Genomic DNA, 138,036 nt, shown 5'->3' on the forward strand with positions numbered 1-138,036 from the left:
CCGGAGCCTGGATAGCAAAACTGGGCTACATTGCAGTGCTCTCTCTCTCACACATTCACTCACCAATACAAGTGCATCGAAGCTTCATTTTCTCAGCCACAACGCCACCTAACAACAACAACAACAACAACAACAACAACAACAACAACAATTTTATGGTTGCCCCAGCCACTTGTGAGTGGCTTCTAACAATTATAAAAGCATAATAAAACATCAAACGTTAAAAACTTCCCTATACGGGTCAGCCATCTAAAATTACCATAGTTCTTTATTTCCTTGACACCTGATGGTGTTCCACAGGGGGGGTGCCACTACCGAGAAGGCCCTCTGCCTGGTTCCTGGTAACCCAGGAGTGCCGGCTTAGCCCCACAACCATGGGTGCCATGCAACATGCATGGCCCTGGTGCCACAATTTGTGGGTGCCTGGCCCCTTCATGGGGAATTTTGCGGGTGCTCAGGCACCCAGAGCCCTGGGGACAGGGAGTCGGCACCTACCGGTATGTTGTATCTTCACTTCTCACAGTGAGGGAACTGCCAGAAGACCCTCAGAGCTGAATGATGGGGGTGGAGACGCTCCTTCAGGTAAACTGGGCCGAGGCCGTTTAGGGCTTTAAAGGTCAGCACCAACCAACACTTTGAATTGTGCTCGGAAACGTACCGGGCACCATATGTGTATTATGGCTGGGCAGTATTTGCATCAGTTGGGCGGTTTTTAAAAAAATACAGTACAGGGAAAATAAGCCTGAGTCCTGACTTTGCAGTGACTTTTCCTTTAAGGGTGGAACTGTGACCATTCAGAGTTATACTGAAATGTGTCTGAAAAGTGACTGAGCCCACCCCATGTCCTTCTGGGGCGGGCAGCACTATCTCTCCCCCTCTCCCCCCCCCAATAAAACACCTAAATGAACCAGGACGCTCCTTCTACAGACAATGAGCGTCCCCCTCTGTCATTTGTTATATTGAGGCCTTGCACTGCTCCCAGCTAGAAACGTCAATCCGGGCTGTCACATCGCTCATTGGCTAAGAGCTCCTACAGGGCGTGGCCATTATGTCGGAAGCTCTTGTCTCCCGCGGATTCTTTTCTCAGCCAGCGGCTCCTGTTCTTCGGCTCCCGTCCTCCGCTAGGTGAGCGGCAGCGAGAGGAACAGGCGCGCTCGCCTACCCGCTTCCCTGTTCATTTCTCCCCGAGTGGTTGCATTCTGCCCACGCTAAGAGGCTTCTTTCCGGGTCATCCTCAGTCAAGGTTGGCAGCGTCTCACGCGCGGGATTCACGCGTGTTCGCGCTCGTCAGGAAGGCAAAGTGCCTTGCGGGGGGCGGGTTCTGGGAAAGGCGGCGGCGCCCCCTCCCTGACAGGGGCCGACACACCGGAAAGTGGGCAGCTGCAGCAGCAGCAACAACCCCAGGCGTGGCGGGGCAGAATGCCAGGACAATCTTACTCGGCTACGAGTGATCGCCAAAAAGATGAAGAAGTTGCAAGGCTGGAAGGCCCCCCCCCAATCCGACATTTGCAGAGGAGCCCCCACTAAGCCGTTAGCAAAGGAGACCCAAAATACATTTTAAAAAACTTATTTAAAAGCAACCCCATAAAAGTGAACGTAGCAATTGTTTCGTGTCAAGGAAGCTGTAATCTCAAAGGGAGGGGGTGTGATGGGGTTTGTGATTTATTTTGCTCTTGTTTTTATGGCGTATTTTATATTTTTATCTTGCCTGAGATCTACAGAGTAAGGGCAGTATACAAATTTGAAAAATAAAAAAGCCATTCACAGTGAGCTTGTTGGGGAGCCTGCTGGATGAGACCAAAAGGATCCCCAGGAGGAGGGAGAGGAAGAGGGGGGCAGGAGTGCTGTTCACAGCCCTGTTATCTAGCTGTTTTTCTCCATCCTGCAGCCCTAAACTTGGCCCTGGCCATGGCCACTCAGATGAATGATGCTCACCACCAGTTTCTGCAGGCTTTCCTAACTCTTGGCTTTGTGGAGAGGCCCGAAGCTGCAAAGCTGCACCAGTTGTACTGCCAGCTGCACAAGGGTGAGTGGGGGGGGGAATGACTCCACTGGCAGAGATTCATAGAGGGTTGGGTAGCAGATTAGTCCTCAGGAGGGGAAAAGTAGGCAGGAAGGGTCGTGTGTGTAAGTAAAAGCTGTGCTAAGTAATCTTGAGACTCAGCCCCTCTCCCCACGTTTGATCCTTTTCTGCTCTTTGACAAGCTGAGCAGAGAAGGTGGTGGTGGCATTATGGCATTCCCCTCCACCATCACGCTCTCCTGTGTGCTCTTAAGCAGCCCCATCTTTCCGTTCCATCTTCTGCTGAGTTCAGCGCAAAAAGTCAGCTGTGTATGCGATGCTCAGGTGTAGAGCACAGGCTGTGGGTGTGGCTGGGTGTAATTTGTCAACGAAAGGATCCACAACCTTTCTTCCTTTCCAGGGCTCCAGGGGCTTCTTTCACCTGGATCAGTGCCCGCTTCAGAACTGAGTCAGGAGAGGGAGCCTGAAGGGGACCCTCCCTCCATCTGTGTGTGTAATGAAGAGCCTCTCAGGGCCTGGCAGTGCCCCCTTTCCACCCTCTCCTGTGTCTCCAAGAGTTAGCAGCCACAGGTGTTTGGGTGGGCGGGTGGGGGGGGGCGTTTTGTTTCTTTAAAAGCAAGTAAAAGCAAGAGCAGCTGAACCCTAGAGAGATGGTAGTTTAAAAAAGTGATTTTTAAAAAAAGTGATTTTGAATTACTGTACATTTGGGGAGGAGTTAGTACCCAAACCTCACTATACACACCTCAGATTCATATATCCAAAGCGCCAAAGTTTGCCCACTTCCTTGCTTCCTTCCTTGTTTGTGCTTTGCTGGTCAGCGACAGCCATTTTCAGCCACAAACGAGGGAGGGTGGGGGAGAAGGATAGGAAAAACCAGTTTTTCCTTTGCTGGTCGGCTGCAGCCATTTCAGGAAGAAAACATGGATGGGGTGGGGAGGGAGATTGGACAAAAACGGGTTAGAAATGTTCCCATAGAAATCAGTGGCTGCCATCACCACCTCCCACTGTAAGAAAGGAGCCGCTTCTTCTCCAGGAACTCCTCCTCCACCTAGCAGGCGGGGGCAACACGCTTTGGCGCGTTCCTCGTCCTTCTCCCTCCCCCACCTCTGCCTCACCTGGCGGGTTCCCTCGCTCCCTCCCCCGGCCGTTTCTGCAGAGGCTTAGGATCACTCTCTTCCCGAGGAGGCTTGGGAGGGAAGCTGCACACCCGCCAGCCATATGTTTGACGGGCCCAGCTGGCGGGCGTGCAGAGAATGGGGAGTCCGCCAGCAAAGCCGCGCAGCTCCCCCACTCGCTGGGGCGTCCCTGAGAGGCCAGCGCCCTGGTGCAATGAACCACTAAGCCGTATGGGAAAGACGGCCCTGGCTGCGTGCTGCTCTGCACATTTTGCTCACCAACCCAGTGAAGGGGAGGAGTGGCACTTTGGGAATTGAACACAATTCATTTCGAGCAGCAGGGCACCAAACTAATGCGCTGGGCAAGGGCCCTTTCTCATTCTAGGGCTTAGCCAGGGACAAGAGTGGGTGCTGCTGCTGCCGCTGGGTGCAACAGACTGGTGTGGGTTTAAGGTCCTATGCGGCATGATGGATGGTGAGCTGGGAGCCAGCAGGCTCTGAGGTCCGTGGAGGACTGCTGCCCCCTTGTGTCCAAGAGTCACTGCAAGGCCATCTGGGAGCTCTTTGAGAAGCATTTAAGATAAGGGGGTCAGCTGAGGAAGACAGACTCCGCCTCCATGTAGGTGTAGTAATATGGCAGGGACCCCAAATCACTCAGACCCCCAGCAATGGAGGAGCCAAAATTTCGTATTGTACAGTTCAAGCCACACCTCTTAATCGGCAGGTAACTAATCTTTTGCTTCAATCTGCAGAGGGCCCAATCCGCACGCAGCCTCCTGTGCCCATCAAATCCTGGCTGCACCCTGTGGCTCAGCGTAAGCCAGCAGCAAGAGCCTGAGAGCTGGCAGGAATCTGCACTCAATACATTTAAAAGCTTATGCAGATTTATGCAAATGTGCTTCAACATTCAGGTTCTGTACTGTACTTGAATGTTTCTAGCCACTTCCTTTCTTATGAAGCTTCCATTCGCCTGCGTAGCTTCTCATCTTCTCAGAAGCCATTCATTCTACAGGTACCTGTGAGATGCAGGTGAACCATGATGGCAGAATGGTCCATCTGGGCTGCCCACAGCCACACAGCCATCTCTTTGCCAGCTGGGAGCAGCAGCCTCAGCCTCTATTGGGGGTGGTGTCCATAGCAGGTCCTTCCCCATGCAAACTCCAAGCTTCTCTCCCCCTTTTGGAAATGCTGTCCTGCCTATGTCACACCTTGAGTGGAATAAGTGCAATAAAGCTGGATCATATGGATAAAAAACTTTAATGCTAGAATGGTATTGTCTCAGTCACTTGGCGATACTTCCTGGCATCCCCATCACCAAAAGCGGTCCCGGAGCATCCCTTTATTCAGCCTTCTTCCCCTCCTCTTCTCTGATCTCTGGCAGAGGGCACAGGAAGTCATACCACCACACAGAGACCTTGTTGCTTGCTATGGCTATATGAAGCTAGACCTCCTTATCTGTATAGAAGCAGCAACAAAAGAAAGTCAAGCAGACTGTTCTCTGCAAAAGCAAGGCAGTGCCTGAGCAAAAGCTGGCCACTTGCTAGATTCAGAGCCTGTCAGCAGGCAGAGCTGAAACACTTGACAGGCAGGTGTGGATTCCATTGCAGGTGACTGTCCAGTAACTTGAGCCCAAGAGCAGCTGGTGCTCCAGCCCCCAGCCCAATCTCGGTCAAGAAAGCACCCATCTCCCTGAAGGCCCCATTCATGTAAGAAGTGCCAAAAGCAGCCTCTTGAGTCCAGCAACTTGTCCTCAGAGTTTCCACACAGACACCGGCCTATAATCAGGAAGGTGCCTCTCCTTGCTGGCCTTTGGCTTAGTCCTCTGTTGATAGTAAGGACCCTTCCCTACCTGGCTTAAAGGGGCCTTTTGTCCCTCCTTGAATTCCCTCTCCCATGCAGCATCCTCCTTCGACTGCTGTCCCATAGCTCCACCTCCCTAAACCCCCAGATCCTCTATGCCAGGCATCCCCAAACTGCGGCCCTCCAGATGTTTTGGCCTACAACTTCCATGATCCCTAGCTAACAGGACCAGTGGTCGGGGAAGATGGGAATTATAGTCCAAAACATCTGGAGGGGAGGGCCGAAGTTTGGGGGTGCCTGCTCTATGCAGTTGGTGCTGCTTTCCTTTTTGCAGCATAGTGGATCTCTGGATTGAGGGAGGATTACACCTGGAGGAGGTCACTGCTTGGTTGAGGCGGAATTAAGGAGGTACAAGGGGCCTCAGGGGTATGAAAGGCCTTTGTCCCTGGCCAATTCTTCCCTCAAGCATCCATCGGAAGCCACCTGTTGCATGTCCATGTCTGCCCCGCAGGGTGCACTTGGCCAGGCCGGGTCTCTTACCTCCTGAGCCCCCCAGCCAGGGTGAAAGAGGACCCTGCTCACCCCAGTGGCTGCTGCAGGGCTGTTCTGGACAATGCTGAGCAAGGGTTTGTAGGGGGACTGCCCGTCTAGGCGGCTGCCAGCGCTGCCACTCTTGCCCTGGGTGGCTGTGCCTCCCTGGAGAGCTGAGCTGAAGGAGCGGTAGCCAGCCAGGAGGGAGGCCCCTGGGCAGGGGACAGACTTTCCTGGCCCATGCTGGGAGGGGCTGCCTGGCCTCGCCTCTCGCTCTGCAGCTGCCATACAGGAGGAAAAGCAAAGTGAGTCTGAGCCTTCTGGGAAGATACCCTGGAAAGCAGGGTGCAGGTTGCTGGTCACAGGTGAAAAGCAAGGCCCTGCGTCATGACTGAATGGCTGGATTTGGTCCCTGAAAGGAGAAAACTCCTGCTCCTCCTCCTCACAGACCTGGCTGAAACACTTGTAGCCCGAGGGCTGGGGGGCGGATGTGCTGAGGGGCAGTTCCAGGGCAGCACTGCTTGGCTGGGAGGAAGCCACTGTCTCTGTGCTGGTGTTGTGATAGACAGGTTCAGAAGAGGTCTCCAAAACAGCCCTGTGCTTGTTCAGCGGTGCATCTTGAGAAAAGGAAAAAGCACTCTGCATGTGCCCCAGAGCCTGGTCCTTGAGAAGGGGGTGCTCGTCCAGGATACCTGTGCCTCCACTGCTCAAGTCCCCACTGAGAAGGTCTCTGAAGAGCTTGGCCACAGCGTCTTCATGAGGGACCTGGCAGTCTTCCTCTTTCCGAGTTTCTGGCTTGGCAGATGCAATGCAGCTGTGAATATGCACAGGGTGCTCAAGGCCCATGTTTCCAAATGGTGCCACCGCTGCTGTCACACCAGCGGCTACTTTGCTCTTGGCGGGGTTTGGGATCTGGTCCCACCATCCCTTCTTCACCCTGCAAAGCAAGAAAGCGCCACTCGTCAGTCCTTCCCGGCCCTCAGAAGGGGAAAGGCAGGGCTCTGCAAGGGCTGCCTCCCCTCCGAACATCAGGAAGCAATCTTCCCCCTCCCGAGGTGACTAGCAGCCAAATGCATGTGAGAGAGCTGAGGAAGATTGTTTGGCTGGAAGGAGGATGAGGAGAAGACTCAGAAGGGACAGGGGCCGCTTTCCTCCTCCTTTCCTGTCAGGGTTGCAGGAAAATGCCTCTGCCACCAAGGCCTGCAACCTTCAAGCAGAAGTGACCATGGACAGTATTTATTTGTTTTGCTGTGGGCAAAGGGCAGCCCTGGAGAGAACTACTTGCAAAGCACCCAAGACGTACCTGGAGACGCAGAAGAAGCTGAAGGTAGCCAGGGCCATGATGAACACACACAGCAATGGGATGAAAATCCAGAGGAAGGAGCCAGAGCTTGGCTCAATGTCTGGAAGGCAAGCAGCATTTTGGTTATCTGGGCGGACAATTCACCCTGATACCAGCGGGAGGCAGGGGGTGGCTGGGTGGCTAGCTAGCTGGCAGACAGGCACCCACCCACCCACCCACCTGGAAAGGGGGCACAAGATCAGGCTAAACGGCCAGAAGCCTCAGTTGACAAAGGAGCCCAACTCACACAGCTGGAAAGAATTTCAGGGGATTTGCAGTATTTCTCCTTAGGGTTTTTCTTTGCCTATTACCTTGTAGGGATGTGGTGAGGTTTATTTGTTGGTTTTAGCTTGTCTCTCTATATGTTAGGGGAATTGAAGCCTTCCAAGTCCTTCTTTTGGCAAAGCAGTTTCCCAAATTGGGATGTGGGGATGGGCACCAACATGCACATTTAATGCCTCATGTGTTTGGTTTCTCCTGCACATGCTAATCTAACCTTTAACCCCCTCCTGCAGTTTCAAGCTGGTTTCCCTTCAGCCAGACTTACCTTGGGCTGGGGAAAGAGGTCCTTGGGTCACCCAGCACCACCAAAGTAAGGGGCAGACAGGATTTGTACTGCTTATTAGTCATGTAGCACCATCACCGCACACAGAGCAAGAGAAGCAAGAAGGTAGGTCTCTGTCCCAGGTAGTCTATCATCTCACCTTTGACCAAGGAAAAGACAACAGGCAAGGAGAAGAAAAGAGAGGAGAGCAGAGGAGGGGGAGGAAGCACAAATACAGCTACAAGCAGTATACCGTGAAGTTATATGCAGAGAAAAACCAGCAGATCCTGAGCTTGAGGCAGGAAGAGGGAGCATTGGTGGTAGCGGGGCCTGATGTGCTGTGGCACCACACTGAACCTGCTAACTTCACCCAGGGGTCTGCAGCACAAGCCTACCCAGGGCAAGCAATCGATGTCACTGTGGAATCTAGAAGGTCTTTCCAGTTATTTGTCTCTAGCCAGCCAAATTGCGACTGCCCCCTCCCTCTCTACCTGTGTTGTGCCACTGATTGCTTAGTGCATTTTCATGCAAAGCATTGTGCCACCTTCTACTAAAACAAGTCTTCCAAATGATTAGTAGCATGTGCCTTAGTCTTCAGAAAGAGGTACTTGTCTACAGAAGAAAATTGTGATGAAATAAGTGAGAGGCCTGCATATTAATTTGATGTCTAGCTGAGTGGAAATGCACGACCTCAGCAATGTGAGAGAAATGCTGTCACTCACTCAAAGGGGCTGGATGGTGCCCAAACATTCCTGCGGGTGGGGTGAGAGAATTTCACAAATCCAGAAGGTTTACAGAATCCAGAAAAGAGAGAGCCCACAATGTGGAGCCCAGAACACGCAGGGATGCCAACTGAGATGCCAACAGATTGTTAATACCCGTGTTTCCCCTTTTTTAAGACACCGTCTTATAACTTTTTTTCCTCAAAAAAACACAAGGTGTCTTATTTTCAGGGGATGTCTTAATTTTTTATTAGGTTTTTATTACAGTCCGGTACCTTACTGGCTCTGGGTGCTGCCATCCACCCCATCGCTAACATGGGAGCCGAGGGGCACGAAATCGAGGCGGGAGAGCGGGGGGGGGGGAGAGAGATGAGAGAGACGCGAAGCAGGTCGTCTGAAAGATGCCTGTGTACGCCCTGTCCCGTGAGGGGGAAACGAGACCCGTGTCCACACCTTGTCCACACCACCGAAACACGCATTCATAAGGGGCGGCAGCTCGAGGAGCTAAACTTCCTTTCCCGCTTGAGCGCGCACGGAGGCGGGCGAGGGTGCGCGCATGGACCCCCTTTGGGATTCCTCTGCGCCCTTAAACTCAGGAGGTCGAGTAGCCAGCCAGCCAGCCCCCCTGCGCGCTACATCTCTGAGGAAACACACTTTTTTTACACTGATACACTGAAGTCCCGCGGAGTTACCCCAGGAGGAGGCGCCGGCGGTGGCACCCTGACTCCAGAGGGAACGGGGCGAGTTCATCGTGGCCCACCCGACGAGCACCCCCGTGGGTTTTTTTGGGCAAAGCAGCGGCGGCGGCGGTGCCTGAGGCACAGCTAGCAGCGCCGTAGCTGCGCTCCCTGAGGCACTCCCGCCTCCCCACCCCGGGCCGTTTCCATTAGCGGGCGGAGCAAGGTGGGTGTTCCCTCGCTTGCTCCTCGCCCCCCTTCTCCCTCCAGGCATCGGTGAGGCCGCCTGTCAATCAGCTGCCAACTCGCCCGCGGAAGGGGCCAGCAGTGCTCCCTCCGCCGTCCATCGCGTGGGCCTTGGCCCAAGCAGCCCACGACGTTCTGGTGGCACAGAAGGGGCCAGCAGTGCTCCCGCCACCGTCTGTCGCCCCGGTGGCGCGGAAGGGCCTGCAGGCCTCCCGCCGCCGCTCTGCCTCGGCGCGGAATGGGCCAGCAGCGCTCCCGTCGCCATCCGTCGCCCCGGCGGCGTGGAAGGGCCCACAGGACTCCCACCGCCGCTCAGCTTTGGGCCATGCAGCCCACTACGCTCCGGCAGCACGGAAGGGGCTAGCAGGCCTCCCGACACCAAGGGGTTTCCCCATCCAGGCGCTCCGCCGGAGTGGAAAAAAGTCCTGGGAAGGGGGGGGGGAGTCCTCCTAGCGCGGCTTGCCTGGCGACGCGCTCAATTCATGCACCCCACTCCCACCTGGTCTCAAGCCTCTCTGAGGCTCTAAAGGAAAGCAACAAGGTATGCCTTATTTTCGGGGTATGTCTTAAATTTCGCAAATACTTAAAACTCCTGCCATGGCTTACTTTATGACTACGTCTTAAAAAAGGGGAAACACGGTAATAAACAGGTGCCTTGCGCAGCCCCCGCCTTAAGCACTTACCATTTTTCCATGTGTACTCAGCACTCCAATCACTCCAGGTGTCCCCGAACAAAGCAATTCTCTGCCGCACTTTTGCAACATAGGTGGCTCCTGGCATGAGGTTATCGTCGAAGATTTTATGATGAAAGCCTTGCGTAATGTGTTCGTGTATCTTTGGGGGGGGGGAGAGACAGAAGCAAACAGGTTTACATTATGTGGCCCTTCCCACACGTGCACAGGAAAACACTGGGGGGGGGGATGTTATTCTGGTGAGCTGAATTCTTCCCTTTCCCAACTTTCTATGGAGGAAGATCATTTTGGGATGCGGTAGAAAGGTTTTGGACTCATGTGATAATGTGATTATGTGATAATGAGCAAGGGAATAAATTTCAGAGAACTGTTTCAAGAAAAGCTGCAGTGGAAGCTCTGTAGATGAAATCAAAGGGCTCGAGACCAAATGGCGGAAGGATCTCTTTCCCTCCCTCCTGAGTCTGGCAATTTCTCACCTGAGGGGTGGGCGGACAGCCACAGCCAGGGGCCCAGGGCTGGGCTCATTCCTCCACCCAGGCAAGCAAGCAAGAGATGCAATTCAGCCCAGCCAAAGCACTAGGAGTGTGTGGAACAGGACTGAGGTGGCGGAGGCCTGGCCTGGCCAGAGTCCCAGGGGCCAGGTGAGAGAGGCCTGGAGGGCTGCACCTGCCTCCCTTCCCCTAGGTTCTGTGATCCAAAGCCTTGGGGCTGGCGGAGGCCCTGACCTCAAGCCAGTCATAAAAGGCAGCCCACTGCTCTTGTGTGCCCCACTGGCGAGGGACATATAATCATTTGCCAAATATAGCTAAAGCCTTTTTGGCCTGCAGTTTGTTGGATCTACAGAGCTGCCCAAGGAAAGCATTAAGGAAGGGCAGGAAGCAGGCCCGTCTTGCCCATTGGGTCTACTGGGGCGATGCGCCAGGGCGCTGAGGGGCGCCCCAGCAAGTGTGGGAGCTGCGCGGCAGTCTCCCTTTTCCCTCCTGTATGCCCACCAGCTGCGCCGCTCAGGGGAGAGCAGGGAGGTAAGCGAGGCGGAGCAGGCACTAGGACCCTGTTCCGCCCTGCAGCGCCAGGGTCACCCCTCATTCCGGCGCTGCGTTTCATTGGTAGAGGCAGGGAAGGCTCCGGACTGCAGGAGGGCTCCGCTAGGGGGGGCGGGGGGAGGAGGAGAGCCGACCTCCTTCCCATCCTTGGGATCCTGAGCAAGCCCAGGGCTTCAGGCTGCCCACCGCCTGCCCTTCCTCATTGCGGCCAGGGCACAGCAGGTGATCCCTCCCGGAGGTGAGTTCCCGTCCCTGCACTCTGACTCAGAGCCGGGAGCTGCGCCGGCCGGAGGGAAAGGGGGGGGGGCGCCGCAGAAAGTTTTGCACCACGGTGCTGGATACCCTTAAGACGGCCCTGGCAGGAAGATGCCATGTCAACTGGCATGGGGCAGGGGCATTATGAGGCTTTCAGGGGTCCCAACACCTCAACCTCTGCTCAGGACATAGAAGGTCCCCGCCACAGTGTATGTGATTGTTTTAGTATTTTTTTAATTTTAGAATTAATGGCATTTTTAAACATGGAAGAGCTTGCTACCTTGGGTTCCCTTTAGGAGGAAGGGTTGGATATAAATGTAATTAATTAATTAACAACAATAAATTTGTAGCACTATTCCTGGTGGTCGTACAGAGAGGAGCATGCTGGGAAAGTGTGCCTACCTTGTCTGTCTGGTTTATAGGCCAATAGGCAACTTCATAGACTGTTTCTGGATTTTCATGAAGAAGGTTCCCTTCTTTATAGTCATCTGCCCAGGTGAAGATGTACGAGTCATCCGTCCTCTTAACAGTCAGGTTGACAAGCGGACGGGGTTTTACTGCGTTTGGGAAGAAATCAACAAAGAGAAAGATGTGGGGAGGCAAAAGAGGTTGGGGAGAGTGGCTGCTCCCCACACAGAGGATCCAATATGGGCCTCTGGTTTGGAAGGTGGGGAAGGTCAAAGCATCAGGTCCTTCTCCCTGGAAGGACAGACACACACTGCCCCCTCCTTCTCTTAATTCCTTCTCTCTGCTGCTTCACACCATACAGTCTCATGGCAATGTTGTGTCACACAGGATGTTTTCAGTGCTAGAAACCGATATATAAGCTAGGTGCCAAATGGCTCCTTAAACCAGGGTTACAGTCACGAAAACAGAATGTCTAGTTGGCATTTGGGTGCCAAGCAGCTTGGTCCCTAAAAGTTGTTCTGATCATGCAGATAAAATATGACAGATACAGTTCTAAAGGGTGTGCTGTTAAGTGTGTAAAAACAGGCAAGATCCAAGGCTCCCCAGGCATGCACCTCCAGATGGGGGAGACGACAGGCGCCATCCTGGCTCCTGGGCATAGTCACTTGGTCACAAGTGGCCAATAGCCAAGGGCAAAATGCACCTGGTGCCTGACAAATTTCGAATGCTCAATGTTTAGTTCTTATGTTACTGTGTAGGAAAGCACCCTGTGGCTTTGATGTGGCTATAGAGAAACAGACGGCCAGCAGGTGTGGGCAAGTAGCAGGCTGTGTCCATTCCAGGTGACCCCCAACATGCATACAGAGGCAAGCCCCTCAATCCATTGGGGTTTTCCAGAGTTGCCACATATTGTCCTGCTTTCTTGAATTCTGGGGCCTCTCCTAAGTTCTTCAACCAGTTCCCAGGAGTGGCTTTTGCTCTTCTTGGCAGCCATTTTTTCTCTCCCCATCAACCACTCTAATTTCTTCCAAACTGGAGTATCCTGCCACCATTCAAGGTGGTGACTTTGCCTAATGGACTAAGCTGGATGCAGGAGGGGCTAAGGAAGGTCTCTGAGCATTGGTTGGTGCTAATCATGAAGACAAAGCCTCCCTTCCCACCCCACTTGTATGCTGCTCCTCTTGTCTTGTTCTTCAGAGCAGCCCCCAGGAATGCGCAAGGAGGGTCTGCCAGACCAAAGGATCCCTTACCAATGTCATCAGGGTCCACACTCTTCTTCCAGATCTCCTTCTCGGCCTCCAGTATGAAATGATACTTGTAGGTCCGCAGTACTTCAGACCGAATGCTGCAAGTACACTTGGGGGTCACATCCAGGCCTCTCTTGTTCTTAGGAGAACAAACCCACGATGGCCTGGAACAATGGTAAGACTTAAAAGGTGTTTTCAAAGTAGACGATGCTCAATTCATTTCTACCACAGCCTTGGTTTGGGAAAGCTCAGCCCAGGTGAGAGAGGGGTGTTGCAAGCGTGCAAAAGGGGATAAATCTGTGCACCTTGAAAGCTCTCCAACAACAAATGATCCAATGAAAAGTATAATGAGAAACCTTTTGGATCCTGAATTTCTTATTCTCGGTTTGGAAAACTCACAGTGACTGCAACTCAACTCCGAAAGACATTTTGTAAAGAACCCTCATCCATTTTCTGGAAAAGGTTTGGGCTGGCTACTCCTCCCGGGGTGTCTCAGAGAAGGCAAAGCCACCACAGATGCATTATTCTGCAGCCCTGATATCAGGAGCCACCAGGCCTGGCAGTCCACGCCCTCAGACTACAGTCCCCAGGATGGCGAGGCCTTTATATTTAGCTGCCATATATCAAGGGTCTCCTTCTCTGTAAGAGAAGCACTGTGGCACAAGTTATGCTGGGCGAGGCTCAACAACGTTAATGTCACTTCTTTTAACTTCTCTCACTTTTTATATTATTATTACCTTACCCTGGTAAGCTTTCAGGAGGAAAGAGGAGATCTGGGGGCAGTCCTCACATTTCACAGCATGACCTACCCTGGGCCATAAAGTGCATGAGTCGTTGCAACACGCAGGAGGAACTCCTTGGGGCAGTCGGTGGAGGCGTCCACTTCCCAGTGACAAACCACTTCGGATTCATAGTCTGTGAGGCAACTTGGCTGGATGTCCTTTGAAGACACGGCTAGGAAGAAACAGAAGAGTTTGCTTGAGTGCCAGACTGACACCAACCGTTGTGCAGTTTTCAGAGGAAGGGGGTGTAGGAATGTTTTCCTGAACGAAAGTTACTTATTCAGAGGAAGAGTCCAGCACAGGCCTACCCAGAAGGGGCCTCTGCAAAGCCCCACTCCAGCTCTCCAAGGTGCCATTGTGTGTAAGTCTGGAAAAGCCTTAGAAAAAGACCTTCCAAGCCTTAAATTCTCCTTGCTGACTGCTGCTTCTTTTTCCTCCTCCAAGTGCTTTGGGTTGCTCACCTCACCGTTTATAATGCTCTCCTAAGAACATGAAACTAGCCCTGCCGCTGGATCAGGCCAAAGGGGCCCGTCTAGTCGAGCATCCTGTTCTCTCAATGAATGATCAGGTGCCCCAGTGGGAAGCCTGCAAGTGGGATTCAAGCGCAGGAGACTCCTCACCTCCTGTGGTTTCCTGCAACTGAGATTTGGAAGTGTTTCCATTTCTGTTCTGAATCTTCCAACATTAAGCATCACTAGGTGTCCTTGACTTTTAGCATTATGAGAGAAAAGAAAACTTCCATATCCACTTTCACTATACCCTGCATAATTATTAAATTTTCTATCCTGACACCTCTTTCTCTCCTCCTTATCTGCTGCTGCGTACCTGTCTAAAATTTCTAGCAGGGTTGGTCTACTTTTCCACCACCCAACCACTCCTCTGCTTCTCACAGTGCAATCTTGGGCATGTCTACTCAGAAACAATTCCCACCGAGTTCTGTAGCAACTTGAAGACTGAAAGGTCTATTATTTCAAAGCCAACTGCTGCCCTTCGGGGAGTCTCTTTAGGCCAACAAGAAACTATTTCTTCTTCCTGCAACAGACTAAATGGCTCCCTCTGCCGGAACTTGCTGCGACATGCTCAGGCAGGATTGCAGCTTGCGAGATGGCATCTTTGCCTCAGTCTGCTTCCTTGCACCGCTTCTCCTGCTCCTGGCGCCCCAACAGCAACATGGCCCCATTGACCTCTCTGCTCCAGGCTGAGCTAGGACATCTCCAGTTCAGCTTGCACAATCCTCCAGATGTTTATTTTCTTATCGAACACGGACAGAGCAGCTTCACCTCCAGTTTCAGTTCCTCAAAAACAGCAGAGGGACCAAACTTCCCTTTTCATCTTCAGCAGAAAAGCCACAAAGAAATGAAGCAGACTAGATGCTCCCCAGGAGGTGAGGGGAGATGGGTGGCATCCGTCCCCCAAGGGAGAGGGAGCCACTCCCTGCCAACCCAACCACTCTCCTACACTGACTCGGGAAACTCTCTCGCTCCCCATCCCGTGAAATCTCAGGGCAGACCAAGTCGACTCCCTCAACATGGAAGCAGCCATGAGGAAGGACCACTCTGCCTCCTGTCCTCATAGCGGCCGGCCAACAAGGTGGCTGAAAGAGAAGATGCTCGCAAACAGGAGCAACTCCCCCCACTGCTGTTTCCAGTAAGTGACATTACTCAGAGGTATTTACTGCCTCTGATACTGGATGGAAAACAATCATCGTTGCTACGGTAGTAGCCCTTGGGAGACCTCTCCTCCACCTCTACTGTGGATTTGTCTCATCCTGTCTAAGTTGCCCAAGTGAGAAGCCATCACTGCCTCTTGTGGAAGTGAGTCTTATAATGTTTTAAATATGTGGGGAAGACCTTGTTTTTGTCTTCCAACATCCTTGGACGTCCCCAATAAGTTCGCTGAAAGAGTTTGCTGACCCCTGGTGTAGATAATATGGGCTGACCCCCGAGTTGCACCCCCCCCCCGCCTGCGGCTGGACACTTACTGATGATGACAGGAGGAACCTAGCCTGTTTATGGAGACAGGAGGATAAATGGGGTATGTGTAGTGGGTGCCTGGCTTATTGTAGAGATTCAAAAGCTGCAACGACCATCCTAAGGGTATGGTAGTAAAACACAGGGGAACCCAGACAGACCCAGCAAAACGTCTTAAACACTTCCTCACCAACCCACAATACCAGGAATTGGAACCAGAAATGGTCTTAATCCCCCCCCCCCCAAAAAAAAGAGAGAATATTGTACAGTATTCAACTTGGCACGCCTGCTTCGTGGAAACCTGACCCAAGCAAGCAACCCGCCCAAGCCTTGAAAAGCTTCCAGGAGGCTGAACCTCGGCAGGAGGGTCCCCGCCGCCCCTGCTGCCCTTCGGGGAGCCTCTGGGTGCGCAACAGCTACGGCCGGGGGACCCTCACTCTCTGCTCGGCTGGCCGCGCCCGGACTCTCCCTGTTGCTGCCGCCGAGGGAAGCGGCTTTCCTCCGCGGAGACTTACTGTGCCAAAGCGAGCAGACGAGGAAGACGGAGAGGAGGAGGCAGGGCTTCCTCCGGGGGCCCCCGAAGCCCGTCCCGCCGTCGGCCATCCGGAGAGTCGGGAACAAAGTGCGCCGGGCCCTGCCGGGAAGTGGCACCGTCGAGCGGCCCGCTTCCCTCCTTCTGCCAGTGCCAGCCCGGCCGCCAGGCAAAGCGGAGCCAAGCAAAGCGGAGCTCAGGAGACACCCGTCCGCCAGCCCCGCTTGGCTTGGCCTGGCTGCCCGGAGTCCAGGAGCCCCTGCCGCTGCTGCCTGCTTGGGCGACGGGCTACTCCGCTCGGTGGGTGGGGAGGAAGAAAGGGCAAATTCGGCCAGCGCCCGCCTCGTCCCGCCTCCCCCGGGGTTCCAGCCAGCGCTCGTGCCCGAAGCGAAAGGGAATCCCGGAGGGGAGAGGGCACGGGAGGGGAGGGCAGAGACCCGGACGGCGACGGGGAGCCCTTCGAGACTCGCCTGCTCCAGCCCCCCCTCGGCCACGCACCCTCCGCTGCCACGGCTGCTGTCCGGGAAGCGCTGGTCCTCCTCCTGGGGCGTGGATTTGCATGCCGAGCCCGGCCCCTTCCCGCCTTTGCCGGGAGTTCCCAGCCAGCCAGGAAGTTGGGCTCGCACCAAACTCGGCTACACAACAGACTGCGATCGGTGTCTCCTGAACATGTGCAGAGTGGGCGCGCCGCGGGACGACCACGCCAGCCCCGTGGGGTGTGGGTGTCTGTGTGCGCGCGTGTTTGTGTGTGGGTGCGCAGCCAAGTCAGTTCGGGCTCTGGAGTCGTGGCGCTGCAACCCTTTTGGTCTGTTTCAGCTTCAGCTGGGCTCGTCTACTCTACTCTTAATTATTTTTCCTCCAAGGGCAGGTGAAAGTTGACCAGGTAGATCATTGGGAGGGGAGAGCAGGGGTCTATGGGGCCCAGGAAGGGTGCTAAGAAGGAAGAGGTAGGTTTTTTGGAAGTAGAAAGGTAAAGGTAAAGGTAGCATAACTGGTGCTTGCATCAAGGTTTCCACATGCACCTCCTCTTCCCACTGAACAGTACTGTCACTGGGATGCACTTACTCACTGACAAGTTAGTCAGTGTGCTGGAGTGGGTCTCCCTTATTTAGACCTTTTCTGTATTGCCTAATTATAGATAGGCAGCCACACTACCTTATACTAAGTCAGACCATTGTCTACACTGATTGGCAATCGCTCCCCAGGCTTTCAGGTAGGGTGTGTCTCTCAGGCCTAGCTAGAGATGCTGGGGATAAAAAATGGAATGGCAGAAAAAAAATATTTGAGTACGCTGAGATGGCAAGTCTAATGGGGAAAGTTTGGAATCATGGCAACCTAAAATTTAACACAGAATGGGACAAATACAGACAATGCATAAAATATCATTGTAAACATCTGAAATCTGAAATGACTCCTGCACGGTGACATAACTTACGGATATATTGGATAAATATAAATTAGATGTTATTCAATAAGCAGTTAATATAGAATTGTAGAGGACCCACATTCAGGTGGAGGGAAGCCTTGTTACTTTACTATATCTTTGATGGAGAGTGATAATTGGGATTAATAAAGATTAAATGCAAAAAAGAGAGGGTTTTTTTTTTAAAAAATGCTGGGGACGGAACCTGGAACCTTCTGCATATGTACAAAGCAGACACCACTGAGATGCAATGACCCTTCCCTGACTATATATAAAAAATAACTATGTGAACATATCTCTAAAGCAGTATGCCAAAAGCGACAGGTATTATAGAACCACACAATAAAACCATCAGGACTAGTTTCTGATAAATAAATGCTGCTATCAATTCCTTCACCTTCGGATACATCTCCCCACAACCCCTCCCAACAGCCTGGGCTGAAACAACCAAGATCACCCCCAAAAATCTCAGAAGAAAGGGGGCTTCGTGGAACCTGCTGGCACTGCCCTAGTCTTGCTTTTATGAATAGACCCCATGCAGACTGCACTGTGTCCTGTTCAGCAGTCAGCTCAGTTGCACTGCACACACCCAGATCCAGGAGGCAGCAGGTTTCATTTGGTGAGTTTCCCCGGGGGTCCAAAGGGTGGTGCATAAAACTGAGTGGAGGGGTGTCCTTTCCCTGGCCTCTGCATCCCTCTCATCCAAGGAGAGACTCCTGCTGAGTCACAAAACTGACTGGAGTGACCTCGGGCCACTCGCCATTTCTCAAACTAGCCTACTTCACAGGGTTGCTGGGAAGGTAAAAGAGGATTCTCGCATGCACAGCACCCCCAGCTCCTCAGAATGACCTTGCTCCCCTTTACCCCACACCCCTCGTTCTGGCCTGAGTTGCAGTTCATTTCAGTTTGGTATCTGTCCATCTGCAGCAGTGTTCTTTCTTGAGGGGCTACGTGGCACAGAAACACACATGTACAACAAAGCCTGTGTTAGTGTACTGTACTCTTTAATATAGTTCAGTAAAGTGATCAGTCCAGGTATGGGGCGGGAGCCCTGCAAAGCTTGTGCTGCCTGCCAAGTCAGTTCCTGGAAGGGGTAGAGGCATAGGGGGCCCAATGAGTTATTCCTTCCAAAACAACTTTAAGGATGCCAAGCACAACTCCCTTGGACCTCTGTGTGAAATTTGGCAGGCTTCATCCCCTGAAAAGGGGATGCTCAGCTCACAGATTCCACCCATTTCTGCCCGAAAGGAGAAAAGGGTTAATAATTTAATAACATTTAAACAGTAACCTTATATGCAGACATTTAGTATTTTTTCTGTTATTAGCAGCCCAATTTACAATAGCCCGATATTGGAAACAATCTATAGAACTCCCCACAGAGATCTGGTTAAATAGTATCTGGAGTGTGGCTCCATTGGAAGGCCTTACTCACCACAAAAGTGTAATTAAAGGCACTTCAAGGATAGACACTTTTGGTCAGGGGTCAGCAACCTTTTTCAGCCGTGGGCTGGTCCACTGTCCCTCAGACCATGTGGTGGGCCAGACTATTTTTTGGGGGGGGGGATGAACGTATTCCTATGCCCCACAAATAACCCAGAGATGTATTTTAAATAAAAGCACACTTTCTACTCATGTAAAAACACCAGGCAGGCCCCACAAATAACCCAGAGATGCATTTTAAATAATAAATAACCCAGAGATGCATTTTACTCATGTAAAAGCACACTGATTCCTGGACTGTCCATAGGCCGGATTGAAAAGGCGATTGGGCCCCATCTGGCCCACGGGCCTTAGGTTGCCTACCCCTGCTTTTGGTGATGTTGACTTCCTTTCTTTTCCTTTACAAATGAGACAGAAGATACTTTTATTCCACTTTCAACACAGGAATCTATGTGGAGAGGCTACTTGAATTGACAATACCTAACTTATTGCATGTGCACTATGTACTATGTATGGAATTTAATAAGAATGGACCACTGGACAAGTTAATGTAGTTGTGTGTTCTTGTCTTTATTTAAATGAGAAACCATAAAAATCATTGGGGAGACTTCAGAAAGAGGTATTGTCTACAGCAGAGAATTGCACTGAATTAAGTGAGAGGCCTGCATATTAATTCGATGTCTAGCTGATTGGAAATGCAAGACCTTCAGCAATGTGAGAGAAATGCTGTCACTCACTCAAAGGGGCCGGATGATGCACAAACGTTCCTGCGGGTGGGGTCGGAATATTTCACAAATCCAGAAGGTTTACAAAATCCAGAAAAAAGAGCCCACAATGTGGAGCCCAGAACACACAGGGATGCCAGCTGGGATGCCAACAGGTGCCCTACCTGATCCACCCAAGTGCTTGCCAACTTATCTGGACGCTCCAATCACTCCAGTTGTTCCCGAGGTAATAATTTTTCTGACGCACTTTAGCAGTATAGGTTGCTGTTGGCATGCCGGGTTCCATTTTAAGTTGCATGTCCGTTGTCATGCGTTTGCGTTCCTTTGAAGGAAAACCCCCCCAGAAGCAAACAGGTTTACATTATGTGGTCCTTCCCACACCACAGGAAAACACTGGGAGGGGGTTCTTCTGGTGAGTGGAATTCTTCTCTTTCCCAACTTTCTATGGAAGGAGATCATTTTGGGATATGATAGAAAATTGATTTTGGACTCTTATGTAGCAATGCACAAGGGAAGAAATTTAAGAGAACTGTTTCAAGACAAGCTGCAATGGAAGCTCTGTAGATGAAATCAAAGGGCTCGAGACCAAATGGCGGAAGGATCGCCTTCCCTCCCTCCTGAGCCTGGCCATTTCCCACCTGAGGGGCGGTGGCGGTGGCAGCCACAGCCAGGGACCCAGGGCTGGGCTCATTCCTCCATCCAGACAAGGAAGAAAAGATGCAATTCAGCCTAGCCAAGGAACTAGGAGTGTGTGGAACAGTAATGGGGCAGTGAAAGAGGCCTGGAGGGCTGCATCTGCCACCCCTCCCCTAGGTTCTGTGATCCAAAGGAAAGCAATGGCTTGGGGCTGGCAGCCCTGATCTCAAGCCAGTCTACTCTGGGAAGTCTTGTATCCCTCTCCAGGCACCTGAAGAAGGGGGCTCTCCATTACAAAGGTTTCTGCCACAATAAACCTACCACCCTTTAAGGTGGTGACTTTGCATAATGTACTAAGATGGATGCAGGAGGGGCTAAGGAAGGTCTCTGAGCATTGATTGGTGCTAATCATGAAAACAAACCCACCCTTCCCACCCCACTTGTATGCTGCTCCTCTTGTCTTGTTCTTCAGAGCAGCCCCCAGCAATGCGCAAGGAGAGTCTGCCAGACCGAAGGATCCCTTACCAATGTCATCAGGGTCCACACTCTTCTTCCAGATCCCTTTCCCTTTGGCCTCCACTGAGAAAAGATACATGAAGCTATACACTTCATTAGTCTGAAGGGCGCAAGTACACTTGGGGGTCGCATTCTGGCCTCTCTTGTTCTTAGGAGAACACTCCAATGATTTCCTGGAAAAATGGTAAGACTTAAAAGATGTTTTCAAAGTAGACAACACTCAGATTATTTCTGCCACAGCCTCGATTTGGGAAAGCTCAGCCCAAGTGAGAGAGGGGCTTTGCAATGCTTCCAGCTGCACTATGCTGTGGATTCCCCAGACCCCCCAGGAAAAGTTGCAAGTGTGCAAGACGAGATAAATCTGTGCACCTTGGAAGTTCTCCAACCACAAGTGGTCCAGTGAAAAGTGTAATGAGAAACCCTTTGGATCCTGCGTTTCTTATTCTGCGTTTGGAAAAGTCACAGTGCAGTGGTAAGCTGTGAGGAGGGTACCACCAGCCCCAGAATCACCCAACAGAGGAAAGAGGAGATCTGGTGGCAGTTCTCACGTTTCACAGTATGACCTACGTTCGGCCACTGATTCGATCAGTCCTTATAACACGCACGAAGAACTTCTTGGGGCAGTCGGTAGAGGCGTCCACTTCCCAGGAACAACCCACTTCGGAGTAATGGTCTGTGAAGCACCTTGGCTTGAAGTCCTTTGCGGATTCGGCTAGAAAGAAAGAGAAGAGTTTGCTTGAGTGCCAGACTGACACCAACTATTGTGCGTCATCTCCAGATTTTCAGAGGAAAGCAGTGTAGGAATGTTTTACTCAACGAAACTTACATATTCAGAGGAGGCCTACCCAGAAAGGGCCTCTGCAAAGCCACACTTTGGCCCTCCGTGACTCCACTGCAGAAAGGGATAGAATCTCTGCTCTACTCCTGTTTTGTCAGGGCAGAGCTGTAATTACAGGGGAGCTAGACAGGTTTTTTCCCCTGAGTGAAGCCTCCAAATGGGTGCCATTGAGGCTCTTAACCTGTGTGTGTGTGTGTGTGTGTGTGTGTTCGTGTGTGTCTCTGTGTGTGTCTGTGTGTCAAGCTGTGTCTTTGACAAGGGTGAAATAAAGCCTAGATCTGACTCTGCCCCAGGGGGACCTTTTGTATATATATATTTGTTTTAAAAAAATATTCCTGGGGTAGAGAATGCATTGTGCCTGAGTCTGGAAAGCTAACTCTGTCTCTGCCTTAGAAAAAAGACCTTCCAAGGACAAGCCTTAAATTTCTATGCTGACTGCTGCTTGTTTTTCCTCCTCCAGGTGCATTGGGTTGCTCACCTCAATGTTTATAATGCTCTCCTAAAAACATGAAACTAGCCGTGACACTTGATCAGGCCAAAGGGGCCCGTCTAGTCCAGTATCCTGTTCTCTCAGATGCCCCAGTGGGAAGCTTGCAAGCGGTATTCAGACACAAGAGACTCTCCACCTCCTGTGGTTTCTTGCAAATGGGATCTGGAAGGGTTTCCATGTTTGATTAGAGGCAGAGTATGGTCATCATGGTGGTAGCCACTGACGGTCCTGTGAAATTGGATTAAAGCCATCCAATTTGTTGGCCATCATTGCCTCCTGTGGGAGCAAGTTCCACATTTTAACTCTGTGCTGGATGAAGAAGTTCTTTCTTCTTTATCTGTTCTGAATCTTCCAACATTATGCATCACTAGATGTTCTTGACTTTTAGCATTATGAGCGAGAGGAGGAAACTTTTCTCTATCCAGTTTCACTCCCCATGCTGAAACTCGTTGCGAAATGCCTCAGTGCCCCTCGGTTCATTTCCTTGACTGCTTCCTTGAGCCACTTCCTATGCAACGCAGCTGTGCTCCAGATTGTGCCACGACATCTCCAGCTCAGCTTACTCAGCCCTCCGGAAATGAAACAGCCACAGGACTAGCATGGCCCCCCAGGAGGGAAGGGGCAGCGTCTGTCTCCCAAAGGTGAGGGGCCCTTCCCACCTGCCCAGCTGCTCTCCTGTACTGACTCTGGGATCTTGATCTCTCTCTGCTGCATCCCCTGAAATCTCAGGGCAGACCAAGTGGACTCCTTCAAGATGGAACTGAACAAAGCTCTGGTAACAAGGAACCGTTTTAGGGTGCTTTCCACTTGGAGTTGTCGCACATTGAAATGTTAGGAGCTCGCTGCCCTGGGAATTTTATTGAAGCAGGGGAAAGAAGCACAGCACGGAATAAATAAAACCCTTTCCCCTTCATGCTCACCTAAGTGTTGATCTCCAAATTCTCCCCCTCAATTCCCTGAGCCCCCCCCCCCCGCTCTTGCTCCCTACCATAGGAGCTAACTCTAAGGCAGTGTTTCTCAACCACTGTTCCGCGGCACACTAGTGTGCTGCGAGATGTTGCCTGGTGTGCCGTGGGAGAATTACTTTATATATAGTCAATATAGGCACAGAGTTAATTTTTTTAACATTTTCTAATGGTGGTGTGCCTCGTGATTTTTTTCATGAAACAAGTGTGCCTTTGCCCCAAAAAGGTTGAGAAACACTGCTCTAAGGGGCAGAGGGTCGCCCTCCCCCAAGTTGATGGGTTTTGCCATTCAAATGGTGTGGGTGCACCAGATCATGTGATCAATTATGTGGGGTGGGGCTTCCCCCCGCCATATTTTATTCAAGTTGGCAACCCTGCTCCCTACCATGGGGGTGGCCAGGCTTTATGTTGGAGGGGGGAGAACCTCAGTTACTTTTTATTGATTTACTTGATTTAGGGGGGCAGCTGCCCTCCTTTTGCTATACCCATGCTACCCACTGGTCTTTCTCCAAGAAGGCAATCCACTCAACCCGGGAAACAGGTGGCGTATATGCCACCCTTTCCCCCACACTCTTGGAAATCTCTCTCTCTTCTTCCATCCCCTGAAATCCGAGGGCAGACCAAGTCGACTCCCTCAACATAGAAGCAGCCATGAGGAAGGACCACTCCAGCTCCTGTCCCCATAGTGGCCAACCAGATGCCCTAGAGGGTAGAAGCTCACAGACAGGACCTGGGCACAGCAAGAGCCCCCACTGCCGTTTCCTGTAAGTGGCATTACTCAGAGGCATTTACTGCCTCTGACACTGGAGGGAAAACGGTCATCGTGGCTAATAGCCACTGACAGCCCTCTCCTCCTCCTCCTCTTTCTGCATGAATTTGTCTCATCCTGTCTAAGTTGTCCAAGTTAGATGTCATCACTTGTGGAAGTGAGTACCATAATGTTTTAAACGTGTGGGGAAGACCTTGCTTTGTCTCCCAAAATCTAGCTTCCTTGGACGCCCCCAATGAGTTCGCCTGTGAAGGAGGGAGGGGAAAGAACAACATCTGCCCAATATACCGGAAAAATTATACTGTTGCACTACTAAAGAGAAGTAGGAAGGATCTCCTGACGCAAACAGTGGGGAGACAGACGGAGCACCCATGAACTCAAGAAAATTCATAGAATTAGAACTGTAGGGCTGTTGCTAGTGACGTCACCTACTCCCTTTGTCTGCAGTGCAGGAATGACAGCTAAAGTCCTGCCAGTCCGTGTAGATAATGTGGATAATGCAACTTAAGACCCCAAGTCATTGCCCCCCCCCCGCACACCCAATGACTATGGCTGGATGTATGCTGGTGGTGGTGAGAGGAATGCAGACTGCTTTTGGAGGGGGAAGAAATGGGGTCAAATGGTGGGTTTCTGGCTTATTGCAGAGTTTCAAAACCCCCAACAATACCAGAAAAGCAGGCCTTCTGGAAACCTGACCCAAGCAGCCTCAGCCCATTTCAGGCAGCTGAAACCCTTTCCATATGGCTTTCCGGTTCTCTTTGCTTTGCTTGTTTGTTTGCTTGTCAGTTTGTTTGCTTTTTAGATGTATAGCACCTCTGAATGTGGACAGAGCTGGTTTTAAACTTAGGAACCTTTTAGTTTAGATCAATAGGCAGTGCAACTCCCAATAGAATATAACAGCCATGGGGCGAGTTTCTAGAGCTTTTTGAGAGATGGAGGAGTGAGGGATGGTGTTTTTCTGATCAAATCCCCTTCATGCACAAGTCACCCTCTTTCTCTCCCAGCCACCTTAGGCGAGAAAGCCGATGGTCCTCTGCTAAGTTGCTCCTACAATTTAGAGACTCCCCCTTTGTTTGACTGCATTTTCCTCAAACAAGCAATTCAATGCTTCCGGAGCCTGGATAGCAAAATTGGGCTACATTGCAGTGCTCTCTCTCACACACATTCACTCACCAATACAAGCGCATTGAAGCTTCTTTTTCTCAGCCACAACGCCACCTAATAACAACAACAACAACAATTTTATGGTTGCCCCAGCCACTCGTGAGTGGCTTCTAACAATTATAAAAGCATAATAAAACATCAAACGTTTAAAACTTCCCTATACGGGTCTGCCATCTAAAATTCCCATAGTTCTTTATTTCCTTGACACCTGATGGTGTTCCACAGGGTGGGTGCCACTACCGAGAAGGCCCTCTGCCTGGTTCCTGGTAACCGAGGAGTGCCAGCTTAGCCCCACAACCATGGGTGCCATGCAACACGCATGGCCCTGGTGCCACAATTTGTGGGTGCCTGGCCCCTTCATGGGGAATTTTGCGGGTGCTCAGGCACCCAGAGCCCTGGGGACAGGGAGTCGGCACCTACCGGTATGTTGTATCTTCACTTCTCACAGTGAGGGAACTGCCAGAAGACCCTCAGAGCTGAATGATGGGGGTGGAGACGCTCCTTCAGGTAAACTGGGCCGAGGCTGTTTAGGGCTTTAAAGGTCAGCACCAACCAACACTTTGAATTGTGCTCAGAAACGTATCGGGCACCATATGTGTATTATGGCTGGGCAGTATTTGCATCAGTTGGGCTTTTTTTTTTTTAATACAGTACAGGGAAAATAAGCCTGAGTCCTGACTTTGCAGTGACTTTTCCTTTAAGGGTGGAACTGTGACCATTCAGAGTTATACTGAAATGTGTCTGAAAAGTGTCTGAGCCCACCCCATGTCCTTATGGGGCGGGCAGCACTATCTCTCCCCCCCCCCATAAAACACCTAAATGAACCAGGACGCTCCTTCTACAGACAATGAGCGTCCCCCTCTGTCATTTTTATATTGAGGCCTTGCACTGCTCCCAGCTAGAAACGTCAATCCGGGCTGTCACATCGCTCATTGGCTAAGAGCTCCTACAGGGCGTGGCCATTATGTCGGAAGCTCTTGTCTCCCGCGGATTCTTTTCTGGTAGGAAGATCCCCGCCGCCCCTTCTGGCCTTGCTCTCTGTCCGGCTGGCTGCCCAGCTGCCCTCTTGCAGAGAGAAGCAGCTTTCCTCCACGGAGACTTACCGTGCCAAAGGAAGCAAGCGAGGAAGACGGAGAGGAGGAGGCAAGGCCTCCGGGGCCCCCAGAAGCCCGTCCTGCCGTTGGCCATCCGGAGAGCTGCTGATGGAATGTGCCTGGCCCTGCTGGGAAGAGACAATGTTAATGTCTTTTGAAAGCCTGTTGGCCGCCTCCAGATGTGTGCCACAGGCAATGGGGGCTCTGCAGGCTCGGCTGAACCCTAGAGCGATCTTCACTACGGAACGCCACCCGCTTACCTGTGCAAAGGGATTAGGGAGCCCCCTCTTATTCAAGGCCCAACTGAGAGCAAGGCCCAGCCCCTTTGCAACAGTCACATCCAGCATCCAACAGGCAGAAGCCACGAGACATTGGCCAGTCGCCCAGCTGTGGCCAACCACTTGTCCTGCCCTTCAGGCCTTCGGCTTCTATGAGTAGCTGGGAGGAGACTGGGCCAAGGGGGCTCAGATGCTAGGGCCCCAAAACACTCACCACTACTCCAAGGCCTGGAAACAATGCCTTATGAGGAACGGCTTAGGGAGCTGGGTATGTTTAGCCTGGAGAAGAGAAGGTTAAGGGGTGATATGATAGCCATGTTCAAATGCAGTATATAAAAGGATGTCATATAGAAGAGGGTGAAAGGCTGCTCCAGGGAAGTGGACACAGAGCAATGAATTCAAGCTACAAGAAAGAAGATTCCACCTAAACATTAGAAAGAACGTCCTGACAGTAAGAGCTGTTGTAAGGTGGATTGTAAGCTGTTGTAAGGTGTTGTAAGGTGGCTTCCCAAATTGACCAGACGAAATCTCAAGCAGTTGAACAAATTTATTATTGGTTTGTCGGCAAAACAATATGGAGCAGTAGGGAAAAAACCATTCCTCATTCTGCCCCACCCTTGTCCATGTACAGAGAGCTTTTATACCTTTTTGACAGAGTGAAGATCAGCCTTTCTGCAGTACTTCATCAACCAATCAAGAGAGAGCACCCCAAGATGCAAAGTCACCCGCCCAACTCTACTAAGTGGCGTTATGTATCTGGTACCTTCATACACGTGTCTATGTGGAATTTTACAGGCACAATTGTGGTTGTGCTCTACTTAGAACTTGCGGTGGGCTACATCCTCTATAGTCTGATGAAACAGAACATCTTGTGGCTAAGCTAACTTCCTTTCGCAATGGGTTACAGAGAAGGGTACAAACAGAGAAGTGCTGTCTAATTTACTTTCTATCAGAGACAGAGAGATTTAGAAAATGGAGTTCCTCTTGCTCTTGTGGTTTATGCTAGACAGGATGGAACAAAGTGTGGCTTAGCTAGAATTTCTTAGAAGTGCTGTGTGTGTCTCTTTGTGCAAAATGTTGCTCTTGTGCTGAAACAAAGAAAGAGAGAATTCTACTGGCTGCATAACATGGATTCCCTCTGGTTACTTAGGGCCTGTGTGGCCTGACCAGGATTATTCTGGCCCTGGTCATTGCCACCCTATACTGTTTGACAGTGGAATTTGCTGCCAAGGAGTGTGGTGGAGTCTCCTTCTTTGGAGGTCTTTAAGCGGAGGCTTGACAGCCATCTGTCAGGAATGCTTTGATGGTGTTTCCTGCTTGGCAGGGGGTTGGACTGGATGGCCCTTGTGGTCTCTTCCAACTCTATGATTCTATGACCCCCCTTTCCATGTGGCTTTCTGGTTCTCTTTGCTTGTTTGTTTGCTTGTTAGTTTGTTTGCTTTTTCAATGTATAGCACCTCTGAATGTGGACAGAGCTTATGGGGCGGGCAGCACTATCTCCCCTCCCCCCAAATAAAACACCTAAATGAACCAGGACGCTCCTTCTACAAACAATGAGCGTTTCCCCGAGGTTCTGCGAAGATGGCGGAGTATCAACATCCTCCCTTCTGACCTCCGTACTTTACTGGTTTGTTTTTAAGTTTTTTACTGTTTTATACCGTGTTTATATTTTATTTTCGTTTTATTCTTATCTACTTAATTTAGCTCAGTTTTAAGTTTTAAGTTTTAGTCATAGGTTTTAAGGAATTAAAGTACAGCAGGGAGTTGTTTAAAGTCTTCCTGACCTTCACTTGGGGGAGCGTCTGGGCCTCAGCATTTTTTTAAAGAAGAAACCTTTCAAGTTGTGACTGCTCTTATCGTTATCTCCCTGCATTTACTCCCTGCTCCACCATTCTACTAACCAAGCAAATGAACTGAAGCGAGACTTTTACCAACCTGATTTTTACCAAATAAATAATGGTGACGACATAAATCTGACATCAGGAACCATAAGACTGAAAAACCAGTAGGAGAACACTTCAATCTCCCAGGACATTCTATACAAGATCTCAAAGCAGCTGTTTTATTACAGAGAAATTTCAGGAACAGACTGGAAAGAGAAGTTGCTGAATTGGAAATCATTACCAAGCTTAAAACCATGGAAGCACCTGGGATGAATAGAGACATCGGATTCTTATCTCATTATGCATGATCAAGCTTTCTTTAGCACCTCAGCCCAGTACTAATTGCAGCCATCAGCAGCCATTAACAGCTATCTCCAGGTTTACCACTCCCATCAGCCCATCACCCATTCCCACCCACCCCCACCACCCTCTGTATATATATATGGTCTGACACTTCTGTTTCTAGTGTATCTGAAGAAGTGTGCATGCACACGAAAGCTCATACCAAAATATAAACTTAGTTGGTCTTTAAGGTGCTACTGAAGGAATTTTTTTATTTTAAAAAAAGTGATTTTGAATTACTGTACTTTTTTTGGGGGGGGGGGACGACGACTAAGAAATATGCATGCAGGTTGCCCAACACTTGCTATGCAAAAATTCACTTATCCAAACATGAGGAGTTAGTACCCAAACCTCACTATACACACACCTCAGATTCATATATCCAAAGCGCCAAAGTTTGCCCACTTCCTTGCTTCCTTCCTTGTTTGTGCTTTGCTGGTCAGCGACAGCCATTTTCAGCCACAAACGAGGGAGGGTGGGGGAGAAGGATAGGAAAAACCAGTTTTTCCTTTGCTGGTCGGCTGCAGCCATTTCAGGAAGAAAACATGGATGGGGTGGGGAGAGAGATTGGACAAAAACGGATTAGAAATGTTCCCATAGAAATCAGTGGCTGCCATCACCACCTCCCACTGTAAGAAAGGAGCCGCTTCTTCTCCAGGAACTCCTCCTCCACCTAACAGGCGGGGGCAACACGTTTTGGCGCGTTCCTCGTCCTTCTCCCTCCCCCACCTCTGCCTCACCTGGCGGGTTCCCTCGCTCCCTCCCCCGGCCGTTTCTGCAGAGGCTTAGGATCACTCTCTTCCCGAGGAGGCTTGGGAGGGAAGCTGCACACCCGCCAGCCATATGTTTGACGGGCCCAGCTGGCGGGCGTGCAGAGAATGGGGAGTCCGCCAGCAAAGCCGCGCAGCTCCCCCACTCGCTGGGGCGTCCCTGAGAGGCCTGCGCCCTGGTGCAATGAACCACTAAGCCGTATGGGAAAGACGGCCCTGGCTGCGTGCTGCTCTGCACATTTTGCTCACCAACCCAGTGAAGGGGAGGAGTGGCACTTTGGGAATTGAACACAATTCATTTCGAGCAGCAGGGCACCAAACTAATGCGCTGGGTGTTGTGTATTGAGTCAAAGGATTTTATCTCTGTATTATTATTGTCTGTATTTGCATTAGGATAAAGTAACTGCCTTTTGGTTCCAGAGGGTACAGCTACTATTGGTTCATTTAAGCTGCTGTATTTGGATCCTCTGTCTTATTGGTTTCCTCCAAAAGGCAGCACTGTGATTGCTTGATATTGTTCCCTCCAAAATGTATCCCTTCCTAGCTAGTCCCCTGTCCCTATAAATGTAGCTTTCCTCTCCTCAGTCTTCAGTCTTGTTCACTGTAATAAAGAGCTGTTACTAGAGAACTGTCTCCAGCATGTTTTGTCAAGAGAGCTGAAATCACAAACCCCACGTCACAACAACTGGCGACGAGGATGGGATCCGGAATGCTGAGGAGCGGTTAAACACAACCCTGCCTCAGAGTCCGGATTGCAGCTGAGAACAAGACTCACTGGCCAGCTGAGAAGACGACCCTGCCCGCTAGGACAATGGAGAGTCCAAGGGTATTGGAGCCCTTCCAGCCATCAGAGCCCCACACCTGGGAAGACTACGTCGAACGCTTCGAGTTCTTCGCAGTGGCTCAAGGGATCACCGATGCCAGCAAAAGAAGGGCCACATTCCTGAGCTACTGTGGGCCCGAGACCTTCAAGCTAGCCAAGGCATTACTTGCTCCAGCGAAGCTGAGTGAGACATCTCTCCAAGATATTCTTGCCTGCCTAACAAGCCACTTGGCGCCTACTGAGACCAAGATGGCCCGGCGGATGGAGTTCCATAAGAGGCAGCAGCATGCTGGGGAGTCTGTATCCGCATTTCTGGCTGAACTCCGGAAGCTCGCTCAGCACTGCGGCTTCCAAAATCTGGAAGAGACTCTCCTGGATCGGTTTATTGGTGGTCTGAGCAGCAAGAAAGCCAGAAGACGCATCGTGGCTAAAGAAGAGGTTACCCTTGCTTCAGCCTTGAAGGAGGCCACCGCCACAGAGAATTATGAAAGAGAGGAGCTTGATGCCAGTCGCAAGGCCACTAAGCCACAGATAGAAGTTGCGCATGCCATGGACGAGCTAGAGGCTACTCCGAGCCAGAGCCCAGTCCGTGGGGTCGAGTTGGTGCGTCAGGCCTGCACAGTGCACAAAGATCACCGAGGCAGTTGCCCAGGTTGTGGCGGAAACCATGGGCGGAAGAGTTGTCGTTTCAGGGATGCTATGTGCCGGATGTGCGGGAAGACAGGTCACATCGCCAGGGTCTGTAGATCGGCGGCGTCAGGAGCAACAGGAGCACCTAGACTGGAGCATCGCAGACCGCCCACAGCAACTCATTTTCGAAAGGACTGCCACTACATAACGGAGATCAACGGGAGGGCCGTGCAGTTTCCAGCGCAAGGCAAGGCACACGTCAAGGTGAAGATTGAGGGTCAGCAGTGCGACATGGAGGTGGACTCTGGATCTGCATTCACCATCGTGTCGGACCAGACCGCGAAGACATTCTTCCCCAGGGGTAAGTTGCCCCCTCTGGAGCCCTTCCCGGCAACCTTGCAGTCGTACTCAGCAGGCCGCATCCATGTTATGGGAATGTGTGCTGTGAGAGTACAGTTCCGGGACAAACAGGCTGTACTCAAACTGGTGATTGCGAAGGGCAGTCGCCCCAGTCTCCTGGGCACTGACTGGTTCCCCGCCCTGGGACTGAGTATCTCAGGGCTTAATTCAATCCAAACCTGCCCTGAGATGAGCGAGGCATTATGCAAGGAATTTGCTGGTCTCTTTAATGGAAAACTGGGTTGTTATAAAGGGCCCCCAGTTGACTTCGAGTTGGACCCCGGGGTGGCCCCAATCCGACTCAAACCAAGGCGAGTGCCATTTGCACTGCAACCCAAGATCGAGGCAGAGCTGGATAAATTGGTCAAGCAGGGAGTTCTCTCACCCGTGGACTCTGCTAAGTGGGAGACTCCAATCGTCACGCCCCTTAAAGCAAATGGGGAAGTCAGGATATGTGCAGATTACAAATGTACTATCAATAAGGCACTCAGGGGAAACTCATACCCCATTCCAGTCGTATCACATCTGTTGGCTAAACTGGCTGGGGGCAAGGTGTTCGCCAAAATTGACCTGGCACAAGCTTACCAACAGCTGCCAGTAATCCCACAATCAGCGGAAGCACAGACTATTGTCACACATAAAGGGGCGTTCAGAGTTAACAGATTACAGTTCGGAGTTTGTGTGGCCCCAGGGATTTTTCAAGGGCTCATGGAACGCCTGTTAAGGGGTCTGCCGGGGGTCTTGCCATTTTTTGATGACGTTTTGATTGCTGGAAAAGACCCACAGGAACTGGTTGCGCGTGTCCGTGCAGTGTTGCTCAAGTTCAAGGAGGTGGGGTTGCAACTGAAAAAAGAAAAATGCAGTTTTGGGGTGCCAACTGTGGATTTCTTGGGGTTCAAATTTGATGCATCAGGCATCCACCCCACAGATGCTAAGATTAAGGCCATCATCGAGGCACCACGACCACAGAACAAGACGGAGTTGCAGTCATTCCTGGGACTTATTAACTTTTATCATTTATTCTTACCCCAGAAAGCTTCGGTAGCTGAACCATTACATAGACTTTTGCAGAAAAAGAATGTGTGGCGATGGGGGCGGGAGCAGCAGAAGGCTTTTGACTCCTTGCGAGAAATGCTGAGTAGCAGGAGCGTCCTTGCTCATTATGATGAGTCGAAGCCGCTGGTCTTGGCATGTGATGCCTCTCAATACGGCCTGGGGGCTGTGCTGAGTCATAGGGAACCGGATGGGTCGGAAAAGCCCATCTCTTTCTATTCCCGTACGTTGTCACCCACGGAGCGCAACTATGCTCAAATTGATAAAGAGGCACTAGCAATTGTGTCAGGAATCAAAAGGTTCTATGATTATTTGTACGGTCGCCATTTCTCCATTGAAACGGACCACAAACCACTGTTAGGGTTGTTCAACCCAAACAAACAAACACCACAAATTCTCTCCCCCAGAATGTTGCGTTGGTCAATATTCCTGAATGGGTTCCAGTACACCTTGACCCATGTGCCGGGGAAACAGTTGTGCCACGCTGATGCACTGAGTCGATTGCCCCTTCCTGGCGGGAGCAATGAGGATCCTGCTCCGGCGGAGCACATTATGATGCTAGAAACACTTCCGGGGGCTCCTGTAACAGCTACTGATATAGCTGAGAAAACGAGGAAAGATGCTGTTCTCTCCCGTGTGCTCACTTGGGTGGGGAGGGGGTGGCCAGGTGGTCCGCATGAAGAAAAATTCAGGCCTTATGCGACAAGGCAGCACGAATTGTCCATGCATAAGGGTTGTCTCCTATGGAGAGATAGGGTGATCATCCCAGCACCACTGAGAAACAGGGTTCTTGAGACGCTTCACATGGGACACCCGGGAATGGTCAGGATGAAGTCGCTAGCCCGATGTTATGTGTGGTGGCCTGGAATGGACCAGAACATAGAACAATGGGTACGAACATGCAAGGCATGCCAAGAGGTGCGGCCAGAAGTGGCCAGAGCACCAGTCCACTGGTGGGAGCAGTCCAGGACTCCCTGGAGCCGGCTGCACATAGATTTTGCTGGGCCATTCCAAGGGAAGGTCTTTTTGGTTATCGTTGATGCATATTCCAAATGGTTAGAAGTGGCGATGGTCCCTAGCATGGCATCAGCTGCCGTAATCAAGGTGTTGAGGCAGCTGTTTGCAACCCATGGGTTACCTGAGACCATTGTATCAGATAATGGGGCAGCTTTTGTATCCCAAGAATTCAGGGCATTCTTGGCTGATAACTTTATAAGAGGGGTCACATCCGCGCCCTTTCACCCATCCTCCAATGGGCAGGCTGAGCGCATGGTAAGAACAGCCAAAGAATCCATTGCGCGCTTAATGGAGGGTAACTGGTCAGCTCGCATTGCGCGAATGTTATTTTTGCAGCATGCGACGCCGTGTACTGCGACGGGCAAGTCGCCAGCCGAGCTGCTCTTAGGTAGAAGACTGGTAACGGTGCTGGATTATGTCCACCCAGATAAAATGCCAAACCGTAATTCAAGAGCAACCCCCCAGGCTGAGACTGACACAACAAGGTATCTCGCCCCTGAAGATCTGGTCTGGGTGAGGAACTATTCACGAGGTCCGCGGTGGGTGGCCGGTGTGATCACCCGGGCTAGTGGACCTGTGTCCTATTATGTGACCTTGGAAAATGGGCAAGTTTGGAAGAGACATATAGATCAGCTGAGGCGCCGGGCGCTCAGCAGGGAGGAGTCAGATAATTCATCCCTGGCTAATGACGCACAGCTGCGAGACCAGAGTGAAGATGGCCCAGAGGTGCAGTCACCAGGGGCTTCCGCAAATGAACCAGGGCCTGCTAGTCCTCAGGATGACGAGGTACAGGTAGGGGACCCTGAGATGTCTGGGACTCCATCTGTTCCTGACGAAACCCCTATAGCAGCCCCTCCACCACAGGTAACACCCAATCCAGAACCTGCAACACCTGTTGTCAGGAGATCAAGTAGAAGTTGTAGGACCCCACAGTACCTGAGGGATTATGTCTGCTGTGCTCACTAGGGGGGGAGGGGTGTTGTGTATTGAGTCAAAGGATTTTATCTCTGTATTATTATTGTCTGTATTTGCATTAGGATAAAGTAACTGCCTTTTGGTTCCAGAGGGTACAGCTACTATTGGTTCATTTAAGCTGCTGTATTTGGATCCTCTGTCTTATTGGTTTCCTCCAAAAGGCAGCACTGTGATTGCTTGATATTGTTCCCTCCAAAATGTATCCCTTCCTAGCTAGTCCCCTGTCCCTATAAATGTAGCTTTCCTCTCCTCAGTCTTCAGTCTTGTTCACTGTAATAAAGAGCTGTTACTAGAGAACTGTCTCCAGCATGTTTTGTCAAGAGAGCTGAAATCACAAACCCCACGTCACAACACTGGGCAAGGGCCCTTTCTCATTCTAGGGCTTAGCCAGGGACAAGAGTGGGTGCTGCCGCTGCCGCTGGGTGCAACAGACTGGTGTGGGTTTAAGGTCCTATGCGGCATGATGGATGGTGAGCTGGGAGCCAGCAGGCTCTGAGGTCCGTGGAGGACTGCTGCCACCTTGTGTCCAAGAGTCACTGCAAGGCCATCTGGGAGCTCTTTGAGAAGCATTTAAGATAAGGGGGTCAGCTGAGGAAGACAGACTCCGCCTCCATGTAGGTGTAGTATGGCAGGGACCCCAAATCACTCAGACCCCCAGCAATGGAGGAGCAAAAATTTCGTATTGTACAGTTCAAGCCACACCTCTTAATCGGCAGGTAACTAATCTTTTGCTTCAATCTGCAGAGGGCCCAATCCGCACGCAGCCTCCTGTGCCCATCAAATCCTGGCTGCACCCTGTGGCTCAGCGTAAGCCAGCAGCAAGAGCCTGAGAGCTGGCAGGAATCTGCACTCAATACATTTAAAAGCTTATGCAGATTTATGCAAATGTGCTTCAACATTCAGGTTCTGTACTGTACTTGAATGTTTCTAGCCACTTCCTTTCTTATGAAGCTTCCATTCACCTGGGTAGCTTCTCATCTTCTCAGAAGCCATTCATTCTACAGGTACCTGTGAGATGCAGGTGAACCATGATGGCAGAATGGTCCATCTGGGCTGCCCACAGCCACACAGCCATCTCTTTGCCAGCTGGGAGCAGCAGCCTCAGCCTCTATTGGGGGTGGTGTCCATAGCAGGTCCTTCCCCATGCAAACTCCAAGCTTCTCTCCCCCTTTTGGAAATGCTGTCCTGCCTATGTCACACCTTGAGTGGAATAAGTGCAATAAAGCTGGATCATATGGATAAAAAACTTTAATGCTAGAATGGTATTGTCTCAGTCACTTGGCGATACTTCCTGACATCCCCATCACCAAAAGCGGTCCCGGAGCATCCCTTTATTCAGCCTGCTACCCCTCCTCTTCTCTGATCTCTGGCAGAGGGCACAGGAAGTCATACCACCACGCAGAGACCTTGTTGCTTGCTATGGCTCTATGAAGCTAGACCTCCTTATCTGTATAGAAGCAGCAACAAAAGAAAGTCAAGCAGACAGTTCTCTGAAAAAGCAAAGCAGTGCCTGAGCAAAAGCTGGCCACTTGCTAGATTCAGAGCCTGTCAGCAGGCAGAGCTGAAACACTTGACAGGCAGGTGTGGATTACATTGCAGGTGACTGTCCAGTAACTTGAGTCCAAGAACAGCTGGTGCTCCAGCCCCCAGGCCAATCTGGGTCAAGAGAGGCCCCATTCATGTAAGAAGTGCCAAAAGCGGCCTCTTGGGTCCATCAACTTGTCCTCAGAGTTTCCACACAGACACCGGCCTATAATCAGGAAGGTGTCTCTCCTTGCTGGCCTTTGGCTTAGTCCTCTGTTGATAGTAAGGGCCCTTCCCTACCTGGCTTAAAGGGGATGGTGAACACCTTTTGTCCCTCCTTGAATTCCCTCTCCCATGCAGCATCCTCCTTCGACTGCTGTCCCATAGCTCCTCCTCCCTAAACCCCCAGATCCTCTATGCCAGGCATCCCCAAACTGTGGCCCTCCAGATGTTTTGGCCTACAACTTCCATGATCCCTATCTAACAGGACCAGTGGTCGGGGAAGATGGGAATTGTAGTCTAAAACATCTGGAGGGGAGGGCCGAAGTTTGGGGGTGCCTGCTCTATGCAGTTGGTCTGCTTTCCTATTTGCAACATAGTGGATCTCTGGATTTAGGGAGGATTACACCTGGAGGAGGTCACTGCCTGGTTGAGGCGGAATTAAGGAGGTACAAGGGGCCTCAGGGGTATGAAAGGCCTTTGTCCCTGGCCACGTCTTCCCTAAAGCATCCATTGGAAGCCACCTGTTGCATGTCCAGGTCTGCCCCGCAGGGTGCACTTGGCCAGGCCGGGTCTCTTACCTCCTGAGCCCCCCAACCAGGGTGAAAGAGGACCCTGCTCACCCCAGTGGCTGCTGCAGGGCTGTTCTGGACAATGCTGAGCAAGGGTTTGTAGGGGGACTGCCTGTCTAGGCGGCTGCCAGCGCTGCCACTCTTGCCCTGGGGGGCTGTGCCTCCTTGGAGAGCTGAGCTGAAGGAGCGGTAGCCAGCCAGGAGGGAGGCCACTGGACCGGGGCCAGACTTTCCTGGCCCATGCTGGGAGGGGCTGCCTGGCCTCACCTCTCGCTCTGCAGCTGCCATACAGGAGGAAAAGCAAAGTGAGTCTGAGCCTTCTGGGAAGATACCCTGGAAAGCAGGGTGCAGGTTGCTGGTCACAGGTGCAAGGCAAGGCCCTGCGTCATGGCTGAATGGCTGGATTTGGTCCCTGAAAGGAGAAAACTCCTGCTCCTCCTCCTCACAGACCTGGCTGAAGGCGGCCATGGGCTCCGCCACCAGGCTGCTGAAACACTTGTAGCCCGAGGGCTGGGGGGTGGCTGTGCTGAGGGGCAGTTCCAGGGCAGCACTGCTTGGCTGGGAGGAAGCCACCGTCTCTGTGCTGGTGTTGTGATAGACAGGTTCAGAAGAGGTCTCCAAAACACCCCTGTGCTTGTCCAGCGGTGCATCTTGAGAAAAGGAAAACACACTCTGCATGTGCCCCAGAGCCTGGTCCTTGAGAAGGGGGTGCTCGTCCAGGATACCGGTGCCTCCACTGCTCAAGTCCCCACTGAGAAGGTCTCTGAAGAGCTTGGCCACGGCGTCTTCATGAGGGACCTGGCAGTCTTCCTCTTTCCGAGTTTCTGACTTGGCAGATGCAATGCAGCTGTGAATATGCACAGGGTGCTCAAGGCCCACGTTTCCAAATGGTGCCACCGCTGCTGTCACACCAGCGGCTACTTTGCTCTTGGCGGGGTTTGGGATCTGGTCCCACCATCCCTTCTTCACCCTGCAAAGCAAGAAAGCGCCACTCGTCAGTCCTTCTCGGCCCTCAGAAAGGGAGAGGCAGGGCTCTGCAAGGGCTGCCTCCCCTCCCAACATCAGGAAGCAATCTTCCCCCTTTCAAGGTAACTAGCAACCAAATGCATGTGAGAGAGCTGAGGAAGATTGTTTGGCTGGAAGGAGGATGAGGAGAAGACTCAGAAGGGACATGGCCGCTTTCCTCCTCCTTTCCTGTCAGGGTTGCAGGAAAATGCCTCTGCCACCAAGGCCTGCAACCTTCAAGCAGAAGTGACCATGGACAGTATGTATTTGTTTTGCTGTGGGCAAAGGGCAGCCCTGGAGAAAACTATTTGCAAAGCACCCAAGACGTACCTGGTGACGCAGAAGAAGCTGAAGGTAGCCAGGGCCATGATGAACACACACAGCAACGGGATGAAAATCCAGAGGAAAGAGCCAGAGCTTGGCTCAATGTCTGGAAGGCAAGCAGCATTTTGGTTATCTGGGCGGACAATTCACCCTGATACCAGCGGGAGGCAGAGGGTGGCTGGGTGGCTAGCTAGCTGGCAGACAGGCACCCACCCACCCACCCACCTGGAAAGGGGGCACAAGATCAGGCTAAACGGCCAGAAGCCTCAGTTGACAAAGGAGCCCAACTCACACAGCTGGAAAGAATTTCAGGGGATTTGCAGTATTTCTCCTTAGGGTTTTTATTTGCCTATTACCTTGTAGGGATGTGGTGAAGTACATTTGTTGGTTTTAGATGGGCACCAACAGGCACATTTAATGCCCCATGTGTTTGGTTTCTCCTGCACATGCTAATCTAACATTTAACCCCCCTCCTACAAATTCAAGCTGGTTTCCCTTCAGCCAGACTTACCTTGGGATGGGGAAAGAGGTCCTTGGGTCACCCAGCACCACCAAGGTAAGGGGCAGACAGGATTTGTACTGCTTATTATTCATGTAGCACCATCACCGTACACAAAGCGAAAGAAGCAAGAAGGTAGGTCTCTGTCCCAGGTAGTCTATCATTTCACCTTTGACCAAGGAAAAGACAACAGGCAAGGAGAAGAAAAGAGAGGAGAGCAGAGGAGGGGGAGGAAGTACAAATACAGCTACAAGCAGTATACCGTGAAGTTATATGCAGAGAAAAACCAGCAGATCCTGAGCTTGATGCAGGAAGAGGGAGCATTGGTGGTAGCGGGGCCTGATGTGCTGTGGCACCACACTGAACCTGCTAACTTCACCCAGGGGTCTGCAGCACAGCTGCTTTTAGCAAGCCTACCCAGGGCAAGCAATCAATGTCACTGTGGAATCTAGAAGGTCTTTCCAGTTATTTGTCTCTAGCCAGCCAAATTGCGACTGCCCCCTCCCTCTCTACCTATGTTGTGCCACTGATCGCTTAGTGCATTTTCATGCAAAGCATTGTGCCACCTTCTACTAAAACAAGTCTTCCAAATGATTAGTAGCATGTGCCTTAGTCTTCAGAAAGAGGTACTTGTCTACAGAAGAAAATTGTGATGAAATAAGTGAGAGGCCTGCATATTAATTTGATGTCTAGCTGACTGGAAATGCACGACCTCAGCAATGTGAGAGAAATGCTGTCACTCACTCAAAGGGGCCGGATGGTGCCCAAACATTCCTGCGGGTGGGGTGAGAGAATTTCACAAATCCAGAAGGTTTACAGAATCCAGAAAAGAGAGAGCCCACAATGTGGAGCCCAGAAGACGCAGGGATGCCAACTGAGATGCCAACAGATTGTTAATAATAAACAGGTGCCTTGCGCATCCCCCGCCTTAAGCACTTACCATTTTTCCATGTGTACTCAGCACTCCAATCACTCCAGGTGTCCCCGAACAAAGCAATTCTCTGCCGCACTTTTGCAACATAGGTGGCTCCTGGCATGAGGTTATCGTCGAAGATTTTATGATGAAAACCTTGCGTAATGTGTTCGTGTATCTTTGGGGGGGGGAGACAGAAGCAAACAGGTTTACATTATGTGGCCCTTCCCACACGTGCACAGGAAAACACTGGGGGGGGGTGTTATTCTGGTGAGCTGAATTCTTCCCTTTCCCAACTTTCTATGGAGGAAGATCATTTTGGGATGCGGTAGAAAAGCTTTTGGACTCTTATGTGATAATGGGCAAGGGAATAAATTTCAGAGAACTGTTTCAAGACAAGCTGCAATGGAAGCTCTGTAGATGAAATCAAAGGGCTCGAGACCAAATGGCGGAAGGATCTCTTTCCCTCCCTCCTGAGTCTGGCAATTGCCCACCTGAGGGGTGGGCGGACAGCCACAGCCAGGGGCCCAGGGCTGGGCTCATTCCTCCATCCAGGCAAGCAAGCAAGAGATGCAATTCAGCCCAGCCAAAGCACTAGGAGTGTGTGGAACAGGACTGAGGTGGGGGAGGCCTGGCCTGGCCAGAGTCCCAGGGGCCAAGTGAGAGAGGCCTGGAGGGCTGCACCTGCCTCCCTTCCTTCGTAAGCCCTCCGGCAGTCCGGAGCTGTCCCTGCCGGCTCTGCCGGGAGGGGTGGGGAGGAGAGCTGAGCTCCTTCCCATCCTTGGTTCCTGAGCGTCCAGGGCTTGAGGCTGCCCGACGCCCGCCCTTCCTTGTTGCGGCCAGGGCACAGCAGGTGATCCCTCCCGGAGGTGAGTTCCCGTCCCTGCACTCTGACTCGGAGCCGGGAGCTGCGCAGGCTGGAGGGAAAGGGGAGGTGCCGCAGAAATTTTTGCACCACAGTGCTGGATACCCTTAAGACGGCCCTGGCAGGAAGATGCCATGTCAACTGGCATGGGGCAGGGGCATTCTGAGTCTTTCAGGGGTCCCAACACCTCAACCTCTGCTCAGGACATAGAAGGTCTCTGCCACAGTGTATGTGATTGTTTTAGTATTTTTTTTAATTTTAGAATTAATGGCATTTTTAAACATGGAAGAGCTTGCCACCTTGGGTTCCCTTTGGGAGGAAGGGTTGGATATAAATGTAATTAATTAATTAACAACAATAAATTTGCAGCACTATTCCTGGTGGTCATACAGAGAGGAGCATGCTGGGAAGGTGTGCCTACCTTTTCCGTCTGGTTTATAGGCCAATAGGCAACTTCATAGACTGTTTCTGGATTTTCATGAAGAAGGTTCCCTTCTTTATAGTCATCTGCCCAGGTGAAGATGTACGAGTCATCCGTCCTCTTAACAGTCAGGTTGACAAGCGGTCGGGGTTTTACTGCGTTTGGGAAGAAATCAACAAAGAGAAAGATGTGGGGAGGCAAAAGAGGTTGGGGAGAGTGGCTGCTCCCCACACAGAGGATCCAATATGGGCCTCTGGTTTGGAAGGTGGGGAAGGTCAAAGCATCAGGTCCTTCTCCCTGGAAGGACAGACACACACTGCCCCCTCCTTCTCTTAATTCCTTCTCTCTGCTGCTTCACACCATACAGTCTCATGGCAATGTTGTGTCACACAGGATGTTTTCAGTGCTAGAAACCGATATATAAGCTAGGTGCCAAATGGCTCCTTAAACCAGGGTTACAGTCACGAAAACAGAATGTCTAGTTGGCATTTGGGTGCCAAGCAGCTTGGTCCCTAAAATTTGTTCTGATCATGCAGATAAAATATGACAGATACAGTTCTAAAGGGTGTGCTGTTAAGTGTGTAAAAACAGGCAAGATCCAAGGCTCCCCAGGCATGCACCTCCAGATGGGGGAGACGACAGGCGCCATCCTGGCTCCTGGGCATAGTCACTTGGTCACAAGTGGCCAATAGCCAAGGGCAAAATGCACCTGGTGCCTGGCAAATTTCGAATGCTTGATGTTTAGTTCTTATGTTACTGTGTAGGAAAGCACCCTGTGGCTTTGATGTGGCTATAGAGAAACAGACGGCCAGCAGGTGTGGGCAAGTAGCAGGCTGTGTCCATTCCAGGTGACCCCCAACATGCATACAGAGGCAAGCCCCTCAGTCCATTGGGGTTTTCCACAGTTACCACATATTGTCCTGCTTTCTTAAATTCTGAGTCCTCTCCTAAGTTCTTCAACCAGTTCCCAGGAGTGGCTTTTGCTCTTCTAGGCAGCCATTTTTTCTCTCTCCATCAACCACTCTAACTTCTTCCAAACTGGAGTATCCTGCCACCATTCAAGGTGGTGACTTTGCCTAATGGACTAAGCTGGATGCAGGAGGGGCTAAGGAAGGTCTCTGAGCATTGATTGGTGCTAATCATGAAGACAAAGCCTCCCTTCCCACCCCACTTGTATGCTGCTCCTCTTGTCTTGTTCTTCAGAGCAGCCCCCAGGAATGCGCAAGGAGGGTCTGCCAGACCAAAGGATCCCTTACCAATGTCATCAGGGTCCACACTCTTCTTCCAGATCTCCTTCTCGGCCTCCAGGGAGAAATGATACTTGTAGGTCCGCAGTACCTCAGACCGAATGCTGCAAGTACACTTGGGGGTCACATCCAGGCCTCTCTTGTTCTTAGGAGAACAAACCCACGATGGCCTGGAACAATGGTAAGACTTAAAAGGTGTTTTCAAAGTAGACGACGCTCAATTCATTTCTACCACAGCCTTGGTTTGGGAAAGCTCAGCCCAGGTGAGAGAGGGGTGTTGCAATGCTTCCAGCTGCACCAGGCTGAGGCTTCCCCTGACCCCCTGGAAAGGTTGCAAGCGTGCAAAAGGGGATAAATCTGTGCACCTTGAAAGCTCTCCAACAACAAATGATCCAATGAAAAGTATAATGAGAAACCTTTTGGATCCTGAATTTCTTATTCTCGGTTTGGAAAACTCACAGTGACTGCAACTCAACTCCGAAAGACATTTTGTAAAGAACCCTCATCCACTTTCTGGAAAAGGTTTGGGCTGGCTACTCCTCCCAGGGTGTCTCAGAGAAGGCAAAGCCACCACAGATGCATTATTCTGCAGCCCTGATATCAGGAGCCACCAGGGCTGGCAGTCCACGCCCTCAGGCTACAGTCCCCAGGATGGCGAGGCCTTTATATTTAGCTGCCATATCTCAAGGGTCTCCTTCTCTGTAAGAGAAGCACTGTGGCACAAGTTATGCTGGGCGAGGCTCAACCACGTTAATGTCACTTCTTTTAATTTCTCTCACTTTTTATATTATTATTACCTTACCCTGGTAAGCTTTCAGGAGGAAAGAGGAGATCTGGGGACAGTCCTCACGTTTCACAGCATGACCTACCCTGGGCCATAAAGTGCATGAGTCGTTGCAACACGCAGGAGGAACTCCTTGGGGCAGTCGGTGGAGGCGTCCACTTCCCAGTGACAAACCACTTCGGATTCATAGTCTGTGAGGCAACTTGGCTGGATGTCCTTTGAAGACACGTCTAGGAAGAAACAGAAGAGTTTGCTTGAGTGCCAGACTGACACCAACTGTTGTGCAGTTTTCAGAGGAAGGGGGTGTAGGAATGTTTTCCTGAACGAAACTTACTTATTCAGAGGAAGAGTCCAGCACAGGCCTATCCAGAAGGGGCCTCTGCAAAGCCCCACTCCAGCTCTCCAAGGTGCCATTGTGTGTAAGTCTGGAAAAGCCTTAGAAAAAGACCTTCCAAGCCTTAAATTCTCCTTGCTGACTGCTGCTTCTTTTTCCTCCTCCAAGTGCTTTGGGTTGCTCACCTCACCGTTTATAATGCTCTCCTAAGAACATGAAACTAGCCCTGCCGCTGGATCAGGCCAAAGGGGCCCGTCTAGTCGAGCATCCTGTTCTCTCAATGAATGATCAGGTGCCCCAGTGGGAAGCCTGCAAGTGGGATTCAAGCGCAAGAGACTCCCCACCTCCTGTGGTTTCCTGCAACTGAGATTTGGAAGCGTTTCCATTTCTGTTCTGAATCTTCCAACATTAAGCATCACTAGGCATCCTTGACTTTTAGCATTATGAGAGAAAAGAAAACTTCCATATCCACTTTCACTATACCCTGCATAATTTTATTTAATTTTCTATCCTGTCACCTCTTTCTCTCCTCCTTATCTGCTGCTGCGTACCTGTCTAAAATTTCTAGCAGGGTTGGTCTACTTTTCCACCACCCAACCACTCCTCTGCTTCTCACAGTGCAATCTTGGGCATGTCTACTCAGAAACAATTCCCACCGAGTTCTGTAGCAACTTGAAGACTGAAAGGTCTATTATTTCAAAGCCAACTGCTGCCCTTCGGGGAGTCTCTTTAGGCCAACAAGAAACTATTTCTTCTTCCTGCAATAGACTAAGTGGCTCCCTCTGCCGGAACTTGCTGCGACATGCTCAGGCAGGATTGCAGCTTGCGAGATGGCATCTTTGCCTCAGTCTGCTTCCTTGCACCGCTTCTCCTGCTCCTGGCGCTCCAACAGCAACATGCCCCCATTGACCTCTCTGCTCCAGGCTGAGCTAGGACATCTCCAGTTCAGCTTGCACAATCCTCCAGATGTTTATTTTCTTATCAAACACGGACAGAGCAGCTTCACCTCCGGTTTCAGTTCCTCAAAAACAGCAGAGGGACCAAACTTCCCTTTTCATCTTCAGCAGAAAAGCCACAAAGAAATGAAGCAGACTAGATGCTCCCCAGGAGGTGAGGGGAGATGGGTGGCATCCGTCCCCCAAGGGAGAGGGAGCCCCTCCCTGCCAACCCAACCACTCTCCTACACTGACTCGGGAAACTCTCTCTCGCTCCCCATCCCGTGAAATCTCAGGGCAGACCAAGTCGACTCTCTCAACATGGAAGCAGCCATGAGGAAGGACCACTCTGCCTCCTGTCCTCATAGCGGCCGGCCAACAAGGTGGCTGAAAGAGAAGATGCTCGCAAACAGGAGCAACTCCCCCCACTGCTGTTTCCAGTAAGTGACATTACTCAGAGGTATTTACTGCCTCTGACACTGGAGGGAAAACAATCATTGTTGCTAGTAGCCCTTGGGAGACCTCTCCTCCACCGAGTCCACCTCTACTGTGGATTTGTCTCATCCTGTCTAAGTTGCCCAAGTGAGAAGCCATCACTGCCTCTTGTGGAAGTGAGTCTTATAATGTTTTAAATATGTGGGGAAGACCTTGTTTTTGTCTTCCGACATCCTTGGACGTCCCCAATAAGTTCGCTGAGAGAGTTTGCTGACCCCTGGTGTAGATAATATGGGCTGACCCCCGAGTTGCACCCCCCCCCCCGCCTGCGGCTGGACACTTACTGATGATGACAGGAGGAACCTAGCCTGTTTATGGAGACAGGAGGATAAATGGGGTATGTGTAGTGGGTGCCTGGCTTATTGTAGAGATTCAAAAGCTGCAACGACCATCCTAAGGGTATGGTAGTAAAACACAGGGGAACCCAGCCAGACCCAGCAAAACGTCTTAAACACTTCCTCACCAACCCACAATACCAGGAATTGGAACCAGAAATGGTCTTAATCCCCCCCCAAAAGAGAATATTGTACAGTATTCAACTTGGCACGCCTGCTTCGTGGAAACCTGACCCAAGCAAGCAACCCGCCCAAACCTTGAAAAGCTTCCAGGCGGCTGAACCTCGGCAGGAGGGTCCCCGCCGCCCCTGCTGCCCTTCGGGGAGTCTCTGGGTACGCAACAGCTACGGCCGGGGGAGCCTCACTCTCTGCTCGGCTGGCCGCGCCCGGACTCTCCCTGTTGCTGCCGCCGAGGGAAGCGGCTTTCCTCCGCGGAGACTTACTGTGCCAAAGCGAGCAGACGAGGAAGACAGAGAGGAGGAGGCAGGGCTTCCTCCGGGGGCCCCCGAAGCCCGTCCCGCCGTCGGCCATCCGGAGAGTCGGGAACAAAGTGCGCCGGGCCCTGCCGGGAAGTGGCACCGTCGAGCGGCCCGCTTCCCTCCTTCTGCCAGTGCCAGCCCGGCCGCCAGGCGCGGAGCCAAGCAAAGCGGAGCTCAGGAGACACCCGTCCGCCAGCCCCGCTTGGCTTGGCCTGGCTGCCCGGAGTCCAAGAGCCCCTGCCGCTGCTGCCTGCTTGGGCGACGGGCTACTCCGCTTGGTGGGTGGGGAGGAAGAAAGGGCAAATTCGGCCAGCGCCCGCCTCGTCCCGCCTCCCCCGGGGTTCCAGCCAGCGCTCCTGCCGGAAGCGAAAGGGAATCCCGGAGGGGAGAGGGCATGGGAGGGGAGGGCAAGAGACCCGGACGGCGACGGGGAGCCCTTCGCGACTCGCCTGCTCCAGCCCCCCTGGGCCACGCACCCTCCGCTGCCACGGCTGCTGTCCGGGAAGCGCTGGGTTGCGCCCTGGTCCTCCTCCTGTTTAAATAACATTTAAACAGTAACCTTATATGCAGACATTTAGTATTTTTTCTGTTATTAGCAGCCCAATTTACAATAGCCCGATATTGGAAACAATCTATAGAACTCCCCACAGAGATCTGGTTAAATAGTATCTGGAGTGTGGCTCCATTGGAAGGCCTTACTCACCACAAAAGTGTAATTAAAGGCACTTCAAGGATAGACACTTTTGGCCAGGGGTCAGCAACCTTTTTCAGCCGTGGGCTGGTCCACTGTCCCTCAGACCATGTGGTGGGCCAGACTATTTTTTTGGGGGGGGGATGAACGTATTCCTATGCCCCACAAATAACCCAGAGATGTATTTTAAATAAAAGCACACTTTCTACTCATGTAAAAACACCAGGCAGGCCCCACAAATAACCCAGAGATGCATTTTAAATAATAAATAACCCAGAGATGCATTTTACTCATGTAAAAGCACACTGATTCCTGGACTGTCCATAGGCCGGATTGAAAAGGCGATTGGGCCCCATCTGGCCCATGGGCCTTAGGTTGCCTACCCCTGCTTTTGGTGATGCTGACTTCCTTTCTTTTCCTTTATAAATGAGACAGAAGATACTTTTATTCCACTTTCAACACAGGAATCTCTGTGGAGAGGCTACTTGAATTGATAATACCTAACTTATTGCATGTGCACTATGTACTATGTATGGAATTTAATAAGAATGGACCACTGGAGAAGTTAATGTAGTTGTGTGTTCTTGTCTTTATTTAAATGAGAAACAATAAAAAATCATTGGGGAGACTTCAGAAAGAGGTATTGTCTACAGCAGAGGATTGCGCTGAATTAAGTGAGAGGCCTGCGTATTAATTCAATGTCTAGCTGATTGGAAATGCAAGACCTCAGCAATGTGAGAGAAATGCTGTCGCTCACTCAAAGGGGCTGGAAGATGCACAAACGTTCCTGCGGGTGGGGTCGGAATATTTCACAAATCCAGAAGGTTTACAAAATCCAGAAAAAAGAGCCCACAATGTGGAGCCCAGAACACACAGGGATGCCAGCTGGGATGCCAACAGGTGCCCTACCCGATCCACCCATGTGCTTGCCAACTTATCTGGACGCTCCAATCACTCCAGTTGTTCCCGAGGTAATAATTTTTCTGACGCACTTTAGCAGTATAGGTTGCTGTTGGCATGCCGGGTTCCATTTTAAGTTGCATGTCCGTTGTCATGCGTTTGCGTTCCTTTGAAGGAAAACCCCCCCAGAAGCAAACAGGTTTACATTATGTGGTCCTTCCCACACCACAGGAAAACACTGGGAGGGGGTTCTTCTGGTGAGTGGAATTTTTCTCTTTCCCAACATTTTATGGAAGGAGATCATTTTGGGATATGGTAGAAAATTGATTTTGGACTCTTACGTAGCAATGCACAAGGGAATAAATTTCAGAGAACTGTTTCAAGACAAGCTGCAATGGAAGCTCTGTAGATGAAATCAAAGGGCTTGAGACCAAATGGCGGAAGGATCGCCTTCCCTCCCTCCTGAGCCTGGCCATTTCCCACCTGAGGGGCGGCGGCGGCGGGGGCAGCCACAGCCAGGGACCCAGGGCTGGGCTCATTCCTCCATCCAGACAAGGAAGAAAAGATGCAATTCAGCCTAGCCAAGGAACTAGGAGTGTGTGGAACAGTAATGGGGCAGTGAAAGAGGCCTGGAGGGCTGCATCTGCCACCCCTCCCCTAGGTTCTGTGATCCAAAGGAAAGCAATGGCTTGGGGCTGGCAGCCCTGATCTCAAGCCAGTCTACTCTGAGAAGTCTTGTATCCCTCTCCAGGCACCTGAAGAAGGGGGCTCTCCATTACAAAGGTTTCTGCCACAATAAACCTACCACCCTTTAAGGTGGTGACTTTGCATGATGTACTAAGATGGATGCAGGAGGGGCTAAGGAAGGTCTCTGAGCATTGATTGGTGCTAATCATGAAAACAAACCCACCCTTCCCACCCTTCCCGCCCCACTTGTATGCTGCTCCTCTTGTCTTGTTCTTCAGAGCAGCCCCCAGCAATGCGCAAGGAGAGTCTGCCAGACCGAAGGATCCCTTACCAATGTCATCAGGGTCCACACTCTTCTTCCAGATCCCTTTCCCTTTGGCCTCCACTGAGAAAAGATACATGAAGCTATACACTTCTTTAGTCTGAAGGGCGCAAGCACACTTGGGGGTCGCATTCTGGCCTCTCACGTTCTTAGGAGAACACTCCAATGATTTCCTGGAAAAATGGTAAGACTTAAAAGATGTTTTCAAAGTAGACAACACTCAGATTATTTCTGCCACAGCCTCGATTTGGGAAAGCTCAGCCCAAGTGAGAGAGGGGCTTTGCAATGCTTCCAGCTGCACCATGCTGTGGATTCCCCAGACCCCCCAGGAAAAGTTGCAAGTGTGCAAGACGAGATAAATCTGTGCACCTTGGAAGTTCTCCAACCACAAGTGGTCCAGTGAAAAGTGTAATGAGAAACCCTTTGGATCCTGCGTTTCTTATTCTGCGTTTGGAAAACTCACAGTGCAGTGGTTAGCTGTGAGGAGGGTACCACCAGCCCCAGAAACACCCAACAGAGGAAAGAGGAGATCTGGTGGCAGTTCTCATGTTTCACAGTATAACCTACGTTCGGCCACTGAATCGATCAGTCGTTTTAACACGCAGGAGGAACTCCTTGGGGCAGTCGGTAGAGGCGTCCACTTCCCAGTGACAACCCACTTCGGAATGATAGTCTGTGAAGCACCTTTGCTTGATGTCCTTTGAGGATACGGCTAGAAAGAGAAGAGTTTGCTTGAGTGCCAGACTGACACCAACTATTGTGCGTCATCTCCAGATTTTCAGAGGAAAGCAGTGTAGGAATGTTTTACTCAACAAAACTTACATATTCAGAGGAGGCCTACCCTGAAAGGGCCTCTGCAAAGCCACACTTTGGCCCTCCGTGAGTCCACTGCAGAAAGGGATAGAATCTCTGCTCTACTCCTGTTTTGTCAGGGCAGAGCTGTAATTACAGGGGAGCTAGCCAGGTTTTTTGCCCTGAGTGAAGCCTCCAAATGGGTGCCATTGAGGCTCTTAACCTGTGTGTGTGTGTGTGTGTGTGATTGATTGTGTGTGTGTGAAGCTGTGTCTTTGTCAAGGGTGAAATAAAGCCTAGATCTGACTCTGCCCCAGGGGGACCTTTTGTATATATATATTTGTTTTAAAAAAATATTCCTGGGGTAGAGAATGCATTGTGCCTGAGTCTGGAAAGCTAACTCTGCCTCTGCCTTAGAAAAAAGACCTTCCAAGGACAAGCCTTAAATTTCTATGCTGACTGCTGCTTGTTTTTCCTCCTCCGGGTGCATTGGGTTGCTCACCTCAACGTTTATAATGCTCTCCTAAAAACATGAAACTAGCCCTGACACTTGATCAGGCCAAGTATCCTGTTCTCTCAGATGCCCCAGTGGGAAGCTTGCAAGCGGTATTCAGACACAAGAGACTCTCCACCTCCTGTGGTTTCCTGCAAATGGGATCTGGAAGGGTTTCCATGTTTGATTAGAGGCAGAGTATGGTCATCATGGTGGTAGCCACTGACGGTCCTGTGAAATTGGATTAAAGCCATCAAATTTGTTGGCCATCATTGCCTCCTGTGGGAGCAAGTTCCACATTTTAACTCTGTGCTGGATGAAGAAGTTCTTCCTTTTTTATCTGTTCTGAATCTTCCAACATTACACATCACTAGATGTCCTTGACTTTTAGCATTATGAGCGAGAGGAGGAGACTTTTCTCTATCCAGTTTCACTCCCCATGCTGAAACTCGTTTCGAAATGCCTCAGTGCCCCTCGGTTCATTTCCTTGACTGCTTCCTTGAGCCACTTCCTATGCAACGCAGCTGTGCTCCAGATTGTGCCACGACATCTCCAGCTCAGCTTACTCAGCCCTCCGGAAATGAAACAGCCACAGGACTAGCATGCCCCCCCCCCAGGAGGGAAGGCGCAGCGTCTGTCTCCCAAAGGTGAGGGGCCCTTCCCACCTGCCCAGCTGCTCTTCTGTACTGACTCTGGGATCTTGATCTCTCTCTGCTGCATCCCCTGAAATCTCAGGGCAGACCAAGTGGACTCCTTCAAGATGGAACTGAACAAAGCTCTGGTAACAAGGAACCGTTTTAGGGTGCTTTCCACTTGGAGTTGTCGCACATTGAAATGTTAGGAGCTCGCTGCCCTGGGAATTTTATTGAAGCAGGGGAAAGAAGCATAGCACGGAATAAATAAAACCCTTTTCCCTTCATGCTCACCTAAGTGTGGATCTCCAAATTCTCCCCCTCAATTCCCTGAGGCCCCCCCCCCGCTCTTGCTCCCTACCATAGGAGCTAACTCTAAGGCAGTGTTTCTCAACCACTGTTCCGCGGCACACTAGTGTGCTGCGAGATGTTGCCTGGTGTGCCGTGGGAGAATTACTTTATATATAGTCAATATAGGCACAGAGTTAAAAATTTTAACATTTTCTAATGGTGGTGTGCCTCGTGATTTTTTTCATGAAACAAGTGTGCCTTTGCCCCCAAAAGGTTGAGAAACACTGCTCTAAGGGGCAGAGGGTCGCCCTCCCCCAAGTTGATGGGTTTTGCCATTCAAATGGTGTGGGTGCACCAGATCATGTGATCAATTATGTGGGGTGGGGCTTCCTCCCTGCCATATTTTATTCAAGTTGGCAACCCTGCTCCCTACCATAGGGGTGCCCAGGCTTTATGTTGGTGGGGGCAGAACCTCAGTTACTTTTTATTGATTTACTTGATTTAGGGGGGCAGCTGCCCTCCTTTTGCTATACCCATGCTACCCACTGGTCTTTCTCCAAGAAGGCAATCCACTCAACCCGGGAAACAGGCGGCGTATATGCCACCCCTTTCCCCACACTCTCGGAAATCTCTCTCTCTTCCTCCATCCCCTGAAATCTGAGGGCAGACCAAGTTGACTCCCTCAACATAGAAGCAGCCATGAGGAAGGACCACTCCGGCTCCTGTACCCATTGTGGCGAACCAGATGCCCCAGAGGGTAGAAGCTCACAGACAGGACCTGGGCACAGCAAGAGCCCCCACTGCCGTTTCCAGTAAGTGATATTACTCAGAGGCATTTACGGCCTCTGACGCTGGAGGGAAAACGGTCATCGTGGCTAGTAGCCACTGACAGCCCTCTCCTCCTCCTCCTCTTTCTGCATGAATTTGTCTCATCCTGTCTAAGTTGTCCAAGTTAGATGTCATCACTTGTGGAAGTGAGTACCATAATGTTTTAAACGTGTGGGGAAGACCTTGCTTTGTCTCCCAAAATCTAGCTTCCTTGGACGCCCCCAATGAGTTCGCCTGTTAAGGAGGGAGGTGGAAAGAACAACATCTGCCCAATATACCGGAAAAATTATACTGTTGCACTACTAAAGAGAAGTAGGAAGGATCTCCTGACGCAAACAGTGGGGAGACAGACCCATGAACTCAAGAAAATTCATAGAATCACAGAACTGTAGGGCTGCTGCTAGTGACGTCACCTACTCTCTTTGTCTGCAGTGCAGGAATGACAGCTAAAGTCCTGCCAGTCCGTGTAGATAATGTGGATAATGCAACTTAAGACCCCAAGTCATTCCCCCCCCCCCGCACACCCAATGACTATGGCTGGACGTATGCTGATGGTGGTGAGAGGAATGCAGCCCGCTTATGGAGAGGGGGAGAAATAGGGTCAGATGGTGGCTTTCTGGCTTATTGCAGAGTTTCAAAACCCCCAACAATACCAGAAAAGCAGGCCTTCTGGAAACCTGACCCAAGCAGCCTCAGGCCATTTCAGGCAGCTGAAACCCTTTCCATATGGCTTTCCGGTTCTCTTTGCTTTAATTGTTTGTTTGCTTGTCAGTTTGTTTGCTTTTTAGATGTATAGCACCTCTGAATGTGGACAGAGCTGGTTTTAAACTTAGGAACCTTTTAGTTTAGATCAATAGGCAGTGCAACTCCCAATAGAATATAAAAGCCATGGGGCGAGTTTCTAGAGCTTTTTGAGAGATGGAGGAGTGAGGGATGGTGTTTTTCTGATCAAATCCCCTTCATGCACAAGTCACCCTCTTTCTCTCCCAGCCACCTTAGGCGAGAAAGCCGATGGTCCTCTGCTAAGTTGCTCCTACAATTTAGAGACTCCCCCTTTGTTTGACTGCATTTTCCTCAAACAAGCAATTCAATGCTTCCGGAGCCTGGATAGCAAAATTGGGCTACATTGCAGTGCTCTCTCTCACACACATTCACTCACCAATACAAGCGCATTGAAGCTTCTTTTTCTCAGCCACAACGCCACCTAATAACAACAACAACAACAATTTTATGGTTGCCCCAGCCACTCGTGAGTGGCTTCTAACAATTATAAAAGCATAATAAAACATCAAACGTTAAAAACTTCCCTATACGGGTCTGCCATCTAAAATTCCCATAGTTCTTTATTTCCTTGACACCTGATGGTGTTCCACAGGGGGGGTGCCACTACCGAGAAGGCCCTCTGCCTGGTTCCTGGTAACCCAGGAGTGCCGGCTTAGCCCCACAACCATGGGTGCCATGCAACATGCATGGCCCTGGTGCCACAATTTGTGGGTGCCTGGCCCCTTCATGGGGAATTTTGCGGGTGCTCAGGCACCCAGAGCCCTGGGGACAGGGAGTCGGCACCTACCGGTATGTTGTATCTTCACTTCTCACAGTGAGGGAACTGCCAGAAGACCCTCAGAGCTGAATGATGGGGGTGGAGACGCTCCTTCAGGTAAACTGGGCCGAGGCCGTTTAGGGCTTTAAAGGTCAGCACCAACCAACACTTTGAATTGTGCTCAGAAACGTATCGGGCACAATATGTGTATTATGGCTGGGCAGTATTTGCATCAGTTGGGCGTTTTTTTTTTAATACAGTACAGGGAAAATAAGCCTGAGTCCTGACTTTGCAGTGACTTTTCCTTTAAGGGTGGAACTGTGACCATTCAGAGTTATACTGAAATGTGTCTGAAAAGTGTCTGAGCCCACCCCATGTCCTTATGGGGCGGGCAGCACTATCTCTCCCCCCCCCCATAAAACACCTAAATGAACCAGGACGCTCCTTCTACAGACAATGAGCGTCCCCCTCTGTCATTTTTATATTGAGGCCTTGCACTGCTCCCAGCTAGAAACGTCAATCCGGGCTGTCACATCGCTCATTGGCTAAGAGCTCCTACAGGGCGTGGCCATTATGTCGGAAGCTCTTGTCTCCCGCGGATTCTTTTCTGGTAGGAAGATCCCCGCCGCCCCTTCTGGCCTTGCTCTCTGTCCGGCTGGCTGCCCAGCTGCCCTCTTGCAGAGAGAAGCAGCTTTCCTCCACGGAGACTTACCGTGCCAAAGGAAGCAAGCGAGGAAGACGGAGAGGAGGAGGCAAGGCCTCCGGGGCCCCCAGAAGCCCGTCCTGCCGTTGGCCATCCGGAGAGCTGCTGATGGAATGTGCCTGGCCCTGCTGGGAAGAGACAATGTTAATGTCTTTTGAAAGCCTGTTGGCCGCCTCCAGATGTGTGCCACAGGCAATGGGGGCTCTGCAGGCTCGGCTGAACCCTAGAGCGATCTTCACTACGGAACGCCACCCGCTTACCTGTGCAAAGGGATTAGGGAGCCCCCTCTTATTCAAGGCCCAACTGAGAGCAAGGCCCAGCCCCTTTGCAACAGTCACATCCAGCATCCAACAGGCAGAAGCCACGAGACATTGGCCAGTCGCCCAGCTGTGGCCAACCACTTGTCCTGCCCTTCAGGCCTTCGGCTTCTATGAGTAGCTGGGAGGAGACTGGGCCAAGGGGGCTCAGATGCTAGGGCCCCCAAACACTCACCACTACTCAAAGGCCTGGAAACAATGCCTTATGAGGAACGGCTTAGGGAGCTGGGTATGTTTAGCCTGGAGAAGAGAAGGTTAAGGGGTGATATGATAGCCATGTTCAAATGCAGTATATAAAAGGATGTCATATAGAAGAGGGTGAAAGGCTGCTCCAGGGAAGTGGACACAGAGCAATGAATTCAAGCTACAAGAAAGAAGATTCCACCTAAACATTAGAAAGAACGTCCTGACAGTAAGAGCTGTTGTAAGGTGGATTGTAAGCTGTTGTAAGCTGTTGTAAGGTGTTGTAAGGTGGCTTCCCAAATTGACCAGACGAAATCTCAAGCAGTTGAACAAATTTATTATTGGTTTGTCGGCAAAACAATATGGAGCAGTAGGGAAAAAACCATTCCTCATTCTGCCCCACCCTTGTCCATGTACAGAGAGCTTTTATACCTTTTTGACAGAGTGAAGATCAGCCTTTCTGCAGTACTTCATCAACCAATCAAGAGAGAGCACCCCAAGATGCAAAGTCACCCGCCCAACTCTACTAAGTGGCGTTATGTATCTGGTACCTTCATACACGTGTCTATGTGGAATTTTACAGGCACAATTGTGGTTGTGCTCTACTTAGAACTTGCGGTGGGCTACATCCTCTATAGTCTGATGAAACAGAACATCTTGTGGCTAAGCTAACTTCCTTTCGCAATGGGTTACAGAGAAGGGTACAAACAGAGAAGTGCTGTCTAATTTACTTTCTATCAGAGACAGAGAGATTTAGAAAATGGAGTTCCTCTTGCTCTTGTGGTTTATGCTAGACAGGATGGAACAAAGTGTGGCTTAGCTAGAATTTCTTAGAAGTGCTGTGTGTGTCTCTTTGTGCAAAATGTTGCTCTTGTGCTGAAACAAAGAAAGAGAGAATTCTACTGGCTGCATAACATGGATTCCCTCTGGTTACTTAGGGCCTGTGTGGCCTGACCAGGATTATTCTGGCCCTGGTCATTGCCACCCTATACTGTTTGACAGTGGAATTTGCTGCCAAGGAGTGTGGTGGAGTCTCCTTCTTTGGAGGTCTTTAAGCGGAGGCTTGACAGCCATCTGTCAGGAATGCTTTGATGGTGTTTCCTGCTTGGCAGGGGGTTGGACTGGATGGCCCTTGTGGTCTCTTCCAACTCTATGATTCTATGACCCCCCTTTCCATGTGGCTTTCTGGTTCTCTTTGCTTGTTTGTTTGCTTGTTAGTTTGTTTGCTTTTTCAATGTATAGCACCTCTGAATGTGGACAGAGCTTATGGGGCGGGCAGCACTATCTCCCCTCCCCCCAAATAAAACACCTAAATGAACCAGGACGCTCCTTCTACAAACAATGAGCGTTTCCCCGAGGTTCTGCGAAGATGGCGGAGTATCAACATCCTCCCTTCTGACCTCCGTACTTTACTGGTTTGTTTTTAAGTTTTTTACTGTTTTATACCGTGTTTATATTTTATTTTCGTTTTATTCTTATCTACTTAATTTAGCTCAGTTTTAAGTTTTAAGTTTTAGTCATAGGTTTTAAGGAATTAAAGTACAGCAGGGAGTTGTTTAAAGTCTTCCTGACCTTCACTTGGGGGAGCGTCTGGGCCTCAGCATTTTTTTAAAGAAGAAACCTTTCAAGTTGTGACTGCTCTTATCGTTATCTCCCTGCATTTACTCCCTGCTCCACCATTCTACTAACCAAGCAAATGAACTGAAGCGAGACTTTTACCAACCTGATTTTTACCAAATAAATAATGGTGACGACATAAATCTGACATCAGGAACCATAAGACTGAAAAACCAGTAGGAGAACACTTCAATCTCCCAGGACATTCTATACAAGATCTCAAAGCAGCTGTTTTATTACAGAGAAATTTCAGGAACAGACTGGAAAGAGAAGTTGCTGAATTGGAAATCATTACCAAGCTTAAAACCATGGAAGCACCTGGGATGAATAGAGACATCGGATTCTTATCTCATTATGCATGATCAAGCTTTCTTTAGCACCTCAGCCCAGTACTAATTGCAGCCATCAGCAGCCATTAACAGCCATCTCCAGGTTTACCACTCCCATCAGCCCATCACCCATTCCCACCCACCCCCACCACCCTCTGTATATATATATATGGTCTGACACTTCTGTTTCTAGTGTATCTGAAGAAGTGTGCATGCACACGAAAGCTCATACCAAAATATAAACTTAGTTGGTCTTTAAGGTGCTACTGAAGGAATTTTTTTATTTTAAAAAAAGTGATTTTGAATTACTGTACTTTTTTTGGGGGGGGGACGACGACGACTAAGAAATATGCATGCAGGTTGCCCAACACTTGCTATGCAAAAATTCACTTATCCAAACATGAGGAGTTAGTACCCAAACCTCACTATACACACACCTCAGATTCATATATCCAAAGCGCCAAAGTTTGCCCACTTCCTTGCTTCCTTCCTTGTTTGTGCTTTGCTGGTCAGCGACAGCCATTTTCAGCCACAAACGAGGGAGGGTGGGGGAGAAGGATAGGAAAAACCAGTTTTTCCTTTGCTGGTCGGCTGCAGCCATTTCAGGAAGAAAACATGGATGGGGTGGGGAGAGAGATTGGACAAAAACGGATTAGAAATGTTCCCATAGAAATCAGTGGCTGCCATCACCACCTCCTACTGTAAGAAAGGAGCCGCTTCTTCTCCAGGAACTCCTCCTCCACCTAACAGGCGGGGGCAACACGTTTTGGCGCGTTCCTCGTCCTTCTCCCTCCCCCACCTCTGCCTCACCTGGCGGGTTCCCTCGCTCCCTCCCCCGGCCGTTTCTGCAGAGGCTTAGGATCACTCTCTTCCCGAGGAGGCTTGGGAGGGAAGCTGCACACCCGCCAGCCATATGTTTGACGGGCCCAGCTGGCGGGCGTGCAGAGAATGGGGAGTCCGCCAGCAAAGCCGCGCAGCTCCCCCACTCGCTGGGGCGTCCCTGAGAGGCCTGCGCCCTGGTGCAATGAACCACTAAGCCGTATGGGAAAGACGGCCCTGGCTGCGTGCTGCTCTGCACATTTTGCTCACCAACCCAGTGAAGGGGAGGAGTGGCACTTTGGGAATTGAACACAATTCATTTCGAGCAGCAGGGCACCAAACTAATGCGCTGGGTGTTGTGTATTGAGTCAAAGGATTTTATCTCTGTATTATTATTGTCTGTATTTGCATTAGGATAAAGTAACTGCCTTTTGGTTCCAGAGGGTACAGCTACTATTGGTTCATTTAAGCTGCTGTATTTGGATCCTCTGTCTTATTGGTTTCCTCCAAAAGGCAGCACTGTGATTGCTTGATATTGTTCCCTCCAAAATGTATCCCTTCCTAGCTAGTCCCCTGTCCCTATAAATGTAGCTTTCCTCTCCTCAGTCTTCAGTCTTGTTCACTGTAATAAAGAGCTGTTACTAGAGAACTGTCTCCAGCATGTTTTGTCAAGAGAGCTGAAATCACAAACCCCACGTCACAACAACTGGCGACGAGGATGGGATCCGGAATGCTGAGGAGCGGTTAAACACAACCCTGCCTCAGAGTCCGGATTGCAGCTGAGAACAAGACTCACTGGCCAGCTGAGAAGACGACCCTGCCCGCTAGGACAATGGAGAGTCCAAGGGTATTGGAGCCCTTCCAGCCATCAGAGCCCCACACCTGGGAAGACTACGTCGAACGCTTCGAGTTCTTCGCAGTGGCTCAAGGGATCACCGATGCCAGCAAAAGAAGGGCCACATTCCTGAGCTACTGTGGGCCCGAGACCTTCAAGCTAGCCAAGGCATTACTTGCTCCAGCGAAGCTGAGTGAGACATCTCTCCAAGATATTCTTGCCTGCCTAACAAGCCACTTGGCGCCTACTGAGACCAAGATGGCCCGGCGGATGGAGTTCCATAAGAGGCAGCAGCATGCTGGGGAGTCTGTATCCGCATTTCTGGCTGAACTCCGGAAGCTCGCTCAGCACTGCGGCTTCCAAAATCTGGAAGAGACTCTCCTGGATCGGTTTATTGGTGGTCTGAGCAGCAAGAAAGCCAGAAGACGCATCGTGGCTAAAGAAGAGGTTACCCTTGCTTCAGCCTTGAAGGAGGCCACCGCCACAGAGAATTATGAAAGAGAGGAGCTTGATGCCAGTCGCAAGGCCACTAAGCCACAGATAGAAGTTGCGCATGCCATGGACGAGCTAGAGGCTACTCCGAGCCAGAGCCCAGTCCGTGGGGTCGAGTTGGTGCGTCAGGCCTGCACAGTGCACAAAGATCACCGAGGCAGTTGCCCAGGTTGTGGCGGAAACCATGGGCGGAAGAGTTGTCGTTTCAGGGATGCTATGTGCCGGATGTGCGGGAAGACAGGTCACATCGCCAGGGTCTGTAGATCGGCGGCGTCAGGAGCAACAGGAGCACCTAGACTGGAGCATCGCAGACCGCCCACAGCAACTCATTTTCGAAAGGACTGCCACTACATAACGGAGATCAACGGGAGGGCCGTGCAGTTTCCAGCGCAAGGCAAGGCACACGTCAAGGTGAAGATTGAGGGTCAGCAGTGCGACATGGAGGTGGACTCTGGATCTGCATTCACCATCGTGTCGGACCAGACCGCGAAGACATTCTTCCCCAGGGGTAAGTTGCCCCCTCTGGAGCCCTTCCCGGCAACCTTGCAGTCGTACTCAGCAGGCCGCATCCATGTTATGGGAATGTGTGCTGTGAGAGTACAGTTCCGGGACAAACAGGCTGTACTCAAACTGGTGATTGCGAAGGGCAGTCGCCCCAGTCTCCTGGGCACTGACTGGTTCCCCGCCCTGGGACTGAGTATCTCAGGGCTTAATTCAATCCAAACCTGCCCTGAGATGAGCGAGGCATTATGCAAGGAATTTGCTGGTCTCTTTAATGGAAAACTGGGTTGTTATAAAGGGCCCCCAGTTGACTTCGAGTTGGACCCCGGGGTGGCCCCAATCCGACTCAAACCAAGGCGAGTGCCATTTGCACTGCAACCCAAGATCGAGGCAGAGCTGGATAAATTGGTCAAGCAGGGAGTTCTCTCACCCGTGGACTCTGCTAAGTGGGAGACTCCAATCGTCACGCCCCTTAAAGCAAATGGGGAAGTCAGGATATGTGCAGATTACAAATGTACTATCAATAAGGCACTCAGGGGAAACTCATACCCCATTCCAGTCGTATCACATCTGTTGGCTAAACTGGCTGGGGGCAAGGTGTTCGCCAAAATTGACCTGGCACAAGCTTACCAACAGCTGCCAGTAACCCCACAATCAGCGGAAGCACAGACTATTGTCACACATAAAGGGGCGTTCAGAGTTAACAGATTACAGTTCGGAGTTTGTGTGGCCCCAGGGATTTTTCAAGGGCTCATGGAACGCCTGTTAAGGGGTCTGCCGGGGGTCTTGCCATTTTTTGATGACGTTTTGATTGCTGGAAAAGACCCACAGGAACTGGTTGCGCGTGTCCGTGCAGTGTTGCTCAAGTTCAAGGAGGTGGGGTTGCAACTGAAAAAAGAAAAATGCAGTTTTGGGGTGCCAACTGTGGATTTCTTGGGGTTCAAATTTGATGCATCAGGCATCCACCCCACAGATGCTAAGATTAAGGCCATCATCGAGGCACCACGACCACAGAACAAGACGGAGTTGCAGTCATTCCTGGGACTTATTAACTTTTATCATTTATTCTTACCCCAGAAAGCTTCGGTAGCTGAACCATTACATAGACTTTTGCAGAAAAAGAATGTGTGGCGATGGGGGCGGGAGCAGCAGAAGGCTTTTGACTCCTTGCGAGAAATGCTGAGTAGCAGGAGCGTCCTTGCTCATTATGATGAGTCGAAGCCGCTGGTCTTGGCATGTGATGCCTCTCAATACGGCCTGGGGGCTGTGCTGAGTCATAGGGAACCGGATGGGTCGGAAAAGCCCATCTCTTTCTATTCCCGTACGTTGTCACCCACGGAGCGCAACTATGCTCAAATTGATAAAGAGGCACTAGCAATTGTGTCAGGAATCAAAAGGTTCTATGATTATTTGTACGGTCGCCATTTCTCCATTGAAACGGACCACAAACCACTGTTAGGGTTGTTCAACCCAAACAAACAAACACCACAAATTCTCTCCCCCAGAATGTTGCGTTGGTCAATATTCCTGAATGGGTTCCAGTACACCTTGACCCATGTGCCGGGGAAACAGTTGTGCCACGCTGATGCACTGAGTCGATTGCCCCTTCCTGGCGGGAGCAATGAGGATCCTGCTCCGGCGGAGCACATTATGATGCTAGAAACACTTCCGGGGGCTCCTGTAACAGCTACTGATATAGCTGAGAAAACGAGGAAAGATGCTGTTCTCTCCCGTGTGCTCACTTGGGTGGGGAGGGGGTGGCCAGGTGGTCCGCATGAAGAAAAATTCAGGCCTTATGCGACAAGGCAGCACGAATTGTCCATGCATAAGGGTTGTCTCCTATGGAGAGATAGGGTGATCATCCCAGCACCACTGAGAAACAGGGTTCTTGAGACGCTTCACATGGGACACCCGGGAATGGTCAGGATGAAGTCGCTAGCCCGATGTTATGTGTGGTGGCCTGGAATGGACCAGAACATAGAACAATGGGTACGAACATGCAAGGCATGCCAAGAGGTGCGGCCAGAAGTGGCCAGAGCACCAGTCCACTGGTGGGAGCAGTCCAGGACTCCCTGGAGCCGGCTGCACATAGATTTTGCTGGGCCATTCCAAGGGAAGGTCTTTTTGGTTATCGTTGATGCATATTCCAAATGGTTAGAAGTGGCGATGGTCCCTAGCATGGCATCAGCTGCCGTAATCAAGGTGTTGAGGCAGCTGTTTGCAACCCATGGGTTACCTGAGACCATTGTATCAGATAATGGGGCAGCTTTTGTATCCCAAGAATTCAGGGCATTCTTGGCTGATAACTTTATAAGAGGGGTCACATCCGCGCCCTTTCACCCATCCTCCAATGGGCAGGCTGAGCGCATGGTAAGAACAGCCAAAGAATCCATTGCGCGCTTAATGGAGGGTAACTGGTCAGCTCGCATTGCGCGAATGTTATTTTTGCAGCATGCGACGCCGTGTACTGCGACGGGCAAGTCGCCAGCCGAGCTGCTCTTAGGTAGAAGACTGGTAACGGTGCTGGATTATGTCCACCCAGATAAAATGCCAAACCGTAATTCAAGAGCAACCCCCCAGGCTGAGACTGACACAACAAGGTATCTCGCCCCTGAAGATCTGGTCTGGGTGAGGAACTATTCACGAGGTCCGCGGTGGGTGGCCGGTGTGATCACCCGGGCTAGTGGACCTGTGTCCTATTATGTGACCTTGGAAAATGGGCAAGTTTGGAAGAGACATATAGATCAGCTGAGGCGCCGGGCGCTCAGCAGGGAGGAGTCAGATAATTCATCCCTGGCTAATGACGCACAGCTGCGAGACCAGAGTGAAGATGGCCCAGAGGTGCAGTCACCAGGGGCTTCCGCAAATGAACCAGGGCCTGCTAGTCCTCAGGATGACGAGGTACAGGTAGGGGACCCTGAGATGTCTGGGACTCCATCTGTTCCTGACGAAACCCCTATAGCAGCCCCTCCACCACAGGTAACACCCAATCCAGAACCTGCAACACCTGTTGTCAGGAGATCAAGTAGAAGTTGTAGGACCCCACAGTACCTGAGGGATTATGTCTGCTGTGCTCACTAGGGGGGGAGGGGTGTTGTGTATTGAGTCAAAGGATTTTATCTCTGTATTATTATTGTCTGTATTTGCATTAGGATAAAGTAACTGCCTTTTGGTTCCAGAGGGTACAGCTACTATTGGTTCATTTAAGCTGCTGTATTTGGATCCTCTGTCTTATTGGTTTCCTCCAAAAGGCAGCACTGTGATTGCTTGATATTGTTCCCTCCAAAATGTATCCCTTCCTAGCTAGTCCCCTGTCCCTATAAATGTAGCTTTCCTCTCCTCAGTCTTCAGTCTTGTTCACTGTAATAAAGAGCTGTTACTAGAGAACTGTCTCCAGCATGTTTTGTCAAGAGAGCTGAAATCACAAACCCCACGTCACAACACTGGGCAAGGGCCCTTTCTCATTCTAGGGCTTAGCCAGGGACAAGAGTGGGTGCTGCTGCTGCCGCTGGGTGCAACAGACTGGTGTGGGTTTAAGGTCCTATGCGGCATGATGGATGGTGAGCTGGGAGCCAGCAGGCTCTGAGGTCCGTGGAGGACTGCTGCCCCCTTGTGTCCAAGAGTCACTGCAAGGCCATCTGGGAGCTCTTTGAGAAGCATTTAAGATAAGGGGGTCAGCTGAGGAAGACAGACTCCGCCTCCATGTAGGTGTAGTATGGCAGGGACCCCAAATCACTCAGACCCCCAGCAATGGAGGAGCCAAAATTTCGTATTGTACAGTTCAAGCCACACCTCTTAATCGGCAGGTAACTAATCTTTTGCTTCAATCTGCAGAGGGCCCAATCCGCACGCAGCCTCCTGTGCCCATCAAATCCTGGCTGCACCCTGTGGCTCAGCGTAAGCCAGCAGCAAGAGCCTGAGAGCTGGCAGGAATCTGCACTCAATACATTTAAAAGCTTATGCAGATTTATGCAAATGTGCTTCAACATTCAGGTTCTGTACTGTACTTGAATGTTTCTAGCCACTTCCTTTCTTATGAAGCTTCCATTCGCCAGGGTAGTTTCTCATCTTCTCAGAAGCCATTCATTCTACAGGTACCTGTGAGATGCAGGTGAACCATGATGGCAGAATGGTCCATCTGGGCTGCCCACAGCCACACAGCCATCTCTTTGCCAGCTGGGAGCAGCAGCCTCAGCCTCTATTGGGGGTGGTGTCCATAGCAGGTCCTTCCCCATGCAAACTCCAAGCTTCTCTCCCCCTTTTGGAAATGCTGTCCTGCCTATGTCACACCTTGAGTGGAATAAGTGCAATAAAGCTGGATCATATGGATAAAAAACTTTAATGCTAGAATGGTATTGTCTCAGTCACTTGGCGATACTTCCTGACATCCCCATCACCAAAAGCGGTCCCGGAGCATCCCTTTATTCAGCCTGCTACCCCTCCTCTTCTCTGATCTCTGGCAGAGGGCACAGGAAGTCATACCACCACACAGAGACCTTGTTGCTTGCTATGGCTATATGAAGCTAGACCTCCTTATCTGTATAGAAGCAGCAACAAAAGAAAGTCAAGCAGACAGTTCTCTGCAAAAGCAAGGCAGTGCCTGAGCAAAAGCTGGCCACTTGCTAGATTCAGAGCCTGTCAGCAGGCAGAGCTGAAACACTTGACAGGCAGGTGTGGATTCCATTGCAGGTGACCGTCCAGAAACTTGAGTCCAAGAACAGCTGGTGCTCCAGCCCCCAGCCCAATCTGGGTCAAGAAAGCACCCATCTCCCTGAAGGCCCCATTCATGTAAGAAGTGCCAAAAGCAGCCTCTTGAGTCCAGCAACTTGTCCTCAGAGTTTCCACACAGACACCGGCCTATAATCAGGAAGGTGCCTCTCCTTGCTGGCCTTTGGCTTAGTCCTCTGTTGATAGTAAGGGCCCTTCCCTACCTGGCTTAAAGGGGCCTTTTGTCCCTCCTTGAATTCCCTCTCCCATGCAGCATCCTCCTTCGACTGCTGTCCCATAGCTCCACCTCCCTAAACCCCCAGATCCTCTATGCCAGGCATCCCCAAACTGCGGCCCTCCAGATGTTTTGGCCTACAACTTCCATGATCCCTAGCTAACAGGACCAGTGGTCGGGGAAGATGGGAATTGTAGTCCAAAACATCTGGAGGGGAGGGCCGAAGTTTGGGGGTGCCTGCTCTATGCAGTTGGTGCTGCTTTCCTATTTGCAGCATAGTGGATCTCTGGATTTAGGGAGGATTACACCTGGAGGAGGTCACTGCCTGGTTGAGGCGGAATTAAGGAGGTACAAGGGGCCTCAGGGGTATGAAAGGCCTTTGTCCCTGGCCACGTCTTCCCTAAAGCATCCATCGGAAGCCACCTGTTGCATGTCCATGTCTGCCCCGCAGGGTGCACTTGGCCAGGCCGGGTCTCTTACCTCCTGAGCCCCCCAACCAGGGTGAAAGAGGACCCTGCTCACCCCAGTGGCTGCTGCAGGGCTGTTCTGGACAATGCTGAGCAAGGGTTTGTAGGGGGACTGCCTGTCTAGGCGGCTACCAGCGCTGCCACTCTTGCCCTGGGGGGCTGTGCCTCCTTGGAGAGCTGAGCTGAAGGAGCGGTAGCCAGCCAGGAGGGAGGCCACTGGGCAGGGGCCAGACTTTCCTGGCCCATGCTGGGAGGGGCTGCCTGGCCTCACCTCTCGCTCTGCAGCTGCCATACAGGAGGAAAAGCAAAGTGAGTCTGGGAAGATACCCTGGAAAGCAGGGTGCAGGTTGCTGGTCACAGGTGCAAGGCAAGGCCCTGCGTCATGACTGGATGGCTGGATTTGGTCCCTGAAAGGAGAAAACTCCTGCTCCTCCTCCTCACAGACCTGGCTGAAGGCGGCCATGGGCTCCGCCACCAGGCTGCTGAAACACTTGTAGCCCGAGGGCTGGGGGGCGGCTGTGCTGAGGGGCAGTTCCAGGGCAGCACTGCTTGGCTGGGAGGAAGCCACCGTCTCTGTGCTGGTGTTGTGATAGACAGGTTCAGAAGAGGTCTCCAAAACAGCCCTGTGCTTGTTCAGCGGTGCATCTTGAGAAAAGGAAAAAGCACTCTGCATGTGCCCCAGAGCCTGGTCCTTGAGAAGGGGGTGCTCGTCCAGGATACCGGTGCCTCCACTGCTCAAGTCCCCACTGAGAAGGTCTCTGAAGAGCTTGGCCACAGCGTCTTCATGAGGGACCTGGCAGTCTTCCTCTTTCCGAGTTTCTGGCTTGGCAGATGCAATGCAGCTGTGAATATGCACAGGGTGCTCAAGGCCCATGTTTCCAAATGGTGCCACCGCTGCTGTCACACCAGCGGCTACTTTGCTCTTGGCGGGGTTTGGGATCTGGTCCCACCATCCCTTCTTCACCCTGCAAAGCAAGAAAGCGCCACTCGTCAGTCCTTCCCGGCCCTCAGAAGGGGAAAGGCAGGGCTCTGCAAGGGCTGCCTCCCCTCCGAACATCAGGAAGCAATCTTCCCCCTCCAGAGGTGACTAGCAGCCAAATGCATGTGAGAGAGCTGAGGAAGATTGTTTGGCTGGAAGGAGGATGAGGAGAAGACTCAGAAGGGACAGGGGCCGCTTTCCTCCTCCTTTCCTGTCAGGGTTGCAGGAAAATGCCTCTGCCACCAAGGCCTGCAACCTTCAAGCAGAAGTGACCATGGACAGTATTTATTTGTTTTGCTGTGGGCAAAGGGCAGCCCTGGAGAGAACTACTTGCAAAGCACCCAAGACGTACCTGGAGACGCAGAAGAAGCTGAAGGTAGCCAGGGCCATGATGAACACACACAGCAATGGGATGAAAATCCAGAGGAAGGAGTCAGAGCTTGGCTCAATGTCTGGAAGGCAAGCAGCATTTTGGTTATCTGGGCGGACAATTCACCCTGATACCAGCGGGAGGCAGGGGGTGGCTGGGTGGCTAGCTAGCTGGCAGACAGGCACCCACCCACCCACCCACCTGGAAAGGGGGCACAAGATCAGGCTAAACGGCCAGAAGCCTCAGTTGACAAAGGAGCCCAACTCACACAGCTGGAAAGAATTTCAGGGGATTTGCAGTATTTCTCCTTAGGGTTTTTCTTTGCCTATTACCTTGTAGGGATGTGGTGAGGTTTATTTGTTGGTTTTAGCTTGTCTCTCTATATGTTAGGGGAATTGAAGCCTTCCAAGTCCTTCTTTTGGCAAAGCAGTTTCCCAAATTGGGATGTGGGGATGGGCACCAACATGCACATTTAATGCCTCATGTGTTTGGTTTCTCCTGCACATGCTAATCTAACCTTTAACCCCCTCCTGCAGTTTCAAGCTGGTTTCCCTTCAGCCAGACTTACCTTGGGCTGGGGAAAGAGGTCCTTGGGTCACCCAGCACCACCAAAGTAAGGGGCAGACAGGATTTGTACTGCTTATTAGTCATGTAGCACCATCACCGCACACAGAGCAAGAGAAGCAAGAAGGTAGGTCTCTGTCCCAGGTAGTCTATCATCTCACCTTTGACCAAGGAAAAGACAACAGGCAAGGAGAAGAAAAGAGAGGAGAGCAGAGGAGGGGGAGGAAGCACAAATACAGCTACAAGCAGTATACCGTGAAGTTATATGCAGAGAAAAACCAGCAGATCCTGAGCTTGAGGCAGGAAGAGGGAGCATTGGTGGTAGCGGGGCCTGATGTGCTGTGGCACCACACTGAACCTGCTAACTTCACCCAGGGGTCTGCAGCACAAGCCTACCCAGGGCAAGCAATCGATGTCACTGTGGAATCTAGAAGGTCTTTCCAGTTATTTGTCTCTAGCCAGCCAAATTGCGACTGCCCCCTCCCTCTCTACCTGTGTTGTGCCACTCATCGCTTAGTGCATTTTCATGCAAAGCATTGTGCCACCTTCTACTAAAACAAGTCTTCCAAATGATTAGTAGCATGTGCCTTAGTCTTCAGAAAGAGGTACTTGTCTACAGAAGAAAATTGTGATGAAATAAGTGAGAGGCCTGCATATTAATTTGATGTCTAGCTGACTGGAAATGCACGACCTCAGCAATGTGAGAGAAATGCTGTCACTCACTCAAAGGGGCTGGATGGTGCCCAAACATTCCTGCGGGTGGGGTGAGAGAATTTCACAAATCCAGAAGGTTTACAGAATCCAGAAAAGAGAGAGCCCACAATGTGGAGCCCAGAACACGCAGGGATGCCAACTGAGATGCCAACAGATTGTTAATAATAAACAGGTGCCTTGCGCAGCCCCCGCCTTAAGCACTTACCATTTTTCCATGTGTACTCAGCACTCCAATCACTCCAGGTGTCCCCGAATAAAGCAATTCTCTGCCGCACTTTTGCAACATAGGTGGCTCCTGGCATGAGGTTATTGTCGAAGATTTTATGATGAAAGCCTTGCGTAATGTGTTCGTGTATCTTTGGGGGGGGGGGGGAGAGACAGAAGCAAACAGGTTTACATTATGTGGCCCTTCCCACACGTGCACAGGAAAACACTGGGGGGGGGATGTTATTCTGGTGAGCTGAATTCTTCCTTTTCCCAACTTTCTATGGAGGAAGATCATTTTGGGATGCGGTAGAAAGGTTTTGGACTCATGTGATAATGTGATTATGTGATAATGAGCAAGGGAATAAATTTCAGAGAACTGTTTCAAGAAAAGCTGCAGTGGAAGCTCTGTAGATGAAATCAAAGGGCTCGAGACCAAATGGCGGAAGGATCTCTTTCCCTCCCTCCTGAGTCTGGCAATTTCTCACCTGAGGGGTGGGCGGACAGCCACAGCCAGGGGCCCAGGGCTGGGCTCATTCCTCCATCCAGGCAAGCAAGCAAGAGATGCAATTCAGCCCAGCCAAAGCACTAGGAGTGTGTGGAACAGGACTGAGGTGGCGGAGGCCTGGCCTGGCCAGAGTCCCAGGGGCCAGGTGAGAGAGGCCTGGAGGGCTGCACCTGCCTCCCTTCCCCTAGGTTCTGTGATCCAAAGCCTTGGGGCTGGCGGAGGCCCTGACCTCAAGCCAGTCATAAAAGGCAGCCCACTGCTCTTGTGTGCCCCACTGGCGAGGGACATATAATCATTTGCCAAATATAGCTAAAGCCTTTTTGGCCTGCAGTTTGTTGGATCTACAGAGCTGCCCAAGGAAAGCATTAAGGAAGGGCAGGAAGCAGGCCCGTCTTGCCCATTGGGTCTACTGGGGCGATGCGCCAGGGCGCTGAGGGGCGCCCCAGCAAGTGTGGGAGCTGCGCGGCAGTCTCCCTTTTCCCTCCTGTATGCCCACCAGCTGCGCCGCTCAGGGGAGAGCAGGGAGGTAAGCGAGGCGGAGCAGGCACTAGGACCCTGTTCCGCCCTGCAGCGCCAGGGTCACCCCTCATTCCGGTGCTGCGTTTCATTGGTAGAGGCAGGGAAGGCTCCGGACTGCAGGAGGGCTCCGCTAGGGGGGGCGGGGGGAGGAGGAGAGCCGACCTCCTTCCCATCCTTGGGATCCTGAGCAAGCCCAGGGCTTCAGGCTGCCCACCGCCTGCCCTTCCTCATTGCGGCCAGGGCACAGCAGGTGATCCCTCCCGGAGGTGAGTTCCCGTCCCTGCACTCTGACTCAGAGCCGGGAGCTGCGCCGGCCGGAGGGAAAGGGGGGGGGCGCCGCAGAAAGTTTTGCACCACGGTGCTGGATACCCTTAAGACGGCCCTGGCAGGAAGATGCCATGTCAACTGGCATGGGGCAGGGGCATTATGAGGCTTTCAGGGGTCCCAACACCTCAACCTCTGCTCAGGACATAGAAGGTCCCCGCCACAGTGTATGTGATTGTTTTAGTATTTTTTTAATTTTAGAATTAATGGCATTTTTAAACATGGAAGAGCTTGCTACCTTGGGTTCCCTTTGGGAGGAAGGGTTGGATATAAATGTAATTAATTAATTAACAACAATAAATTTGTAGCACTATTCCTGGTGGTCGTACAGAGAGGAGCATGCTGGGAAAGTGTGCCTACCTTGTCTGTCTGGTTTATAGGCCAATAGGCAACTTCATAGACTGTTTCCGGATTTTCATGAAGAAGGTTCCCTTCTTTATAGTCATCTGCCCAGGTGAAGATGTACGAGTCATCCGTCCTCTTAACAGTCAGGTTGACAAGCGGACGGGGTTTTACTGCGTTTGGGAAGAAATCAACAAAGAGAAAGATGTGGGGAGGCAAAAGAGGTTGGGGAGAGTGGCTGCTCCCCACACAGAGGATCCAATATGGGCCTCTGGTTTGGAAGGTGGGGAAGGTCAAAGCATCAGGTCCTTCTCCCTGGAAGGACAGACACACACTGCCCCCTCCTTCTCTTAATTCCTTCTCTCTGCTGCTTCACACCATACAGTCTCATGGCAATGTTGTGTCACACAGGATGTTTTCAGTGCTAGAAACCGATATATAAGCTAGGTGCCAAATGGCTCCTTAAACCAGGGTTACAGTCACGAAAACAGAATGTCTAGTTGGCATTTGGGTGCCAAGCAGCTTGGTCCCTAAAATTTGTTCTGATCATGCAGATAAAATATGACAGATACAGTTCTAAAGGGTGTGCTGTTAAGTGTGTAAAAACAGGCAAGATCCAAGGCTCCCCAGGCATGCACCTCCAGATGGGGGAGACGACAGGCACCATCCTGGCTCCTGGGCATAGTCACTTGGTCACAAGTGGCCAATAGCCAAGGGCAAAATGCACCTGGTGCCTGGCAAATTTCGAATGCTCGATGTTTAGTTCTTATGTTACTGTGTAGGAAAGCACCCTGTGGCTTTGATGTGGCTATAGAGAAACAGACGGCCAGCAGGTGTGGGCAAGTAGCAGGCTGTGTCCATTCCAGGTGACCCCCAACATGCATACAGAGGCAAGCCCCTCAATCCATTGGGGTTTTCCAGAGTTGCCACATATTGTCCTGCTTTCTTGAATTCTGGGGCCTCTCCTAAGTTCTTCAACCAGTTCCCAGGAGTGGCTTTTGCTCTTCTTGGCAGCCATTTTTTCTCTCTCCATCAACCACTCTAATTTCTTCCAAACTGGAGTATCCTGCCACCATTCAAGGTGGTGACTTTGCCTAATGGACTAAGCTGGATGCAGGAGGGGCTAAGGAAGGTCTCTGAGCATTGATTGGTGCTAATCATGAAGACAAAGCCTCCCTTCCCACCCCACTTGTATGCTGCTCCTCTTGTCTTGTTCTTCAGAGCAGCCCCCAGGAATGCGCAAGGAGGGTCTGCCAGAACAAAGGATCCCTTACCAATGTCATCAGGGTCCACACTCTTCTTCCAGATCTCCTTCTCGGCCTCCAGTGAGAAATGATACTTGTAGGTCCGCAGTACTTCAGACCGAATGCTGCAAGTACACTTGGGGGTCACATCCAGGCCTCTCTTGTTCTTAGGAGAACAAACCCACGATGGCCTGGAACAATGGTAAGACTTAAAAGGTGTTTTCAAAGTAGACGACGCTCAATTCATTTCTACCACAGCCTTGGTTTGGGAAAGCTCAGCCCAGGTGAGAGAGGGGTGTTGCAATGCTTCCAGCTGCACCAGGCTGAGGCTTCCTCTGACCCCCTGGAAAGGTTGCAAGCGTGCAAAAGGGGATAAATCTGTGCACCTTGAAAGCTCTCCAACAACAAATGATCCAATGAAAAGTATAATGAGAAACCTTTTGGATCCTGCATTTCTTATTCTCGGTTTGGAAAACTCACAGTGACTGCAACTCAACTCCGAAAGACATTTTGTAAAGAACCCTCATCCATTTTCTGGAAAAGGTTTGGGCTGGCTACTCCTCCCGGGGTGTCTCAGAGAAGGCAAAGCCACCACAGATGCATTATTCTGCAGCCCTGATATCAGGAGCCACCAGGGCTGGCAGTCCACGCCCTCAGACTACAGTCCCCAGGATGGCGAGGCCTTTATATTTAGCTGCCATATATCAAGGGTCTCCTTCTCTGTAAGAGAAGCACTGTGGCACAAGTTATGCTGGGCGAGGCTCAACAACGTTAATGTCACTTCTTTTAATTTCTCTCACTTTTTATATTATTATTACCTTACCCTGGTAAGCTTTCAGGAGGAAAGAGGAGATCTGGGGGCAGTCCTCACATTTCACAGCATGACCTACCCTGGGCCATAAAGTGCATGAGTCGTTGCAACACGCAGGAGGAACTCCTTGGGGCAGTCGGTGGAGGCGTCCACTTCCCAGTGACAAACCACTTCGGATTCATAGTCTGTGAGGCAACTTGGCTGGATGTCCTTTGAAGACACGGCTAGGAAGAAACAGAAGAGTTTGCTTGAGTGCCAGACTGACACCAACCGTTGTGCAGTTTTCAGAGGAAGGGGGTGTAGGAATGTTTTCCTGAACGAAAGTTACTTATTCAGAGGAAGAGTCCAGCACAGGCCTACCCAGAAGGGGCCTCTGCAAAGCCCCACTCCAGCTCTCCAAGGTGCCATTGTGTGTAAGTCTGGAAAAGCCTTAGAAAAAGACCTTCCAAGCCTTAAATTCTCCTTGCTGACTGCTGCTTCTTTTTCCTCCTCCAAGTGCTTTGGGTTGCTCACCTCACTGTTTATAATGCTCTCCTAAGAACATGAAACTAGCCCTGCCGCTGGATCAGGCCAAAGGGGCCCGTCTAGTCGAGCATCCTGTTCTCTCAATGAATGATCAGGTGCCCCAGTGGGAAGCCTGCAAGTGGGATTCAAGCGCAGGAGACTCCTCACCTCCTGTGGTTTCCTGCAACTGAGATTTGGAAGCGTTTCCATTTCTGTTCTGAATCTTCCAACATTAAGCATCACTAGGTGTCCTTGACTTTTAGCATTATGAGAGAAAAGAAAACTTCCATATCCACTTTCACTATACCCTGCATAATTTTATTAAATTTTCTATCCTGTCACCTCTTTCTCTCCTCCTTATCTACTGCTGCTTACCTGTCTAAAATTTCTAGCAGGGTTGGTCTACTTTTCCACCACCCAACCACTCCTCTGCTTCTCACAGTGCAATCTTGGGCATGTCTACTCAGAAACAATTCCCACCGAGTTCTGTAGCAACTTGAAGACTGAAAGGTCTATTATTTCAAAGCTTAGGGCCTTTAGGCCAACAAGAAACTATTTCTTCTTCCTGCAACAGACTAAGTGGCTCCCCCTGCCGGAACTTGCTGCGAAATGCTCAGGCAGGATTGCAGCTTGCGAGATGGCATCTTTGCCTCCATCTGCTTCCTTGCACCGCTTCTCCTGCTCCTGGCGCTCCAACAGCAACATGGCCCCATTGACCTCTCTGCTCCAGGCTGAGCCAGGACATCTCCAGTTCAGCTTGCACAAGCCTCCAGATGTTTATTTTCTTATCAAAAACGGACAGAGCAGCTTCACCTCCAGTTTCAGTTCCTCAAAAACAGCAGAGGGACCAAACTTCCCTTTTCATCTTCAGCAGAAAAGCCACAAAGAAATGAAACAGACTAGATGCTCCCCAGGAGGTGAGGGGAGATGGGTGGCATCCGTCCCCCAAGGGAGAGGGAGCCCCTCCCTGCCAACCCAGCCACTCTCCTACACTGACTCGGGAAACTCTCTCTCGCTCCCCATCCCGTGAAATCTCAGCGCAGACCAAGTCGACTCTCTCAACATGGAAGCAGCCATGAGGAAGGACCACTCTGCCTCCTGTCCTCAAAGCGGCCGGCCAACAAGGTGGCTGAAAGAGAAGATGCTCGCAAACAGGAGCAACTCCCCCCACTGCTGTCTCCAGTAAGTGACATTACTCAGAGGTATTTACTGCCTCTGACACTGGAGGGAAAACAATCATCGTTGCTAGTAGCCATTGGGAGACCTCTCCTCCACCGAGTCCACCTCTACTGTGGATTTGTCTCATCCTGTCTAAGTTGCCCAAGTGAGAAGCCATCACTGCCTCTTGTGGAAGTGAGTCTTATGATGTTTTAAATATGTGGGGAAGACCTTGTTTTTGTCTTCCAACATCCTTGGACGTCCCCAATAAGTTCGCCTGTTAAGGAGAGAGGGGGAGAAAAACATCTGCCCAATATACCGCAAAAATTAAACTGTCGCACTACTAAAGAGAAGTAGGAAGGATCTCCTGATGCAAACAGGGGGAAGACAGACGGAAAACCCACGAACTCAAGAAAAACAATAGAATCACAGAATTGTAGGGTTGCTAGTGACCCCACCTAGCCCACCTTCCTCACTGCAGGAACCAGAAATGGTCTTAATTCCCCCCCCCCCAAATATTGTACAGTATTCAACTAGGCACGCCTGCTTCGTGGAAACCTGACCCAAGCAAGCAACCCGCCCAAGCCTTCGGGGAGTCTCTGGGTGCGCAACAGCTACGGCCGGGGGAGCCTCACTGTTGCTGCCGCCGAGGGAAGCGGCTTTCCTCCGCGGAGACTTACTGTGCCAAAGCGAGCAGACGAGGAAGACGGAGAGGAGGAGGCAGGGCTTCCTCCGGGGCCCCCCGAAGCCCGTCCCGCCGTCGGCCATCCGGAGAGTCGGGAACAAAGTGCGCCGGGCCCTGCCGGGAAGTGGCACCGTCGAGCGGCCCGCTTCCCTCCTTCTGCCAGTGCCAGCCCGGCCGCCAGGCGCGGAGCCAAGCAAAGCGGAGCTCAGGAGACACCCGTCCGCCAGCCCCGCTTGGCTTGGCCTGGCTGCCCGGAGTCCAGGAGCCCCTGCCGCTGCTGCCTGCTTGGGCGACGGGCTGCTCCGCTCGGTGGGTGGGGAGGAAGAAAGGGCAAATTCGGCCAGCGCCCGCCTCGTCCCGCCTCCCCCGGGGTTCCAGCCAGCGCTCCTGCCCGAAGCGAAAGGGAATCCCGGAGGGGAGAGGGCACGGGAGGGGAGGGCAGAGACCCGGACGGCGACGGGGAGCCCTTCGCGACTCGCCTGCTCCAGCCCCCCTGGACCACGCACCCTCCGCTGCCACGGCTGCTGTCCGGGAAGCGCTGGGTTGCGCCCTGGTCCTCCTCCTGGGGCGTGGATTTGCATGCCGAGCCCGGCCCCTTCCCGCCTTTGCCGGGAGTTCCCAGCCAGCCAGGAAGTTGGGCTCGCACCAAACTCGGCTACACAACAGACTGCGATCGGTGTCTCCTGAGCATGTGCAGAGTGGGCGCGCCGCGGGACGACCACGCCAGTCTCGTGGGGTGTGGGTGTCTGTGTGCGCGCGTGTTTGTGTGTGGGTGCGCAGCCATGTCAGTTCGGGCTCTGGAATCGTGGCGCTGCAACCCTTTTGGCCTGTTTCAGCTTCAGCTGGGGTCGTCTACTCTACTCTTATTACTTTTCCTCCAAGGGCAGGTGAAAGTTGACCAGGTAGATCATTGGGAGGGGAGAGCAGGGGTCTATGGGGCCCAGGAGGGGTGCTAAGAAGGAAGATGTAGGTTTTTTGGAAGTAGAAAGGTAAAGGTAGCATAACTGGTGCTTGCATCAAGGTTTCCACATGCACCTCCTCTTCCCACTGAACAGTACTGTCACTGGGATGCACTTACTCACTGACAAGTTAGTCAGTGTGCTGGAGTGGGTCTCCCTTATTTAGACCTTTTCTGTATTGCCTAATTATAGATAGGCAGCCACACTACCTTATACTAAGTCAGACCATTGTCAACACTGATTGGCAATCGCTGCCCAGGCTTTCAGGTAGGGTGTGTCTCTCAGGCCTAGCTAGAGATGCTGGGGATAAAAATGGAATGGCAGAAAAAAATTATTTGAGTACACTGAGATGGCAAGTCTAATGGGGAAAGTTTGGAATAATGGCAACCAAAAATTTAACACAGAATGGGACAAATACAGACAATTCCTAAAAGATCATTGTAAACATCTGAAATCTGAAATGACTCCTGCAAGGTGACATAACTTATGGATATATTGGATAAATATAAATTAGATGTTATTCAATAAGCAGTTAATATAGAATTGTAGACTAGAGGACCCACATTCAGGTGGAGGGAAGCCTTGTTACTTTACTATATCTTTGATGGAGAGTGATAATTGGGATTAATAAAGATTAAATGCAAAAAAGAGAGGTTTTTTTAAAAAAATGCTGGGGATGGAACCTGGAACCTTCTGCATATGTACAAAGCAGACACCACTTCCCTGACTATATATATAAAATAACTATGTGAACATATCTCTAAAGCAGTATGCCAAAAGCGACAGGTATTATAGAACCACACAATAAAACCATCAGGACTAGTTTCTGATAAATAAATGCTGCTATCAATTCCTTCACCTTCGGATACATCTCCCCACAACCCCTCCCACCAGCCTGGGCTGAAACAAACAAGATCACCCCCAAAAATCTCAGAAGAAAGGGGGCTTCGTGGAACCTGCTGGCACTGCCCTAGTCTTGCTTTTATGAATAGACCCCATGCAGACTGCACTGTGTCCTGTTCAGCACTCAGCTTAGTTGCACTGCACACACCCAGATCCAGGAGGCAGCAGGTTTCGTTTGGTGAGTTTCCCCGGGGGGTCCAAAGGGTGGTGCATAAAACTGAGTGGAGGGGTGTCCTTTCCCTGGCCTCTGCATCCCTCTCATCCAAGGAGAGACTCCTGCTGAGTCACATAACTCACTGGAGTGACCTCGGGCCACTCACCATTTCTCAAACTAGCCTACTTCACAGGGTTGCTGGGAAGGTAAAAGAGGATTCTCGCATGCACAGCACCCCCAGCTCCTCAGAATGACCTTGCTCCCCTTTACCCCACACCCCTCGTTCTGGCCTGAGTTGCAGTTCATTTCAGTTTGGTATCTGTCCATCTGCAGCAGTGTTCTTTCTTGAGGGGCTACGTGGCACAGAAACACACATGCACAACAAAGCCTGTGTTAGTGTACTGTACTCTTTAATATAGTTCAGTAAAGTGATCAGTCCAGGTATGGGGCGGGAGCCCTGCAAAGCTTGTGCTGCCTGCCAAGTCAGTTCCTGGAAGGGGTAGAGGCATAGGGGGCCCAATGAGTTATTCCTTCCAAAACAACTTTAAGGATGCCAAGCACAACTCCCTTGGACCTCTGTGTGAAATTTGGCAGGCTTCATCCCCTGAAAAGGGGATGCTCAGCTCACAGATTCCACCCATTTCTGCCCGAAAGGAGAAAAGGGTTAATAATTTGGCAACCCCCCTTTTCTCATTAGATTAAAATTTAAACAGTAACCTTATATGCAGACATTTAGTATTTTTTCTGTTATTAGCAGCCCAATTTATAAAAGCCGAATTTGGAAACAATCTATAGAACTCCCCACAGAGATCTGGTTGAATAGTATTTGGAGTGTGGCTCCATTGGAAGGCCTTACTCACCACAAAAATGTAATTAAAGGCACTTCAAGGATAGACACTTTTGGTCAGGGGTCAGCAACCTTTTTCAGCCGTGGGCTGAAAACTGTCCCTCAGACACTGTGGTGGGCCAGACTATTTTTTTGGGGGGGGGGAGGAAATGAACGAATTCCTAAGCCCCACAAATAACCCAGAGATGCATTTTAAATAAAAGCACACTTTCTACTCATGTAAAAACACCAGGCAGGCCCCACAAATAACCCAGAGATGCATTTTAAATAAAAGGACACATTCTACTCATGTAAAAAAACACTGATTCCTGGACTGTCTATGGGCTGGATTGAAAAGGCGATTGGGCCCCATCTGGCCCACGGGCCTTAGGTTGCCTACCCCTGCTTTTGGTGATGTTGACTTCCTTTCTTTTCCTTTACAAATGAGACAGAAGATACTTTTATTCCACTTTCAACACAGGAATCTATGTGGAGAGGCTACTTGAATTGACAATACCTAACTTATTGCATGTGCACTATGTACTATGTATGGAATTTAATAAGAATGGACCACTGGACAAGTTAATGTAGTTGTGTGTTCTTGTCTTTATTTAAATGAGAAACAATAAAAATCATTGGGGAGACTTCAGAAAGAGGTATTGTCTACAGCAGAGAATTGCGCTGAATTAAGTGAGAGGCCTGCATATTAATTCAATGTCTAGCTGATTGGAAATGCAAGACCTCAGCAATGTGAGAGAAATGCTGTCGCTCACTCAAAGGGGCCGGATGATGCACAAACGTTCCTGCGGGTGGGGTCGGAATATTTCACAAATCCAGAAGGTTCACAAAATCCAGAAAAAAGACCCCACAATGTAGAGCCCAGAACACACAGGGATGCCAGCTGGGATGCCAACAGATTGCTAATAATAAACAGGTGCCCTACCCGACCCAACCAGGTGTTTTCCAACTTATCGGGATGCTCCAATCACTCCAGTTGTTGCCGAGGAAATAATTTTTCTGACGCACTTTAGCAATATAGGTTGTTGCTGGCATGAGGCTGCCTACGGTGATTTTAAGTTGCATTTCCGTTGTCATGCGTTTGAAGGATCTTGCAGACCATAGGATCTCTTACCAATTTTACGAAGGTCCTTACTCGTCATCCTCCAGATCTCTTTCCCATTGGCCTTCAATGAGAAATAATACCTGAAGTTATACACTTCTTTATTCTGAATGGTGCAAGTACACTTGGGGGTCGCATTCCGGCCTCTCTCGTTCTTAGGAGAACACTCCCATGATTTCCTGGAACAATGGTAAGACTTAAAAGATGTTTTCAAAGTAGACAACACTCAGATTATTTCTGCCACAGCCTCGATTTGGGAAAGCTCAGCCCAAGTGAGAGAGGGGCTTTGCAATGCTTCCAGCTGCACCATGCTGTGGATTCCCCAGACCCCCAGGAAAAGTTGCAAGTGTGCAAGATGAGATAAATCTGTGCACCTTGGAAGTTCTCCAACCACAAGTGGTCAAGTGAAAAGTGTAATGAGAAACCCTTTGGATCCTGCGTTTCTTATTCTGCGTTTGGAAAACTCACAGTGCAGTGGTTAGCTGTGAGGAGGGTACCACCAGCCCCAGATACACCCAACAGAGGAAAGAGGAGATCTGGTGGCAATCCTCGCGTTTCACAGCATGACCTACTTTTGGCCAGTGAGTCCATCAGTCGCTTCAACACGCAGGAGGAACTCCTTGGGGCAGTCAGTAGAGGCGTCCACTTCCCAGAAACAACCCACTTCGGAGTCATAGTCTGTGAAGCATCTTGGCTCCTTTGAGGATACGGCTAGAAAGAAACAGAAGAGTTTGCTTGAGTGCCAGACTGACACCAACTATTGTGCATCATCTCCAGATTTTCAGAGGAAAGCAGTGTAGGAATGTTTTACTCAATGAAACTTACATATTCAGAGGAGGCCTACCCTGAAAGGGCCTCTGCAAAGCCACACTTTGGCCCTCCAAGACTCCACTGCAGAAAGGGATAGAATCTCTGCTCTACTCCTGTTTTGTCAGGGCAGAGCTGTAATTACAGGGGAGCTAGCCAGGTTTTTTCCCCTGAGTGAAGCCTCCAAATGGGTGCCATTGAGGCTCTTAACCTGTGTGTGTGTGTGTGTGTGATTGTGTGTGTGTGTGAGAGAGAAGCTGTGTCTTTGACAAGGGTGAAATAAGAATTTGGATATAATTTGTCTTCAGGAAACACATGTGGCAAAAAAACATAGTTATATTCTTAAAAATAAAAGGTTGGGTAAAGAGTTTATAAATTCGATGGAAAAGAAAAAGAGAGGAGTGGTCTTGTATATAAAGGAGAAATTAGATCCGAAATTGATTTTTAAAGATGAAGAAGGAAGAATAATTGCGGCTCAAATATCGATTGAGGGAGAAAAAATGTTAGTGGTGGGAATCTATGCACCGAATGAAAATAAAGCTGAATTCTACAAGAATCTGGAGGAAAGGCTGACTGAATATATGGATCAAAAGATAATGCTTATGGGCGATTTTAATGGAGTGACAGTGCCAGAATTGGATAGGACCAAGAAAAGGAAGAATGAAGGTAAATTACCAAAATCCTTTTTTGAACTAGTAGAAAACCTGGGTCTAGTGGACATTTGGAGACTGAGGCACCCTACAACTAAACAATTTACATTCTTCTCAGAACCAAATCAGAGTTCGGGAAGGATAGATAACATGTGGATCTCCAAGGAACTAGTGCCCAGGGTGAGTAAAACAGAGATAATACCACGTACACTGTCAGACCATAATTCTATATTCATGGAATTGAAAAGCAAAGACCAAAAGTCCTTCAGGTGGAGAATGAACGAAGATCTATTTGATGATAAAGAGGTGGTCTCGAAAGCTAAGAAGACCCTGAAAGACTACTTTCATTGGAATTTACATAAAGATACCGGACTGGATATGGTATGGGATGCAAGTAAAGCAGTGATGAGAGGCTTTCTAATACAGCAAAACAGTTTTCTGAAACGAAAGAAAGAAAGGAAGAAAGAAGAAATTTTGAAATGTCTCATGGAAAATGAGAAGAACCTGATTGATAAACCCGAGAATCAGCAAATAAAGAATAATATAAAGATGTTACAGACACAATTCTCCATGTTGATCAATCAGGAGATTGAGTGGAAAATAAAACAAATGAGACAAAGAAATTTCGAATCGGCGAATAAAACAGGAAAACTGTTGGCTTGGCAGTTAAGGAAACGTCAAAATCAGAACATAATAACTAAGATTAAAACAGAGGGAGGAGTGACGGAAGATCCAAAGGAGATTAAGAAAACCTTTCAAAAATTCTATAAGGATTTGTATTGCAAAAAGAAAGAAGATGAGAAGAAGATCAGTGAGTATCTAGGAAAATATGGCTTGAAACCAATTCCAGAAGAAGAGAGGAAGAAGCTAAATAACAGGATAACGACACAAGAATTACAACAAGCAATAGGGAGAATGAAACAAGGTAAAGCTCCAGGACCAGATGGTTTAACGGCGAAATATTATAAAGTACTGAATGAACTGTTGGTTCCAGTTTTAGAGGAAATGATGAATGATATTCTGTTGGGGGGAAAGATCCCAAATACATGGAAAGAGGCATATATAACATTGATCCCAAAGCCGGATACGGATGGCTTAGAAGTCAAAAATTATAGACCAATCTCATTATTGAATAATGATTATAAACTTTTCGCAGATATAATGTCCAAGAGATTGAAAGAAGTTTTAAATCAAATAATACATAAGGATCAGGCTGGTTTTCTTCCTGGTAGACAGTTAAAGGATAATGTAAGACACATAATAGATGTAATAGAATATCTGGAGACCAAGATAGATAAACCAGCTGTTTTGATGTTTGTAGATGCTGAGAAAGCTTTTGACAATATATCTTGGCAATTTATGAAGAGGAATTTGGAATCAATGGTTGGGAAGAATACATTCGTGAATGGGATCGAGGCGATTTATTCAGAGCAAAAGGCAAGATTGATAATTAATAACACCCTAACAGAATATTTTGAAATCACAAAAGGAACTAGACAGGGCTGCCCTTTATCACCGTTATTGTTCATCATGGTCCTGGAAATATTATTGATCAGATTAAGAGACCTATCTACAATTAGAGGTATTAAGGTAGGTGCAAAGCAATTTAAAGTGAAAGCCTTCGCAGACGATTTAGTTTTAACATTGGAAAATCCAAAGGAAAGTGTTGCAGAAGCTATAGAAGTAATGGAGAAATTTGGCCAATTGGCAGGATTCAAATTAAATAGACAAAAAACCAAGGTTATGGCAATGAATATGACGAAAGAAGAAAAACAGGAATTACAGTTAAAACATGGACTCGACGTGGCTAAAAAAGTAAAATATCTGGGAATATGGATGACAGCAAAGAATATTAATCTTTATAGTGACAACTACGAACAAGTATGGAAGGAAATAAAGAAAGACCTGGAAAGATGGACTAATATGAAAATGTCATATTATTAGAATCGCAACAATAAAGATGAATGTATTACCTAAGATGTTATTCCTATTTCAAACTATACCTGTGGTTAAAGGTACGAGGCAATTCCAAGAGTGGCAAAAGATTTTATCAAGATTTGTCTGGCAGGGGAAAAAACCTAGAATAAAACATAAAATTTTGGTAGATAAGAAAGAAAGAGCTAGACAGGTTTTTTGCCCTGAGTGAAGCCTCCAAATGGGTGCCATTGAGGCTCTTAACCTGTGTGTGTGTGTGTGTGTGTTCGTGTGTGTCTCTGTGTGTGTGTGTGTGTGTGTCAAGCTGTGTCTTTGACAAGGGTGAAATAAAGCCTAGATCTGACTCTGCCCCAGGGGGACCTTTTGTTTATATATATTTTGTTTATAAAAAATATACCTGGGGTAGAGAACGCATTGTGTCTGAGTCTGGAAAGCTAACTCTGCCTCTGCCTTAGAAAAAAGACCTTCCAAGGACAAGCCTTAAATTTCTATGCTGACTGCTGCTTGTTTTTTCTCCTCCAGGTGCATTGGGTTGCTCACCTCAACGTTTATAATGCTCTCCTAAAAACATGAAACTAGCCCTGACACTTGATCAGGCCAAGTATCCTGCTCTCTCAGATGCCCCAGTGGGAAGCTTGCAAGCGGTATTCAGACACAAGAGACTCTCCACCTCCTGTGGTTTCTTGCAAATGGGATCTGGAAGGGTTTCCATGTTTGATTAGAGGCAGAGTATGGTCATCATGGTGGTAGCCACTGACGGTCCTGTGAAATTGGATTAAAGCCATCAAATTTGTTGGCCATTGTGAGGGACAGGGGATATCGCGAAGTCCCTCCCCTCCTGAGTTCAAGCCCATCCCCGAGCACAGGGGGAAGCAGAGGGAGCTCCGATTCCAGTGAGGAAGCAGGAAGTCGGGTCCGAGGCTCAGGCAAGGTAGCGGAGCCAGGGTCCCAGGTAGGACAGGAAGGGGCAAATAAGGGGGGGAGACCCATCCCCCCAAATCCGGAACTACGCAGAAAGAGGAGGGGCAAGAGGATGGGGCTTCCAAGGCTTTTGTGTTGGGGAAAGACGCGCCAAAAGTCATTCGGAGGTTCTGAAACCGACTGACCACATCACTCCGTGTAAATAGCAATGACTTCAGCACTGGAAATACGCAGCACCAATAAAAGAATAAAATGCAGAGCTGCGTAGCGTCGTTACTCTGAAGTAGCCCACTCCGGCCACTGTGACAGCAACCTCCGAATCTTTTTTTGGGCTACTTTGGAGTTGCCGGGATGAGCGTGTCAGAGGCGGAGAGATGGCGGCAGATCGCGGAGAAAGCCCAGCAAGACCTGCAGCAGCTGTCGCTGCAGGCGCAGGGGGAATTAAAGGCAGCTAAAGAAGAGACTAAGAAGGTCCAGGACGACCGGCTACAACTTGCGGAACAGGTGAGAGCGCTACAGGAAAGAGAGCAGGAATTAAGGGCGGTGGCGGTAGACCTCCAAAACAAGCTGGATGCAGAGAAAAACAAGGTGGGAGGGGCACCCCAAGTCCAAGTGCTGCCAGGAAGGAGAGCCGGGACCCTAGTAAGCAAGTTCAATGGAGACCCGAGGGAATATCAGGGCTTTGAGACTGAGATTGTGTATGCTCTTGAGCTGCACCACGATGAGTTCCCTGATGATGAGCACAGGGTAGCGTTTATTGTGGAGCACCTTACCGGGGCAGCCAGGGAGTGGCTAAGACCGTTAATCGCAACAAAGAATCCTTGCATGAAGAATGTCAAACTATTTCTAGAAGGTTTGAAAACGATGTATTCGTCCGATAGTCATATGGACCAGACTAAGGAGGAACTTCATAATTTACGCCAAGGAAATATGACAGTTCGCGCGTATTGGGCGAAATTCACCATGCTGGTGCACAGACTGGGGTGGGAACTAGAGTCACCCCCAATGCAAGCGGCGTTCTACTTGGGGTTGCATGAGGAGGTGAAGGATGAGCTCTCGAGAGGTCCAAAGCCCAGTAATATGGATCAGCTGAGCAAAGCGGCTCTGGCGGTGGGGGTGAGACAGGAATCCCGGTGGAGCGACAAGCAAGCAACGCGCGCAAAGCGGGCTTGGTTCCCACGGTCGCAGGAGAAGCCACTCCCCCAACAACCCTTTCAAGCCACGCCTGGGGCCAGCCAGGACCAGGAACCCATGCAGATTGATAGCGCGCGCGCGCGGGCTTTTCAAACCCCAGCGGCGCCAAGACGCAAGGAGGGAAGGGGTGGGAATTGCTTTCTCTGCAACTCCCCCCAGCATCTCGTCAGAGACTGCCCACATCGCAGGGAGTGGCAAGGAAAGGCGGGAACGGTTGTGCCCTCCCCCACTGACGCAGCACCACAGCAGGGAAACGGGAAAGCCTGGCTGCAGGAGACAAGGGGCAGCAGCCAGGCACAGTCAGCAGACAACAGCCCCAGCCCGCCCACCCGCACAGAGAGGAGCAGAGCCAGCCCACCCCTCCCAGAGCAGGAGTGGTTCTAGAAGTGACGCTCACGCTCCCAAATGGCTATCCCCTGACGGTCCTCGCCCTAATTGACAGTGGGGCGTCAGCGAACTTCTTCTCGAGAAACTTTGCAGAAGAGCACCAGATCCAGCTTCTGCAGCTGGATTTTCCTCTGCACGTGGCAACCATTGACGGCAGAGAGCTGCTGGGAGGGGCCATCACTCATCAACCCCCCCCCATGAGAATGACGGTGGGAAGGCACTCAGAGACACTGGCATTCAACGTCACCACCATCTCAGACCCCCCCATCGTCTTGGGCATGAGCTGGCTGGCGCGCCACGACCCCTCCATCAGTTGGCACCAGAGATGCATCACTTTTGGATCGGACTTTTGCCTGGAACATTGCATGCAGCACCAACCAGGGGAGGGGCCTCTGATAGCCACGGTGGCCACCATGCACGTCAAAGGGGGTGAGGCGATACCCAAGCCGTACTGGGACCTGCAGGAGGTCTTCAGCGAAGCGGAGTCCGACCACCTACCCCCGCACAGGCCTTTTGACTGCCAGATCAACCTGGTGCCAGGGGCAACTATACCCCCAGCCAAGCTGTACACCATGTCAGACCAGGAACTGGAGGATCTGCGCGCTTTCATCGACAAGAACCTCAAGCGGGGGTTCATCAGAGAAAGCAAGGCAGCAGGGGGCAGCCCGGTCTTCTGGGTGGACAAGAAAGACACGCAACAGCGCCGTCTTGTGGTGGATTTTAGACGGCTGAATTCAGTGACAGAGCCAGTGGCTTTCCCCATGCCCAGAGTGGATGATCTCCTGACAGCGGCACGCAGGGGCAAGATTTTCACCGAGCTAGACCTGAGGGGGGCGTACAACTTGATCAGGATCCGGGAAGGCGATGAATGGAAAACCACGATGTTCACGCCTCTGGGCTCTTTTGAATATCTGGTGATGCCCTTCGGGTTGCAAGGGGGCTCAGCATGCTTCCAGGCCTTCATGCACCACGTCCTGGGGTCCCTCCTCTTCAGGAAATGCTTGGTCTTCCTGGATGACATCCTTATCTATTCCGATGACCCAGTGCAGCATGTGAAAGATGTCAGGGAGGTGTTGCAGCGCCTGAAGGAGAACCACCTGTATGTGAAGCTGGAGAAGTGCAAGTTTCACACCAAGGAGGTGGACTTCCTGGGCTACAAGCTGTCAGACAAGGGGCTGGCGATGGACAAGGACAAGGTGCAGGCCATCCTGGACTGGCACAGCCCCCGGACACGCAAAGATGCCCAACGCCTACTAGGCTTCGCCAACTTCTACAGGAAGTTCATCAAGAACTTCTCTCGCGTTACGGCTCCCATCACTGACTGCCTGAGAGGCAAGCAGAAGTTCAGGTGGACACCAGAGGCGCAAGCAGCGTTCGAAAGCCTCAAGAGGGTGTTCGCCTCAGACCAGAACCTGTTCCACGTGGTTCAGGACGCGCCCCTACGCGTTGAGACAGATGCTTCTGATAAAGCTGTGGGCGCCATTTTGTTGCAACTGGACGCCAACAGAGAGTGGAGACCCTGTGCCTTCTTCTCCAGGAAGTTGACCCAGCCAGAGCGAAACTACACGGTGTTTGATCGGGAACTTCTTGCGATCCACGCTGCGTTCCAGCACTGGAGACACTTCCTGGTGGGCGCCAAGCACCCCATCCAGGTGTGCACAGACCACAAGAACCTGGAGTTCTGGAGAACTGCCAGGGTGCTCAACCAGCGGCAGATACGGTGGGCAGAGTTCTTCTCGAACTTCAACTTCTCCATACACTACATCCCGGGAGAGCAGAATGTCAGGGCGGATGCCCTCTCCCGCAAGCCAGAGTACATGGAGGAGGAGGCGCCACCAGCACCCAGGCACATTTTCCCCCCGTCAGCATGGTCCTGCGGAGCAGCAGTGGTGAGCGAGGCGGAACTCACAGCACTGACGGCAGCGGATGAATTTGCCAACCGCATCTTCAGAGAACTGAGAGGGGGGGGGAGCAGGCCAAAGACTTTGCAGAACGCAGGGGGCTGCTTTTCTACAAGGGTGCACTGTACCTGCCCACCACCCAGCTTAGACGTACGGTCCTCAAGCAGATGCACGACAACCCAACGGCGGGTCATTTTGGAAGGGACAAAACCGCTCACCTAGTCGTGAGACACTTCTGGTGGCCAGGGGTGCGGGAAGATGTTCGAGACTATGTACGGGGCTGTGACACCTGCCAGCGGGCAAAGGTGGTCAGAGCAGCGCCACCAGGATTGCTGGAGCCCTTAGCCACGCCACACAGGCCGTGGGAAGTGGTGTCCATGGACTTCATCACAGATCTGCCTTCTTCCAGGGGCAAGACCGCAGTGTTGGTGGTGGTGGACCTCATGTCCAAAATGTGCCACTTTATACCGTGTGCCAGGGCGGTCTCTGCAGAAGAGACAGCCAAACTGTTTGTGGATCACGTATTCAGACTGCATGGATTACCTTTAAGGGTTATTTCGGATCGTGGCCGCCAATTTGTTTCCAGGTTCTGGCGGCGGCTCATGAACCTCCTGCAGGTGGAGGTCAGCTTGTCGACGGCTAGACACCCGCAGACCAATGGACAGGCGGAGAGGGTCAACGCCATTCTGCAGCAGTACCTGAGATGCTACGTCAGCCAGCGGCAAACGGACTGGGTGGATCGCCTGCCACTGGCAGAATTTGCCTACAACAATGCAGTGCACGTCTCCACAGGGGTGTCGCCCTTTAAGGCCAATTACGGGCGCGACCTCAGATCTTTCCCAGAGAGGGAGGGGGAGGAGGAGGAGGAGGGCCCACAGGCTGAGGATTGGGCAGAGGAACTGGAGACGGTGCACCAGCAGCTCAGAGAACATTTGGAGAGGGCCAAGGAAGCGTACAAAAAGGGGGCAGATCGCCACAGGCGACAAGGGGAGGTCATCAGGGTGGGGGACAAGGTTTGGTTGTCCTCGGAGGGCCTTCCCACCAGAGGGAGGTGCAAAAAGCTGGCACCCAGACGGCTGGGCCCCTTCACGGTCACGCAACAGGTCAACCCGGTGGCATACAGGCTGGCACTGCCAGAGGACATGAGGGTGCATCCAGTGTTTCATAGATCGCTGCTGTCGCCGTACAGGGAAAGCAGCAGGCTCCGAGACAGCGAACAAACCCCCGAGGGAGGGGGGGAGAGGGGAGGCAGGGAGCAACTCAATGAGGCCACGGCCATCCTTGATTCACGGAGAGGGGTGGGGGGCCTGGAGTACCTCATGGCATGGGAGGATGCTCCACCGTCCCAGAATGAATGGGTCCCGGCCACTCAGATACAGGAGGAATTCTTGGTGGAAGAATTTCACGCCCTCTTTCCCCACAGACCCAAGCCCTGGCACATGGAAAGGGAGGGGGAGGAGGAGGAGGCACGGGAGAGCAGCTCACCATGGCGCTGGGAAGCGGAGTTTGAGGAACCGGGAGACGAGGTATGGGTGTCACCGAGATCCACCCAGTCAGAGGCAGAAGCAGATTGGCAGCACATTTTTACCCCCACCAGCTCGGACGCCACGGACTTTTTGGGATTCCAGTCCTCCCAGGCGGAAAGGGGGGGCTCGCAGAACTGGGGGGAGGTGTTCACACCGACGGGCCCGGAAGGTACTGAGTTCTTGGGCTTCGAGTCGTCCCCGACATCTGGGGGGGACTTGGGGAGGGGAGAAGGAGAGCTTGGGAGGGGGGTGGATGTGAGGGACAGGGGATATCGCGAAGTCCCTCCCCTCCTGAGTTCAAGCCCATCCCCGAGCACAGGGGGAAGCAGAGGGAGCTCCGATTCCAGTGAGGAAGCAGGAAGTCGGGTCCGAGGCTCAGGCAAGGTAGCGGAGCCAGGGTCCCAGGTAGGACAGGAAGGGGCAAATAAGGGGGGGAGACCCATCCCCCCAACTCCGGAACTACGCAGAAAGAGGAGGGGCAAGAGGATGGGGCTTCCAAGGCTTTTGTGTTGGGGAAAGACGCGCCAAAAGTCATTCGGAGGTTCTGAAACCGACTGACCACATCACTCCGTGTAAATAGCAATGACTTCAGCACTGGAAATACGCAGCACCAATAAAAGAATAAAATGCAGAGCTGCGTAGCGTCGTTACTCTGAAGTAGCCCACTCCGGCCACTGTGACAGCCATCATTGCCTCCTGTGGGAGCAAGTTCCACATTTTAACTCTGTGCTGGATGAAGAAGTTCTTCCTTTTTTATCTGTTCTGAATCTTCCAACATTAAGCATCACTAGATGTCCTTGACTTTTAGCATTATGAGAGAGAGGAGGAAACTTTTCTCTATCCAGTTTCACTCGCCATGCTGAAACTCATTGCGAAATGCCTCAGTGCCCCTCGGTTCATTTCCTTGACTGCTTCCTTGAGCCACTTCCTATGCAACGCAGCTGTGCTCCAGATTGTGCCACGACATCTCCAGCTCAGCTTACTCAGCCCTCCGGAAATGAAACAACCACAGGACTAGCATGGCCCCCCAGGAGGGAAGGCGCAGCGTCTGTCTCCCAAAGGTGAGGGGCCCTTCCCACCTGCCCAGCTGCTCTCCTGTACTGACTCTGGGATCTTGATCTCGCTCTGCTGCATCCCCTGAAATCTCAGGGCGGACCAAGTGGACTCCTTCAAGATGGAACTGAACAAAGCTCTGGTAACAAGGAACCGTTTTAGGGTGCTTTCCACTTGGAGTTGTCGCACATTGAAATGTTAGGAGCTCGCTGCCCTGGGAATTTTATTGAAGCAGGGGAAAGAAGCACAGCACGGAATAAATAAAACCCTTTCTCCTTCATGCTCACCTAAGTGTGGATCTCCAAATTCTCCCCCTCAATTCCCTGAGCCCTCCCCCCCTTGCTCTTGCTTTCTACCATATGAGCCATATCTAAGGGGCAGAGGGTCGCCCTCCCCCAAGTTGATGGGTATTGCCATTCAAATGGTGTGGGTGCACCAGATCATGTGATCAATTATGTGGGGTGGGGCTTCCCCCCTGCCATATTTTATTCAAGTTGGCAACCCTGCTCCCTACCATGGGGGTGGCCAGGCTTTATGTTGGGGGGGGAGAACCTCAGTTACTTTTTATTTACTTGATTTAGGGGGGCAGCTGCCCTCCTTTTGCTATACCCATGCTACCCACTGGACTTTCTCCAAGAAGGCAATCCACTCAACCCGGGAAACAGGTGGCGTATATGCCACCCTTTCCCCCACACTCTTGGAAATCTCTCTCTCTTCTTCCATCCCCTGAAATCTGAGGGCAGACCAAGTCGACTCCCTCAACATAGAAGCAGCCATGAGGAAGGACCACTCCGGCTCCTGTCCCCATAGTGGCCAACCAGATGCCCCAGAGGGTAGAAGCTCACAAACAGGACCTGGGCACAGCAAGAACCCCCACTGCCGTTTCCAGTAAGTGGCATTACTCAGAGGCATTTACTGCCTCTGACGCTGGAGGGAAAACGGTCATCGTGGCTAGTAGCCACTGACAGCCCTCTCCTCCTCCTCCTCTTTCTGCATGAATTTGTCTCATCCTGTCTAAGTTGTCCAAGTTAGATGTCATCACTTGTGGAAGTGAGTACCATAATGTTTTAAGTGTGTGGGGAAGTCCTTGCTTTGTCTCCCAAAATCTAGCTTCCTTGGACGCCCCCAATGAGTTCGCCTGTGAAGGAGGGAGGGGAAAGAACAACATCTGCCCAATATACCGGAAAAATTATACTGTTGCACTACTAAAGAGAAGTAGGAAGGATCTCCTGACGCAAACAGTGGGGAGACAGACGGAGCACCCATGAACTGAAGAAAATTCATAGAATCACAGAACTGTAGGGTTGCTGCTAGTGATGTCACCTACCCCCTTTGTCTGCAGTGCAGGTATAGGGTGGCAATGACCAGCGCCAGAATAATCCTGGTCAGGCCGCACAGGCCCTAAGTAGCCAGAGGAACTCCATTTTCAAAATCTCTCTGTCTCTGATAGAAAGTAAACCAGACAGCACTTTGCACACAGGCACAGCATGTTTGCACATCTAATGCAAAGATCTAACCACACACAGCACTTCTGAGAAACTCTAGCAAACTAGACAGGGCCTGTTTCAACCCACTGTCAGAGGATGTAGCCCTGCCACAAAAACCGCAAGTTCTACGTAGGGCACAACCACAATTGTGTCTGTAAAATTCCAGATAGACACGTGTATGAAGGTACCAGGTACATAACGCCACTTAGTGGAGTTAGGTAAATGACGTTGCATCTTGGGGTGCTCTCTCTTGATTGGTGGATGAAGTACTGCAGAAAGGCTGATCTTCACTCTGTCAAAAAGGTATAAAAGCTCTCTGTACATGGACAAGGGTCGGGCAGAATGAGAAACTCATTCTCACTGCCACCATTTATTGCAATGAATGTTTTAATAAATCTGTTTTATAATATGTACAACTGCCTGAGATTTCGTCTGGTCAATTTGGGAAGCCAATCATCCATATTACATTTCTGGTGACCTTACACAGGAATGACAGCTAAAGTCCTGCCAGTCCGTGTAGATAATGTGGATAATGCAACTTAAGACCCCAAGTCATTGCCCCCCCCCGCACACCCAATGACTATGGCTGGACGTATGCTGATGGTGGTGAGAGGAATGCAGCCCGCTTATAGAGAGGGGGAGAAATAGGGTCAGATGGTGGGTTTCTGGCTTATTGCAGAGTTTCAAAAGCTGCTTTCAGGGCAATGAGTCTCCAAAGGTGGCTTCCACCATGCAGTCATAAAACCCAGAGCAACCCAGACCCAGCAAAAAGTCTTAACTCACTCCCACACCACCCCCAACAATACCAGAAAAGCAGGCCTCCTGGAAACCTGACCCAAAGCAGCCTCAGCCCATTTCAACCTGTCCAAGCCTTGGAAATCTTCCAGGCAGCTGAAACCTGGTAGGAAAATCCCCACCGCCCCTCCTGGCCTTGCTCTCTGTCCGGCTGGCTGCCCGGCTGCCCTCTCGCAGAGGGAAGCAGCTTTCCTCCACGGAGACTTACTGTGCCAAAGGAAGCAGGCGAGGAAGACGGAGAGGAGGAGGCAAGGCCTCTGGGGCCCCCCGAAGCCCATCCTGCCGTTGGCCATCCGGAGATCTGGTGATGGAATGTGCCTGGCCCTGCTGGGAAGAGACAATGTTAATGTCTTTTGAAAGCCTGTTGGTCCCCTCCAGATGCGTGCCACAGGCAATGGGGGCTCTGCAGGCTCAGCTGAACCCTAGAACGATCTTCACTACAGAACGCCACCCGCTTACCTGTGGAAAGGGATTAGGGAGCCCCCCTCTTATTCAAGGCCCAACTGAGAGCAAGGCCCAGCCCCTTTGCAACAGTCACATCCAGCATCCAACAGGCAAAAGCCACGAGACATTGGCCAGTCGCCCAGCTGTGGCCAACTACTTGTCTTGCCCTTCAGGCCTTCGGCTTCAATGAGTAGCTGGGAGGAGACTGGGCCAAGGGGGCTCAGATGCTAGGGCCCCAAAACACTCACCACTACTCAAAGGCCTGGAAACAATGCCTTATGAGGAACGGCTTAGGGAGCTGGGTATGTTTAGCCTGGAGAAGAGAAGGTTAAGGGGTGATATGATAGCCATGTTCAAATTCAGTATGTAAAAGGATGTCATATAGAAGAGGGTGAAAGGTTGTTTTCTGCTGCTCCAGGGAAGCGGACACAGAGCAATGAATTCAAGCTACAAGAAAGAAGATTCCACCTAAACATTAGGAATAACTTCTTGACAGTAAGAGCTGTTCGGCAGTGCGATTTGCTGCCAAGGAGTGTGATGGAGTCTCCTTCTTTGGAGGTCTTTAAGTGGGAGGCTTGACGGCCATATGTCGGGAATGCTTTGATGGTGTTTCCTGCTTGGCAGGGGGTTGGACTGGATGGCCCTTGTGGTCTCTCCCAACTCTATGATTCTATGATTCCAGGACCCCCTTTCCATGTGGCTTTCCGCTTCTCTTTGCTTTGCTGTGCCTGCCGCAAATGCCGCCTGGCCGTTTCTGTGGGGAGGCTCAGCCCAGGGATTTTGCTGCCTGGGGCACAGCAGCAGCAATTCAATGTATAGCACCTCTGAATGTGGACAGAGCTGGTTTTAAACTTAGGAACCTTTTATTTCAGATCAGTAGGCAGAGCAACTCCCAACAGAATATAACAGCCATAGAGCGGGTTTCTAGAGCTTTTTGAGAGATGGAGGAGTATGGGATGGTGATTTTCTGATCAAATCCCCCTCATGCACAAGTCGCCCTCTTTCTCTCCTAGCCACCTCAGGCGAGAAAGCTGATTGTCCTCTGCTAAGTTACTACCACTGTACAATTTAGAGACACCCCTTTGTTTGACTGCATTTTCCTCAAACAAGCAATTCAATGCTTCAGGAGCCTGGATAGCAAAACTTGGGCCACATTGCAGTGCTCTCTCTCACACACACATTCACTCACCAATACGAGTGCATGGAACCTCCATTTTTTCAGCCACAATGTCACTTAATAATAAGAATAATTTTATGGTTGCCCCAGCCACTCTGAGTTGCTTCTAACAATTATAAAAGCATAATAAAACATCCAACATTAAAAACTTCCCTATACGGGTCTGCTTTCTAAAATTCCCATGGTTCTTTATTTCCTTGACACCTGATGGAGCGTGTTCCACAGGGTGGGTGCCACTACTGAAGAGGCCCTCTGCCTGGTTCCTTGTAACCCAGGAGTGCCAGCTTAGCCCCACAACTATGGGTGCCATGCAACATGCATGGCCCTGGCCCCTTCATGGGGAATTTTGCGGGTGCTCAGGCACCCAGAGCCCCGGGGAGTCGGCACCTATGTTGTATCTTCACTTCTCACAGTGAGGGAACTGCCAGAAGGCCCTCAGAGCTGAATGATGGGGGTGGAGACGCTCCTTCAGGTAAACTGGGCCGAGGCCGTTTAGGGCTTTAAAGGTCAGCACCAACCAACACTTTGAATTGTGCTCGGAAATGTACCGGGCACAATGCGTGTATAATGGCTGGGCAGTATTTGCATCAGCTGGGCGGTTTTTTTTTTAATACAGTACAATAAATGTGAGGGAAAAGAAGCCTGAGCCTTGACTTTGCAGTGACTTTTCCTTTAAGGGTGGAAGCTGGAACTGTGACCATTCAGTTATACAGTACTGAAATTCTGAGTGTCTGATACCACCCCACGTCCTTAAGGGGCGGGCAGCACTACCCCCCCCAAAAAAAAACACCTAAATGAACCAGGACGCTCCTTCTACAAACAATGAGTGTGCCCCTCTGAAATTTGTTATCTTGAGGCCTTGCACTTCTCCCCGCTCCAAACGTCAATCCGGGCTGTGACAACGCTCATTGGCTAAGAGCTCCTAGAGGGCGTGGCCATTATGTCGGAAGTTCTTTTCTCCCGCGGATTCTTTTCTCAGCCAGCGGCTCCTGTTCTTCGGCTCCCGTCCTCCGCTAGGTGAGCGGCAGCGAGAGGAACAGGCGCGCTCGCCTACCCGCTTCCCTGTTCATTTCTCCCCGAGTGGTTTGCATTTTGCCCACGCTAAGAGACTTCTTTCCGGGTCATCCTCAGCCAAGGTTGGCAGCCTCTCGCGCGTGTGATTCACGTGTGTTCGCGCTCGTCGGCAAGGCAAAGTGGTTCGCGGGGGGCGGGTGTTGGGAAAGGCGGCGGCGCCCCCTCCCTCCCTAACAGGGGCCAACAACACACCGGGAACTGGGCAGCTGCAGCAGCAGCAGCAGCAACCCCAGGCGTGGCGGGGCAGAATGCCAGGACAATCTTACTCGGCTACGAGTGATCGCCAAAAAGATGAAGAAGTTGCAAGGCTGGAAGCCCCCCCCCCAATCCGACGTTTTGGCTGTCCCTCATCCTTCTCCCTCCCCCACCTCTGCCTTACCTGGCGGGTTCCCTGGCTCCCTCCCCTGGCCGTTTCTGCAGAGGCTTAGGATCACTTTCTTCCCGAGGAGGCTTGGGAGGGAAGCTGCGCAACCGCCAGTAATATGTTTGACGGGCCCAGCTGGCGGGCGTGCAGGGAATGGGGAGTCCGCCGGCAAAGCTGTGCAGCTCCCCCACTCGCTGGGGCGTCCCTGAGAGGCCAGCGCCCTGGTGCAATGAACCATTAAGCCGTATGGGAAAGACGGCCCTGGCTGCGTGCTGCTCTGCACATTTTGCTCACCAACCCAGTGAAGGGGAGGAGTGGCACATTGGGAATTGAACACAATTCATGTCAAGCAGCAGGGCACCAAACTAAGGCGCTGGGCAAGGGCCCTTTCTCATTCCAAGAGTCACTGCAAGGCCATCTGGGAGCTTTTTGAGAAGCATTTAAGATAAGGGGGTCAGCTGAGGAAGACAGACTCCGCCTCCATGTAGGTGTAGTAATATGGCAGGGACCCCAAATCACTCAGACCCCCAGCAATGGAGGAGCAAAAATTTTGTATTGTACAGTTCAAGCCATACCTCTTAATCGGCAGGTAACTAAACTTTTGCTTCAATCTGCAGAGGGCCCAATCCGCACGCAGCCTCCTGTGCCCATCAAATCATGGCTGCACCCTGTGGCTCAGCGTAAGCCAGCAGCAAGACCCTGAGAGCTGGCAGGAATCTGCACTCATACATTTAAAAGCTCATGCAGATTTATGCAAACGTGCTTCAACATTCAGGTTCTGTACTGTACTTGAATGTTTCTAGCCACTTCCTTTCTTATGAAACTTCCATTCGCCTGGGTAGCTTCTCATCTTCTCAGAAGCCATTCATTCTACATGTACCTGTGAGACGCAGGTGAACCATGATGGCAGAATGGTCCATCTGGGCTGCCCACAGCCACACAGCCATCTCTTTGCCAGCTGGGAGCAGCAGCCTCAGCCTCTATTGGGGGTGGTGTCCATAGCAGGTCCTTCCCCATGCAAACTCCAAGCTTCTCTCCCCCTTTTGGAAATGCTGTCCTGCCTATGTCACACCTTGAGTGGAATAAGTGCAATAAAGCTGGATCATATGGATAAAAAACTTTAATGCTAGAATGGTATTGTCTCAGTCACTTGGCGATACTTCCTGACATCCCCATCACCAAAAGCGGTCCCGGAGCATCCCTTTATTCAGCCTGCTACCCCTCCTCTTCTCTGATCTCTGGCAGAGGGCACAGGAAGTCATGCCACCACACAGAGACCTTGTTGCTTGCTATGGCTATATGAAGCTAGACCTCCTTATCTGTATAGAAGCAGCAACAAAAGAAAGTCAAGCAGACTGTTCTCTGCAAAAGCAAGGCAGTGCCTGAGCAAAAGCTGGCCACTTGCTAGATTCAGAGCCTGTCAGCAGGCAGAGCTGAAACACTTGACAGGCAGGTGTGGATTCCATTGCAGGTGACTGTCCAGTAACTTGAGCCCAAGAGCAGCTGGTGCTCCAGCCCCCAGCCCAATCTGGGTCAAGAAAGCACCCATCTCCCTGAAGGCCCCATTCATGTAAGAAGTGCCAAAAGCAGCCTCTTGAGTCCAGCAACTTGTCCTCAGAGTTTCCACACAGACACCGGCCTATAATCAGGAAGGTGCCTCTCCTTGCTGGCCTTTGGCTTAGTCCTCTGTTGATAGTAAGGGCCCTTCCCTACCTGGCTTAAAGGGGCCTTTTGTCCCTCCTTGAATTCCCTCTCCCATGCAGCATCCTCCTTCGACTGCTGTCCCATAGCTTCTCCTCCCTAAACCCCCAGATCCTCTATGCCAGGCATCCCTAAACTGCGGCCCTACAACTTCCATGATCCCTAGCTAACAGGACCAGTAGTCGGGGAAGATGGGAATTGTAGTCTAAAACATCTGGAGGGGAGGGCCGAAGTTTGGGGGTGCCTGCTCTATGCAGTTGGTGCTGCTTTCCTATTTGCAGCATAGTGGATCTCTGGATTGAGGGAGGATTACACCTGGAGGAGGTCACTGCTTGGTTGAGGCGGAATTAAGGAGGTACAAGGGGCCTCAGGGGTATGAAAGGCCTTTGTCCCTGGCCAATTCTTCCCTAAAGCATCCATCGGAAGCCACCTGTTGCATGTCCATGTCTGCCCCGCAGGGTGCACTTGGCCAGGCCGGGTCTCTTACCTCCTGAGCCCCCCAACCAGGGTGAAAGAGGACCCTGCTCACCCCAGTGGCTGCTGCAGGGCTGTTCTGGACAATGCTGAGCAAGGGTTTGTAGGGGGACTGCCCGTCTAGGCGGCTGCCAGCGCTGCCACTCTTGCCCTGGGGGGCTGTGCCTCCTTGGAGAGCTGAGCTGAAGGAGCGGTAGCCAGCCAGGAGGGAGGCCACTGGACCGGGGCCAGACTTTCCTGGCCCATGCTGGGAGGGGCTGCCTGGCCTCACCTCTCGCTCTGCAGCTGCCATACAGGAGGAAAAGCAAAGTGAGTCTGAGCCTTCTGGGAAGATACCCTGGAAAGCAGGGAGCAGGTTGCTGGTCACACGTGCAAGGCAAGGCCCTGCGTCATGACTGGATGGCTGGATTTGGTCCCTGAAAGGAGAAAACTCCTGCTCCTCCTCCTCACAGACCTGGCTGAAGGCGGCCATGGGCTCCGCCACCAGGCTGCTGAAACACTTGTAGCCCGAGGGCTGGGGGGCGGGTGTGCTGAGGGGCAGTTCCAGGGCAGCACTGCTTGGCTGGGAGGAAGCCACCGTCTCTGTGCTGGTGTTGTGATAGACAGGTTCAGAAGAGGTCTCCAAAACACCCCTGTGCTTGTCCAGCGGTGCATCTTGAGAAAAGGAAAAAGCACTCTGCATGTGCCCCAGAGCCTGGTCCTTGAGAAGGGGGTGCTCGTCCAGGATACCGGTGCCTCCACTGCTCAAGTCCCCACTGAGAAGGTCTCTGAAGAGCTTGGCCACAGCGTCTTCATGAGGGACCTGGCAGTCTTCCTCTTTCCGAGTTTCTGGCTTGGCAGATGCAATGCAGCTGTGAATATGCACAGGGTGCTCAAGGCCCACGTTTCCAAATGGTGCCACCGCTGCTGTCACACCAGCGGCTACTTTGCTCTTGGCGGGGTTTGGGATCTGGTCCCACCATCCCTTCTTCACCCTGCAAAGCAAGAAAGCGCCATTCGTCAGTCCTTCTCGGCCCTCAGAAAGGGAGAGGCAGGGCTCTGCAAGGGCTGCCTCCCCTCCAAACATCAGGAAGCAATCTTCCCCCTCCCGAGGTGACTAGCAGCCAAATGCATGTGAGAAACCTGAGGAAGATTGTTTGGCTGGAAGGAGGATGAGGAGAAGACTCAGAAGGGACAAGGGCCGCTTTCCTCCTCCTTTCCTGTCAGGGTTGCAGGAAAATGCCTCTGCCACCAAGGCCTGCTACCTTCAAGCAGAAGTGACCATGTACAGTATTTATTTGTTTTGCTGTGGGCAAAGGGCAGCCCTGGAGAGAACTACTTGCAAAGCACCCAAGATGTACCTGGAGACGCAGAAGAAGCTGAAGGTAGCCAGGGCCATGATGAACACACACAGCAATGGGATGAAAATCCAGAGGAAGGAGCCAGAGCTTGGCTCAATGTCTGGAAGGCAAGCAGCATTTTGGTTATCTGGGCAGACAATTCACCCTGATACCAGCGGGAGGCAGGGGGTGGCTAGCTAGCTGGCAGACAGGCACCCAACCACCCACCCACCTGGAAAGGGGGCACAGGATCAGGCTAAACGGCCAGAAGCCTCAGTTGACAAAGGAGCCCAACTCTCACAGCTGGAAAGAATTTCAGGGGATTTGCAGTATTTCTCCTTAGGGTTTTTATTTGCCTATTACCTTGGGCACCAACAGGCACATTTAATGCCTCATGTGTTTGGTTTCTCCTGCACATGCTAATCTAACCTTTAACCCCCTCCTGCAATTTCAAGCTGGTTTCCCTTCAGCCAGACTTACCTTGGGCTGGGGAAAGAGGTCCTTGGGTCACCCAGCACCACCAAGGTAAGGGGCAGACAGGATTTGTACTGCTTGTTATTCATGTAGCACCATCACCGTACACAAAGCGAAAGAAGCAAGAAGGTAGGTCTCTGTCCCAGGTAGTCTATCATCTCACCTTTGACCAAGGAAAAGACAACAGGCAAGGAGAAGAAAAGAGAGGAGAGCAGAGGAGGGGGAGGAAGCACAAATACAGCTACAAGCAGTATACCGTGAAGTTATATGCAGAGAAAAACCAGCAGATCCTGAGCTTGATGCAGGAAGGGGGAGCATTGGTGGTAGCGGGGCCTGATGTGCTGTGGCACCACACTGAACTTGCTAACTTCACCCAGGGGACTGCAGCACAAGCCTACCCAGGGCAAGCAATCAATGTCACTGTGGAATCTAGAAGGTCTTTCCACTTATTTGTCTCTAGCCAGCCAAATTGCGACTACCCCCTCCCTCTCTACCTGTGTTGTGCCACTGATCGCTTAGTGCATTTTCATGCAAAGCATTGTGCCACCTTCTACTAAAACAAGTCTTCCAAATGATTAGTAGCATGCGCCTTAGTCTTCAGAAAGAGGTAATTGTCTACAGAAAATTTTTTTGATGAAATAAGTGAGAGACCTGCATATTAATTTGATGTCTACCTGACTGGAAATGCACGACCTCAGCAATGTGAGAGAAATGCTGTCGCTCACTCAAAGGGGCCGGATGGTGCCCAAACATTCCTGCGGGTGGGGTGAGAGTATTTCACAAATCCAGAAGGTTTACAGAATCCAGAAAAGAGAGAGCCCACAATATGGAGCCCAGAACACGCAGGGATGCCAACTGAGGTGCCAACAGATTGTTAATAATAAACAGGTGCCTTGCGCAGCCCCCACCTTAAGCACTTACCATTTTTCCATGTGTACTCAGCACTCCAATCACTCCAGGTGTCCCCGAACAAAGCAATTCTCTGCCGCACTTTTGCAACATAGGTGGCTCCTGGCATGAGGTTATCGTCGAAGATTTTATGATGAAAACCTTGCGTAATGTGTTCGTGTATCTTTGGGGGGGGGGAGACAGAAGCAAACAGGTTTACATTATGTGGCCCTTCCCACACGTGCACAGGAAAACACTGGGTGAGCTGAATTCTTCTCTTTCCCAACTTTCTATGGAGGAAGATCATTTTGGGATGCGGTAGAAAGGTTTTGGATTCTTATGTGATAATGTGATTATGTGATAATGAGCAAGGGAATAAATTTCAGAGAACTGTTTCAAGACAACCTGCAATGGAAGCTCTGTAGATGAAATCAAAGGGCTCAAGACCAAATGGCGGAAGGATCTCTTTCCCTCCCTCCTGAGTCTGGCAATTTCCCACCTGAGGGGTGGGCGGACAGCCACAGCCAGGGGCCCAGGGCTGGGCTCATTCCTCCACCCAGGCAAGCAAGCAAGAGATGCAATTCAGCCCAGCCAAAGCACTAGGAGTGTATGGAACAGGACTGAGGTGGCGGAGGCCTGGCCTGGCCAGAGTCCCAGGGGCCAGGTGAGAGAGGCCTGGAGGGCTGCACCTGCCTCCCTTCCCCTAGGTTCTGTGATCCAAAGCCTTGGGGCTGGCGGAGGACCTGACCTCAAGCCACTCATAAAAGGCAGCCCACTGCTCTTGTGTGCCCCACTGGCGAGGGACATATAATCATTTGCCAAATATAGCTAAAGCCTTTTTGGCCTGCAGTTTGTTGGATCTACAGAGCTGCCCAAGGAAAGCATTAAGGAAGGGCAGGAAGCAGGCCCGTCTTGCCCATTGGGTCTACTGGGGCGATGCGCCAGGGCGCTGAGGGGCGCCCCAGCAAGTGTGGGAGCTGCGCGGCAGTCTCCCTTTTTCCTCCTGTATGCCCACCAGCTGCGCCGCTCAGGGGAGAGCAGGGAGGTAAGCGAGGCGGAGCAGGCACTAGGACCCTGTTCCGCCCTGCAGCGCCAGGGTCACCCCTCATTCCGGCGCTGCGTTTCATTGGTAGAGGCAGGGAAGGCTCCGGACTGCAGGAGGGCTCCGCTAGGGGGGGCGGGGGGAGGAGGAGAGCCGACCTCCTTCCCATCCTTGGGATCCTGAGCAAGCCCAGGGCTTCAGGCTGCCCACCGCCTGCCCTTCCTCATTGCGGCCAGGGCACAGCAGGTGATCCCTCCCGGAGGTGAGTTCCCGTCCCTGCACTCTGACTTGGAGCCGGGAGCTGCGCCGGCCGGAGGGAAAGGGGGGGGGCGCCGCAGAAATTTTTGCACCACGGTGCTGGATACCCTTAAGACGGCCCTGGCAGGAAGATGCCATGTCAACTGGCATGGGGCAGGGGCATTATGAGGCTTTCAGGGGTCCCAACACCTCAACTTCTGCTCAGGACATAGAAGGTCCCCGCCACAGTGTATGTTATTGTTTTAGTATTTTTTTAATTTTAGAATTAATGGCATTTTTAAACATGGAAGAGCTTGCTACCTTGGGTTCCCTTTAGGAGGAAGGGTTGGATATAAATGTAATTAATTAATTAACAACAATAAATTTGTAGCACTATTCCTGGTGGTCGTACAGAGAGGAGCATGCTGGGAAAGTGTGCCTACCTTGTCTGTCTGGTTTATAGGCCAATAGGCAACTTCATAGACTGTTTCCGGATTTTCATGAAGAAGGTTCCCTTCTTTATAGTCATCTGCCCAGGTGAAGATGTACGAGTCATCCGTCCTCTTAACAGTCAGGTTGACAAGCGGACGGGGTTTTACTGCGTTTGGGAAGAAATCAACAAAGAGAAAGATGCAGAGCAGCCCCCAGGAATGCGCAAGGAGGGTCTGCCAGAACAAAGGATCCCTTACCAATGTCATCAGGGTCCACACTCTTCTTCCAGATCTCCTTCTCGGCCTCCAGTATGAAATGATACTTGTAGGTCCGCAGTACTTCAGACCGAATGCTGCAAGTACACTTGGGGGTCACATCCAGGCCTCTCTTGTTCTTAGGAGAACAAACCCACGATGGCCTGGAACAATGGTAAGACTTAAAAGGTGTTTTCAAAGTAGACGACGCTCAATTCATTTCTACCACAGCCTTGGTTTGGGAAAGCTCAGCCCAGGTGTGAGAGGGGTGTTGCAATGCTTCCAGCTGCACCAGGCTGAGGCTTCCCCTGACCCCCTGGAAAGGTTGCAAGCGTGCAAAAGGGGATAAATCTGTGCACCTTGAAAGCTCTCCAACAACAAATGATCCAATGAAAAGTATAATGAGAAACCTTTTGGATCCTGCATTTCTTATTCTCGGTTTGGAAAACTCACAGTGACTGCAACTCAACTCCGAAAGACATTTTGTAAAGAACCCTCATCCATTTTCTGGAAAAGGTTTGGGCTGGCTACTCCTCCCAGGGTGTCTCAGAGAAGGCAAAGCCACCACAGATGCATTATTCTGCAGCCCTGATATCAGGAGCCACCAGGCCTGGCAGTCCACGCCCTCAGACTACAGTCCCCAGGATGGCGAGGCCTTTATATTTAGCTGCCATATCTCAAGGGTCTCCTTCTCTGTAAGAGAAGCACTGTGGCACAAGTTATGCTGGGCGAGGCTCAACAACGTTAATGTCACTTCTTTTAATTTCTCTCACTTTTTATATTATTATTACCTTACCCTGGTACCACCAGCCCCCAAAACACCCAACAGAGGAAAGAGGAGATCTGGGGGCAGTCCTCACATTTCACAGCATGACCTACCCTGGGCCATAAAGTGCATGAGTCGTTGCAACACGCAGGAGGAACTCCTTGGGGCAGTCGGTGGAGGCGTCCACTTCCCAGTGACAAACCACTTCGGATTCATAGTCTGTGAGGCAACTTGGCTGGATGGCCTTTGAAGACACGGCTAGGAAGAAACAGAAGAGTTTGCTTGAGTGCCAGACTGACACCAACCGTTGTGCAGTTTTCAGAGGAAGGGGGTGTAGGAATGTTTTCCTGAACGAAACTTACTTATTCAGAGGAAGAGTCCAGCACAGGCCTACCCAGAAGGGGCCTCTGCAAAGCCCCACTCCAGCTCTCCAAGGTGCCATTGTGTGTAAGTCTGGAAAAGCCTTAGAAAAAGACCTTCCAAGCCTTAAATTCTCCTTGCTGACTGCTGCATCTTCCCCCCCTCCAAGTGCTTTGGGTTGCTCACCTCACCGTTTATAATGCTCTCCTAAGAACATGAAACTAGCCCTGCCGCTGGATCAGGCCAAAGGGGCCCGTCTAGTCGAGCATCCTGTTCTCTCAATGAATGATCAGGTGCCCCAGTGGGAAGCCTGCAAGTGGGATTCAAGCGCAGGAGACTCCTCACCTCCTGTGGTTTCCTGCAACTGAGATTTGGAAGCGTTTCCATTTCTGTTCTGAATCTTCCAACATTAAGCATCACTAGGTGTCCTTGACTTTTAGCATTATGAGAGAAAAGAAAACTTCCATATCCACTTTCACTATACCCTGCATAATTTTATTAAATTTTCTATCCTGTCACCTCTTTCTCTCCTCCTTATCTACTGCTGCTTACCTGTCTAAAATTTCTAGCAGGGTTGGTCTACTTTTCCACCACCCAAGCCACTCCTCTGCTTCTCACAGTGCAATCTTGGGCATGTCTACTCAGAAACAATTCCCACCGAGTTCTGTAGCAACTTGAAGACTGAAAGGTCTATTATTTCAAAGCTTAGGGCCTTTAGGCCAACAAGAAACTATTTCTTCTTCCTGCAACAGACTAAGTGGCTCCCCCTGCCGGAACTTGCTGCGAAATGCTCAGGCAGGATTGCAGCTTGCGAGATGGCATCTTTGCCTCCATCTGCTTCCTTGCACCGCTTCTCCTGCTCCTGGCGCTCCAACAGCAACATGGCCCCATTGACCTCTCTGCTCCAGGCTGAGCCAGGACATCTCCAGTTCAGCTTGCACAAGCCTCCAGATGTTTATTTTCTTATCAAAAACGGACAGAGCAGCTTCACCTCCAGTTTCAGTTCCTCAAAAACAGCAGAGGGACCAAACTTCCCTTTTCATCTTCAGCAGAAAAGCCACAAAGAAATGAAACAGACTAGATGCTCCCCAGGAGGTGAGGGGAGATGGGTGGCATCCGTCCCCCAAGGGAGAGGGAGCCCCTCCCTGCCAACCCAGCCACTCTCCTACACTGACTCGGGAAACTCTCTCTCGCTCCCCATCCCGTGAAATCTCAGCGCAGACCAAGTCGACTCTCTCAACATGGAAGCAGCCATGAGGAAGGACCACTCTGCCTCCTGTCCTCAAAGCGGCCGGCCAACAAGGTGGCTGAAAGAGAAGATGCTCGCAAACAGGAGCAACTCCCCCCACTGCTGTCTCCAGTAAGTGACATTACTCAGAGGTATTTACTGCCTCTGACACTGGAGGGAAAACAATCATCGTTGCTACTACGTAGCAAACTGCCTCTGACACTGGAGGGAAAACAATCATCGTTGGGAGACCTCTCCTCCACCGAGTCCACCTCTACTGTGGATTTGTCTCATCCTGTCTAAGTTGCCCAAGTGAGAAGCCATCACTGCCTCTTGTGGAAGTGAGTCTTATGATGTTTTAAATATGTGGGGAAGACCTTGTTTTTGTCTTCCAACATCCTTGGACGTCCCCAATAAGTTCGCCTGTTAAGGAGAGAGGGGGAGAAAAACATCTGCCCAATATACCGCAAAAATTAAACTGTCGCACTACTAAAGAGAAGTAGGAAGGATCTCCTGATGCAAACAGGGGGAAGACAGACGGAAAACCCACGAACTCAAGAAAAACAATAGAATCACAGAATTGTAGGGTTGCTAGTGACCCCACCTAGCCCACCTTCCTCACTGCAGGAACCAGAAATGGTCTTAATTCCCCCCCCCAAATATTGTACAGTATTCAACTAGGCACGCCTGCTTCGTGGAAACCTGACCCAAGCAAGCAACCCGCCCAAGCCTTCGGGGAGTCTCTGGGTGCGCAACAGCTACGGCCGGGGGAGCCTCACTGTTGCTGCCGCCGAGGGAAGCGGCTTTCCTCCGCGGAGACTTACTGTGCCAAAGCGAGCAGACGAGGAAGACGGAGAGGAGGAGGCAGGGCTTCCTCCGAGGGCCCCCGAAGCCCGTCCCGCCGTCGGCCATCCGGAGAGTCGGGAACAAAGTGCGCCGGGCCCTGCCGGGAAGTGGCACCGTCGAGCGGCCCGCTTCCCTCCTTCTGCCAGTGCCAGCCCGGCCGCCAGGCGCGGAGCCAAGCAAAGCGGAGCTCAGGAGACACCCGTCCGCCAGCCCCGCTTGGCTTGGCCTGGCTGCCCGGAGTCCAGGAGCCCCTGCCGCTGCTGCCTGCTTGGGCGACGGGCTGCTCCGCTCGGTGGGTGGGGAGGAAGAAAGGGCAAATTCGGCCAGCGCCCGCCTCGTCCCGCCTCCCCCGGGGTTCCAGCCAGCGCTCCTGCCCGAAGCGAAAGGGAATCCCGGAGGGGAGAGGGCACGGGAGGGGAGGGCAGAGACCCGGACGGCGACGGGGAGCCCTTCGCGACTCGCCTGCTCCAGCCCCCCTGGACCACGCACCCTCCGCTGCCACGGCTGCTGTCCGGGAAGCGCTGGGTTGCGCCCTGGTCCTCCTCCTGGGGCGTGGATTTGCATGCCGAGCCCGGCCCCTTCCCGCCTTTGCCGGGAGTTCCCAGCCAGCCAGGAAGTTGGGCTCGCACCAAACTCGGCTACACAACAGACTGCGATCGGTGTCTCCTGAGCATGTGCAGAGTGGGCGCGCCGCGGGACGACCACGCCAGTCTCGTGGGGTGTGGGTGTCTGTGTGCGCGCGTGTTTGTGTGTGGGTGCGCAGCCATGTCAGTTCGGGCTCTGGAATCGTGGCGCTGCAACCCTTTTGGCCTGTTTCAGCTTCAGCTGGGGTCGTCTACTCTACTCTTATTACTTTTCCTCCAAGGGCAGGTGAAAGTTGACCAGGTAGATCATTGGGAGGGGAGAGCAGGGGTCTATGGGGCCCAGGAGGGGTGCTAAGAAGGAAGATGTAGGTTTTTTGGAAGTAGAAAGGTAAAGGTAGCATAACTGGTGCTTGCATCAAGGTTTCCACATGCACCTCCTCTTCCCACTGAACAGTACTGTCACTGGGATGCACTTACTCACTGACAAGTTAGTCAGTGTGCTGGAGTGGGTCTCCCTTATTTAGACCTTTTCTGTATTGCCTAATTATAGATAGGCAGCCACACTACCTTATACTAAGTCAGACCATTGTCAACACTGATTGGCAATCGCTGCCCAGGCTTTCAGGTAGGGTGTGTCTCTCAGGCCTAGCTAGAGATGCTGGGGATAAAAATGGAATGGCAGAAAAAAATTATTTGAGTACGCTGAGATGGCAAGTCTAATGGGGAAAGTTTGGAATAATGGCAACCAAAAATTTAACACAGAATGGGACAAATACAGACAATTCCTAAAAGATCATTGTAAACATCTGAAATCTGAAATGACTCCTGCAAGGTGACATAACTTATGGATATATTGGATAAATATAAATTAGATGTTATTCAATAAGCAGTTAATATAGAATTGTAGACTAGAGGACCCACATTCAGGTGGAGGGAAGCCTTGTTACTTTACTATATCTTTGATGGAGAGTGATAATTGGGATTAATAAAGATTAAATGCAAAAAAGAGAGGTTTTTTTTTAAAAAATGCTGGGGATGGAACCTGGAACCTTCTGCATATGTACAAAGCAGACACCACTTCCCTGACTATATATATAAAATAACTATGTGAACATATCTCTAAAGCAGTATGCCAAAAGCGACAGGTATTATAGAACCACACAATAAAACCATCAGGACTAGTTTCTGATAAATAAATGCTGCTATCAATTCCTTCACCTTCGGATACATCTCCCCACAACCCCTCCCACCAGCCTGGGCTGAAACAAACAAGATCACCCCCAAAAATCTCAGAAGAAAGGGGGCTTCGTGGAACCTGCTGGCACTGCCCTAGTCTTGCTTTTATGAATAGACCCCATGCAGACTGCACTGTGTCCTGTTCAGCACTCAGCTTAGTTGCACTGCACACACCCAGATCCAGGAGGCAGCAGGTTTCGTTTGGTGAGTTTCCCCGGGGGGTCCAAAGGGTGGTGCATAAAACTGAGTGGAGGGGTGTCCTTTCCCTGGCCTCTGCATCCCTCTCATCCAAGGAGAGACTCCTGCTGAGTCACAAAACTCACTGGAGTGACCTCGGGCCACTCACCATTTCTCAAACTAGCCTACTTCACAGGGTTGCTGGGAAGGTAAAAGAGGATTCTCGCATGCACAGCACCCCCAGCTCCTCAGAATGACCTTGCTCCCCTTTACCCCACACCCCTCGTTCTGGCCTGAGTTGCAGTTCATTTCAGTTTGGTATCTGTCCATCTGCAGCAGTGTTCTTTCTTGAGGGGCTACGTGGCACAGAAACACACATGCACAACAAAGCCTGTGTTAGTGTACTGTACTCTTTAATATAGTTCAGTAAAGTGATCAGTCCAGGTATGGGGCGGGAGCCCTGCAAAGCTTGTGCTGCCTGCCAAGTCAGTTCCTGGAAGGGGTAGAGGCATAGGGGGCCCAATGAGTTATTCCTTCCAAAACAACTTTAAGGATGCCAAGCACAACTCCCTTGGACCTCTGTGTGAAATTTGGCAGGCTTCATCCCCTGAAAAGGGGATGCTCAGCTCACAGATTCCACCCATTTCTGCCCGAAAGGAGAAAAGGGTTAATAATTTGGCAACCCCCCTTTTCTCATTAGATTAAAATTTAAACAGTAACCTTATATGCAGACATTTAGTATTTTTTCTGTTATTAGCAGCCCAATTTATAAAAGCCGAATTTGGAAACAATCTATAGAACTCCCCACAGAGATCTGGTTGAATAGTATTTGGAGTGTGGCTCCATTGGAAGGCCTTACTCACCACAAAAATGTAATTAAAGGCACTTCAAGGATAGACACTTTTGGTCAGGGGTCAGCAACCTTTTTCAGCCGTGGGCTGAAAACTGTCCCTCAGACACTGTGGTGGGCCAGACTATTTTTTTTTGGGGGGGGAGGAAATGAACGAATTCCTATGCCCCACAAATAACCCAGAGATGCATTTTAAATAAAAGCACACTTTCTACTCATGTAAAAACACCAGGCAGGCCCCACAAATAACCCAGAGATGCATTTTAAATAAAAGGACACATTCTACTCATGTAAAAAAACACTGATTCCTGGACTGTCTATGGGCTGGATTGAAAAGGCGATTGGGCCCCATCTGGCCCACGGGCCTTAGGTTGCCTACCCCTGCTTTTGGTGATGTTGACTTCCTTTCTTTTCCTTTACAAATGAGACAGAAGATACTTTTATTCCACTTTCAACACAGGAATCTCTGTGGAGAGGCTACTTGAATTGACAATACCTAACTTATTGCATGTGCACTATGTACTATGTATGGAATTTAATAAGAATGGACCACTGGACAAGTTAATGTAGTTGTGTGTTCTTGTCTTTATTTAAATGAGAAACAATAAAAATCATTGGGGAGACTTCAGAAAGAGGTATTGTCTACAGCAGAGAATTGCGCTGAATTAAGTGAGAGGCCTGCATATTAATTCAATGTCTAGCTGATTGGAAATGCAAGACCTCAGCAATGTGAGAGAAATGCTGTCGCTCACTCAAAGGGGCCGGATGATGCACAAACGTTCCTGCGGGTGGGGTCGGAATATTTCACAAATCCAGAAGGTTCACAAAATCCAGAAAAAAGACCCCACAATGTAGAGCCCAGAACACACAGGGATGCCAGCTGGGATGCCAACAGATTGCTAATAATAAACAGGTGCCCTACCCGACCCAACCAGGTGTTTTCCAACTTATCGGGATGCTCCAATCACTCCAGTTGTTGCCGAGGAAATAATTTTTCTGACGCACTTTAGCAATATAGGTTGTTGCTGGCATGAGGCTGCCTACGGTGATTTTAAGTTGCATTTCCGTTGTCATGCGTTTGAAGGATCTTGCAGACCAAAGGATCTCTTACCAATTTTACGAAGGTCCTTACTCGTCATCCTCCAGATCTCTTTCCCATTGGCCTTCAATGAGAAATGATACCTGAAGTTATACACTTCTTTATTCTGAATGGTGCAAGTACACTTGGGGGTCCCATTCCGGCCTCTCTCGTTCTTAGGAGAACACTCCCATGATTTCCTGGAACAATGGTAAGACTTAAAAGATGTTTTCAAAGTAGACAACACTCAGATTATTTCTGCCACAGCCTCGATTTGGGAAAGCTCAGCCCAAGTGAGAGAGGGGCTTTGCAATGCTTCCAGCTGCACCATGCTGTGGATTCCCCAGACCCCCCAGGAAAAGTTGCAAGTGTGCAAGACGAGATAAATCTGTGCACCTTGGAAGTTCTCCAACCACAAGTGGTCCAGTGAAAAGTGTAATGAGAAACCCTTTGGATCCTGCGTTTCTTATTCTGCGTTTGGAAAACTCACAGTGGTAAGTTGTGAGGAGGGTACCACCATCCCCAGAATCACCCAACAGAGGAAAGAGGAGATCTGGTGGCAGTTCTCTCGTTTCACAGTATGACCTACTTTTGGCCACTGAGTCCATCAGTCGCTTCAACATGCAGGAGGAACTCCTTGGGGCAGTCGGTAGAGGCGTCCACTTCCCAGAAACAACCCACTTCGGAGTCATAGTCTGTGAAGCACCTTGGCTTGATGTCCTTTGAGGATACGGCTAGAAAGAAAGAGAAGAGTTTGCTTGAGTGCCAGACTGACACCAACTATTGTGCGTCATCTCCAGATTTTCAGAGGAAAGCAGTGTAGGAATGTTTTACTCAATGAAACTTACATATTCAGAGGAGGCCTACCCTGAAAGGGCCTCTGCAAAGCCACACTTTGGCCCTCCGTGACTCCAGTGCAGAAAAGGATAGAATCTCTGCTCTACTCCTGTTTTGTCAGGGCAGAGCTGTAATTACAGGGGAGCTAGACAGGTTTTTTGCCCTGAGTGAAGCCTCCAAATGGGTGCCATTGAGGCTCTTAACCTGTGTGTGTGTGTGTGTGTGTGTTCGTGTGTGTCTCTGTGTGTGTCTGTGTGTCAAGCTGTGTCTTTGACAAGGGTGAAATAAAGCCTAGATCTGACTCTGCCCCAGTGGGACCTTTTGTGTGTGTGTGTGTGTGTGTGTATATATATATATATATATATATATATATATATATATATATATATATTGTTTTTTAAAAAATATTCCTGGGGTACAGAACGCATTGTGTCTGAGTCTGGAAAGCTAACTCTGCCTCTGCCTTAGAAAAAAGACCTTCCAAGGACTAGCCTTAAATTTCTATGCTGACTGCTGCTTGTTTTTTCTTCTCCAGGTGCATTGGGTTGCTCACCTCAACGTTTATAATGCTCTCCTAAAAACATGAAACTAGCCCTGACACTTGATCAGGCCAAGTATCCTGCTCTCTCAGATGCGCCAGTGGGAAGCTTGCAAGCGGTATTCAGACACAAGAGACTCTCCACCTCCTGTGGTTTCCTGCAAATGGGATCTGGAAGGGTTTCCATGTTTGATTAGAGGCAGAGTATGGTCATCATGGTGGTAGCCACTGACGGTCCTGTGAAATTGGATTAAAGCCATCAAATTTGTTGGCCATCATTGCCTCCTGTGGGAGCAAGTTCCACATTTTAACTCTGTGCTGGATGAAGAAGTTCTTCCTTTTTTATCTGTTCTGAATCTTCCAACATTAAGCATCACTAGATGTCCTTGACTTTTAGCATTATGAGAGAGAGGAGGAAACTTTTCTCTATCCAGTTTCACTCCCCATGCTGAAACTCGTTGCGAAATGCCTCAGTGCCCCTCGGTTCATTTCCTTGACTGCTTCCTTGAGCCACTTCCTATGCAACGCAGCTGTGCTCCAGATTGTGCCACGACATCTCCAGCTCAGCTTACTCAGCCCTCCGGAAATGAAACAGCCACAGGACTAGCATGGCCCCCCAGGAGGTGTCTCCCAAAGGTGAGGGGCCCTTCCCACCTGCCCAGCTGCTCTCCTGTACTGACTCTGGGATCTTGATCTCTCTCTGCTGCATCCCCTGAAATCTCAGGGCAGACCAAGTGGACTCCTTCAAGATGGAACTGAACAAAGCTCTGGTAACAAGGAACCGTTTTAGGGTGCTTTCCACTTGGAGTTGTCGCACATTGAAATGTTAGGGTCGTGGGGGTGGCCAGGCTTTATGTTGGAAGGGGGGAGAGAAACTCAGTTACTTTTTATTTAATTGATTTAGGGGGGCAGCTGCCCTCCTTTTGCTATACCCATGCTACCCACTGGACTTTCTCCTTGAGGGCAAACCACTCAGCCCGGGAAACAGGCGGCGTATATGCCACCCTTTCCCCCACACTCTCGGAAATCTCTCTCTCTTCCTCCATCCCCTGAAATCTGAGGGCAGACCAAGTTGACTCCCTCAACATAGAAGCAGCCATGAGGAAGGACCACTCCGGCTCCTGTCCCCATAGTGGCCAACCAGATGCCCCAGAGGGTAGAAGCTCACAGACAGGACCTGGGCACAGCAAGAGCCCCCACTGCCATTTCCAGTAAGTGGCATTACTCAGAGGCATTTACTGCCTCTGACACTGGAGGGAAAACGGTCATCGTGGCTAGTAGCCACTGACAGCCCTCTCCTCCTCCTCCTCCTCTTTCTGCATGAATTTGTCTCATCCTGTCTAAGTTGTCCAAGTTAGATGTCATCACTTGTGGAAGTGAGTACCATAATGTTTTAAATGTGTGGGGAAGACCTTGCTTTGTCTCCCAAAATCTAGCTTCCTTGGACGCCCCCAATGAGTTCGCCTGTTAAGGAGGGAGGTGGAAAGAACAACATCTGCCTAATATACAGTACCGGAAAAATTATACGGTTGCACTACTAAAGAGAAGTAGGAAGGATCTCCTGACGCAAACAGTGGGGAGACAGATGGAGCACCCATGAACTGAAGAAAATTCATAGAATCACAGAACTGTAGGGTTGCTGCTAGTGACGTCACCTACCCCCTTTGTCTGCAGTGCAGAAATGACAGCTAAAGTCCTGCCAGTCCGTGTAGATAATGTGGATAATGCAACTTAAGACCCCAAGTCATTGCCCCCCCCCCCGCACACCCAATTACTATGGCTGGACGTATGCTGATGGTGGTGAGAGGAATGCAGCCCGCTTATAGAGAGGGGGAGAAATAGGGTCAGATGGTGGGTTTCTGGCTTATTGCAGAGTTTCAAAAGCTGCTTTCAGGGCAATGAGTCTCCAAAGGTGGCTTCCACCATGCAGTCATAAAACCCAGAGCAACCCAGACCCAGCAAAAAGTCTTAACTCACTCCCACACCACCCCCAACAATACCAGAAAAGCAGGCCTCCTGGAAACCTGACCCAAAGCAGCCTCAGCCCATTTCAACCTGTCCAAGCCTTGGAAATCTTCCAGGCAGCTGAAACCTGGTAGGAAAATCCCCACCGCCCCTCCTGGCCTTGCTCTCTGTCCGGCTGGCTGCCCGGCTGCCCTCTCGCAGAGGGAAGCAGCTTTCCTCCACGGAGACTTACTGTGCCAAAGGAAGCAGGCGAGGAAGACGGAGAGGAGGAGGCAAGGCCTCCGGGGCCCCCCGAAGCCCATCCTGCCGTTGGCCATCCGGAGATCTGGTGATGGAATGTGCCTGGCCCTGCTGGGAAGAGACAATGTTAATGTCTTTTGAAAGCCTGTTGGCCGCCTCCAAATGCGTGCCACAGGCAATGGGGGCTCTGCAGGCTCAGCTGAACCCTAGAACGATCTTCACTACAGAACGCCACCCGCTTACCTGTGCAAAGGGATTAGGGAGCCCCCCTCTTATTCAAGGCCCAACTGAGAGCAAGGCCCAGCCCCTTTGCAACAGTCACATCCAGCATCCAACAGGCAGAAGCCACGAGACATTGGCCAGTCGCCCAGCTGTGGCCAACCACTTGTCCTGCCCTTCAGGCCTTCGGCTTCTATGAGTAGCTGGGAGGGCCAAGGGGCCAAGGGGGCTCAGATGCTAGGGCCCCCAAACACTCACCACTACTCAAAGGCCTGGAAACAATGCCTTATGAGGAACGGCTTAGGGAGCTGGGTATGTTTAGCCTGGAGAAGAGAAGGTTAAGGGGTGATATGATAGCCATGTTCAAATTCAGTATGTAAAAGGATGTCATATAGAAGAGGGTGAAAGGTTGTTTTCTGCTGCTCCAGGGAAGCGGACACAGAGCAATGAATTCAAGCTACAAGAAAGAAGATTCCACCTAAACATTAGGAATATCTTCTTGACAGTAAGAGCTGTTCAACAGTGCGATTTGCTGCCGAGGAGAGTGATGGAGTCTCCTTCTTTGGAGGTCTTTAAGTGGGAGGCTTGACGGCCATATGTCGGGAATGCTTTGATGGTGTTTCCTGCTTGGCAGGGGGTTGGACTGGATGGCCCTTGTGGTCTCTTCCAACTCTATGATTCTATGATTCCAGGACCCCCTTTCCATGTGGCTTTCCGCTTCTCTTTGCTTTGCTGTGCCTGCCGCAAATGCCGCCTGGCCACTTCTGTGGGGAGGCTCAGCCCAGGGATTTTGCTGCCTGGGGCACAGCAGCAGCAATTCAATGCATAGCACCTCTGAATGTGGACAGAGCTGGTTTTAAACTTAGGAACCTTTTATTTCAGATCAGTAGGCAGAGCAACTCCCAACAGAATATAACAGCCATGGAGTGGGTTTCTAGAGCTTTTTGAGAGATGGAGGAGTGTGGGATGGTGATTTTCTGATCAAATCACCCTCATGCACAAGTCACCCTCTTTCTCTCCTAGCCACCTCAGGCGAGAAAGCTGATGGCCCTCTGCTAAGTTACTACCACTGTACAATTTAGAGACACCCCTTTGTTTGACTGCATTTTCCTCAAACAAGCAACTGTGGAACTGTGACCATTCAGAGTTATACTGAAATTCTGAGTGTCTGATACCACCCCACGTCCTTAAGGGGCGGGCAGCACTACCCCCCCCAAAAAAAACCCCTAAATGAACCAGGACGCTCCTTCTACAAACAATGAGTGTGCCCCTCTGAAATTTGTTATCTTGAGGCCTTGCACTTCTCCCCGCTCGAAACGTCAATCCGGGCTGTGACAACGCTCATTGGCTAAGACCTCCTAGAGGGCGTGGCCCTTATGTCGGAAGTTCTTTTCTCCCGCGGATTCTTTTCTCAGCCAGCGGCTCCTGTTCTTCGGCTCTCGTCCTCCGCTAGGTGAGCGGCAGCGAGAGGAACAGGCGCGCTCGCCTACCCGCTTCCCTGTTCATTTCTCCCCGAGTGGTTGCATTCTGCCCACGCTCAGAGGCTTCTTTCCGGGTCATCCTCAGCCAAGGTTGGCAGCGTCTCACGCGCGGGATTCACGTGTGTTCGCGCTCGTCAGGAAGGCAAAGTGGCTTGCGGGGGGCGGGTTCTGGGAAAGGCGGCGGCGCCCCCTCCCTTCCTGACAGGGGCCGACACACCGGAAAGTGGGCAACAACCCCAGGCGTGGCGGGGCAGAATGCCAAGACAATTTTACTCGGCTACGAGTGATCGCCAAAAAGATGAAGAAGTTGCAAGGCTGGAAGCCCGCCCCCCCATCCGACATTTGGAGAGGAGCCCCCTCTAAGCCATCCGCAAAGGAGACCCAAAATACATTTTAAAAAAATTATTTAAAAGCAACCCCATAAAAGTGAACGTAGCAATTGTTTCGTGTCAAGGAAGCTGTAATTTCAAAGGGAGGGGGTGTGATGGGGTTTGTGATTTATTTTGCTCTTGTTTTTATGGCGTATTTTATATTTTTTTTCTTGCCTGAGATCTACAGAGTAAGGGCAGTATACAAATTTGAGAAATAAAAAAAGCCATTCACAGTGAGCTTGTTGGGGAGCCTGCTGGATGAGACCAAAAGGATCCCCAGGAGGAGGGAGAGGAAGAGGGGGGCAGGAGTGCTGTTCACAGCCCTGTTATCTAGCTGTTTTTCTCCATCCTGCAGCCCTAAACTTGGCCCTGGCCATGGCCACTCAGATGAATGATGCTCACCGCCAGTTTCTGCAGGCTTTCCTAACTCTTGGCTTTGTGGAGAGGCCCGAAGCTGCAAAGCTGCACCAGTTGTACTGCCAGCTGCACAAGGGTGAGTGGGGGGGGGGGAAATGACTCCACTGGCAGAGATTCATAGAGGGTTGGGTAGCAGATTAGTCCTCAGGAGGGGAAAAGTAGGCAGGAAGGGTCGTGTGTGTAAGTAAAAGCTGTGCTAAGTAATCTTGAGACTCAGCCCCTCTCCCCACGTTTGATCCTTTTCTGCTCTTTGACAAGCTGAGCAGAGAAGGTGGTGGTGGCATTATGGCATTCCCCTCCACCATCACGCTCTCCTGTGTGCTCTTAAGCAGTCCCATCTTTCCGTTCCATCTTCTGCTGAGTTCAGTGCAAATAGTCAGCTGTGTATGCGATGCTCAGGTGTAGAGCACAGGCTGTGGGTGTGGGTCTGTGTAATTTGTCAACGAAAGGATCCACAACCTTTCTTCCTTTCCAGGGCTCCAGGGACTTCTTTCACCTGGATCAGTGCCCGCTTCAGAACTGAGTCAGGAGAGGGAGCCTGAAGGGGACCCTCCCTCCCTCTGTGTGTGTAATGAAGAGCCTCTCAGGGTCTGGCAGTGCCCCCTTTCCACCCTCTCCTGTGTCTCCAAGAGTTAGCAGCCACAGGTGTTTGGGTGGGCGGGGGGGGGGCTTTTGTTTCTTTAAAAGCAAGTAAAAGCAAGAGCAGCTGAACCCTAGAGAGATGGTAGTTTTAGCTGAGTTGATTTTTTAAAAAAGTGATTTTGAATTACTGTACATTTTTTGGGGGGGACGACGACGACTAAGAAATATGCACAGGTCCTGTTGCCCAACACTTGCTATGCGAAAATTCACTTATCCAAACATGAGGAGTTAGTACCCAAACCTCACTATACACACCTCAGATTCATATATCCAAATTGCCAAAGTTTGCCCGCTTCCTTGCTTGTTTGTGCTTTGCTGGTCAGCGACAGCCATTTTCAGCCAGAAACGTGGGAGGGTGGGGGAGAAGGATAGGAAAAACCAGTTTTTCCGTTGCTGGTCGGCTGCAGCCATTTCAGGAAGAAAACATGGATGGGGTGGGGAGAGAGATTGGACAAAAACGGATTAGAAATGTTCACGTAGAAATCAGTGGAAATTGTGAACTTGTTATGTGACTGCTCTCCTTTTCCTTGTATTCTCTCCTCTCTTTTTCTTCCCTCCTGCACAGTCTATTATGCACCTGATAAACTGGATGACTTCATCAACACTTTGAATGTTCAGCTGCAGTCTTTTTCTTTGGAGATCAGGAAAGGAGTATCGGAAGAAAATGGGAGAACATATTATGCTTTGGTAAGGCAGGGTTTGCTGTCACCTGGTGTCTTTTCCTTGTAATTTGAAATTGGGAAGGGTGGGATCTGGGGAGAGTCGCATTCTGCTGCTGGATCACAGTGTCCCCCTGACAAGGAATCCAATAGGCACACCCTACTCCTCATTCTACACCCTTGCTGGATGGTGGCAGGACTGCTCCAGAGGCTGGAGGCTCTTCCACAGGAACTGAGATGAGCCAATAGCTGCAGGAATAAAAAAGGAGCCCAGCAAGGGGATTCCTGGTGCAGTGAGGTGAGGCTTGGTTCTTGCCTCCTTTGAAGAAGCTTTGCCCATGGGAGGGACCAGCCATGTCTGGGCTGTGGCTGCCAGGGAGACAGTGTCAAAGAATCCTCTTGGCTAGGAGCTCAGAGGCTGCCTGGTGTCTCCTTTATCACACTTGCTTTCTCCCCCAGGTGAACCTGGCTGAAAATGAGGTCACCCTAATGGCAAGCGACTACTCTGAAAATGAGCTGGAATTGTTCAAGAAGACAGTAAGCATGGAAACCTAATGAGGGTGGGAGCCTTGGGTAGTTTGGCACCCCGGCACTAAAGAACTGAGTAATAGAACTCCCAGTGGAGGGATTCAACTGGAGTCCCTTGGGGTCTTGTGGGTAGGGTGGTGTGGGGCTTGATTCCTGCTAACCACCTGCATGGGCAGCGCCATCCCTTCTTGATCTGGCATCAAGTGCTCCTCAGTCCACTTCCTGCACCAGGTGAGGCTGTTGGCTCAGCCCTCCTGACTCGAAATGGGCTTCATCTCCTTCGTGGCTGCCTCTGTTTCCATGGCCTGATGTGAAGCAGGAAGGTGGAGGCTCCCATCGCACTGACTTGAGCAAGTTGTAGGCATGTTTTGGGTGCTGCTCCTCTTTTTGGCCTCTCCACTCAGTCTGGTGCGGGAGGAGAAGTCAAAGGCTGTAGATGTGATGCCTGGAATCCACTGGCTGTGGTACAGAACCAGGAGAAAAACCTCTCTTGCTGAAGGCAGGATGAGGATTGAGTATGGCAAGGGCCATTGCAGCTCCGTGGCGGAGCACTTGCTTGGCATGCAGAACGTCCCATGTTCAACCACTCAATGGCATCTCCAGGTAGAGCTAGGGAAGACTCCCTGCCTAAGACTCTGGAGAGTCATTGCTGCCAGTCAGTGCAGGCAATACTAAGCTAGCTGGACACATGGGCCTGGCTTGATGTAAGGCAACTTTCTATGATGTCCATGGGAGATGGCAGGAAGTCTCCCCTGAGGGAGGAGTTACCCTCTCCTGGAGCCAGGAGGTGCCACCCCTAGAAATTTCCTCCTTTCACTAGTGCTATTTCCTGAGGAGAGAGACCCAAACCATGGCGCTTCCCTAAAAGGCTTCCCTGCGCAAGGTCTGTGGGAGTGGAACACAAATACGTGGTTAGTAGGAAGGACTGACCTAGGTGCACCTGAACGCCTGGGTGTGGCAAACGTGGCTGAATCTGTAGCAGATTGCTGCCTGCCTACCTGCTGGCCAGCCTCCTAAGTGGCCCAGATTCAGTGCCCCCCAGTAGCCTTGGGAGACTCACTTTCTGGACTTGGCCTCTGCTCTCCAGCCTGTCCATGATTTGGGAATCTCACGGGTCTTGGGAGGGTGAAATGCAGCACGGAAGGTGGCCCAGCCCTCTGCATCCAATGTGCTTAATGCAGTTTTTTTTCTGGGGGTACACAATACCGGCACCCTTCCCCCATGTTAAAAGTGTGGTACTTACTGTAACAACTTCATGGCGAGTACTGGCACCTTTTTGCCTAAAAAAAGAGAGAAGCACTGGCTTAATAAAATACAAAGTCAGGAGTCCACCTGCTAGCTGGCCAGAAGGACGTGGCCCCTGCGATGTCCTTTGCTCACTTAGGAAAGGGCTTTTCCATCTGCAGATGGATCTGATTGTGCTGTCTAGCAATGGCTTTGCTTCCTCCACGGAGATCCTGAACTTGGCCGACCAGCTGAAGCCAAAGAAGATGAAGAAGATGGAGGCTGAGCAAGTACTGCAGCGCCTGGTGCAGGATAAGTGGCTCTCCGAGGTAGGAGAATGTGGGTGGGGAGCTGGAGTGGGCAGGTCCACTTTGGCTCCCTTGCCTTCCTTTGATGTGGTTGAGCCACAAGGGGCGTAACTGGGCCTCTGCTCTCTTGCAGAAAGAGGGAGAGTACACTTTGCACCTGCGCTGCGTCCTGGAGCTGGAGCAGTACATCCTCCGCCACTACCAGGACTCTGCCCGCAAGTGCCACGTCTGCCACAGCCTCTCCATCCAGGTCAGGAGGCCCACGTCAGCTGGTGGTGTATGTGGGGTGGTCAAGGCTTGGGGATGGGGGAGCAGCGGTTGGGAGCCCCCCTGTGCGGTGCCATCTCCCCTGCAGCTTAAAACCAGCCTTGTGGAGAGGCTGATCAGGAGAAAGTGTTCACCACCCTTGGTCTTTCCTCCAGGAGCCTTGCTTCTGCTCAGCCCCAGATACCTCAGCTGAGCATCACTCCTTGCCCTCCCCCTGATATTTTCTAGAGTCCCTTTGTTTGAATGTATCCATCCTCTGCCTTCCCCTCCTACCATCAGTCCCTCTAGTTGGCCAGGGCTCATGCTGTGAGCTGATCATCTTAAGAAGGCCGTCTGCCTCCCATTCACAAGAGCTTTTCCCTTTCAGAGCCAAGTCTGTGAGGACTGTGGAATCGCCATGCACTTGCCTTGCCTCGCCAAATATTTCCAAGCCCAAAGGGAACCTCGTTGCCCTAACTGCAAGCAGTTCTGGCCGCACCAGATTCCAGGTAACACCCCTGAAGAGTGCCTCCCCGGAGAAACATGACCAATTTTGTGCCAGGGGTGGGGGTAGACAGCAGCCTGCTCTCCTTCTGGTCCACTGTCTGCCTTTCAGGACATTCTGGGATTGACCCAAGGACTTCTTTGCTTTAGTGAACTGGCAGATTTCGTGGAAGCGGTAGACCTCTTCCATACAAGATAAAGGGAGGCTCATTTGTGTAGAATGTATTCCTCCAGATTTCTAGCAGACCCCCTCTCAAAGTTCACGGAAAGCCCACCCTCCCGGAAGCAGCTAGCAAACTAGAGCCAGATTTCGTCTTATTTGATGGATTCTATTCCTTGCCCTGTGGCTCAGGCTGGGAGGGAAAAGGATCTTTGGTGGGTCGGGCTCTCTTTTGGCCAACAAAGTTCTGCCTGTCAGAAACTGGTACATAAATGGGGTGAGGGTGAAAGTGGAGGTGGGAAGGTCCCAAAAGCCACGGTAAGGTAATAAAACTCTTATTCAGCCCATTTTGTATTTTTCCATCTCCACCACAGAGATCAATCTACCAGGACCTTCTCGGCTCTCAAGCACCCCACAGGAGACCCGGAGGAGTGTGGCCTCCCCAATGGCCCAGAGGCGGCAGTAAGAGTTCTCCAAGCCCTTGTTGGAGAAGTACAGACAAGCAGCTGTTACTGAGCTGGAGTGGGCAGGTCCACTTGGGCCCCCTTGCCTTCCTGGCACAGCTGTTCTATATTTGCGTAATTTAAGTGTCTGAAATACATATCTTGTTATATATATTTTTTCCTCAGGATCCAACCTGTCTCACAATTTTCCTTTTCTTTTTTTTACTATTTATGTAAAGCTTTTTTAAAATAAAAAAATACAGGGGTTTCATTTCTTTTCAAGCTCTGAAAGCACATGTAACAACATACAATACTTTTCCTGGAAACTGCATGACCGTATATTTAGCAAAGCTTTTAAAGGTCTTATGAGGGTGACTGGGCCTCAACTCTGCTCCTTCCCGAAGCTGTCCTCGGTATCTTTCTGTAACCCTCTCAGAACATAACTTGTGAGCATCTCAAGAAGCTGAATGTTGCAGGATTCAGGACAGAGAAACGGATGAACTGCTTCATGCAACACAGTTAAAACTCTCCTGCAGGAGCCAGTGATGGCCAGCATCCTAGATGGCTCTAAAACAGGACTAAATTCACGAAGAGGGTCACCAACGGCTACTAGCCAGGATGGCTAGGCTCTCTCTCTCCAGAGTTTGTGGCAGCAATGCTTCTAAAAATCAGTAGCTGGCAGGCATGGGGGGGGGGTTGCTCTTGTCCTTGGGTCCTGCTTGCAGGTTTCCCATTCAGATGTCTGGTCAGCCACTATGAGAACAGGATGATGCGCTAGATGGGATACTGGCCTGATCCAGAAGGCTCTTATGTTCTCATGAACTAAGGATGCTGCCTCAGGCCACGCCAGAGCAACACTTGTGACAGGCAGCAGAGTCTCCAGCAGGGGTTGTTCCTAGCCCTGCTTTCAGAGGGCAGAGTTTGAACTCTGGACTTTCTGTGTGGAAAACAGGTACTTTTGCATCCCCCAACCCCAAATTTAAAGAAATCCCAATTCCTGCTTGTTATTTCTGTAGCTTTACCCTCCTCGCGTTTGTAGGATTGCCGAGGGCATTATGAATCTACAGAGAGACTTCCCTCCACAGTGACTAAGGACTTCTTTGCCCATCTTGCACAAGATCTGAGCCCTTTGTAAAGCAATATAGAATCAGAATTGTAGAGTTGGAAGGGATCCCAAGAGTCATCTAGTCCAACCTGCAGTGCAGGAAACCTTTTCCCCAACATGTATTGCAGGGGCTCTAGTCATGAGTGCATCAGTTCTATTAGAGCCTCCACCAAGAAAATAGAATCAAAATGGCGAGTTTTCTGTCTCCTTTGACCAAGCAGGTTGTCCTAGAACAGCAAAAGCAATTCAATTCACAATACATAATTTAAATATTAATTTGTATTCTGTCGTCTTCTGAGAAAAGTTAAGAGAGCCCTTTTTAACAAAACCCAAAGAGGGACAAGCCACTATTTTAGCCCCTTCAGAAAACACTGTCTTTGATGCCCTTGATCCTCAACCACAGCAGTTGAACTATGTGTCACAGTCCTTGCCGCTTCCTGGCAGTTCCTTCCTTCATCTTGCCTGAAGTCCCTGAGCAGAAGAGCCCTCCCCTGCTCCCAGCAGACGCTACGACCACCAGAAGCTGACTGAGAAACTTGTGTCCAGGGACCGCACATAGTGCCAGTAGCTAACTGGGATGAACAGAACTTCTCCAGGGCTCAAGATGCACTCTTGAAATGCAGCTGCTTTGAAGTTGGGGAATTTCACCAAGTCAGGGTCTTCCACATCCACCTGGAAATGAAAGAGAAAACTCTGTCTTAATATAATTCAGACAGGGCTATCCACGGCTGTCTCATTCTTTGCCCCAAGAGGCTTACAATTTAGGTGACAGGAGAGGGGCAGGATGTGGAGGGAAGCAGGTAAGAGGAAGAAGAGGAAGAGGTGAATGTTGGAGCTTGGCTGCAGTTGGGGATGGGAACTAGGATACGGGGGCCAACTTCATGATTTGCTTCATAGAATAATTCAGCCCCCATTATGAGGGACAGGCTTTTCTGGGTGCCCACCTGACTGGTGTTGTGAAGGAGGTGTCCTTCATGTGGATAAAGGTTGTCGGATTCCTGAGGAGAATACAGACGGACATATTTCCGTCCCATTACCTGGAGAAAGGAACGTTGAAGAATTTGTCAATAATCCGAGCTCAACTTTTCTAACTAGCATTCAGTGTCCAAGAATGTGCCCTGACACACAGGATTTCTGCAAATGGGGACTGATCAGCTTCTTGCCATCCTCATTTGCAGAAAGAGAAGCACAAACATCCCCGTCCAAAGTTTGCAGGCTAACAACCACTTTCCCCTGCCCCAGTGCCTTCCTTTCCAAGTTCAGTTCTCAGTACTCCCTCTCTGCTCCTCTCCTTGACAGCCCATCAGCATCTCAGTCCAGCTGAGCCAGGGAGCCCATCACCATCATCATCCCAAGCTAGGATCTCTGGCTGCAGACAGCCTTCCCTGGGCAACTTCTAGAGGGAAGCTTCCTCTGGTGACTGTTGTTGCTGCCACCCATAGAGCAGGAAGCAACCTCCCTTGAAAGGCAGGAGGATACAGAAGTCCTGCCCTTGATTGGTAACTGCCCTCCTTACCCCCCCACCCCACCCGCACCACAGGCTGTCACGGAGGCCCGACCTGGACTAAGAAGTTCTGTTGCGGGTCCTGATGCAGAGGGGAGACAGTCCCTGGTGGACCAAACCAGGCGTTGACAGTGATGTCCTCTTCGTCTCCTTCACCCAGGCAGCAATAGTCAGGGATGCCAATATCCAGCTTCAACTCTGGGATCTGGCAGCAAATTGGTTAGGAAGGAAAGCGGGGAAAGAGGTTCTCATCGTACACTAGCTTGACATTTATTTAAATCATTTATAACCGGCCATCTATTTTATTTGTGATCTTTGGATGAAGAGTGGCTAATTAATTAATTAATTAATCCAAAGATGGCTCACGGCAACCATTAAAACGAGATCACAAGATAAGAGATGGTGAGGCAAAGGATGGAAACTGAAAAAGGCGGAGTTTGTGGCATCAACCACTTGGGCAAAGCAAATGCCTGCAGAAAAGGGAAGAGGCTTTGCAAAGTGCCAGGAGGCAGCTATCAAGGAAGGGGCAAGATGGGTCAGAGCACAGAAAAGGCCTGATCCTGCACCTCAGCAAAGGCTCTCTTTACTGTTGTGGGTGGCGAAGGGACAGCATTCAAACCAAACAAGGTCTCCCTATGTTCCAGCATTAATTGTTATGGGGATTCTCTGCTGGGGCCAAGCCCCGGGGGGGGGGGGGAAGGCTGTTCTATACAATCTTGGGTTCAGGACATCAGGAGAACAGCTGGCAACAGGATGTTGGCTGGCATTAAACAACATGTGTTTGATTAGCTAGAAGTGACTCAGTGGGTTTTGGCAGACAGCCCACCTAGAGTCAGGAAGGAGTTTTCCCACCAGGTGGATTGGACACCTATGAGAGGAGAGGCCTACTGTGATGCTTGCAGCCCTTTGCATGCATCTCTGAAACCTGTTTGGCCCATGTGCCTCTTCCCATGGACTGTGGATGATGCCTGGGGTGAAGTTTCCAGAGAAATGCTTCTCTGAATGGCGTGGGTGGCACTTTGGATCATTCCCAGATATGAAATTTTGGGGGTGGGTAATTAACTGCGTTCTGGTGAACCTGGCATCTGTTTCCTCCCATGAAATAGGAACTAGAAGAACCATCCTTTGGTTTACCTGGTCAAAGAGCTGGTGCTGAGCAAGGTATCCCTTGTGGTCCTGCAAATTGAAGGAAGGAAAAAGAGAGAGGGAGGAGTGAGTGGAAATCCTCTATACAGTATACAGAAAAGTCAACCGAACAGCAGCAAACAATTTGGTGGGGAGTCCAGAGCCCCACCCCACAAACTCTTACTCTCAAAGGGTCAGCTCCCTGCTCCCCAGCCCAAGGAGCTCTGCCAGGCCTGCCCTCCCTTTCCCAGTCTCATTGTAGCCTTCCATGTTACTCAAAGGCTGGCAGATGCTCACATAAATAAGTCTTCGCTAATATTTAAGGAGGTGCCTTTCCTGCTTGCTGGGTTCCCAGGGCAGAATACAACAATGGAGTTAACTCAAACTCAACCCAGCATAATTTGTCCTGCTCTTCCCAGCCAGGCTGTTTTGTGGGAGGGAGAAGATCCAGACCTCATTCTCAATATACTGTCTGATGAAGTCATCCACGGTCATGAGGGTCTGGGACCACTCCTCATCTGTGTAGCGCGATCCAAGCTCCACAGGGACTGTGCGGCTGCCGGCCACCTGGCGGATGTAGCTCACGCTGCAACAAACGAAGAACAACCAATGGCAGGGCGCGCTCTCTCTTTCTCTGTGCCCACCCTGTTTCCAAAGGCCCTGTTCCATCTTCCTCAGGCAGAGCTGCTTACAGCTTCTTGTTTCCCCCCCCCCTCTCCAACATGGGGGAAGTGCCAGTGGGAACTTGCAACACTTTGTGTATTTTTTGAGTATGTGGCCTGGCTGCCTGAGGGCACCATCTAGTAACTCACAGACGAAGTTACTTTTGTTACAATCTGCCTGTGATTATATACCTTGGGATATCTGCCATCCCTTAGAGCAGGCATCCCCAAACTGCGGCCCTCCAGATGCTTTGGCCTACAACTCCCACGATCCCTAGCTAACAGGACCAGTGGTCAGGCATGATGGGAATTGTAGTCCAAAACATCTGGAGGGCCGCAGTTTGGGGATGCCTCCCTTAGAGCAACTTTGAGCTGAATGGCAAGCCGGCAGAGGGAAAGGTGAGGCTGGTGTCATTTCCAATCCTTTGCTGTGTTTTCCTGATAGCAACAGTTCTGATCCACTCCTCTGTGCACCACCTGGAATTTCACAGTCAGGTTTGCCAGGGCAAATATTATGGGAGCCAAAAGCTAAACAGGAAAAAAATCAAGCCCTGCAGTTCCAGCAGTACAGAACGCAGGCCCAAAACAGGCGGCTTGCCTTTAGCTCAGGGGCAGAGAGAGCATCCTCTTACAGAAGACAAACTGGAGAGGATGCATGATGTCAGGAGCCCTTCCAGCCCCACACCCAGTAATTTGGCAGCAGATGCTGCCTCCATTGGGGCAAACCTTTCCCTGCTGTGGAGGCAGCCTGCTCTCTTGCCCTCACCTCCACTTTCTCAGGCAGGGCCAGTGGTCCACAACCCCCTCCAAGACCACTGGCTTTTGAGGGGTTAGGTAACTGTCCCGGAAATGTTCCAGCGATGGGCAGAGAAGCTGAGGGACAGCAGTTTCTGGGGCTATAGCAGGGGTGAAGTCCGTCCGGATTTTCTGCAACAAGGAGCTATGGTTACCATAGTTCTGCTTCTTGTTTCACTGGCAGGGGGCTCAGTGTGGGTTGGCCCCTCCGCCCCTGCACACACTGGCAAAAGGAAGGCTAAATCTGCTTCAGTCCTTGAAGTGTGCCAAGGGAAAAGGCCATCGCTGGCCATGAAAGGGGCTCTGCTGTGCGGGAGGCAGCAATGCTTCTGAGTACCAGTTGCTGGAGACCACAGAAGGGGGTTGATCTTGAGCTGGGGTGCTGCTTGTGAGGGAGTGGGGGCTTCCCTTTGGGGCACCCGATTGGGGCACCCGCCAGCTGGCCATCCTGCAAAAACAGGAGGCTGCAATAGACGGGCTCGCCTTTTGCTTGATCCAGCTGCAGCGAGGCTCGCCTTTGATTATGAAGGCTGGAGAGGGGAGCTGTTCTTGCAAACGGGAAGGGGGCGGGCGAAGGGGCCCCTTTGCAAGATGGTACCTTCCTCGGGGGTGCTCCGGCGCTGGCTCTCTCTGCTGGCTCCTCGGGTGGCAGGTGCTGCTGGAGGACGGCGACGAGCCTGCCCATGACGTCGTCCAGGACAGGCGTGCCGAGCAGTAGGCTCAGGTCGCAGAGGCGCAGCGCCTCCCGACTGGCCCCTCGTGCCCGGCACAGGCTCAGCACGCGGAAGAGGCAGCCCAGCGCCCACGCCCGCCGCCACGCCGCGCTCACTGCCCGCCATGGCCCCACGTGCAGCCGCTCCCAAGAGTAGTCGCAGACCTGCTCGCCCAGCTCCAGGCAGGCTCGGAGGGCTCTCTCCGAGCCCAGAGACTCCTCGCCCGCATCGCCCGGGTACACCAAGGCGGCCGCCGCATCCAGCAGCAGCACCACGCGGGCCCCCTCCGCCCCCAGCCCCAGCGATCCCAGCCCCAGCCCGGCCCGCGTGCTCGGGAGCAGAGCCCGCACCGCCGCCCAGCAGGCAGCGGCAGTTGGTGCTTCCTGCTCCGAAGCAGCAGCCATGGCCGGGAACGGCGGGAGGGAGGCAGGGAGGACTCGAGAGAACCACTCAGGGGCCACGAGGAGCCCTCTCACTAGAGGTGGGCTGCCCGTAGACAGGGAAGCTCCATGCCACCCGGCGGGCAGAGGAGCTGGGTCGCTGGAGGTAGACTGCCCCTTGACAGAGAGGCTCTACTTTGCTGCGCGAGAGCCGGCGACGCCTCCAAGCCGGGCCAGTCTTTCTCACCTCCCGCCACACGCCTGCGCCGAGCAATGCCGGATCTCTAGAGCACAGAAATAAAGACAATCCCGGTTTGGGGATGTGGGACTTCCGGGTTCCACATTTCGCAAGCCGCGATCAAATGTTTCTAAGTGCTTCTTACAACAGCCCTGCAGTGTAGTTCACTGCTAATTTTACGGCGTCGCCGCAAATCCAGGCACCACGGGAAACAAAAACGCCCCTGCATAGATGAACAATCAGAAATGTGTACGATGCACCAGAGTCAAATCGACATAAGTTTATGGGAGCGTTCTCACGCATCCCGCGCCTGCGCAACGAGGGCGCTCTTTCCCTATGCTCCGCCTCTAAGCTCAAGCGCAGCAGGGGCCGCTCGTTTACCGTAGAACTGCAAACGTGTAGATTAGCCGTGGGGAGAGTGGCTTCCGAGATCAGGCGTCTACCTGCGTCTCGTCCTCCCCAACCTATAGGAGAGGCGGCTCCACTCGGAGTCCAGCCATGCTTATTTTCATGGCCGCTTGCTTATTTGTAACGTTTAAAACATTTCTCCCCTCGCCCCGGTCTCTGAAAATGAAAACGCAGCCCCTCGGTATTCCCCCCACATCGCGGAGCAAGGGAGGGCTGCCCGGGCACGACAGTCTTGCAGTGCAGTCCACCTTTGAGTGCCCTGTGCACGCGAAGCAAAGATGCAATGCAGCCCTGAGCGAAGCATCTCCCTGTAGCAAAAATCTCCCCCTCCCCACGGCAGCGGTTCTGCCGGGGCTCAGCATCGGCCACCCCCCCGTCCCCGCTAGAGGGTCGAAGGTAACGCCCTCCCTTCCTCGGCTCCTGCCCCGAATTAGAGAGGAAGACAAATCCCGAGCCCCTCCTACTGCCAAGTCCACCCCCCCCCCACATTCATTAGCAGGCTAGCAGCGTATGTTTAGAATCTTTTTGCTGAACTACGCTTTTCCGCTCCATTTTATTGTATTTTGTTTGTATGTTTTAAGTACATCCTCCTGTGCTCATCTGAGGAGGGATGGTGAAAAAATAATGAAAGCAGACCAGGCTTTCCAGGACATTGTGTTGAGGCCTTATTTCCTTGTTTCTTCAGTGCCAAGTACTGCCTGGGCAGTGCAGTTTCTGCCATACCTGCATTCCTATTCTGCACTCTCAACAGGACTAGCAGCTTGCCTCAACATTGTTCAGATCTCCAAGGATCTCTTGACTGGCTTCCACGCTGCTCACTTCAATTAATTTTGATCCATGAGAGCTGCTTTTGTGCTCAGGTTCTCCTTTTGGGCTTCCCATAGGGGCATCTGGTTGGTTGGCCGCTGTGAGAGCAGGAGGCTGAGACCCTTTGGTCTCAGTCAGTAGACCCTTGAATTCACAAAAGGCTATTCTTAATAATCTGAGCAGCAATGAAATGCAGGGTCAGGACTGAGGGAGACTTGTCAAAAACCGGTGTTGCATGGATATGCTCCAGGTTTCTCAGTGGGGATGTTGAAGATTCATTCCCCGTGTCTGTATTCATGGGATTGTTGTCTATCTCATGATGGTACTGTATATGTTTTCATTCCACAGTGGGAAGTGACAGAAACAGGATGTTTGTTGTTACTGTGTTTCCTGAAGTGGGACTATTGTCCTTCGTTCTTTCTCTTTGCTGCCTGATGCTAGAGAGAGGGAGCCATGTTGCAATGCTCCGTGTGTGTTTATTTGTAAATAAAAGTAGATTAGCCAAAATGCTGAGTTGCTGAGTTCTGTTACGCAACTGCGCAAACTCTGCGGATCCGTAAGGGTGCTGATGTCAGTTTGCATCAGTCGTTGTGATGTTCAGGCTGAAGAAAGCTTTTGAAACTCCCAAACGATCGACCAGGAGGGAGGGAACATGCCAGTCGGGCACGTGTCTCTGCCAGGGTCCTACTCGTGTGTAAGAGATCCTATCAGAAGGTTATGGGCCCAGGGATCGGGGCCACAGACCCAGTGCCAGCAGAGGAAGCACCGGGGGCTAATTTTAGTCCCGTTTGTGATCTCCTGGAACCGGCAGTGTGAGGCAAGCCTCTTCAGAGACGGAAGAGAAAAGAAAAGCTGTGTGGAGGCAGTGAGTAGCTGGGCTGCCTAAAAGTGAAAGTAAATTAGGCAGGCTGGACTGTTTGAAGTTCTTGCCAGGCAATTAAGGCCGTCAGAAGAAGGCTTGATTAGTAGCCGTCTGATAAGGACAGAAAAAGGTTCCGGCTTGAACTAAGCTGCAGAATGGATCTTTTGGTAGGGGTAAAACCCAAGTCCCTAAGTTACATAGAGGGAAGGGCAAAGCGGCCTGATGCAGCAGGACTTTGCTAAGAATGTAGCCATGATTTATGTGCTATGTTTGCCGAGCGTATCGCTCTGTGACTTTGGAACCCACATTTCAGATCCAGCCATTGCCATATTGGCTTTTTCCAGGTTTGCCTTGTCACTGTCACTGTCATCATCACCATCTCCATTACCAAGAGGGTGCCTCTGTGAGATACCCGTATTGCCTCCCCGTTGCTTTGCCCTCGAACACTGGTACACACCTGACCATCCTCGGGTCAGACATCAGCAATCTGGGAGCCTCATGCTTACAACCTGCATGACAAAAAAGGGTTATCATACATAACATCACTTGTCTCTCCAACCTCCCCCCCCCCCCATGTTTACATTACAACATAGGAAGAGCAAGCTAATCATATAATCACAGTGTCACTTTCGTTCTTCTGGATGGTTGCATTCTGTTTGCAGCCTGAAACAGAACAGTCACACTGCGTCGGCTTGGCTTCTCGACCTGGAATGAAAAACACGTCAGACATCATCACAATGTTACAGCTTTTCAGTTCCACGATCCTGGTGCTTTGCACCTCCAAGGAATCTCCACTTGATTGGAGGAGCAGTTCCTTCTGTGGTGTACACGTGGCGAACCAGTTCCATCTTCCACAAAGGTGTGCCTCAGAATCTAGCACAACAGATTCTTGCACCTCTGTAGTGGAACAGCCTGTCACCAAATCTGCACTGCCCTAGGCTCTGTGGTTTAGACTACAGCGCCACCCACATGCCCTTAGTATACTGTATATTAATGTGTCACAAAAGAGGTGTGTGGCTTTAATAGTGGACCCCTGTTGCCTGTTCACTCTATGAATAATGGTTGACAAATTCTTTTAGGCATTGCCTTGTTCTGGAGTCCAAAGTCAAATGTCTTCCTGAGCCTTGCCAGGTGTCGAGAGGTGCAGGCTGGGAGGCCTTCCCTGATCTTTACAAATGGTTAGGCTTTAAATTCGGCTTTGTGATTTCATGTACAGAATTGGGTGTTTGGGTGGCACTTCCAAATTAATTAATTAATACGTCATCTTAAGGTGTGAGCTCGCTTGTTTATTTGAAATATTTATAAACCCCTCTCTTCCTCTTACAGGTGCTTACAGGGAACAGGGCTACGTTGGGCTTAGCTCAATAAACAGACATTAGCTTTAACGTGTCTGAGGTTTTAGTTTTCATATCCTGTGTTATATGATAACTGTAATAATGCAAAAGTAAATGCATTCTTCATTTCCTGCATAAAAATGTGTGGAAATATTTGGTGGTAATTTTTGCGGAACCTGTTAGAAATGTGAGCCATTAACAAATTATCTTTGAAAGGTGCAATTTTTTTTAACAGGAAAAACAACTTCAGGTCATTCGCCAACAAAGTGGGTTTATATTCTTTTTCTAAAGCTCTTTCTAAAAAAAAGAAAAAGGGGGGAGTGTTGAACAGGATATGTTTTGAATACATTCCAGGCCTTACGGCCTGATTACCCATTTTCCGAAAGCTGCAGAATTAGCTATTAGTCTGTTTGTGTACAAATGAAAAGGGTTTTCAGGCTTTGCAAAAGGACTCTGAGCATAAAACTATAATTTAGGAACAATGAGTCATTTGTCCAGTGGTGGAGTTTGCACTAACTACTAGACCAGACGAGCCCCCCCCCCCCGTGAAAGAGGCACAATGGTCCCTCCTTCCTACAGTGCATGGAGACACACAGTGCTTTTTTTCCTTGGGGGGGGGAATGGAGGGGTACGCATACCCCTAAACATTTTGTGAATCTTTGTACTTTTGTCTATTTACTGCATTCATTTCCCCCCGATTTGAACTACAAAATGGTGATTTTCTTGAGTCAAAATGAGAGTACCCCTAAACATTTTTTAAAGAAAAAAAAAGCACTGGAGACACAACAAGCAGACGGGCTGTTCCATGTCAAACTGCAGGGTGGAGGAGCTGCCTTCACCCTGACAGACCAGACATTAAAAACGCAAACGAAGGGAGGCAGGAAGGGTTGCTATGGCTTCCTCCACATGGCCTTGGATCCAGGAATCGTTTCTTAATCCGCACACAATCCAGATTGACTGCAATTTTTTTTGCCCCTGAAAAGCACTTCCTGAGAAACTGGTTTCCTTCTGAAAATAAAAGCTCATTGCTGATGGATTCTGCATCCCCCTGCAGTGTGTCAATTTGGAAACCAATTTTAGGCCGTCCTGGCGATGAGGTGGGGGTGGATCTGTGTCTGCCCAGTGACATCTGCCAATATCACAACCTCCACTTCTTCCTTCCCCATGGGCATGTCAGGGAGGAAAAGGTGGGGAGAGCCTATCCAGGGAAGGGTTTAAACATGTCTCTTACCAAGGAACTGCACCCACCCTTGTGGTCACCAGGATCCAGAAACAATCTAGGTTGAAAGCAGCATGTTGAGGATAGGCATGGACAATTTGGGATTAAGCAAAACAACAGTGTTGTGCTACAAATGGATTAGTGTGTACACAGCCCATGACTGAACCAACCTAGACTGAGCCAAAACTGGGCACTTGTGGGCCAAGGTTTAGTCAACCAGGGCTGAACACTGAGGGCTTAGAGAAAACACTTAATAGGCCCGATCACCTAAGGGAGCATTTTCTCAGTGCAAAAAGAGGAGAGTGGAGGATGAGCTGGATTTCAGCTTCCTTGCCTGGGTGGTGAGTGCAAAGGTTCTGTGTGCATATCTTGGACGGAGGTTCCTAAACTTGATAGAAGTCAATGGGCATTGACGGGCCTGTGATGTGGTTTGCACGGTGTACAAAACTATTAACAGATTGGGCCCAGGTTATTGTAGAGGCTGTGTGTTCCCATACAAACAGCCCAGATCACTGGTTGTCAGATGAGCTCCACCCCATACCACACTTTTCAAAGGTACAACACTCGGGGTGTAAGTCCTTCTCCGTTGCAAGTCCCCCTACCATGTGCAATGTTCTTCCGAAATTAGTTGGGCTCAGGCTGTGGGGTGTTTCCACCCGCAAGTGAAGTTTTCCCTATTCCCCAGCCATTTCCTGACAGTACCAAGGTTCTAGATGACCCTTGCGGTCCCTTCCAACTCTATAATTCTATGATTCTATTACTGTGGGGCTGTTCTTGGTGCTCTTTAATGTGTTGGAAACCACTTTCCTAGAAGTGAAAAGCAGCCTATATATATTTATATTAAATAAAGAGGAGGCTTGTGTGGAAGCAGCAGGTCCTTTAGGCCCCTTGAGCTTCTTGGACTGAGCCCCCAGGAAGTGATTTGCTCCCACCCAGAGCTCACATGGGGAGAACATCCCTTGAATTACACACCCCATAAAAGCTAAAAACTAGATTCTTATTTTTAAACTAGCTTTCTTAAGAGTTCTCTGTGTGGCTGCTGGCTCTTAACCTTATGTAAGGCAGGTGCAGAGGGTCAGGTGTTCAGCCATGGATTTCAGCTTCTTTGCCAGGATTTTTCCACTTTGAAGGGCTTGGGATGAACAGCGGGGGGGCTGGCAGCCTTTGTTCTTGTTCTTAAGCCACTGACCTTGACTGCTGATCTTTTCAGTGCCAAATAAAAGTCGACATTAGTTCCAGGTAGTGGGACTGTGATCTGGCTCCCTTTCAAAGGGGAGCCAGATCTGTGGGTCTGGTGCCTGAGTAAAGGACCACATTCTGCTCTGCCTGCAATGCCTTTCATGGGGAAAGGCCAAGCTATTGCTCTGGGCCCAGCACTGCAGCCATCCTGCCCTTCTAGGTTTCTCTTCCCCTCCCCCACCCTTTTCATTCCTAATTTGAATTAATCACCAGAGTCCAGCCAGGGCTTCTGGGCTTTGTGAAAATGGCATAGACACATGCTCAGCAATTCACCACTCCAGTCCTAAGTGGGGCATTTTTACGAGATGGATCGATTTTTAAAATGACAGCATCTGTTTGCTTGTACACATTTATTTATAATTCTTCCCCTGGCGATTATAGCGGGAGCTGGGTGAGTAATAACCAGCTGTGTGAATTAGCAAGGAGAGGAAGCTGTTATTTGATCTGTGAAGGAAGGCGGAAGCCGAGGCCAGAGGTAATAAAAATGCAACAGATGCCCCATCGATGCAGTCCCAGGAAGGGACTTGTAAATTACCAGGAATGTTGACTAGCAAAACCAATCAGCAGCGATGGGGCTACACAGAATTTCTATGAGCCCTCTCCCATCCTACCAACATTTCACAGGCAAAAACAGGGTCACTTGCTGTTCAGCTTGCAATACTCCTACCCCTTGCAGCCCAGATTGCTAGCCCTGCACCGGTTCCATCCTTCTGTTTTGCTGAAGCCTCTTCTCTGCCATCTGTATGCTGTGCTCACCCACTCTTCCTGCCTTCAAGTTCTACTAATACAGAAGCCAGCAGGTTACTTCTTTTTGCTAAAGATATCTTGGACAGATAGAACTGGCCTCAACTAGGTTATTGACAGTTCAAAATACACCTCAGCAGCTGCAGTGTGTTAGGAACAGGAAGAGCCAAAGCAGGCATAGAGTTGGGAAAGCAACCCAAGAGATGGTGGTTGACCTTCCGCTGGGAGACTCCACTCCCTGACCAGGCAATGGGTTCCATTATCAGGCTGCTCTTTCCATCAATAAATTTATTCTACTGGTCAATCAAATTCTACCTGACCTTCTTCATTTCCCTCCCCAGAATTCTGTCCTTAAAATGCAGCACCCAGAACTGGACCCAGTTCAGAATAAAGTGCAACTCTGGCTTCTTGCACCTTCGAAACTATTTAGTGTAGCCTCTAATTGCATTAGCCTTTTTTGAACTATCACACTGCAGGCTTGTTTTCAGCTTGGGATCATCTATGATTCCAAGATCCATCCTTTCCATATGAACTGCTGTCAAGCCAGGGATCTTCCGTGCTATACCTGTGCATTTGACACCCCCACCCTCTGCCCTACAGAACTTTGTCTCTGTTGAATTTCATTTTGTTAGTTTTCGCCCAGTTTTCCAATCTGTCAAGGTCATTTTGGGTTTTAATCTTGACTCTTGAGCTGTTAGCCATTCCTCCCAGTTTTGTATCACTCACAGCTCTGACAAGGATTCCCTCCAGCCCTTCATCTAAATCATGTTGAAAACTCATGACCGTGCCCTAATTTGGTACCCCTAGGAAACCCCCCTCCACTTTGAAGAGGAGCCATTTTTAAATTAGATTCTCGAACCAGCTGTGAATCCTCTTGAGGAATCCAATCTGCATTTAACCAGTTTGACAACCAAAGTATCAAAGGGGGGGCATGGTAACTACAGTATGCTCTGCCTCCATAATGCTTCTGAATATGAGTTGCTTGAGACCGCAGAAGAGAGAGTGCTCTTATGCTTGGGTCCTGCTTGTGGGTTTCCTTTTGGGGCATCTGGTTAGCCACTGGATGTTCAGGACCCCCTTTGGCCTGACCCAGTAGGGCTCTTATGTTCTTGTCAAATGTCAACCTGCATTAGGGACATGTATGTGTGACTGGTGGTCTCTCTCTCCCCCTCCCTCACCACTGGCGCAGAAGGCTGGTGGTCGTGTGACAACAAGCTTCTTCCCATCTCTGGCCTTGTCCCCACTGGAAGAGGAGCTTGGAGGTTTGGTTGCTCGCTCTTGAAGCTGTGCATGCATTTGGTTGCTGCTCTCTCAAGTTTCCCTGGAGAGGCCCTGAAATATATTGATTACTAATATGTGCAAAATTAGTAGTTGCGCTGGAATGATCTTCCACTGATAACCAGCTTGCTCCTGCTAGGGAAGATGCAGCCGTGCATTGGAGCCGCCATGGTTCTTGCCACTGAGCGTCATTCTGGAGCGAGCTGAGTGAGGAGCCTGCAATGACCGAGATGTCTTTATCAACCTGTTCCCTGCATTGTGTTTTTATCACGCCATCTGCTCTGTGGAGAGTGGCAGCTGCTGGGGTCGTACAAATAGCTCTGTTGTGTACTTTTGTGTAGAACAACATATTGTCATAATTTCTCCGATATTACTGGATGGAATAACTTTAACCGAGATAAGGTGACATTATTCCTGGCACTTTGCAATGTGTGGGTTGGAGACAGGGTGTTCTTGCAGTGGGGAGGGAAGATCACTGCCTCTCACAGCCAGTTTTCCCCTCCCCTATTGCTTCCTGAAAGCCCAGGAAACAGAATGCCATACTTCCTCTCTGGCTTTAATGTGGAAGATACAGATCCACAATGAATTGCAGACTTCGGGGCTATTTAGAGCATGTCTGGCTGGCTTCACAATGCATAAATAAGATAAGATAATAAGATACCTTTATTGTCATTGTCCCCTTGCGGGAACAACGAAATTACTCGGTTGCTACATCCACTCAGATAAAGCATTCCGCATAATCCAAAATTACAAAACCTAATTAAAAAACAGTAAATATAATACAAAATAACAAGTAAAATAAGATGACTTCAAAGTCCAGGCTTTCCATTTAAGGCCAAAATCGCTCTAGAGAAGAAACTGTTCCTGAGACGGCTCGTTCTTGCCTGCATTGTTCTATATCTCCATCCCGATGGCAGGAGCTCAAAGAAATGGTGACCAGGGTGCGTTGGATCTCTTGATATGTCTAGTGCTTTTCTATGGCACCTGGTGGTGTAGATTTGTTCTATGGTGGAAAGTGAGCAGCCAATAATGCTCTCTGCTGTTTTAATAATTCTACACAGCCCTGCTCTGTCCTGAGAAGTACAGCTTCCGTACCACACACATAAACCGTATGCTAGCACGCTCTGTATGGCACAGTGATAGAAGGCAAGCAGCAGCTTTTGTGGAAGATGGTTTTTCCTTAAAATTCTCAAAAAATACAGTCTCTGCTGTGCCTTCTACACAAGCCCCCTTGTATTAACCCTCCAGGACAGATCCTCCTGTAACTCAATGCCTAGAAGCTTTTGACATGTGCACACCATCCATTTTAAGCACAAGGCTTCCCCCCAAATTATCTTGTTTGCCTTCTGCAGAGCTAGCATTCCCAACACCCATAACGAACTACAGTTCCCAGGATTCTTTGGAAAGCCATGTGCTTCAAAGGGATTATGGGTACATAGTCAAAGAATGACCACCTGCTTCTTTAGTCACATCTTAGGGCCTCTTCTTTGAGAAAGCCTACTGGCTGCTTTCCCAAGCTTTTGATCCCTTGAGAAGCCTCTTTAGACCACTTCTTTCCTTGGGGATCAGGCCAGTTTCCTTCCTCTGGCCGCAATGTTTTGCTCCCACCTAGTAGCTCATTTGGCTACTATAGGGTGGATAGGCCTTTTCATTATGCCCAGAGAGTAAATAGCCACTTTGTGGCAGGCGCTGGGCTCGAACAGGGGAAGAGCACCAGGAAAGGGTTAATCCCATGCTCCTGTGGGGTTGTGGCCTGGATCCAGATTGCTTCAGTGCAGCTGCATTTTCTCTTTGCAAAGAGCGCAAGCAGTGGCGTAGCATGGTGGTGGTGAGGGGGGCGATTGCCCCGGGTGCAAAATTCTGAAGGGGTGCATCCAAGCACCCCCACAACAGGCTCCCTCATCAGGATGAGACACAGCAACATTGGTGGGGGGGTTATGGCTGGCAAGCAATGGTGGGACATGGAAGGGAGAGGGCAGTCCCTATGTGGGTGTCTGCCAGCATGCCCCTCACCTTTGTGCCTCGCTACTGGGCAAGAGGTGCGTCTTGGCACATGTTAGAAGCACCATGGCTGCTTTCCACATTCACCCTCCGCACGGGCTCTGGCGCATGCCTCTACCCTGGCTGCGCAGTCCCCCAAGAAGCTAGGGTTGCCAGACTCAATAGAGGACAGGACTTCCGTGCCTTTAATTGCCCTGCTCTCTTTTGAGTCTGGAAACATTAAAGAGAAACCAGCAGACCCTTTGTTTAATTTCCAAGCCAAGGGTCTGCTGGTTTCTCTTTAAGGTTTCCAGACTCAAAAGAGAGCAGGGCAATTAAAGGCACATAAGTCCTGTCCTCTATTGAGTCTGGCAACCCTACAGGAAGCTACCACACTTGTGATGTCCTGGGTGCCAGCAACCCACACCATGCCACTAGTTGGTGCTCAGGGGAAAGTTTTTGCACTGCTGGTCCTCAGATCTGTTCCTCTGAGCAGCTGGGAGAAGAAAAAAGGAAGCGACGCAGTGGGTGCTGCATTGTGCATTGCTTTCTAGGCAGTGCAGCTTTTCAGGTTTTGTTTTCATGAACAAACAGCCTTTGCCTCTGTAAAGGGAAGACCCTGGCTTGTGCCCAGCAGCCCTCTCAGTGCCTGGCATTGTCCATAACAAAACAGAACAGCTGCACTTGGAGCATTTACAAATAACTGGGAGAGTTTTTTTCTATAAAGAAGTTCAGAGTTATCTCATTCATTTCTGTCCCTCCCCCTGTGTGTGTTTTTTTTTTAACATACAAAGGTTAGTATCTGAACCATCCCATAAGGTGTATGTGTGGACCCGAAGGCGAGCAGAAATAATACAGTACAGTTATAGAACAAACTCATACAAAAGGGGGAATAATGGAAAATAATTGCATTTGTTAAAAAAAGGTGGGTTTCATTAACTTATAGCCGGGAAGCTCATTCTTTTGAATTGCACCTGGGAGAGGATTGTGGAGGACAGCAGGAAGTCAAAGGGTGGAATTGGGGGAGTTGAGGAAGAAATGCTTCCAGCCTGCAGGCAGCCCCACAGGCAGAGTTCAACAGCTTTGCACACCATCCCTCCCCCAGGAAAAAGTCATTCGGCAGACAAGAGTGTTCCTTGTAAGACAACAGGTGCTCTCTAAGCTGTAAGGAATACAACAGCATCCTTGGAGACAAGTGAGCTTTATTTAACGGCTTAAGAGTGCTTCTCCCACTGCCCCTTCTGGAGTGGGACTTAGCACTACAGAACAATTTGTTGCAGGAAGTGAGGCATTAATTGCCACACACAAACACACCAACCCTGCAGGGAGCTTATGATAAAGCCCAGTGCAATTATCCAAGCTGGAGTTCAGGCTTTTAGCTAATAGCTCTAAAGTGCTCTGGCTTTTTAATATTGCTATATAAATACTCTCCCATTCTCGAAATCTTAACTTCCAAAAGCATATATTTATCTCCATGTGTGTGTTTCAGGGGTCTGTGACACAGCTGGTGATATAGCATGGTGACGTGGCTACACTTTTCACAGCCATCAATCATCCCCCCCCCCCGAGATGCAGCAGATTGACATCATTTGTGGACAGACATCTGGAATTTTTTTTCAAATATTGGGGACTGGGATGTTGCACATCCCCCCATTTTTTAAAAAAAATTAGTTGTGTTAATGATGGAAGAGCTTCTCCCTTGGAAGCAGAAACCACAGGTTCAATCTCCAACAGCATCTCAAGGGAGAGACTTCTTCCTGAAATCCTGGAAAGGCGCTGCCAGTCAGTGCAGACAATATTCCTAATGTTTTTATTTGAGCATGGTACAACACAGAGTGGTCTCTCTCTCTCTCTCTCTCTCTCTCTCTCTCTAAAACAAATGATCTGTCCTCATTTTTTAAATTTAAAAAGCCAATTTCAAAATACCAGAATAGCTTTGAATAATCATGCAGTTCCATTTTTTTAAATGATTTTTTTGCCATCAGATATATGTGCACATGCAAAAACACTATACATTATGCTTCTGTGTTAGTGACAAAATCCTGCACAGGTCCATTGGAATCAAGACGAGATTTGGAGATAGGTTGCTTAAAAGTGATATTTGTCATAAATTTAACCACCAAGGGTGCTGAGCCAGATTGTTTCAAGTTCCCAAAGGGGAAGAGCTGGTTCCATCTCCTTCCCAAGCTCACAGGTTAATCTCCTCTGCATTTGCTGTGCTCCTCACTTTTTCTGCAGCAAGCTGGGGAAGGAGGGAAGGTTATGGAAGCAACACCTCAGAGGTGACCCCCCTGGTAGACTGCCCTCTTTACCTGCCACTCAAGAGCAGCCTGTGCAGGTGGGATTCTTTCCCCAGAGCTGCTTTCTGGCCTGTATTTATGGCACATTTATATCCTGTCTTTTCTTCAAGGAGTTCCAAGTGGCCTTCTCCACCCCTGCTCCATTTTATCATGACAACAACAGCAATGTGAGATAGGCTAGGCTCAGAGATAGCAGTGATTGGCCCAAGGTTACCTAGGATGCTTTGTGGGTGAATGGCCCATTCGGTCTGTGTCTCCTGCCATCTTCTCACATGACCTTGGTCCTTCCCAGCTTTCCTGACCGAGCACCTCTTCCTCCTTATTGCTGCCTCCAGGTGCGGGGCTGAGGTCCCTAGTGGGGATTGCAGAGCAGAGAAATGTATGCAAAGCTCCCAGATTCTTGGTTTCCCCCCTGCCCCTCTTGGGTGAAGCTCTTCTTCCTCCCCCCCTCCTGAGGTGCCCCCAGAGTGTCTCTTTGCTTTCTATTTTCTGAGTGTCACCTTTGTGTGAATGAAACCCACACTTGTTACTGTGTGTGTGTGTGTTGACTTTGGCATTTTTTTTTTGCTGTATTTTAAAAATGTTGCCAGCATCTGCATGTACTGCAAAAATTAAATTAGCCTTGGATTTTATTATCCCTTTTATTTAATTTATCTTAACTGTTGCTTTCAAGCTGTGAACCAGCTGTTGACTGTGAAAAAAGGAGCATTTTAAAGCTTCCTGTAATGGATGCAAGTAATCACTCTGGCAATTATAGTCACTGTTACACTCCTGCTCTGTGAGCTGTCATGAGTTGGCCAGAGTCTGACCGAGTGGCTGAGACACCTTGGAGGCAGGCGAGGGGACCCCGGAGCCAAAAATTCGTTGCTAGGGATCCACTCTGGGGAGGGGGGGAGAAGGAGAAGGAGAAGGAGGAGAAGAATCCACTGGACTGGGCATAGCACTGAGCCCAGGTGCTATGACAAGGCATTGCTTTGGTCCTCCTTGCAAGGATGGTTTTGTTTGACCTCTCAAGCACAACTGCTGGTCATGACCAAGAGAGTCTGCTTATGCCTTTATGACAAACCCTACCGGGGAGCAAAAAGCTCTTGATGCAGAAGTCCTTGCACAGACAGCTCTCCCTCAAAGCTACACCTTGAGCTGTCCTCAAGTAAGCACTGTGACAAATGAACAGCTGGCTTTGCTTGCTGGAATGTTGTCCTGGGCTGTGAGAGCACGTCAAGAGTTCAGGCATGGAAGGAGGACCATGGACAGCTCAGCATGACGCTGGGAGTAAAGCAGGCTCTAAAGCAGGCATCCCCAAACTGCGACCCTCCAGATGTTTTGGCCTACAACTCCCATGATCCCTAGCTAACAGGACCAGTGGTCGGAGAAGATGTGAATTGTAGTCCAAAACATCTGGAGGGCCGAAGTTTGGGGATGCCTGCTCTAAAGAGAGGCCGCATCAGCACCATAACATTGAAAGCAAACTGTAGGTGGTCAAAGGTGCTGGGGGTGATCTACTGTAGATGATTAAGGGTGAAAAGTGAAGTACAGTTCTTAGGATTATCCGGTGGGGGGGGGGCAGGGAAGCCATGTGCTTTCAATGTGTGGTGTGGATGTGACTAGAGACTGTTTTGTTCCAGGCAGAGTCCTCTGACAGGACCTGAGAAGTAGAGTCAGGCCAGGTTGGGAGGCCAAGGTAGTTGGTAGCGCTAATCGGGAGACAAACTAGGCTGCCTTAAGTCAATTCTCCTGACAGATCCATAGAAGGCCTGAGGCACAGCCCACAACCACACAGGGGCTTTATCTGTGCAGATCACTTGCATCTTCCTTTCTGGCTCAATGAGTGTGACTGTGGAGGCCAGAGGGGGCCTTTAGCAGCCCGCGCTCCATTTTCCCTTGCTATGTCATCTGCTCACACGGATGGGCATGTAAATGTGGCAGAGGCTTGTGCTGGTTACTTATGTCTTCAGAGTCATGGTGCTGAAGAAACAGAGAAGACACAGCTCAGCCACTGTCTGAATCACCCCTGTGAAGGCACCACATGTTGCTCAGATATACCAGACCTCACGGAGAAGGCTATGAAAGCAGCTCTGACACAAAAATTCTCAGTAATAAAATTGTTGCCCATTTGCACCAAGGGACATTTGCTGCCAAGGGCTTTGCTGCTGTTTTGTGTGAAGTGCCACCCCCATTCTCTCTCACACAAACATACACATAGGTTTCTTGCCCTGTGTTGTTGTTGTTAATTGTTATTAACAGTTTACAGTATAAAAACACATGAATGTGGAGGACACTCTGCCACCACAGGCCTGGATACCTCAGGTAGCCCAACACAGCCAGGCCCAGATTTGTCAGGTGGATGGACGTGAGCTGTGGGGTCGACCATTTCTCTCCTCCATTTCTTTTCCCCCAAATGGAGTCTCACATGACATGCCTCTGGAATTGGTGCTAGTCACATAAAACATTCATTTAGGAGGTTAAATACAGGTCAGATTGTACATGTACTTTGGACCTCCCCCCCCCTCTGATTCAGTTGC

General features: G+C 50.7%; 8 protein-coding genes and 1 long non-coding RNA gene across 11 annotated transcripts; 2 read left to right on the forward strand and 7 right to left on the reverse strand.

The window, feature by feature from the left end:
* Positions 1-1,085: 1,085 nt before the first annotated feature.
* Positions 1,086-2,586, forward strand: LOC132593207 (uncharacterized). Its single transcript, XR_009558568.1, has 3 exons — positions 1,086-1,243; positions 1,889-2,026; positions 2,423-2,586. It is a non-coding gene; the product is annotated as an uncharacterized LOC132593207 (long non-coding RNA).
* A 1,792-nt stretch (positions 2,587-4,378) lies between these two features.
* LOC132593191 (uncharacterized) lies at positions 4,379-17,760 on the reverse strand. The gene is made up of 8 exons (XM_060282769.1): positions 17,749-17,760; positions 15,912-16,563; positions 13,454-13,598; positions 12,648-12,808; positions 11,392-11,546; positions 9,683-9,833; positions 6,772-6,871; positions 4,379-6,405 (listed from the first exon to the last, which is right to left on the reverse strand). The coding sequence occupies exons 1-8, from the start codon at positions 17,758-17,760 to the stop codon at positions 5,358-5,360; spliced, it is 2,424 nt and encodes an 807-aa protein (XP_060138752.1). The 3' UTR covers positions 4,379-5,357.
* LOC132593203 (uncharacterized) lies at positions 16,468-29,022 on the reverse strand. The gene is made up of 6 exons (XM_060282846.1): positions 28,859-29,022; positions 25,998-26,116; positions 24,904-24,948; positions 21,236-21,380; positions 20,678-20,841; positions 16,468-19,838 (listed from the first exon to the last, which is right to left on the reverse strand). The coding sequence occupies exons 1-6, from the start codon at positions 29,020-29,022 to the stop codon at positions 19,804-19,806; spliced, it is 672 nt and encodes a 223-aa protein (XP_060138829.1). The 3' UTR covers positions 16,468-19,803.
* Positions 29,023-35,388: 6,366 nt separating this feature from the next.
* On the reverse strand, positions 35,389-45,767 carry LOC118093042 (interleukin-4 receptor subunit alpha). Its single transcript, XM_060282843.1, has 7 exons — positions 45,074-45,767; positions 42,617-42,761; positions 41,757-41,917; positions 40,501-40,655; positions 39,242-39,392; positions 37,809-37,908; positions 35,389-37,443 (listed from the first exon to the last, which is right to left on the reverse strand). The coding sequence occupies exons 1-7, from the start codon at positions 45,654-45,656 to the stop codon at positions 36,363-36,365; spliced, it is 2,376 nt and encodes a 791-aa protein (XP_060138826.1). The 5' UTR covers positions 45,657-45,767; the 3' UTR covers positions 35,389-36,362.
* A 963-nt stretch (positions 45,768-46,730) lies between these two features.
* LOC132593206 (interleukin-4 receptor subunit alpha-like) lies at positions 46,731-56,515 on the reverse strand. Its single transcript, XM_060282854.1, has 6 exons — positions 56,245-56,515; positions 52,998-53,113; positions 51,905-51,949; positions 48,277-48,421; positions 47,719-47,882; positions 46,731-46,867 (listed from the first exon to the last, which is right to left on the reverse strand). The coding sequence occupies exons 2-6, from the start codon at positions 53,080-53,082 to the stop codon at positions 46,833-46,835; spliced, it is 474 nt and encodes a 157-aa protein (XP_060138837.1). The 5' UTR covers positions 53,083-53,113; positions 56,245-56,515; the 3' UTR covers positions 46,731-46,832.
* A 5,889-nt stretch (positions 56,516-62,404) lies between these two features.
* Positions 62,405-73,090, reverse strand: LOC132593201 (uncharacterized). The gene is made up of 7 exons (XM_060282844.1): positions 72,412-73,090; positions 70,149-70,293; positions 69,289-69,449; positions 68,033-68,187; positions 66,323-66,473; positions 64,822-64,921; positions 62,405-64,455 (listed from the first exon to the last, which is right to left on the reverse strand). The coding sequence occupies exons 1-7, from the start codon at positions 72,995-72,997 to the stop codon at positions 63,384-63,386; spliced, it is 2,370 nt and encodes a 789-aa protein (XP_060138827.1). The 5' UTR covers positions 72,998-73,090; the 3' UTR covers positions 62,405-63,383.
* Positions 73,091-93,195: 20,105 nt separating this feature from the next.
* Positions 93,196-102,693, reverse strand: LOC132593209 (uncharacterized). Its single transcript, XM_060282855.1, has 7 exons — positions 102,093-102,693; positions 99,794-99,938; positions 98,918-99,078; positions 98,672-98,826; positions 96,983-97,133; positions 95,609-95,708; positions 93,196-95,242 (listed from the first exon to the last, which is right to left on the reverse strand). Exons 1-7 carry the CDS (start codon positions 102,676-102,678, stop codon positions 94,162-94,164), a joined length of 2,379 nt encoding a protein of 792 aa, XP_060138838.1. The 5' UTR covers positions 102,679-102,693; the 3' UTR covers positions 93,196-94,161.
* A 4,722-nt stretch (positions 102,694-107,415) lies between these two features.
* Positions 107,416-117,477, forward strand: NSMCE1 (NSE1 homolog, SMC5-SMC6 complex component). 3 transcript variants are annotated; one of them, XM_035131299.2, is made up of 8 exons: positions 107,416-108,184; positions 112,046-112,183; positions 113,315-113,436; positions 113,868-113,945; positions 115,343-115,489; positions 115,602-115,718; positions 116,103-116,223; positions 116,753-117,477. In XM_035131299.2, exons 2-8 carry the CDS (start codon positions 112,066-112,068, stop codon positions 116,842-116,844), a joined length of 795 nt encoding a protein of 264 aa, XP_034987190.1. In that variant the 5' UTR covers positions 107,416-108,184; positions 112,046-112,065; the 3' UTR covers positions 116,845-117,477. The 3 variants fall into 3 exon arrangements, with proteins under 3 accessions (XP_034987190.1, XP_060138839.1, XP_034987189.1); XM_060282856.1 differs by lacking the exon at positions 107,416-108,184 and adding an exon at positions 111,090-111,291; XM_035131298.2 differs by lacking the exon at positions 107,416-108,184 and adding an exon at positions 111,092-111,409.
* Positions 117,478-118,190: 713 nt separating this feature from the next.
* Positions 118,191-123,547, reverse strand: KDM8 (lysine demethylase 8). The gene is made up of 7 exons (XM_035131702.2): positions 122,611-123,547; positions 121,984-122,144; positions 121,009-121,141; positions 120,565-120,606; positions 119,486-119,635; positions 118,871-118,963; positions 118,191-118,598 (listed from the first exon to the last, which is right to left on the reverse strand). The coding sequence occupies exons 1-7, from the start codon at positions 123,127-123,129 to the stop codon at positions 118,434-118,436; spliced, it is 1,263 nt and encodes a 420-aa protein (XP_034987593.1). The 5' UTR covers positions 123,130-123,547; the 3' UTR covers positions 118,191-118,433.
* Positions 123,548-138,036: the final 14,489 nt, after the last annotated feature.

This window comes from Zootoca vivipara, chromosome 14 (genome assembly GCF_963506605.1).
Source record: "Zootoca vivipara chromosome 14, rZooViv1.1, whole genome shotgun sequence".
Lineage (NCBI taxonomy): Eukaryota > Metazoa > Chordata > Lepidosauria > Squamata > Lacertidae > Zootoca > Zootoca vivipara.

Bases quoted from the DNA above. Each gene is read 5' to 3' on its own strand.
- LOC132593191 (XM_060282769.1), bottom strand. The intron at 11,547-12,647 runs GTAAGGGATCCT...TCCCAAACGCAG, and splicing joins TGTGGACCCTGATGACATTG to TAAAACCCCGTCCGCTTGTC. The intron at 6,872-9,682 runs GTAAGTGCTTAA...CTTGCCTTCCAG, and splicing joins TGAGTACACATGGAAAAATG to ACATTGAGCCAAGCTCTGGC.
- LOC132593203 (XM_060282846.1), bottom strand. From the start codon at position 29,022: ATGGCTGCAGCCGACCAGCAAAGGAAAAACTGGTTTTTCCTATCCTTC. The intron at 26,117-28,858 runs GTGTGTGTATAG...GTCTCTTCCCAG, and splicing joins TTTGGATATATGAATCTGAG to CAGGGCCAGGCACATTCCAT. The intron at 19,839-20,677 runs GTAAGGGATCCT...TTTCCTTCAAAG, and splicing joins TGTGGACCCTGATGACATTG to GAACGCAAACGCATGACAAC.
- LOC118093042 (XM_060282843.1), bottom strand. From the start codon at position 45,656: ATGTTATTTAAACAGGAGGAGGACCAGGGCGCAACCCAGCGCTTCCCG. The intron at 42,762-45,073 runs GTAAGTCTCCGC...GTTTCTTCCTAG, and splicing joins CGTCTGCTCGCTTTGGCACA to ACGTGTCTTCAAAGGACATC. The intron at 40,656-41,756 runs GTAAGGGATCCT...TCCCAAACGCAG, and splicing joins TGTGGACCCTGATGACATTG to TAAAACCCCGACCGCTTGTC.
- LOC132593206 (XM_060282854.1), bottom strand. From the start codon at position 53,082: ATGGCCAACGGCAGGACGGGCTTCTGGGGGCCCCGGAGGCCTTGCCTC. The intron at 48,422-51,904 runs GTGAGTGAATGT...TTCTCTTTCTAG, and splicing joins GCTTCAATGCGCTTGTATTG to CCGTATCCTCAAAGGACATC. The intron at 46,868-47,718 runs GTAAGGGATCCT...TTTCCTTCAAAG, and splicing joins TGTGGACCCTGATGACATTG to GAACGCAAACGCATGACAAC.
- LOC132593201 (XM_060282844.1), bottom strand. From the start codon at position 72,997: ATGCAAATCCACGCCCCAGGAGGAGGACCAGGGCGCAACCCAGCGCTT. The intron at 69,450-70,148 runs GTAGGTCATGCT...CCATTGTTCCAG, and splicing joins CATGCACTTTATGGCCCAGG to GCCATCGTGGGTTTGTTCTC. The intron at 66,474-68,032 runs GTAGGCACACTT...CCCCCCCCAAAG, and splicing joins CTATAAACCAGACAGACAAG to ATACACGAACACATTACGCA.
- LOC132593209 (XM_060282855.1), bottom strand. From the start codon at position 102,678: ATGCAAATCCACGCCCCAGGAGGAGGACCAGGGCGCAACCCAGCGCTT. The intron at 98,827-98,917 runs GTAAGGGATCCT...TCCCAAACGCAG, and splicing joins TGTGGACCCTGATGACATTG to TAAAACCCCGTCCGCTTGTC. The intron at 95,243-95,608 runs GTACATCTTGGG...CTTGCTTTGCAG, and splicing joins AGCTTCTTCTGCGTCTCCAG to GGTGAAGAAGGGATGGTGGG.
- NSMCE1 (XM_035131299.2), top strand. From the start codon at position 112,066: ATGGCCACTCAGATGAATGATGCTCACCGCCAGTTTCTGCAGGCTTTC. The intron at 113,437-113,867 runs GTAAGGCAGGGT...TTTCTCCCCCAG, and splicing joins GGAGAACATATTATGCTTTG to GTGAACCTGGCTGAAAATGA. The intron at 113,946-115,342 runs GTAAGCATGGAA...TTCCATCTGCAG, and splicing joins TGGAATTGTTCAAGAAGACA to ATGGATCTGATTGTGCTGTC.
- KDM8 (XM_035131702.2), bottom strand. From the start codon at position 123,129: ATGGCTGCTGCTTCGGAGCAGGAAGCACCAACTGCCGCTGCCTGCTGG. The intron at 122,145-122,610 runs GTACCATCTTGC...TCCTTGTTGCAG, and splicing joins CCGGAGCACCCCCGAGGAAG to AAAATCCGGACGGACTTCAC. The intron at 119,636-120,564 runs GTAAACCAAAGG...ATTTGCTGCCAG, and splicing joins AGCACCAGCTCTTTGACCAG to ATCCCAGAGTTGAAGCTGGA.